The 142,182-nt window shown below is 43.3% G+C and overlaps 8 protein-coding genes across 9 annotated transcripts in view; 5 read left to right on the top strand and 3 right to left on the bottom strand.

Moving 5' to 3' along the window:
• Window positions 1–36,199: 36,199 nt before the first annotated feature.
• Window positions 36,200–49,441, bottom strand: cd109 (CD109 molecule). Its single transcript, XM_026329575.1, has 33 exons — window positions 49,078–49,441; window positions 48,681–48,847; window positions 48,553–48,581; window positions 47,805–48,041; window positions 47,337–47,462; window positions 47,140–47,179; window positions 46,889–46,970; window positions 46,697–46,790; window positions 46,435–46,576; window positions 45,988–46,097; window positions 45,449–45,709; window positions 44,798–44,899; window positions 44,650–44,712; window positions 44,240–44,413; window positions 44,008–44,145; window positions 43,394–43,480; window positions 43,130–43,199; window positions 42,909–43,026; window positions 42,506–42,623; window positions 42,149–42,262; window positions 41,617–41,835; window positions 40,972–41,113; window positions 40,321–40,497; window positions 40,102–40,183; window positions 39,785–40,013; window positions 39,168–39,339; window positions 38,310–38,500; window positions 38,042–38,191; window positions 37,547–37,612; window positions 37,040–37,173; window positions 36,759–36,915; window positions 36,575–36,677; window positions 36,200–36,461 (listed from the first exon to the last, which is right to left on the bottom strand). The coding sequence occupies exons 1-33, from the start codon at window positions 49,215–49,217 to the stop codon at window positions 36,271–36,273; spliced, it is 4,425 nt and encodes a 1,474-aa protein (XP_026185360.1). The 5' UTR covers window positions 49,218–49,441; the 3' UTR covers window positions 36,200–36,270.
• Window positions 49,442–50,259: 818 nt separating this feature from the next.
• On the top strand, window positions 50,260–53,014 carry naa20 (N-alpha-acetyltransferase 20, NatB catalytic subunit). The gene is made up of 6 exons (XM_026329573.1): window positions 50,260–50,357; window positions 50,922–50,946; window positions 51,257–51,347; window positions 51,633–51,768; window positions 52,103–52,248; window positions 52,626–53,014. The coding sequence occupies exons 1-6, from the start codon at window positions 50,305–50,307 to the stop codon at window positions 52,709–52,711; spliced, it is 537 nt and encodes a 178-aa protein (XP_026185358.1). The 5' UTR covers window positions 50,260–50,304; the 3' UTR covers window positions 52,712–53,014.
• Window positions 53,015–53,042: 28 nt separating this feature from the next.
• crnkl1 (crooked neck pre-mRNA splicing factor 1) lies at window positions 53,043–58,656 on the bottom strand. Its single transcript, XM_026329569.1, has 14 exons — window positions 58,480–58,656; window positions 57,678–57,830; window positions 57,388–57,479; window positions 57,061–57,219; window positions 56,503–56,669; window positions 56,171–56,349; window positions 55,890–56,060; window positions 55,561–55,752; window positions 55,165–55,224; window positions 54,952–55,032; window positions 54,537–54,776; window positions 54,332–54,433; window positions 53,691–53,939; window positions 53,043–53,484 (listed from the first exon to the last, which is right to left on the bottom strand). The coding sequence occupies exons 1-14, from the start codon at window positions 58,525–58,527 to the stop codon at window positions 53,101–53,103; spliced, it is 2,277 nt and encodes a 758-aa protein (XP_026185354.1). The 5' UTR covers window positions 58,528–58,656; the 3' UTR covers window positions 53,043–53,100.
• A 67-nt stretch (window positions 58,657–58,723) lies between these two features.
• Window positions 58,724–112,907, top strand: cfap61 (cilia and flagella associated protein 61). The gene is made up of 26 exons (XM_026329566.1): window positions 58,724–58,859; window positions 59,021–59,168; window positions 59,495–59,645; window positions 59,785–59,861; window positions 60,112–60,179; window positions 60,270–60,390; window positions 60,936–61,068; window positions 62,672–62,869; window positions 63,203–63,291; window positions 64,393–64,432; window positions 64,744–64,880; window positions 65,011–65,137; window positions 66,230–66,307; window positions 66,870–67,076; window positions 68,204–68,332; window positions 70,921–71,048; window positions 74,644–74,736; window positions 75,254–75,422; window positions 75,572–75,749; window positions 77,824–78,116; window positions 78,926–79,253; window positions 80,718–80,800; window positions 81,026–81,237; window positions 83,019–83,112; window positions 83,285–83,462; window positions 111,738–112,907. The coding sequence occupies exons 2-25, from the start codon at window positions 59,026–59,028 to the stop codon at window positions 83,432–83,434; spliced, it is 3,426 nt and encodes a 1,141-aa protein (XP_026185351.1). The 5' UTR covers window positions 58,724–58,859; window positions 59,021–59,025; the 3' UTR covers window positions 83,435–83,462; window positions 111,738–112,907.
• Window positions 86,489–88,942, top strand: insm1a (insulinoma-associated 1a). Its single transcript, XM_026329570.1, has one exon. It carries the CDS (start codon window positions 86,770–86,772, stop codon window positions 88,117–88,119), a length of 1,350 nt encoding a protein of 449 aa, XP_026185355.1. The 5' UTR covers window positions 86,489–86,769; the 3' UTR covers window positions 88,120–88,942.
• On the bottom strand, window positions 100,521–103,023 carry LOC113143952 (interferon-induced protein 44-like). Its single transcript, XM_026329572.1, has 8 exons — window positions 102,988–103,023; window positions 102,733–102,780; window positions 102,613–102,637; window positions 102,286–102,496; window positions 101,616–101,762; window positions 101,340–101,511; window positions 101,090–101,190; window positions 100,521–100,858 (listed from the first exon to the last, which is right to left on the bottom strand). Exons 2-8 carry the CDS (start codon window positions 102,776–102,778, stop codon window positions 100,667–100,669), a joined length of 894 nt encoding a protein of 297 aa, XP_026185357.1. The 5' UTR covers window positions 102,779–102,780; window positions 102,988–103,023; the 3' UTR covers window positions 100,521–100,666.
• A 6,435-nt stretch (window positions 112,908–119,342) lies between the features above and the next one.
• Window positions 119,343–121,735, top strand: LOC113143961 (bifunctional protein GlmU-like). Its single transcript, XM_026329580.1, has 3 exons — window positions 119,343–119,483; window positions 120,752–120,943; window positions 121,303–121,735. Exons 1-3 carry the CDS (start codon window positions 119,481–119,483, stop codon window positions 121,549–121,551), a joined length of 444 nt encoding a protein of 147 aa, XP_026185365.1. The 5' UTR covers window positions 119,343–119,480; the 3' UTR covers window positions 121,552–121,735.
• An 8,992-nt stretch (window positions 121,736–130,727) lies between these two features.
• The window catches only part of xrn2 (5'-3' exoribonuclease 2), a 30,361-nt gene continuing 18,906 nt past the window's right edge, over window positions 130,728–142,182 (top strand). Inside the window, exons 1-18 of one of the 2 annotated variants that reach the window (XM_026329577.1) lie at window positions 130,728–130,947; window positions 131,675–131,802; window positions 132,024–132,135; window positions 132,407–132,518; window positions 132,774–132,832; window positions 133,050–133,139; window positions 133,277–133,349; window positions 133,631–133,681; window positions 133,867–134,024; window positions 134,276–134,350; window positions 134,590–134,723; window positions 135,208–135,265; window positions 135,387–135,494; window positions 135,634–135,678; window positions 135,920–136,063; window positions 136,219–136,263; window positions 137,341–137,435; window positions 139,465–139,600. In XM_026329577.1, the coding sequence (XP_026185362.1) occupies window positions 130,873–130,947; window positions 131,675–131,802; window positions 132,024–132,135; window positions 132,407–132,518; window positions 132,774–132,832; window positions 133,050–133,139; window positions 133,277–133,349; window positions 133,631–133,681; window positions 133,867–134,024; window positions 134,276–134,350; window positions 134,590–134,723; window positions 135,208–135,265; window positions 135,387–135,494; window positions 135,634–135,678; window positions 135,920–136,063; window positions 136,219–136,263; window positions 137,341–137,435; window positions 139,465–139,600 (1,698 nt within the window). In that variant the 5' untranslated portion in view covers window positions 130,728–130,872. The remainder of the gene's footprint in view (window positions 130,948–131,674; window positions 131,803–132,023; window positions 132,136–132,406; window positions 132,519–132,773; window positions 132,833–133,049; window positions 133,140–133,276; window positions 133,350–133,630; window positions 133,682–133,866; window positions 134,025–134,275; window positions 134,351–134,589; window positions 134,724–135,207; window positions 135,266–135,386; window positions 135,495–135,633; window positions 135,679–135,919; window positions 136,064–136,218; window positions 136,264–137,340; window positions 137,436–139,464; window positions 139,601–142,182) is intronic. The other variant, XM_026329578.1, reaches the window with a different exon arrangement.

The following is a 142,182-nucleotide window of genomic DNA, read 5'->3' as shown; positions in this document are numbered from 1 at the left end:
AAAGAAAATAACTATTTTAGCCAGGTGCGTGTGCATGTATTTATATTAGGATAGGGTTTACAACAACAGAGGGTGTTAGGTGAAGTGACAATTGCAGAAAATTGACTGAGATGCTTTGCTGTGGTTGAGCTGTAATGCAGGCATAAACTGAAGTATGGCTCCACTTCAGAAAAGCAGCAGTGAAAGACAAATTGTCATTCAACTGAAAATGAGTGGGTAAAGCTATGTCAGAACCACAAGACTGACAGATTTTAAAAGATAATACACATATTTAGAGGATGTCTGCAGTGGATGCCAACCCGGGTCCTCAAGAACAACTAGCCTGCTTGTTTTCCAACTATCCCTGACCAACAAGTGTGTAAGGCAGGGGTAGTTGAAAAACAAGCAGGGTACTACATATCAATAGTAAGCAGAAGTATATTATTCATTCACAGATTTAATACTTTATATATATATATATATATATATATATATATATATGGCATTACCAAGGCATGTACCAAATACATGACTTTCTCCCTGCTGATCTCTATCATTAACATAAACATTACCTGCAAGGCCCAGAGTTAGTCAGTTATTACAGTACTGCAGTGATGATGAAAAATTATGGCAACAAACTATTAAATTCAAGTGACTACAAAGAGACATAAAAAAATCAATACAGACTGACGCAAATAAAAGTAAGAAAACTACAAAAGATACAATAGCACTAATAAGAGCTGCACACACCTAAAATGGAACAAAAACAACTACAAAGAGTGAACCAACTACAAAAAAATAACCAGGACAAAAACACACAAAGCTAAATGGATATTCACAAAATGAGGAGATGACTAATATGCTAGAAATAAACAAGACAGTAAAGATTATTGTGCCTGTTTATGCAGCAGCAGCAACATCATCAAAGCTAAATTAATTTTTAACAAGTTAACCTCCATAAAGTCAGAGCATTTAAGCCATTTATTCTCCACAACCATCAAGACAGCGCGTATTTACTTAGCAATGCAGCCTCCTTCAGTGATAATGAACAGCAGCTAGTACTATCACTATAAAACCAACACAACCTGTAGTTAACACTCCAAACAGTGTAGCTTCATGTCGATAACAATCAAATCCCTGTGTTCAAGCAACAAAACCTTCATGATATTAAAGACCAACGCACCTAAACACGTGTTGATAAACCACACAGCTGCTAACATTAGCGGCTAACATTAGCTGCTAATGTTAGCTAATTAGCTGAACAGCAGCCTCGGCGGGCTAACACTATTTACCCATCAATAACAAACAGAGTTAACAAAAACAAAGCGTTTTTTTTTGACTCACCTCGCGTGTAGTGGCCTTTCCATTTTCTCCCTCGGCACGAAGTCGTTCATTTCCATGTTTTTATGTCCCAGTTCAGTTTAGCTAAGCCTTGACGGCTGCTAACGTTAGCTTAACTCGCTAGCTAATCTATGACAAAGCATATTAGCAACACTTGGAAACGACCGTTAGCTGAGGATTAGCTGCTTTGTTTCAGTGTTCTCTAATAAATTACAGATACAGTTACTAAAGTGCGGTTATTTTCCGACGCACTGACCGTGAAACGTTTATCTGTGGCTTGGCAGCGCCCGCACCGGACTGCAATCACTAACACCTGCCTCAGGTGAAAGGGTGCAATACCACGTCTCACCACAAGGAATATTAACGGCCAAGGGGGGCGCTGTTTGCCACTTTGACGAGAAGAAGAAGATAAATTGAGATAAACTTTATTAATCCCCGAAGTACAATTCAGGAAGAAGAAGACGAAGAAGCTGACCCTCCCTCCATTTGTGTTTATTTTGGTTTATTTTCTGTCTCTTTGTGGTCACATTGTGTCTCTGTGTAGACGTTTTGTGCCTTTGTTGTAATGTTTTTATTCTTTTGTGATTGGCTATGTTCACATCACACCTGAACAGGAGTTTCCTCCCTAAATAACTCAGATATCATGTTTTCACAGAGATGTGAACAAACCACCAAACTTGCATTTCATGAGTTCAACACCTACTACAGTAAAGTCTCCCTCAGTGTGTGTATTATTATTTGTTTATCCAGGCTGTGTATCAGTGATGATTTATGGTCTCCATTCATACCACTGACAGCAATGAGCTCATCGTGCCTAAATATGAGCCTTGCTGGCTGCCGTACAAGGATGCAGTCACACTGAGGTAAAAGGTAAAAGTGCAGCAGAGGTGGCCAGCTGCAACATACCAACAGGCCGACAGCTGGCTCACATGGAGGTAGTACCAGATGCTGATGAAACAAAAAGTCTGTGGCACAGAGCAGATCCTCCGACTTTACACTTTGTGCTTCCAAAGTGGACATGAGGTCAGTGGAAACATTCACTTAATGAATGGGCCTTTCTGAGCGGGAATCCCTCCTCCCCTCCTGGGGAAATAAAGGCAAAGCAACATTTAATACTTTGCAAAGGGGATCATTAATTTGCTATTTATTTGAAAAGACAAGTATGTTGTTTTGAGACAAAGATAACAGCTTGTGAAAACATGGGAATAAATCTTTTCAGTTTAAACAGTGAAACACTTGAGACAGTAGAGATTATTTTTGCCAATTTGCAGGCAATGATAAATGGCATTCATTATTTTACACAAGTTACACCATATAGCTTTGATACCTTGTGTTTACCATAAACTACAAAATGATTTATTTACACTAAAAGATTTTCCATACTCTTAATCCCATTTTGTCCTCCTTTGTGATTTAAGGCGATATATAATATTTCTCTCCTAAACACCAGGTTGGAACTGGACTTATCGTCTCATCTCCACCAGTTTTAGCTGCTAAATGCTCTACAGCGTTCACCAGGAGGTCTCTGCTCCTGTCTGTCTGCTGTGTAGTGATGAACAGGTTGTATACAGTGAAGTTATGAGAATTGTTTTTTCTGGAATAACGTTGCTGAGAGCGCTGGGCTGTAAAAGCGAATCATTAAGCTGTAAGATGCTCAAAAACCTTGTGATGGACTGGGGACCTGTCCAGGGTGGACCCCTGCCTTTCACCCAAAGAGAGCTGGGATAGGCTCCAGCAGATCCCTGGGACTCTGGTTAGGACTAAGGGGGTCTAGATGATGGATGGATGCTCAAAAACCCCTTAGAGTTGAAGGGAACTATAGACTCAGTTCCGTGTGTTTGTCATTACAAAGAACTGAGTCTGTTACAAGAGACACAGTCCTGTGGTCCATCACTGATATAAACTTATTATTTATTGCAGCTTTAATCGTTGTTCATCAACGTTGGCTCTGGTTACAACTACAATAAGCTTGAAACGTTCATACATAATTATACATAAGTAGCAAAATTACTCTGGTTTCCAACCAGTCAGGTTGTGTTAGTGAGTTAGTCTCTGTTGCTGAGGATACAGCTGATCCTCATTTAGTCTCTGTTTTAGGCCTGACAGGCTGATGTAGCAGGCAGATGGAGCAGCCTCGGGAATGTTTGTGGTAAATCTCTTTGCATTTTTGGGGTGACAGTGATTGACAGGCCGGGGTCAGTCCTCTGCCCTCACAGTATCAAGTTTTGCAGTGTTCAGGAGTTGCAGCTCTTCCTGCTGCAGCAGAGGTCACAGGTCAGGTGTCTGGAGTTGCTGAACCTTCATTTAGACTATAATTTGTAAGCACCGTCCCGCTTTATATATGGACAGTCACGCCCATGAGCTGATGGACAGACGCCGGCCTCCTGTAGCACATCAGCACATCGCATTCACTCGTCTTATACACATATGATTTTAAAACAAACAATAGTTCAAACACAAAGGCGAATTTCTTAGCTGGTTTGGAATCAATAAAGCTGACATTTCATATGAAAACAAAATGGTTATTAGATAATTAGGCAAACATGGACGTTACTGGATGATACTATGAACATGTTTTAACCAGATGTGTATGGTTGGATAATGCAATAAACCAATGGATGTGACTATGACTGTTTTAGCAAAATATCACTGACATATTTAAAACTCAGGTTTATCTACTACAACCAGGTTAGTATTAAATGTTATTTACACTATATCACATGACACTAAGTGGCATAAACATTTTAAGATGACTAAGCCAAAATCCAGTTAAAATAAGTAAGTAAAACAAAACTAGTTTCCTTTTGATGGCCCTGAAAAATCAGAATAAACCATTAATTAAGTAGAATAAACTTATATTTGTGATTTGTGCTTTTGCTGATTTTGGCCCAAGCATCTGTTTAATTCAGCAGTTCCTCAGATAATGAACAGCTAAAGTCTGAAGATACGTGTTTTTAAAGTTAGGAGATGAAACTGAATAGTGCTGACTGAATTATAACTTGCTTGAAAGGCAGAGGATTCTCAGACATGCTTTGAATTGTGGGGGTTTGTGTTTGTATCTGGCAGTGGATTTTATCAGCCTTTACTAGGAGCAATGCTTTGACCTGCAGTAAATGGTTTAGAGAAGCCAAGACGTCATTAGACGGAGATTAATCTGGCAGAGAGGCAGCACTTCAGGGGGTTTACTGGTGTTGGTCACACAGTGGAAAACAAAAATATGTTTTACAAGCTCTGACATATTGTCCACTGTTTTATATTGTTGTCGGAATAGGATTGGGAAATAATTATTTCTGCACTTTATGTTTTCAAGGGACATCTGAGGTTCTAAAGAGCTACACAGCCTCATGTCTGATAACGAAAAATATTTTATGAGATTCAAAACTTGGAAACCAATAAATCAGATAAACTGGACAGATGCAGATAATTCCTGGATAAAAAAGCCCAGAGAAACATCTTGGATGACCTAGATTTAAGAAGCTCTTTTAGCAAATGACTCTTTTTAAATGTACAATTATATGTAATCTACTTTTCTTTATTGTATTTAAAAGATCATAAATTCCACCTCTAAGTTCTTAATGAATGTAGTTGAGTTGTTTTCCAAAACCTGTAAAGGTCGAAATCTAACAAAGGTGGAAAATCCATGAATTTTTTTCTTCAACATATGTCATATCTAAAGACAAAGCTTAAACTTTCAGTGTTAAATAAATAAACTTAATCTACTGTAAAAAAATCAAAGCATCAGGTGAACGGGGTGAAAATCAGTTCAAACTGATGCATGTCCTTTAAAACATCCAGACATAATGAGCCTTAACTGTGACCAATATAACTTGGATGTAACCTTTAACATCAATATAATTATTTTTCTTTTGCTGTTACTATTTTAATTCAATTTAGGGCCGTGCTCTTATGAAGCAGAGGCATGAACATTACTTTGGAGAATGGAGACTTGGCTCCAGTAGACAGGGCTGGTTCTGCATATGTCTCTGTTGACCATGCAGACACAGGGACAGCATGCGGACACCAATATTCACTAACTCTCAAATACGCACCGATCAATATCTGATTGTGCTCTAAGAGTGAATCTATTCTCAAAGCAGCTTTTCCTTCCCAGCTTTTCATTCTGAGTCACACATGCCAGAAAAGAAAAGCATGACTGCGTGGGAGGTGTATGATTAGCTTGATGTTTAAAAAAGCCTCCATGAAAGCCTCAGTCTTTCCCAGGATGTTATACAAACACAAATGACCACATTTGCACTGAATGTAATTCCCACCATGTGACGCAGCGGGTTACTCAGATCAAAAAAAGCATTTGAGTCAAAACGATTTGGAGTCATCTCGAGACCTTCAGTCACTGCGAAGTTATGCTGTTGGTGACAGAAGTTCTTGTTTCTGGGGAATTTACAGGAAGAATTTTTCTAATTTGGACCAACTGTCATCACAGCGTCTTAGAAAAGAAGAAAGCACAAACTCTCCTTTTGTAACCTGTTGTTCCCGGATGTAAAACCTCAGTCTGGGGTTTCCAGCTCACTAATGTTGTCCACATGCGACACAGGTGCTGCACACAGACTGTATGTACCGTGTTGCTCTGATGAGTTCTGAGAGTTTGGGTTTCTGATTAGATTAAAGGTTAGATATGAGATCCAGTGATGTGCTGATGTGACTTAAATTAAGAACATGAGAAGAGGAAATTGCAGCTACGTGTTTGTTGATGTTTCCTCCACATCATGTGTGTGAAGGGGAATAAAGGAGGATAAAAATGTCGGTCGTTCCCTCATGTGGGGGTTTAATGTGTCTCTTCATCTCAGAACATAAACACGAAACATAAATATAAAACATAAGTCTGATTTCTAGGTCTTATTTCCTTTGTTATGACCATCCTTCTTTATTTTCTGCTGGGTCCAGCAGCACGTCCTTCTCCCAGCCACATCCTCCTGCTCTTCCTGAGGGAGCTTGAGCTACAGATACCAGACGGTTCTGTCCAAAACATTCTCCAGGGTTTAGGTTCCCCTTTCAGTGCAGATGTGTAGATTTAGTTTTCTTGACCCATTCAAGATGATTTAGGTTGCAAGCGAGCGAGTGATAGTTCCTTTACCTACTGACATCATGAGAAAATATATGAGAGGCCTGTTAAACACAAGACTAAACCAGTGGTTTCTGACCCGTTGGCCTGTGGACTCTTATATAAAAGCAGGATCTTGTGATTTCTTATCATGTTGTTATCAGTTTCTCAGCTTCTCACATGTTTTCATTTAAGTATTTCTTCAAAAGCCAAAGAGGTGAATTTATCTCATATTTCACAACAAGCAAACAATAAAGTCTTTTCTTGTTCCTGCTCCCATTAATCATGTCTGACTTATGTTGGGAACCACTGGACTAAACCACAGAGCTGAAAAAAAGAAAAGATTCAATGTGGGACATTTTACTGCATAATGAATATTTGACATTTTGCTGATAATACTTCTGTACATTCATCCAACAAGGATTTTCAGCACAAGACGTTTGCTGATAACGAAGTACTTTTACTTCTAATGTTAGTTTGACTGAAGGAAAGTGTCTGAATATTTCTGCAGCTGCTGCAAATTATGGGGCATAAGTGAAAAAATGTGCCAAGATAAAACCAGAACTCACAAATAAACAGACTCATCTGCTGCAAATACAAACAATATTTGCAGAGTTGACTCATTTCTTTTAATGTTGAGTTTATGTGTTTGTGTTTTAATGGTGTAATAAAGCCACCGTATGTAATTTTACACACTCGCAACACGTCGTGACTCTGCTGAACAAACACAGCAACAAGGCAGAACATGTGACTGATTCTCACAATTAGTCGAGGCCTATTTCTCTTTAACAAACGTAGCTGAGCTGCCAATAAAGTGGTCATGGAAACCTGTTTCCACTAAACTTCACAGTTTATGCTCATCAGTTCATTTATGCTTTAAAGGTTAGGTTGTAAAAATATACCTCACTGACAGTTTGACAGCTCTGTTTTCTTTAAAAACTGGTGTTTACATTTTAAAGGGCCTGTTCGAATGGCTGCCCACTCCTTTACTTACATCTGGAAAATCCTGCTGAGCTTCAGGTTACGTGATGCAGCAAAGTATTTCTTCCTTTCTTCTGTCAAAAAGAGCAGCAACAGGTTTTGTTTTGTTTTGGTTTTTTTTTAGCATTGACCAGTGTTCTCCAGGGGTTCACTTAAAGTTTATTTGATTTATATTTCGTCTGCAGACAGACTTTTATCAGCTGCATCGCCCGTGAGGGGAGAGACGACTTCTGGAAACCGACGCTTTCAGTCATCCTGAGCTTTGGCTCCGGCTTTTAAAGTCTGAATCACTGAGCCAGGATCAGTGTCTAGACTGGGACCCGCAATGCAGATAAAGTCTGAGATAAGCAGCCGGCTAACAGCACCATACGTTTGAGGACTGCGCTGGTTTACCCTTTGCGTCACCATTTTAAGGAGGACTCTTTCAAATTCTGTGTTTTTATGGTTTTTAGGATGAAGCCTGAAAACAAGTTGTAAAAGCAAACACAACAATTTTATAGGTTTCCCACTGAAAGCATCAAAACACACTGCAGTGATTCAGTCTAGTAAAAAAGATCTGTGAACATTTGTTCACTCTTCTTTTTTAACTGGTGACAAATCTTTACTTTTTATTTCTAATGAGCGAAGACGCAGCAGCCGTTCGCTCTGAAACACAGTGTAAACAAGAACTCAGCAAATATAATAAACAGTTAATATGTAATAAAACAATAAAGTTCAGAAAAGTTTCGATTCAGACAAAGAGAAACTGGATCCAAGTCAAGTTTGAATCATTAGAAACTGTTTTCACTGTGTTCAGGTAAATTATTGGACATGATGTGAACTGAGCTCATGTTGTTAAGGGACTTTCAATTTACAGCAGAAGTTTATTTCATGAAGTTTATTATGAGGAAATAAAAGTCCACACTAAAGTTTGTCTTCCTGTTTCCTCCAACTAAACAACAGTTTGACATAAAATCTGCACAGATGTCACTTCCACAAACCTCCATGAATCTGTACACCAGTACACACCAGTACACACCAGTACACACCAGTACACACCAGTACACACCTTTACACACCAGTACACACCTGTACACACCTGTACACACCAGTACACACCTGTACACACCAGTACACACCAGTACACACCTGTACACACCAGTACACACCTGTACACACCAGTACACACCAGTACACACCAGTACACACCAGTACACACCTGTACACACCAGTACACACCAGTACACACCTGTACACACCTGTACACACCAGTACACACCTGTACACACCAGTACACACCTGTACACACCTGTACACACCAGTACACACCAGTACACACCTGTACACACCTGTACACACCTGTACACACCAGTACACACTAGTACACACCTGTACACACCAGTACACACCAGTACACACCTGTACACACCTGTACACACCTGTACTCCAGTACACACCAGTACACACCTGTACACACCTGTACACACCTGTACACACCAGTACACACCTGTACACACCAGTACACACCTGTACACACCTTTACACACCACTAAACACTTGTACACACCTTTTCACACCTGTACACACCTGTTCACACCACTACACAACAGTACACACCTGTACACACCTTTACACACCATTACACACCGTTACACACCAGTACACACCAGTACACACCTGTACACACTGCAAGACACACTAATAGTCAAGTCAGGTTGGCAGCATGGAGTTTTATTCTCCACAGTCTGAAGAAAGAAAGAGAGCAAACCCTAATGAGCTTGTAAATACCTGCATGTGTTATCAAAAAGGTTCAAACCTGCGTCCTGCTGAGCACAACATCAGTTTAACCTCCACCAGCCGCCAATGAAAACATTTCAAACCGGAGAACATAACTTTTATTACATACTTCTTACTAATCGTACATATTCACACAATGTGTTTGGAGAAGGAAACATAATTAAAAACACTTTACACTCTGTTTCAACGCTCCTTCTTTTATCCCTGCAGCCAAACGGCTCAGGATGTGTTTCAGCATGTGCTTTTGCTTTTACGTTTTTTTTTAAAGCAATTTAGTCAAAAAAACAGCAAGTTGACTGACACATGTATTAGACACAGATGAGATTCCTCCTCAGTGACTGAACATGAGGCAGCCCATCAAGTGTCTCATCAGAAAGCTGTTCTTCTGTCTTGCTGTCGATGGAGCTGGGGTTCAGTCCAGTGTGTTAGATAATGATCAGTCCTTTGGTTTTGTCCACGTTCAGGCAAAATGCAGAGTCCACAAATGGGAGACGGACAAATCGGGTAATTAATGTTAGCTTGGCCAACATCCTCCCAGTACAGAGCTGGTCCTCTTGTGCAGTTTGCCCATTACTGTGTCAAAAAGGTCTTAAGGAGTGTCCCCTGTACTCGGAAAGACCTCACTCTCCTCAGCAGGTACAGCCTGCTCTGGCCTTTCTTGTAAAGGGCATCTGTGTTACTTGACCCTTAACCAGTCCAGTTTATTGTTGAGGTGACCAGGTACTCAGAAGAGTCCACTCTCTCAATGTCCATTCCCTGGATGTTCACTGGTGTTAGTGAGGGGTGTCTGCACCTAGACCAGGTCCTTGGTCTTCCCGGTGTAGATCTGCAGATGGTTCCTCAGGCACCAGTCCACAAAGTCCTGGATCAGTCCTCTGTACTCACCACTCGTCCTCATCTGAAATGAGGCCGTAGATCGCAGAAGCATGTGAAAATGGGCCAGTCTATATAATGATCGCGAGACTGGAGGGAAAGGACCAATGGTGGGACTGAAGAAGGAAGGAGACAGGAAGAAAGGCCAAGACAAACAGGGCCGAGAGCCGACGGAAATAAGGAGCTTCAGGCTGCATGAAGCAAAGATGCCTGATAGGTGAGGAGGTCAGAGAGATATTAGAGATATTAGGCTCCGTCAATGAGCCCCCCCTGCCACCTGGCCAAGGTCAGAAGAAGCCAGTAGTGGTTTCCAACAGCAGCCATGGAGGAGTCTCTGCAGCTCAAACTGGGAAACAGAGGCGGCGTTCTTTAGCACAGAGAGAGTGGGACAAAGAAAAAGCAACAACCAGGGTTAACATCAGCTTCTCTGGAATAAAATCCTAAGAAGAAACAGCATCCACCTTTGTAGGGGACAGTTAAATCTGCTTTGACACCAGACAAGAGATCTGTAATCAGCAGGGAGTTCCTGAAGCCGATTGACTGAAATCCCTCTCGGTCTTTGAAGAGACTGATGGAAAAGATTATATCTTGAACGCAGAACGAGGTGGTTACGGTTAAAGTGACACATTTTCAGCCATCTGCAAACAAACAGCCACATTTTAAGAGCCTGCCGTCCTCTGCTGCATCCTCTTAAAAATCTCTGTCACGGAACAAGTCTGAGATTTCTTCTTCAACACAGATTTATAGTGTTTTGGAATAAAATCTGCCAGTGATCACCTGCCACATGAGTGTTAGCAGACTGTCATCAGATGGTCTGACAGGAGCGAAGGCCCACACTGTGCCAAACGCCTTTAATGTTTATTTTTGATCTCGACTTCATGATTGTTTCCTACTGAGCAGAAATACCTTCCCCCGACCCTGCAGGTGCTCTCCCATGTGAAACCTTCAGCTCCCTCACTGAAGCTGTTCTCCCACATCTGTGCAGATAAAACCCAGAGAGTCAGCAGCGTTACAGAGGTTATCGTTTCTCAGTTTGTGTCTGAGAGTATAAGTGAGGACAGCTGACGTCCGAACAGCCCAGAAGGCCTCTGGGAGCAGCTGCCTGGTTCACAGCTGCAGGCGCTGGGAGTGCGAGGACGACCTGGAGAGGGAGGGGCGGCTGCCGAGCCTCCATCTTGAAGCAATATTTCACTTTTCTTTAGTCGTCTTTTTTAAATGACTTTTTAAATCTTTATTTCTGATGCAGAGGAGTGAAGTTTCTTTTTCCCGTCTGTTTTTGTGTTTTTCATCCTCGGACTCTTCTCTTAAAAAGATGTGACACATGGACCTGAAGGGAACACGCTGGACTCTTAGTTCATTAGTATGGTTTAATATTTTCTTTAATATTTAAGTACCTTTAACGTCTAAACTAAAATCCATGTCGAATAATGAGCCTGAGTGATGAAATACAGGCCTGTGTGTCCCCGTTATCTCTCCTGTTTTGGTACTTTATATAATAAATGTGACCCGGGTTAAAACCAACATGTTGTGATTTAACTTTTCTGTAAATGTTTGCAAATATGTAATATTATCATTCATTTCCAACCATCCCATAATATTGTGCTGTAATTATTAACCATTTTAAGCTTATTTTAGTTGAACTTTTCAACTCAGTACGTCACATCCATCAACTGCTCGCTGAACTTTACCTCATTATCCTCAGGTCTGCAAACAAAAACACAAACACAGAGTCTCTAAGCAATTACTGGACAAAAGCTCAGAGATTATTATGATTCAATCCACGATTTATGTTCTTTAAGTAACTTAAAATAATATTAAAATTACAGCGAACGAGCCTCGATGGAAACCTGTCCTGGAGCATTCCTCACCGTTTCCGTCTGAAGTGAGCTGCCAATTAAAGAGACAGGCCTAATAAACACAGGCTATAGGTTTAAGATGCTAAATCATTTTATCTGATGGGCTGTCAGTCATTAGTCCAGACTGTCACTACAGGAGGATTAAAGTCCTGACAGCAGCTCGCCTGCAGCGCTCAAATATTTCTCCTCTGCTCCGAGGACATGTTGATTCTTCTCCGCCGTCAGAATAATACACACTAATAAAAGCTGAGGTAGGGAGTTTCCCTCCACTCTCATTCCCACACACACATACACACTGTATTGGATTTAGCCGCTATCAGGTAGCAGCTATAAAAAGCTTGTTCCTGTGGCGATGACGGTGCGGTTTGTCTGACTCTCTGGAATTAGTGGATGAACTTTCACCAAGGTCAGGGCGGATTTTCTTCACATCCATATACAGAACATTTAATTATGTGGTTCCTTCTGAGAGGAATCGATTTCAAGGTTTCCCTCATGGCTTTTTGTCCTGACACTGACCAGTCTGCTGGTCCCTCATGATGAGGGTTCAAGAGGGTTTGGACTGGCTCTTTTTCCAGTCTGATCACTGGAAGAGCAGAAGAAACCTGAACAACAGTGTTCGCTCATTTCCACCCAACACTGCCAACATGCCTTTGAGCAGTTGGAATGGTGTTAGGTGACCATCCTGCAGGCGGGGTATAAGTCTCCAAACCAGAAATGCCCCCAGTGATTCATGAGGGCAGTTAAAACAAGTAAACATGTGTCTGCTGTCTCAGAGAAGACACACAGATGTGACGAAAAACAAACGCATCCATTCGTCCGTCGCAGCCTGGGCCCATCTGTCACTTTCCCTCCTTTGATGTCACTCTTTACAAGAATACCGTTCAAATAACTGGGGGCATCGGGCCAAGAACGCACAAGGCACATGTGCAGAAATATGCAAATCTCATAATTGCCCTGATGTTGACTTGACAAAAGAAGAACATGTGGCTGCCTGACTTTCTTTGAGGCTGCTTCAAGATGGCAACAATTCCCACAAAAGTCTGCACTCCTGACTTGGAAAACAGTCGTGTGGATTATTGAGCAATCAGTGTGACAGGAGGAATCCTTCACGTGACGCCCCGACAGGTCGAGGACACGCTAATATGGGTGTGCTTTCTGCCAGGTAGCTGCTTTATTGCTTCAGATGTGATCACTACCTCATCATGTGGAGGTAAATGAGGCATGTCTGCACATCGACTGTGCCTTCCTGCACTGAGGTTCCTGAGACTTCATGTGTGAGAAGCTGCTGAACTGATCTGTGAGCAGCCACAGTATCTCCTGCTGAGTAATGTGTCATATAAACAGCAGTAAAACCCCCTGGTTCCTTGTCTCCTTCGTGACCTGGATCCTGGTGCTGCTCTCTTCCCCGCAGAAACTATTTTCTAGAAATAAATCTCTTTTGCTTAGATTCCACATGAAAAAGAATCATCTTATCAGACTAGTTCAGTGCTTCTCGAGCCTTCTTGCATCGCAGACAGCATAAATCCAAACATCTGCCCTGTAGAAAGTCCAACTCTATATATGAGCTACTTTAGTTTAAGTTAAACATAAGAGCTTATAAGGTTTGATCATTTTTATTCAGTTTTATCTGAGAGTTACACTTTCCTTGCACTCAGGCAGAAATTGTTCTGTGACTCGGGGGAACCGTTGGACTGTGGCATAAACACTATTGCTCTCCACATCACAACCTGCGTCGTCATGTATCTGGTGCTTTTTCCTGCCTGTTTGTTATTCTCATGTTCTACCTCCATGATTGTTTGAGCTGTGACTGCAGAATGTCTGTCATCGTGCTCTGAGTTTAGATCCTGTTTGTAGCACATCCCAGTAAATAAACTGCCCATGTCACAGCTGCGCAAAAGCCACGATGACACATCCTGGGAAATTCACTGTCCCTTTCTGTTTTATGTTGGGTGCCACATTATATTTGTAGTATCTTCAGCTTCATTCAGCTCTGTCATCTTCAACATCTTTTTCCCGTTACAGATATCAGATCAAAGGAACCAATGGCAGTAAATCACAGTGACCAAGTGTGTCCACACTAGAGGCTTCATGAAGATGGAACTGCCTTTAGCGTAAAGGTGAAAAATGGAGAGACAGCTGTGTGGTGCTTTGATCCCTGTGGGCCAAATAAAAGCTTTTCCTGAGGGTGGCACTGGTGTAAAAACCACATGAATCCAAACTCCATGTTCTTTCAGAGGTTAGGAGTAAAATGGTTTGTTCTCTACAGTGCATTTTATGAGCTTATTATGTGTGTTTTATGAAAATATAATACAAATACAATCAGACAAAGATTAAAAGATCAGAAAGAGAACTATAGTGCAGATACAGGCCAGTGATTAGTGTTAAGATGCCCTGAAGAAGCTGAGAACTAAGAAGTAAACCTGAGTGTCGTCTGCGTAGCTGTGAATAGCAACGTTATTGTTATGTGTAATATGATTGAGAGGGAGCAACAACAGGGGCCCTGAGGGACTCCACATATAATGAGGAGTCCAGATTTGATCACTGGGTACATACCTAAAGAAATTCTGCGTGAGCTGCTGCTGAAAAAGCATGAGCAGCAGACCTTTACATTGTCCACGTGTGAACCATGGGAAAATCACTTTGTCACCACCACACCTACAGCGTTACCTGGCACGGGATCTGAACGGAGACTTCTCTTATCAGTATCTGTAAACATGTGCCTGTACATGTGTTTGCAACCAAACTATCAAATGTGGGCAGGAACCAGCAGTGGCAGGTAACACTGTCAGGCTCCTGGCCAACTTGGCAGGAGATGAATCTGCTGCATCTCAACTGTTCTTTAACAATAAGCACCTCAGCAAAGAAAATACTTCTGTGCTCGTTCAACTGATTGGCATTGTGGGAAAACTCCAAACTTTACTTCTTTGGGGTATTTTGTGGTCAATATTATATATTGCCATTTACATATGTGTTGCACATAAACATAACATTAATGTAGGCATCATGTATTTTTAAAACAATAGTTCACAATATACCCATTAGCCAACATAAAATACTGTAGTATTGTATTTGAAATAATCCATCCATCCATCATCTAGACCCCCTTATTCCTAACCAGGGTCCCAAGGACCTGCTGGAGCCTATCCCAGCTCTCTTTGGGTGAAAGGCAGGGGTGGTCACCAGTCCAATCATTACCCTTTGGGATAGTTTGATCAAATAAGACAATTATACAGGAAATAAAACAGATGCATGTCTTTAGGAGCCAGACATCAAGGCGGTGGTATTAAGTTTCATGTGGGCAAAGATCCATGAGTATGGAGGGTGAAATGTAGAGAAAGATAAATGGAGAGTCATCAGGATAATTTAGTTCAGGTTTGAACTGTATCCACACATCCTGATACTGCACTCACCTTTCCATGCTTCTGTCTGAAAGGAGGATCCCAAATGTATTACCTGAGTGAACTGGCTCTCAGCTATGCCAAAGTACTAGAACGACCTTCAGTAGTTCCCCAAGCGTTGGACTGTTCACCCACTAATAGGGAACGTGAGCTGGGATTGGGGTGAATTCTGCTTCACAATGATAGGAAGAGCCGACATCGAAGGATCAATGTTTTGATGATAATTTGGCCCAAACCTAATTCACCCATTGCTCCTACAGTTTAACAAACTTATTTCTTAAAAATAAGAAATGGGACTGGGCCATATGGTAATCAAACCCTACGAGAACTCTTTTCAATTAGTGATTATATTACTAATGATTCTTTGCATGTCTGCAGATATACCCCTTACCAGACCCCATAGCATTTTGTATTATTTTCCACGTAAGACACATGCACATCTCATCCATTGTTAGTCTGTAAAATGTGTTATTCATTTTAATCCAGTACAGTGCAATGGAACAAACACTGCATGGATGCCCAGTGTTTTTCTGAACATCTGCTGTTATTGACGGCTGAAGAAGCAAACTCTTGCATGCTGTGCAGGCCCAGCCGACAGGAGGGCTCACTGAATGGTTTGAGGATGAAAAAATAAGTGATTCATGGTTTTGTTGAGCTTTAATAGACACAACTGTGTTTTAAAGTCAAGTGGCATCTGTTCATTATAGCTAAAAATGGGACAAACTGTGCTGGGACCATCATGGTCGACACATTTACCACAAAATCATATAAACAACTGTGGATAACGATGTTCCAAACAAAGAATTTTACAGGTTTGCAATTATCTCTCTGACTCTGGAAAGACATGATATCATGTGTAATTTTGTTTATTTAGACACAAAAGCATCTTGTGAAAGTTTATTACAGAATTATTTTATGTTGATGACACTGCCCGAGTCATATATTGGTTTGCGGCAGAAACAAAACACGTTTAAAAAGAAATAATAAAAGTGTGACCGAGCTAAAAGAAAAAATATTTAAAAATTCTGATTTGTTGTGTCATTTGTTTGTGCAGTTGTGTTTCATTTGGAGCTTGTGAAAAACCATCTGGATTAAATGTGTTATGAATAATTCTGACTTTATCTGTCAGATCTTAGAACAATTCATGCTCACTTGGAAAACACAAAAAGACAAACCAAATCTTGTAACCTGCTAAAGGCTCTTAAATATGCATGTGATGGCTACATACACAGCATCACACTGACTAATGGTAACAAGCTGCTAGTCCCACATCACAATGTGCAGTAAATCACATGCAGAGTCAAAACTTTAGACAAAAAATCTTAAAGCAAAGCATAGGAAAGAGAAAACAACAAGAACTGATTGTAAAGCAACTAAAAGCAGAGGAGGAAAACAAACAGAACAAAGGAGAATAGCTGAAATGCTTTGTCCTGTGTCTTTGTAAAGTCGGCCGCTCAGTTTTTAGCTTGAATCATATCGACTCTTCACACTAAGGAGCCAGCAGAGGGAAGGAAGAAGACTGCGAGCTAAACATGGATATAAACAGTAAGTCACTGTCAATATTTAAAAACTGGCTTTGCAAAGTTTAATGAGAGAGAAAATCAGTCAACATGTTTGTCAGGCCTGTGGATTTACTCAGCGAACAGGCCTTTAACCCAGGAGGAAGCTGTTTGTTTGCCTGTTTAGAGCTAATACAGATGCTGCAGGGCTTTGCTGGAACAACTGATCCAGCCTCAGCAAGTCGCCGTGGACAGTCCGACACCCTGTCCTCAGCCTGGTGGGACTGGTGATGGTCTGGGCCCCTGTGGTTGCTGGGATGTGTTGATCCTGGGCGAGAATGAACACAGACTCATTACAAACCAGAGTCGCACATGCAGGTTTGGTTGGTATTTAATTGTTTTTCACTGTCGCTGGTGCAAATACTACAGTTTAAATATTGACGGATCCAAACGATGTCTGAGCTGTGCAGACGTGCACACAAACATACATCTTTGCTGGAGCCTGTTGACAGCTCTAATCCAAACTAAACCCTCTGGCTCATAAATCAGTGCAGCAGGAGACGGTAAGAAGCTGTTGAAAAGTTTGGGGTGAAGTCAGACTGGGTAAAGAGAAAATTATACCCACAGGAAAACTGTGAAGACAAAGGTGGAAGAAATAAAGCCTCAGCTGTTACAGAGGACACAACCCTGCTGGTGATTTCACAGCGGAGGTCTGTCTGCACCAGACACTCAACCCACAAAAACTTCACAACGTGGACGACACCACAGGAAGCTCCCTCCTGGACCCTTTGGGTAGGTTTCACCCCACAGTCTCCCTCACCTCCACCATCATGAAGGAAGCACAAACACATGCAGAGTTGTCTTTACTGCATATTGTCCCATCACCATCACCAAAAAATATCTCAATAACTACTGAAAGGTTTCCCAATAAACAGTTTTTTCTGTCCGGGGGGTTCCCAGAGGATGAACCCAATGACCTTGACGATCCTGTGACATGTAGTTTTCCATGAAACGGGGATTTGTCCTGTTTCATGATGCTCGGACGTTTCATGTCGCACCAACATCAGTGAAAAGGTTTCATCACTCACCCAGTCATCCCATGGTCATGTTTGCAGATGAGGCTTAACCAGCTCACATTCAGTTCTCAGACATGTCGTTAAAACCAGCTGCACACAGGTTTATGAATAACTGGAAAAAGCTGTGTGGACTCTAAGCATCGACTGTCAGTATCTGTCAGTCTGACTGTTGTGCAACATCACCCCGTCCTCTTTGGGACACGGGCCTTTGTGTCGTGTTACAAAATCTTACCAGTCAATAATAAATCACCAATGATGATGTGAAAACAAATTATGCAACAAGTGAAACCTGCTCCAGAGAAGACACCACACACATGTAGACAGACTTCGGTTCCTGCCATGGCTGCTGCCTGTAATTAGCTGCTAAGAACCTTAAATCGCTGTGTCCAACCATGTAACACTCAGTCACTGCTGCTCTCTGCACGGACGTAACACGTCTCACCGCCCAGGCCTTTTCTAACTTTCATCGCTCGTTCGTTATGAATTACCAGAACAAAGGCAAACGGATGTCGAGTGACAGTTTAACCACAGAGAAGCTCCTTTGCAGATGTAGATTCTTGTAGAATATTTGTCTGCAGCTTTTGTTTTTGCCAGCGATGCCACAAACAATTTTAATGCTTTAAATCCTGTTGACAGTTTTTTTACACTGTGATAAAGACTCAAAGATATTTCTGAACACTCGCTTAAATTAGCAGTTATTTCTGAGTCGGATCCCAAAGCTCCGTGCCAGTAAAATATGTGGATAAGGAACAAACAGCTCAGTCATTGTCTGGAGCCCAAACCACAGCAGCCTTATTAACTTCAACAGGCCTAAAATAAGAGCAAGAGAAGGAGGAACTGAACTTCTGATCTCCTGTCAGCCGTCGCAGGTCATGAAGTCAGAGCTGCAGCAAAGTGTCATCATCAGCTAATCTGCTGACTTTTTTCTTTTTCTTAATTACTGTGCACATGATGGGAGAAACCAAAGACACAAAGACACCAGGATGTCCTAAAGCCATAGGCAGGACCCAGGGCACAGACATGGAAAAGCCCCCAGTTCTCTAAGTCAGAGAAGAATTTATGTTTTTTACTTGCTTTTGCACCTTTTTGCATCTTTTCTCCCTCATTTCTTTAGTTGTTCTGCATCTTCTTGTAGTCGGGGTCATTTTCCGTCTCTTGTAGTCATTTTGTGGCTGTTTTTATCTTTTTTTTTTCTTGTTTTGTGGCTTTTTGTATTTTGCAGTTGTTTGATTTTCTTTCCAATAAGTTAGATTTATTAATCTCTGGTCCGGGAACCCCACGACCCCACGGGTCTGTGCCCCGTAGACCTGCTCAGTGATCCGTGCCTTTATTTTCTGACTCATCTCTACAGAACATCTTGAAAACCACAAAAAATAAAAAGCTATAAGCCAGGGAATCAGAAACAGAGGTGTCCAGACATGCAGCTGTGTAGCTTCTGTCAAACCTGAATCACTTCTCGTGTTTGTGCCCAGGGTCACGGCTCTGGGCCCCCATGAACATAGTGAGCTTCATTTGTCAGTGCAGGCCTGAGCAGCAGGCTGCAGGTCACGGTGCAGCATTAACAGAGTACACCAGTCTGGGGTCAGACCAGATGGCAGTGACCCACTGCAGGTGTGAAGTGGTGTCCAGTTCAGTGTAAATGTTTTGTTTCTGCTTACATTCCATCCCTGATGAACCATGAACCTTAACTCTGAGCTAATGGACTGAAGGGAACTGAACTGACACTGGGTGGGTGGGAGGGGGGTCCTCACCTGAAATTGTGCAGCCCTGTGTGAAGCTCAGAATTCAACATGAGGACTCAGCACCTGTCAGTTACGTAACATCTGTCAAACTGCTGTGTTTGTGTGATGGAAACAGCCTGAGCCTGAACCTGCAGGGTAAAGAACCGTGCAGTTCTCCTGCAGCGGCTCAGGACAGATGCTGCGAACGCTGGGACGTCTGTTTGGCAGCTTCACGCTCAGAACCACACACCAGTGACGCATTTGCATTTTCATCCTGACAACCAGGAGAAACATTTAGCCATTCGGGGAAATAAAGAGTAGTTTCTCCGTTTTTTTTTTTTTTAGATGTTTGGACGTCACTGACAGTTTCATCACTGATAAACAATTTGTGCTTATGTAATGACCCACTGATCCAACACACAGAAGGCTGAGACTGGTTTATGTGGAGCTGGGGAGATTCATGGGGTTGTCTGGCTCTAACGGACCAGTAGATAGAGGAACACACACACATTTCTTCCTGCCGTGCACGTTTAAAGCTGCGCTCTCTTCTCTCCAGACAGGAATCAGTGGCTCTCCGCCTGTGGGTGAATATGGTTCACTCTGACTGATGACCTCGTTTTTTTTATTGTCTTTCCAGACGCGGTCGCCTGGAGGTGAAATGTGGTAGTGGAAAAATCTTCTCCTCCTCCGCCTCAGCTCATCTGTTCTGCTGCCTGTCGGAGCAGCGAGGAGGTACTGGGACTGATGGAAAATGATATCATCATGGACCACTACCCATCAGCCCCTCCTCCATCCACCATCAACAAACCCCGCTCCCTCTCTGTGCACATAACAGGCCCTGTGGAGAGCGCTGCTGACCCCTAATGGCCCAAATCCATCCTACATACTAGAACTGTCCCGAAGTAAAGTTGTGACAGTTTGACTTCTCATAGTGGTCGTATCCATCCATCACCTGCTGATGGTTGGTTCATGGGGAAAACCCACACAGACACAGGGACAACATGCAGACTCCACACAGAAAGGCCCCGGGTCCACCTGGGTTCAGACCCTAATCCTGACCTGCATGTGTTTGGACTGTGGGAGGAGAAAACCCACACAGACACAGGGACAACATGCAGACTCCACACAGAAAGGCCCCGGGTCCACCTGGGTTCAGACCCTAATCCTGACCTGCATGTGTTTGGACTGTGGGAGGAGAAAACCCACACAGACACAGGGACAACATGCAGACTCCACACAGAAAGGCCCCGGGTCCACCTGGGTTCAGACCCTAATCCTGACCTGCATGTGTTTGGACTGTGGGAGGAGAAAACCCACACAGACACAGGGACAACATGCAGACTCCACACAGAAAGGCCCCGGGTCCACCTGGGTTCAGACCCTAATCCTGACCTGCATGTGTTTGGACTGTGGGAGGAGAAAACCCACACAGACACAGGGACAACATGCAGACTCCACACAGAAAGGCCCCGCGTCCACCTGGGTTCAGACCCTAATCCTGACCTGCATGTGTTTGGACTGTGGGAGGAGAAAACCCACACAGACACAGGGACAACATGCAGACTCCACACAGAAAGGCCCCGGGTCCACCTGGGTTCAGACCCTAATCCTGACCTGCATGTATTTGGACTGTGGGAGGAGAAAACCCACACAGACACAGGGACAACATGCAGACTCCACACAGAAAGGCCCCGGGTCCACCTGGGTTCAGACCCACAATCTGCTGCTGGGACACACATGGTGCCGTCCTGACATCATCTAGTGTTTAATTTCTGGTGAAATAGAGTCTGTTGCTTTAAAACCATCTGATCCTGCAAACTGCAGCTTTGAAACAATTGGATTAGTGTAATATTAGTGGAACAGAAGTATAAAATACAGTACTGTAAAATAGAAGTACTCAAGTAAAGTACAAGTGTCTCAGAATTGTATAGTGATTGAGTACAGTTAGCACAACATAACAGCAGAGAAGCTACAGTGGAAACAGACTGTGAAGAGCTGGTTTTTGGAAAAAGAGGGGCCTCCCATTGTTGGTGAGGAAGAACCAGGTGAGCCAGGTCAGCGGTGTGGCTCCCTGCTGGGTTTTTAATAGTTTTTGGACAACAATGGAGGTCTACGGCACAAACCCATAAGCTGAACCAGGTTCTGGATTCACACACATTACGCTGACGACACCACATTCATTGTTGCTCTCGGTCCCTGGGGGCTGGTTTGATTCCGGTTGCTGTTTCCTGTGGTGAAAGCAGAGTCACTGATCTTTCCAAATCAGTAGCAGAGTCATTACGAGTGAACCTGAGTGGACCCTCAGAGTCCTGTAACAGAATCCGTTGGCAGCCGTAGCTCATTAGCTTCATTTGCCATGAGGCCGCTCAGAGCTAAAACATGAGATCATCGGTTAAAGACGTCACATGACGGGCATTCAGGCACGTTTTCATACACAGTGATGCTTTTCACTGCACCAATCAAGACCCGTACACATGAAGGACTGCAGCACAGTCCGTTAGGACCGACCAGGAAATCTGGACTCTCAGTGTTTGATCTGCAGCAGTTCTCCATTCTATGCTGGATCTGTACTAATATTACTCAAATTAATGTGTTTCTGAACAAAATGAAAACATGGCCAAGAAATGAATAAACCAGCTGAACTAATAAACGACGGATGGATCACAGTTCAGTAGGTCGTGTTGGGATGTGACGTTACTTTTCTTTATGTTTCACTTCACAGGCCCAATAAATAAATATGAACTTCTCTTCAGTGATTTTAATCTGGTGGATAAAAAATGAGTCAGACTAAAAAAATGAATCCTTGATAAAGTGTACAGCAGGAACAAAAACAACACAAGTCTGGATCAACTAAAACACAGTCATGGGAAAGTGTACACAGGAGGGAAATACATGCCGAGGAAAAATGTGGAGTTTCCACCAAAACAAAGCCCAAAAAGGCAGTGGAGCTCTGACCGAGCAGTGATGCTGATGTGTTATCTCACCTACAGGTTTCCGTCCACCGCTCCGCACCCTGACGCTTCCAGTTCATTCACTCCGTTTCCCAGAGTCCTCCACATTCCTGTGTGGGTGTGGGGGTGAGGGTGTGGGTGGGTGTGGTGAGGGACCTCTGCTCCTTCGTCACGTTGCCGAATCAGACTCAGCCGAGTTCTTCCCAAACCCACAAACCAAACTGTTCCCATCAGCCTGAAGGGAAAACAGGGACAGTCCTCTCCAGAGGCTGGCCTCCGTTCAGATACAGTCACTTCACAAAGTCTTCAGACCACATCGATCTGTGTAGGTTTTAAATCATATATCGGTTCCCACCAATCTGCACTTATTGTTCAATAATGACAAAGTGAAAATATGTTTTGGTAACTGCAGGAAGTGTCCTGCTGGTTCCAGAGGCCACTGTGGTTTTGGGAACTGGTTTTATCCACTGGTCCTGATCTGCGTTTGGTTTTATTTGCAAAAATGTCTAAAATGTCTCAAATGATGTTCCCATTCGTTCATGCTATCAGAATCAGAAAATAAGTACTATGTATATACAGAAAAGTGAAGAGTTTGGCTGTGGCTGCAGCAAACCAGACCGTGATGGAGGAGGTCAGGATGGATTCGATGATGGCAGTGTAAAAGTTCACCAGCATCTTTGACGGGAGGTGAAACTTCTTCAGCCGCCGCAGGAAGTAGATCCTCCTTCGCAAACATCACAGCTCCCTAGAGAACGAAACAGGTTGTCTTTGAAACATGTAAGCCTGGATTCACTGAGGAGCAGTGGTACGAGACAGAAGAAGCAACGAAAGTCAGAGGACGAGGTTTGAATAGGCGGTCACATCAAGTCCACAGAGAACTTAACGGCAAAGAGGGTGCAACATGCAGACTCCACACAGAAAGGCCCCGGGTCCACCTGGGTTCAGACCCTAATCCTGACCTGCATGTGTTTGGACTGTGGGAGGAGAAAACCCACACAGACACAGGGACAACATGCAGACTCCACACAGAAAGGCCCCGGGTCCACCTGGGTTCAGACCCTAATCCTGACCTGCATGTGTTTGGACTGTGGGAGGAGAAAACCCACACAGACACAGGGACAACATGCAGACTCCACACAGAAAGGCCCCGGGTCCACCTGGGTTCAGACCCTAATCCTGACCTGCATGTGTTTGGACTGTGGGAGGAGAAAACCCACCAGCATCTTTGACGGGAGGTGAAACTTCTTCAGCCGCCGCAGGAAGTAGATCCTCTGCTGAGCCATGTTGGTGAGGGAGCTGATGTTCGGCATCGAGACATTTTCTGAAGCGACTGAATTGTCTGTGAAGGCACGCTGGCTCTGACCTTTGACCCCTGAGCTACTATAATAGGAGGATTTTGGAATTCTTGGTTCTTGGAGCTGCTGGTGGGAGGCTCTGAGCTAAGTCTGGTCCCAGGTGAGGGCACTCGGCTTTGTTTTACACCAGCTGTTTGGAGTCCATGTGGCCACTGTTTTCTGTTTGCCACAGAACGAGCCGCCTCAGGATCCTGGTGGTTCACCAGCTTCCTGAGGGAACCCCTGACAGCTTTAGTACATGTGTCTGCGCACGTCAGGATCATATAATATTTCAGCACTTAAAGCCAAACAAACTGCACGCACACGCTGAGATTTATAGCTGTATCTTTGCGACAAGCTCAGAACTGGTCTGGTTTCCTCAATGAAAGCAGGGATTATGTTAATTATGACTTAGTCTCCTGCTATGAATCAGTGCAGAGGCTGGTTTCAGTGTCACTGCTCACAGGCCACACATATTTCAGCTTTACAGCTGAAAACTCACATCAGGATGTGAAATCAAGGCTGGAACAATGTGGCTCAGGAGATACACTTTACACTGCAGGCCTATACGTCTGTCTATACGTCCTTTTCAGAGACCAGACGTATTTTTCTGGACCAGTCGTGTTTATTGGACACTGATTGCTGTTGGTTCATGGGGATCTGAGTCATTTCAAAGGGTTAGGCTCATCACTGACAGCTACCACAGGAGCAGGAACTGTGATAACTTCTCTCACTGAACAGCGAACGTCCAACATGGTTCTAACAGTCGTTTCTGTATCACACCTCGGACTGTCTGCTCCCTGAATTTACCTGTGGAGGGTCTAAACCCACCACTTGCTGCCAATACTTAGGAATCAACACGTGTATAATCACATGGGCATAATGTGATAACGCAGTAATGCAGTGGTTCTCTGACGAAGGCAGAACCAAACTGTTTGTGAATAAAAGAAGAACGTGCTGTTTGAAAGAAGTAAATGACTGTACAGAGGTTGGACCAGTAAAACAGATTTTTCAATTTCAAATCAATTACAGCTAATAACTTGTAGCTGGGAGACCTTTTATAGATGATAAACTGTCTCCTCCTTCCTACCAGTTTAGATCACTCTACTGGACCAGTGGGACGCTCTGGTTTTCTGGCCAGAAAGTGATTACCCCTAATAACCTGCTGCTGGACCAGATGGTCTATACTCCACGGTACAGGGAAACACCCTGACTCAGTCAGTAATAACCAAACCTGTGTCTAAGCAGCTGCTTGATTTAAAAGCTGAAATAACCTGACTTTTCCCAGTGGCTGCTTATAATCAGTAAGTCCAGTCTAAACTGGACATCCAGCTGTTGCAGCTGCTGTGACTTCCTTTGGTTAGATCTGTGACTATTCAGTTACAGTTTCATCAAAAGATCAGGTTTCACAAAGACATACCTTTGTTCCAGCCTGGAGATTCATGTTGTGTCTGTTCTTTGCACATTAGAGGAAGGCAGCTGTCAGCAACAGAGAAACCACAATCAGTTTCTGGCAGAAGATCGGGTCCTTTCAGGTCAGGCCTGTCTGTTCTCAGGTTCTCATAAAACTAATTTACACACGTCAGGTTGGAGGAGGATAGTTCAGTTTGATTCAGAACATAGTGATAAAGTCATATTTCTTTGTTTACAGCTTCCTGATTCATAGAAAAGCTTTTTACAGCAACAAAGGTGCTTCGCAAACATCACAGCTCCTTAGAGAACGAAACAGGTTGTCTTTGAAACATGTAAGCCTGGATTCACTGAGGAGCAGTGGTACGAGACAGAAGACGCAACGAAAGTCAGAGGACGAGGTTTGAATAGGCGGTCACATCAAGTCCACAGAGAACTTAACGGCAAAGAGGGTGCAACATGCAGACTCCACACAGAAAGGCCCCGGGTCCACCTGGGTTCAGACCCTAATCCTGACCTGCATGTGTTTGGACTGTGGGAGGAGAAAACCCACACAGACACAGGGACAACATGCAGACTCCACACAGAAAGGCCCCGGGTCCACCTGGGTTCAGACCCTAATCCTGACCTGCATGTGTTTGGACGGTGGGAGGAGAAAACCCACACAGACACAGGGACCACATGCAGACTCCACACAGAAAGGCCCCGGGTCCACCTGGGTTCAGACCCTAATCCTGACCTGCATGTGTTTGGACTGTGGGAGGAGAAAACCCACACAGACACAGGGACAACATGCAGACTCCACACAGAAAGGCCCCGGGTCCACCTGGGTTCAGACCCTAATCCTGACCTGTATGAGTTTGGACTGTGGGAGGAGAAAACCCACACAGACACAGGGACAACGTGCAGACTCCACACAGAAAGGCCCCGGGTCCACCTGGGTTCAGACCCTAATCCTGACCTGCATGTGTTTGGACTGTGGGAGAAGAAAACCCACACAGACACAGGGACAACGTGCAGACTCCACACAGAAAGGCCCCGGGTCCACCTGGGTTCAGACCCTAATCCTGACCTGCATGTGTTTGGACTGTGGGAGAAGAAAACCCACACAGACACAGGGACAACATGCGGACTCCACACAGAAAGGCCCCGGGTCCACCTGGGTTCAGACCCTAATCCTGACCTGCATGTGTTTGGACTGTGGGAGGAGAAAACCCACACAGACACAGGGACAACATGCAGACTCCACACAGAAAGGCCCCGGGTCCACCTGGGTTCAGACCCTAATCCTAACAACATGCAGAATCAACAATGACAAACAACAAACATATTTCTATGGTCATTGATGAACAGTGTCTGGACCTGAAGGGGGCAGACAGCAGAGCAGCCCTTTGTCATTCTGCTGTTGCACAAAGAGTATTTCCACATAAAATCAAAGATTTATGAAGACATTTCAGAGAACAGACTTCTGAGAAGCAGTCACATCCGTTAAATGAATGACCTCATGGCAGTGCGGTTCTGTGCAGTCTGGTCTGTGAACGTCACATCACATCAGGACCTGCAATAAGACCTTTCATCCGAAGGGACTAGAGAGACGCTGAAATGATGATCGGTTTTACAGCCGCAGGTAAACTGTGCTCGAACAGCCACCTGCACATTTAATCCTTCTGACAGGAACATGCATGAGCTCAGCTTTGGAAGCAGAGGATGATCTCATGACTCTATCAAAGTGAGAAACCCTGACACAGCTCACAGTCCAAAAATGGATCTGACATAACAAGCAGGACTAAAAAAACCAGGTTCAGTCCACAGGGCAGAATCATTTGAATCCACACAATCAAAACCAAATGAAATAAAGCAACAAATAACAAACTGAGTTACCAAAGTGTATTTCAGTGCAGAAGAGAACTAAACATTAGTCGTGCTGATGGTATGGTATACTCTATAACTTTCAGCCTGAGGAGAATCAGCTCTCAGCTCCATGTGATGTCACGACTGCTCCTGTTACGCAGGTGTTCCCCCTCGTATCGTCTGTCACAGCAGGAAGGCTGTGAGTTGGTCTAAAAGTATAAACATAAATGTTTATCACGTCATCTCACCGTGTCCTTAACTCCTCAACCTTTTCCTTAGTCCGTTCCAACCACAGACACTTTACCGGTGCAGGTTTTTATTCTCACTTTAGTTTTTCTCACGTTTGAGCTTCAGCCAAACACAATGTGACGGCCCGAGCATGAATTCAGTTCAATAGGTTGTAGGTTCGTGACGTACCTCGCAGCTGACACGCTCTTTGGACCTTTTTGCTGCCTGACCGTGTCCAAAGGGAGGGTTCCAACCATCGGCTCCTCTAGACAACACGTGGTCTCGTCGATGCTGCTGCAGACAGAGTCCAGTCAGCTGCACAAAGACCTGCTGGTAACAGACGCAGCTTTGTGGCTTCTCCTCAGAGTCTGACGTCTTGTGTCCTACGCTGAAGGCTCCAGACCTCTCAGGTGTGATTCACTCTGCAGTGAGTGTTAAAATGAAAGTGTGGAAAACATCATCCGTCATCTCAGAAGCAAAGACTCCTGAGGCTTCGCTGTTTCGGATTACTTTTCATTCTCTTTTGTCCACTGTCCTTTTTGTTTAAAGTGACTTCTCTTTGTTAACACTGTGCAGTTTGTTGCTAAAGTCACTCAGCCACTCCGCTCCAGCAAGAACATTAGATTATGGCAGTGAGTATTAGAGGAACTCGTGTTTACGTGCACCTGAGGCCTTCCAGACACCAGAGCTTTTGTCTTGTTTAATCTGCGAACAGCTGATGCACGTCTGGTTCCTTCACGGTCATGTGTCGTGTGTAAACAGCAGGAGCAACAGCAAACAGATGAAACAAGACAGAAATCTACGTTTGTGCCCAAACGAGAGAAGAACCCAGCTGTTTGTTATTGTTATTAAACTGTACAAATTCATCCACTTGGCCTCAGCCTGTAGAAAATGCCAAGCAGAGCGTTGTTGTTTTCTGAGGTTTCGAGATGTCAGAGAGATGTCGACACCGCGGGACTGGGCAGCTTCCAATGGAAAAACCTTCAGGATCTTAGAACAATAAAGTCATGATTTGATAAAATAAATTAATGGCATGAACACAAAGCAGATTTGAAATGTCAGATATTCTGAATAGGATTTATTTTTCTCAGCATTTGGACTTTATTCTGGTCTTAATACTGACCTGAGAACAACAAACGCTAATGACCCGACAACCAAACAAGCAGCACATGAAGAAGAACCACAGCTCATAAAGAACAAGATAATTACAAGAGGCCCAGAGCAGGATTTGATGGAAATGAAGTTAAAAAGTGAATTTAAAAATGACACATCCACAGGAAGTGTGGCCTGTCTGTATTGGAGGGTCTACCTCTGCAAATGTGCAGCTCAGATGTTAGAAGTCAGTCAGCAAAAAGAAATTCCTCAGAGAACATAATTCTGTCGGATCTGGCAACCCGCTCCATGTGGCACCTGGTGCATCCACGCCAACCCCCTCGGAGGGTCCAGTTTTCTGTCATGGAGGATTTATGCATCACCCGGACTCAGTGGGAGGATTTTTAACATCCAGACGTCCCGAATCCTCCTCAACCTCCCAGAAATACGAGGTGAGGCCGACTGAACAAAAACTAGTCCTTTAGTCAATCATGAAGGTGATAATGTTCAGTTTGTGTTCAGGCTGTTTCACAGCTGTTCGTTCACCTGTAGGGTCATTTTGGAGCATAGATGGATCATTGATCAGGCCTACAGGCCCAGGAACTTGAGGGATCAGCAGACCCCCACATAACAACTGATCTTTCTCCAAGCTACACATACACTCATCACTCTACAGGACGGAAAAGAGTGTTCCTGTTGATTTCACCCACTCAGAGACCATCACAGGTTCTGAGGAAACTGAGCAATGATGGAGAAAAAGACGTTTTCTGAAGTGCTGAATCAATAAATCAATAGCTGCTGTTACATAAACACGTTTTTGACATATGCAAAGTGGTTTTGTCCACTGGGAAATATTTCCTCTGCAGGATCTATATATATATATATATATATATATATATATATATATATATATATATATATATATTTCGCCGTCTCCACTGATTTGCATTGGTCAGGTCAATGGACTGTGAGCCAGAGCCGCCCCCCAAAAGCTTCAGCTGGAGTTTGTTGAAGCGGTTCATGCTGGATTTTGAGGTCTGCTTTGGATAACTGTCCCGCTGTAGAAGCAAGACCAGTTTCAGTTTCACTGACTGTAGGACGTTTGCATCCAGAATTCCTTTCCTGTGGCACACAACACAACCCCCATCCCTCCTCAGCTGATCTGCTCTTTACTGCAGGTATTTTAATTGTCATGGGCCCTGCAGCGCTGCCTGGTGTCAGTCAAAGATTTGAGTTCTTCTTCTTGGCTCAGGCTCCTAAAACAATAACTAAAACCTGTGTTTGTTTATTGGCAGCATTGGCAGAAGTTACAATTTTTAAAAGGTCACACATCCTAATGAAAACAAATTATTTTTACTGCATGTTTGTTGAGGCAGGAAGCTCATTTCCACTGCACTATACGTTTTGTATTTCTACCACACTGAAGCAGGGGAAATTACAGCGAATGCAGCCAACAGGCAAGAGACCATGAAGCTCTTGTTGCATGGAGGAAACCGATATTGCATGTACACGCTGACACAGCTCATCATTTCATTTAATGCCTTTGCAGTGCTCATTGTGTTACATGTTAAGAACTAATTTGTTGTTGTCTTTGGAAGAAACTGATATTTCATGACGTCTCCTGCATCAGGACAATGCAAACATTAAACAGCATCGTGAAAACTGGAGCCTCCCAAAGTGTCTGTCAAATCCTTTTATTTCATCTATTGTTCTGGTTTCAGTTGCTCTTTGTATTTTCAGACTCTTGGCTGCGTCTCCAAATATCTGCCCCTGACGAGGTTATTTTTGTTCTGTGGCAGATTTAATCTTTGACAATCATGTGAAAAGATCCACATGAAACTTTTGCTGCCAGTCAACGTCCATTTACAGCTGCAGATACAGTCAGAAAGACAAACAAGGTGTGGTCCTGAACCGAAATTATGACGAATGCCCTTCAGGCGGCACCTAAATCCTGCAGCTCCTGGGAAACCCCAGGCTAAAAAGTTAGCATGGAGACATGCTGTATTAAACAGCAGTTTACTGGGAGCACATGTGGTCTGTGTAAACCTGGCCCACCTGTTCATGCAGGTTCCCTCAAGTCCAGAAGGGTTCAGGACTGTCCTGCTGTGAAGTCGACAAAGGTTTGGAGATCTCTGGATGACTGACTGAGACCTGAGGTCTGACATTCTGCAGCAACTCTGCATGAAGACATAAGGTGTTAGCAAGCAAACATTTTTCCACTTTCTAATATGATCTGAATTTTCAACATGATGGAGCTACAGTCACGTTTGATTTATGTCTCCGGGTTTGTCTGACTGACAACCAAGAGAACCAAGCAAAACATTTCAGATTCAGCTGGCGCTGAAATGAGGCGCTCAGAATAAAAGTGAAGCATTTATCTTTTAAAACAGGTTCTGGGAAATCGGTAGCTAACATTGTGTCACTTTGGCAAAATCCTGCAGATGTGTTGGTGCTGGATATTAACGTGTCCTGTGATCCGTCTCATTCAGGCCTGTCTGCAGCCGTGCAGCTTGTGTCGGGCCAGTCAGCGACTATATAGTTTGGGGTTTTTCTCCACATTTTTCCAGAGGCATCCACTGACAATGAACCCTGCATACTGAACTCAGCAGAATATGCACCATTCACTTTTTCCACATTTGTTTTCATGCTCACATGTACGCTGGTGACACGTGACTCTGAAAATAAACATTGCTGTCTGCTTCCCATTACTCTAATTGGTGATATAGTAAGTCTATGGCAGCTGACTACATACTAACCCATGCTGCGCTCAGGCTGAATATAAACGGCAGCTCTTCTGCTAATAGGAATTTGGCTTTAGCTGAGGCTCTCCAGCAGTTTCTGTTGTCTGGCAGCGACTGAGACTTTGACGAATAGGACAGAAAATATGTCCCGAAGGAAGGTCATAAACACAGTTTCACCTTTTACTGAAGCACAGGATCTGATGAGACTGTGTATGTGAAGCAAAGTCTGGAAATGTCTTTATTGTTAATATTCAGTCTGGATCTTTTAGATCTACATTCAGCGTAATTATAGCCTGTTATGATGCAGTGCTGTTTTCCAAGCGTTTCTAAAGTGGCATTAATCCCCCCATTCCCCTTCAGGCGACTCAGTACTGCGTTTGCAGAACTTCTCCAATGCGTGAACAGCTCACCAGGATTTAAAGGTTCAAATAAAACTACAATGTTTTGTGTGTTCGTCAGATAAAACTGCTTGTGCTGCGCGAGTGTGAAGGGAAAAATCTGATAAATATTTATGCTGCAGTTTGTTCCCAGCAGCTCCAACAGCCCCGGGTCACAAGCCATCGTTCCTGCACTGCAAAGTGTCTGCGCTCTGCCAGTCGTCTTCCACACACACCAGGTCCCGTCTGTCCAAAAGCTCCATGACTGTCCTTCAACCTGCAGGAGGTGAAATGACTTTCCTCACATAATCAGTAATAAAGCCTTTTTTTCCCTCTTGCACTGGACTGTTAAATTGTAAATTTGCAAACTGCAAACATGTGCTAATCATTAAACGTCTCAATGGTTGACATGTGTGTGACTTTCCAGCTGAAAGTCTGTGTCGATTAAGACGTAGCTTTAATTTACTGTAATGTTGACAAATGTTTTCTGTTGGATTCATAAGCAGGTTCATCTCCTGTCTAACACACGCTGTAGATAAAATAAATACAACTGCCATAGCAATGAGATCTACACACAAATACACATCTGACCTCCTGCACAGAAAACTGATGTATTTATTATAAGAAACACAGATACTATTTAAATTAAAGCGGCTTTTATGTTTAAGTGAAAAGTGACATTTTGACATCTAAACACACAGAAACAGAAACAGAACAGAAAGAGCTTATAGGATTTAAAGTGAGAGTCCACATTCAGCATGATAGAACCTCACAGAACGTCGTTTCAGGGTAAAATGTCAATTATTATTGCCATCATAAGGGAGTCCTACTCACAACAGGAAACCACATCCATCCTGACGGGGGCTTCGGATGGTTGCATGCACCAAAATCTGGAGAGCTTTTTTGGTTTTTCAGTCAACACCACAAGTGGTCAGCCTCGTGGGTGAGTCGAGGAGAAGTCTGGGACCACATGTTTCTTCTGCAAACTGCAAAAGTCTGTTCAAACTTTTGGGCAAATCCGTCCAGAAATCACTGAGACGTTCCTCAGGCATGATCTGAATCTTTCACAGCAGAAAAAGGAACAAAAAGCTTTTTATCTCAGATTTCAGAGGGATTTCCATTCAGTCAGATGAACCGGAGATGAAATGTGTTCCTACTTAAAGACGTGAGAAACCCTGTTAGGTTAAAAACCCAGTGACTTAAAGTTTGCAGACAGGAGATATGAGAAACGATAAAATAATGCAACACCACATTTACAGGCCGAACACTGAGGCAAAAAGGTTTTTTCTTTCACTCATCTTGTCAAAAACACTGCATGAGTGCAGCCTTTTCTCCTGTGAAGGAAGCACTTTAATATTTCGGTACTGGACTGTGGGTACAGCTCGATGCTGTGCAGCTGCAGATGATGTGGTGGCTCCTTTGAGCCTTTAACCCCAGACCAGGTCAGGCTGGTTGAAAACCCTTTCCAGGACCGTCCACAATGAGACGGATCAGAGCAGCATCCAGACCTTTCCAGAGCTTTCAGCCATGATGGACTGCTTGGACTCATGATGTCGTACCTGGTCTCTGGCCAGAACAAAGCTCTTTCCATGTGAGGCTTATTGCATGTTTGGTAGATGTTATCACTTTAATATCCCCCTCACACACCCATGGAAACTTTGCTGGGATGGAGTAAAGAAGTGTTAATGTGATGAAATTGTGGCTCATATGGAAAAGAAAATGTGTTTGGAGCATTTGATTTTAACCACAAGTCAAAAGCATGAAAGAAGAATTTAAACTGGGAATCATTTAGAGACAAATGTGGAACAGGTTGGCAGGACCGTCACTGATTTACAGTCACTTTCTGAAATGGACATTTGAGACAGAAAACATACAGGGCACATGTCTTTTATTTATATATATATATATATATATATATAAATATATATAAACTATTTCATTGCCAACATATGTTACAGATGAAAACCTACATATAAATACCAACATATATAATCTAACATACTGGGTAAACTCGGATCCCAAAGTAAAAGCTGTTCCTGCTTTTCTGATTCCACTCATCCCTCCTGGTCGCTGCTGCTGAAAGGTAACTCTGCATTTTACAACCAGAAAGTCCAGAAACTGAGAGACAACCATGGCACAGATGGAGGTTCGGTTGTTTTTTGGCAGGATAAACAGGAAGTGAGTCCTGTAGTAGAAGCTTCGGTTTGGAAAACACTGTGGAGCCACAGGTCTGGACCGGTTTGGTGTCGGTGTGGTTCATGATGACACCGACAATGAGCTGCTTTGGTTAGAAGACCAAACAGAACCAGGAGACCAGGACAGACTGGAACCCACCTGAAGTACGAAGGACAAAGAAGTCCCATGGTGGTGGTGGGGGGGCATTCATATACAAAGATAGGGCGAAGGTAACGATTGTTCAGCTTTGAAGCTCGGCTGTTTCCATTACTAACTTGGTTTTATACTCGTGTTGTAAAAAAAAAAAAAACGAGGAAAATGGAAATTTCCTCTTATAAGATTTCATACCAGTGGCATGCTGAGTTATCCAGCTAACAGCCAGTTTGGCAAGTGAGGAAACATCTTTGTTCTTGTGCTTAAACTGCTGCAGATGCAAAGGAATCCTCCCCCCCCCCCCCCACACACACACAGGGTTATGTAACCTAATACACTTTAATCATTTCCAATACAGTAACTTCACAATATAAATCATTAGTCAGTCTCCATCCAGCCTGTCTGAGCTCCGGCACATTGGACCACTTCTCTGGTATTTACGTGTTCTCGTCCTAAATCTCTTCTGCTTCACAAACACGTTACATCAACATCCCTGCTGCCACATGTCAGACTCGTTGTGCGGTTTTGGTCGAACGGGCTCAGGAAACACGAATCCAAATATCCAGATATCACAGAAACTCACGGTCAAAAGGAGGAGAACCATCTTTTAGCCTCACACAGGTTGAGACATTTTAAAGTTTTATTCCCTGACATGAATCCTAAACCTCCTCCATAGTCCCACATCACGCTGATCACTGCCCCTCCTCTGTGTTTGATGGCGACAGAGCAAAGTATACAATCAGCATCCAATCTGCCTGCTTGTGTGAAACCTCCACCGGTTCCAGATTTCCCTCATTAGAGTGCAGCGTGCCGGCCAGGCCCATCTGCCTCGCATTAACGGTGGCAGCCGGAGAGGCTCGACGCTCGCACAGCCCACGTGAAGCCTCTATAAAAGGTTTCCCGCTGTTACCTTTGTGTCATGGAAAGTGTCTGTTTCCTAGAGCAAGTCTGGCACCTGGTGGTGGAGCTGGGAACAGTGGAGGGTCTGGCGTCTGTTCATCTGAGGCTAGAAAGCAGGAAATTTCAGTACTTTCCTATAAAAACAGTAAAAGTACAACATGTTACTACCTCATGGACCTTTAAGTGACTTTAGTCTTGAATTCTCTCCAATGCAACATCTGTCCTGGTCCAGCTGCAGCTGCTGATGGAACTCGTTCTCATCTGCTCCATCCACAGCCATGGCTGCAGCAGAGCTGAGCTACTCTCATACTCTGTGCTTATGGACTGTGAGTACGAGCAGGGCTGCCTGTGGGTCTGGTTCTGAGATGGTCTGACCTCTGAGCTCACCTGTGTTGGCTTCTGTCTTACAGACACAGTCGGGGTTTATGGCACATGCTAGTAACGGGAACCAGTTTGCTAAGCTCATCCAAGGAATGGGAATTAATGGGTTGTTGCCTCAACATGTTTAATATTAACTGTTGTCAGTCAGTCCAGGACTTTGTTCCTGACACCCACTGTTTGTACAGGCTCCTGAGATGAGTCCTCCTGGTGACCTCTGAGGAAACCTGACCTGCACCCCACACAGGGGTCAGCTGTGATGAGGCAGAAAGGCCATGGAAAGTGAGAGGTCAGAGAAACTCCAGCAGAACTGACCCCACCTGGTTCTCACCTCCACATGTGGGTCAGATATTCTCAGTCCTGCGTCACGTTTCCCGTAAAGTGCAAAGTTCAAGCCGTCCATCACGGCAGCAGCTTTGAGGTTGACGCTGAGCCGTTAAGGTTGATGCCTCCATCACGTTCTCTGGCTCTGAGATTCATCGTGCTCCTGTAGCGTCAGGTTTTAACATGCACACTGACGGAAGGCCATCGAGAGCTGCTCGTGCTCCAGTCTGGACGTTGGTCTGTTGTGTCTTCCAATCCAATAATAAACCTATACCTGGTTACTTTTATTTGGCATTTATTGTGCATGTGACAATAAACGCTATGAATCTTGAATCTGATAGGAGGCAGCTGCCTTCCTGTTGTGGTCAGGAGGACTTTTCATGGCACGTGCACAGGTAGAGGGTTTTTAATTATTATATTTATATTATTTGTTATGTTTTATCTTTCTATCTCAGAACAGGGACTCGGGGGAAACCTCTGAGAGCGGCAGATGCTTCTTCTCCAGTTGAACTCAGCTGCTGCTCCATGTTTCTGGGGTTGAGGAGGGAAAGTTCAGACTTTTTGCTCGGAGTGAGAACGTGGTTTTACCTCACAGCAGACAAAAACCACCAGAGCAGATCAGCTTTGAAACTAAACTGAGTTCAGCAGCAGACGCAGGTTGAGGGTTGAGCTCAAACATTATAGTGACACAACAATCAGCAAATCTCATTTTTAGGACAAGGGGGAGGAAACAGCCACTGCACAGCTTCACAAGTTGAAGCTGATGCAAATGAAGCTGAGCTATCGTTGGTTTTACTCTACACCATGAGGAGGCCGATGAAAATGGCGAGCAGAGCCGCCGGTAAACTGGTCACCAGGACGTTTTGGCTGCTGTCGAACACACTGATGAGCTCAATGCTGCTGCACAAGCTACAGTCGGCACCACAGAAGGAGCAGGTGGATATGTTGCTCCTCCACTCTGAGCCATACGTCCTCATCGTCCTCCGCCCTGAGAGAAAGGTCAGAGGTCAAAGGTTCAGTCCACGTATCCATTCTATAGCTTAAAGCCTCTGTATGTGATTTGTTCCTACACTGCTCCTCATTACAGCACCGTGGTCTTACTTGGTTCATAATAATCGTAGATAACAACAGCTGCTTGCTGGACTTTGGCGACCTTGTACTCCACGACCAGAGGGATCAGCACACACGTCGTCTCTGTCGTCACCTGGAAACACATTTACATTTATCCTTCACACCAGTCGAACACGATCGGCACTGTGGCTCAGTGTGTTTCAGTGAAGCTTACTGAGTCCAGGTACAGGATGACTTTCCCCGCCTGCGTCTCCACCTTCTTCACAACCGAGTCCGTCTGGACGCCGTCCTGGGACAGACTGAAGCCGCTCAGCAGACCGACCTCCATGATGGCCATACCGGTCGCAGCCAGACCCAGACCCTCTGACAGGCTGCAGAGTAAGATATTAAAACACATACTTTGCTCCAGTGTAGCTCATTAGTTATTACTGGAATATGGAACACTTGTCGGGACAATATCTTGGTTTTGCGTGGACAGGAGTAATGAAAGCTCACCTGCTGCAGATGGACAGGTGTGCTGAGTTTAGTTCTTGGTCAAACAGCTCGATGTTCAGATGAAAGGCCTCCAGCTCACCAACGTCTCGTCTCCTCATCAGCTGCTCGTCCCTGATGTTGTAGACCACGTTCAGCTGAGGGACGAAGATCAGACAGACGCTTCAGCGACAGAAGAAAAATACACCAGCAGCTCCTGATGCCTGCAGATGTATGCAGCTGGGAAACACAACAGGTCTGTGGCCTTAGAGAGTCCGAGTTCACATTTAAAAACTGTATTTTAAAATGGGGTGTCAGACTGTAGCTCCATTGTGGCACCAGGACAATTTTGGCAATTTTGGGGCCTTTTTCCTGCTGCAGCTTTTCTTGGCTGTAGCTGGAAACCTAACTTGGCTGAGTTACATAGAAAGATGATGTGCAGATTCTTAATACAGAGCTCTGATTGGCTTGTGTGTGGAGATTCAGATGTCTGATTTCCTCACTGGAGTCCCAGCGTTTCTGTCACAGTACCTGAAACAGGGCGAGTCCACGACCCTGTGCAGTCACCTGGAGGTGCAGCTCCTCCTCCGGCTCGAGCTGAGACATAACGAGAACAACTTTAAATGTTGTTTTTAGCACAGGAGCTCAGATGCAAACGTCTCCACAGCTTTCTGCTGACAGTAGAGTTTACATTCCTGCTCACAAGTGAACCTGAGATGATAAGTTCTGTAAATGACAGCTCAGATGGATAAATCTAATTGAATTGTTTATCTCTCCTATGAGAATCAAGCCACTTCGCCAACTTGTAAAGCGTAAAAAGCTGTTTTCTAGTGAAATATCAGATGCTTTCAGATCTTTTATGGCCTTAAATAAAATCTAATGGAACAACTGAGGAGAAAAAAAAAATCTGATTTTAGTTGAACTGTTCATATTTCAACTACAAACCAGATGGTGCTGAGGGTCAAAGGCAGACATCCCAACCCAAAACACTGGGAAACTCTAACCGTTAAACTGGTGATGGTGTACCTGCTGAGTCTGGTGGAGCAGGTAGTTGCCCTGGTGGATGTGGAAGGAGGCGGCGGTGGTTGAGCTGCTCACCCTGATGGTGAGGTCGGGGCTGGGTGTCCCTGCAAAAGCTGCAAATGTGGACAAAGCCTGCAGAGCCACGACTGTGTCCTGAGAGACAGGCAGTAAGATCCATTAGACATTCATATCTGTGTGTCGCACATCTGCTTTTACTTGCTGACATGTGTGCATACTATGGGGTTTTAATGACTCTTCATTCATTTCAGACCTGAGTGCTTCCAAATCCTCCCCACTGGTTTCGCTGTTGGCTGAGCCACTTCATGAGCCTGAGACCTTCTGCGACTTGGCCCAGTTTGTGCTGGGACAGCAGCACGTAGGACGCCATCTCGATGTCTGCAGAGCGAGGTTGCCATGACGACGACAGGCCGCCATCAGGGGACGACCACATCGGCACACCATCTACTCAGAGAAGACGGTTGGAGGAAACAGAGATGTCAGTTCAACATGATGGTCTTCAATGATCCAAAAGTGTTGAGTTTGGATTCACACAAAACATCTTGTCAAAAGACTGAAAAGCAAATGTGCAAACTGAACAGTTCAGGCAAAACAAGCCAACAGGTTAGCTTTAGATGCTAACACATCCAGAAGGAAGAAGGCCCCATGAGGATCCAATGTGAGTCCTTTGGCTGATTTGAAGTCTCTCCATGTGAAAAAGCCAAAGCCATGTTAACCCTGGTTGTTGGTCTTCCTTTGTCCCACTCTCTCTGTGCTAAAGAACGCCACCTCTTGGCTCTGGCAGCCACTGGTTCCCACTTTGAGCTGCAGAGACTCCTCCATGGCTGCTGTTGGAAACCACTACTGGCTTCTTCTGACCTTGGCCAGGTGGCAGGGGGGGCTCACTGACGGAGCGGACTTTGCCAACACAGGGTAGAGAAGGGGCTGTAGGTAGCAGAGAGTCCTGGGATATAGTATAGTTGAGAGACACCAGGGCCTTGATCTGGGTACCTGCTTTTTATTAGACTGTGCGCACAGTTGTAGTTTCAACAAATAATTCCAATACACACACACACACACACACACACACACACACACACACACACACACACACACAGAGCTGTTTCCAGACCTCTCATCTCTGCTCGTCCAATCAGAGACCTGAGTGCGTTTGTGGCACTGGAGCTGCCGGACAGAGCCAGAGTGTAGGTGAGCAGGCTGAGGCTGTAGTTACTGGAGACTCCCAGAGCCAGACGGGTCTCCAGGAACATCAGGGCTGAAGACACTTGGCTCCAATACAGAGCCTGAAAGACGGAGAAGAGGGCAGCAGCATGTGAAAATCAGCTCAGTGGTATTTATGAGATCAGATCACAAAGGTGCAGCCTGATGAGGCAACTTCTCTGCAACGGAAAATGTTTGTCTTGCTTTTTTTAAATCCCATATTTGGCCATGTCGGTTTGCCCAGATTTCATTCTTCATGTGTTTACAACCTGCACAATACCACTGGACTTTATTGATCCCTGTGGGGAAACAGATTTCCACAAAAAAAAGCAAAATTCCAGTCGAAGACTTTTTCTCTTTCTTAAATGTGGTTGGGAGAGTCCAAAACTAACAGTTTGTCTTTTCTAGGGAAAAGTTGGCACCTTATATAAAATCCAATTAGTTCAGCGGCGTGTTGGCTTTGTTTGCGTGAAGCACTTTGGACTTTGTGTTATATAACCAGGCACTGAATGATTTATGGGCTCTCACTCTGATATCTTGGTCTTCCAGCAGGGCGATGAGGACGTAGGCTGTCAGGGACACCGGCCCGTCCAGGCCTCCTTGGAGCTCGGTGTGGATGACCCGGCCGGGCTCGTTGAACCTCCCATCGGGCCCCTGCTGAGCTCCTAACCAGGCCGCTGCTTTGTGCAGCACGTGGGAGTCGATGCTGATGAAGGGCCGCGCCTGCAGGAAGCACCTCAACACAAAAGCGGTCAGCCTGCGGACATGGAGATCCCTTCGTCAGCGTTTCAGAGAAGCTGACGGTCACAGTTAAAGCTAAACGCACAAAGTACTTCACAACATACCAGGAGCTTCCAGACGAGTCCTGGTCTCCAAATGCACTGAAAGAGCCGTCTACTCTCTGGTAGGACAGCTCTCGCTCGTAACCTGAAGAGAAGCACATCTTTGAATATACACACTTGTTTTAAACAGGAAGTCAAACAGGATGTCTGATAATGGAAATACAGTATAATGTAAATGATCTTCTCAGAGCAGGATAAGGGCTATGATCCGTGTCCTTGTACCTATCATCATGTAGTCTCTGGCCCTGTCTGTGGTGTCCCGGTCGGCCTGCCTGGTTGCACTCAGATACTGAAGGATGTAGATGTTTGGTGCAAAGTTGATCATGTTCTGTTCACCGCAGCCTTGAGGCATCTGGATCAGAGAGTCCAGACCGGTGATGGACGGGCCGAGGATGTCCCCTTTACAACAGCAGAAACCAGGTAAACCGGAGGTCAAGGACCTCACACTCGGGCAAAGACAAAGGTATGTTTAAAAAAAGCACAAAATAAAAAAGAGGGTTACCCTCCTCAAATCAACAGTTTCCTTGTCTCTATATATTTTACTGAAATCTGTGTTTCAAAATGTCGAAGTATGAGCCCGACTCTGTCTGAGATCATGATATTTGCCCTTAAATGAGAAAACCCAGATTTATGGAGGTTGGTGCCATGAAATAACATTAAATTTACACTAATTCATGCGATTAAAAACCAGGTTTCTTATTATATTTTACTTAAAAAATAAAAAATTCCATGAAAAACCTAAATCTACCCCTTAGACCAGCAGGCTGAAGCATCTCAGAGACTATGGGATGGATTTCACTGAGACCTCAGGTGATCTTAGCCTGCATGTGTTTTCGGGCAGGTTGTGACTCATGGTTGAGGGCGTTTACATACCGACAGCCGTGACCCAAGCTCTCTTGCTGCCCTCCACAACGTTTGCCGGGAAGGTGAAGGTGACGTTTTTGGAAAGGCTCGGCAGTGATGGAGAAACCTCAAACAGCAGCGAGGCGGAGAACGCCTGCTCGAGTCCTTCGGCCTGTGGAGTCAACAGCCGTGACAAATGGACGCACAACACGTAAACAGACCTGATGAGTGGTATTTCTGGGAACGGCAGAGCTGGAAAACGAGATCAAGACTTTTGGGGTTACGGTGCAGCAGCAGCAGATGAGGGTTGGTTACACTGGAAGGGTTTTCTGTCTGAAACACTTTGCGTTTGTTTTGGAGCTGCAGCAGGTTGACAGATGTTCTGACGAACACAACCTGACAGGTCCAACTCTCACTGTCCATGATGTTCTGTTGCGTAAGACGCTGAACCTTCGACTTCCAACTTCACATGTTGTTCCACATTCAGTGAAAATAATGAAATGGAAGGAGCTTCAGTGTGAGGCACTAAGTCTGGGCCTCAGCAACATGTTTCTATGATTTAAACTCAGGAAAGAAAAAGAAAATACATTTCACTTCTACTCTTGTTTAATATTTAAAATCCTCCATTACAACCCCATGATTTAACTCCCTCGGTAAAGCCTGTGTGATTTTCACCTTGACGAGCACCGTGCTGTGGACGTGGTCGGATGCCGTAGGCGTCATGGCTTTCAGATGGATGGGGATCTCTCCGAGGACCAGCGGTTTGATGGGAATGAAGACGGACGTGCCTCTCCCACTCCCCACAGACACCCGGCGGACGCCCGGCCCAAAGAGCTCCTCGCTGTCCAGAAGGATGAACTCAAAGGTGTCACTCTGTGCTACAGTCAGCGTGATCTGACAACAAAACACCAAGAATCCACCCAGATCATGTTCAACAAAACAGAGTGTAACCAAATATCAACCTTCATTATAAGAGCACCAGCTCTGGGAGCAGTTTCTAAGCTCTCTAACTAGAAGTGATTTCATAACCTTAGAGATTTTCCTAGTTTCCATCCACACACTTGAAATACATTAAAAATATGTCAGGGCTCATTGTGCTTCATCATTTCCAACAAATGACAAAGACCAGTGGCTCCTGACTTCCTGAACCTCCTGGCTACGTTTTGCTCTTCGTGAGGTTCAGCAGTGCGAGGAGGAGCCGACTGACCTGCAGGTCCTCCGGCAGGTAGTTAAACAGAACGACCTCCAGCACCAGCTCCTCTCCTCGGACGATGCAGGCCGGCAGATTCAAGGACACGAAGAAATCCTTAATAACTGTGAGCTGCAGGAAGATCACATGGAGCCTTTAAACTGTGTCAGGACAACATCCAACGTTAATGCTAACACAGAGCGTTAATATCAATATCGCATTTCCATGTACTGTCACATAATATGTCAGAACAAAACTAAACAGGGGCTAGAAAATGTTTCACAGGCCAATTAAGGAATAAATGAAAAGAGAGAATGTAAAATGAGCTGTAGTAAGGTTTCTGCTGTTTTATATACAGTGTGTGTGTGAGTGAACCTCTGCAGGCCTCTTGACGACACCCAGGCCCAGGGTGTCAGACATGACGAAGGCGGTGGCCGCCCATGTGGTGACGCTGTCTGGTACAGTTAGAGTTATCTCTGCTCTGTCCGAATCACTGAAAATAAGAAATATGAGTTTTAAAAACTTGTATGATAAGTGAGTCATGGCTGCAGTGTAGTCCACATGAAAACAGATGTATTTTATTTAAAACATCAGACCTTATCATCCTAGAAACTGTTTGCTGCAACTGGCCAAGTCAGTCCTAATGCTAACGGTATAATTTACATGTTTGGTTTCAAGTTCTTTGTGGTTTTTCAGTTCAGTAGCCTGAGCACACAGGTCCAACCTGATCTAACACAAAGGGGAACAGAAAAGTTCCCATATGTTTCTGAAACTTTACCCGACATTGGTCTCCATCCATATCCAGGTCTCTGGAAAGTTCCAGCTCCCTTGTGGCTCCTGGTGTTGTTCTATAGGAGGGCGGCCTGTCTGGTATAAGGCGTATATTTCCTCCCCTGCTGTGTAGGAGAAGAGTGTCAGTTACATGAAACGAGAACTGAACAGTCACAATAGTTAAAAAGGTAAGAGATCAGAAAAGTCCGTTTGATTGGTAGGACTCACAGAACGCAGGCCGCAGTGGCTGCTCCGTCCTGTCGAAACGGGCGTCAGTCAGAGCCACGAGGTCACATGTCTGGGCAAAGAAAGACAGAACACGTTTCACTCCAAATGGTCCCCAAAACTTCAGCTTCTACAGACTGAAGTACTCTACGCAGTAAGAGTGGGAACACATCAGCAACATACAAAGTATTTGTACGTATTTGTATTTGTATGACGAGTGAGAAGGGACATACTGTGTAGTACTGTATAAATAAAGTCAATGCCAACCTTGAAGACGGAGTATGGATCCCCCATTGTCAGCATGTCAGAGTAGGTGTTGGGCACAGAGACGCTGTACTCCATCTCCTCCAGCACCTGTGAAATCAACACCCACGCTCTCAGAGTCGCCATTGTCAGAGCCCACAAAGACCATTTACTGCACTAATGGTTTAAAACCAGTTTGACACAGGGCTGATAGTGGGATACGGGCCAGCAGATCAGGTTTCATTGGGTTTCATAGCTTTAGCTGCAGGCGAGGCTGAACAGGAAAATGGTGGGTGTGTGGGTGGTGGATTTATATAACTGGGGAGCTGTTACTGGTGGAAAACATTCAACTGGGGAGGGGTCCTGAGGAGCTATGGGAGCTATGGGAGCTTCTATGTATATGTTCGGTCAGATGTGGGTCAGTATGGGCCGAAGGGGTCAAATATAACAATGTCACACTTTTATATAAAGTTGTAAACAGGTGTGCACTTAGTTTTAATTTCTGCTGCAGGACACAACAACTTACAAAACTGAAATAGGTCTGCAACTCAACTTAAATTCATTAATTAACCTTTCCCATACGTCCTAACAAGGTTGAGGTGGATCAGACATATCTTGGAGTCATTCCTTATCCTCACCCTCTTCTCTGTGATGTCGTTGTGTGATCCCTTCTCAGTTACCAGGATCCCGACCAGGGAGCCGGGCTCTTCCACCGCGACCCTCAGGGTGACCTTATCAGCCGGCCTCTTTGTAGTGTTGCTCCAGCTCAGAGATACCTGCCAATCACAGGCCGCTCTGTTACATAAACTGTGTTTTGGACTTAGGTAAGGAATCGACAAAGCATCAGGGACTGGAAAGTCTGGAAAGCACCTGGTTTTGTAGAGTTTGGCTGATGGGCAGCTGGAGCACGTCGTTGACGATCTCCCCACTGGGCTGCACGCAGAAGACGATGATGCAGGCCAGAGGAGCCCAGGAGGTCTCTGGGACCAGAGTTAGATTGGCTGAGCTTTTCCCAGCAGAAAGCACTTGACCTCTGGCCTTGACCTTTACACACAGTAATACAAGTTACACCTTTATATTACACATCTCATCAGTTCTTATTAATTCTTCTAAATTGTTTGTTTCCCCTTGTTCTTAGGCATTTTAGTCTTCATTGCATTAGTCCATTTTTCAGAGGTCATGTGATGATAAATCGGTTATATATAAAACTTTGTTCCATCTAATGTAAAAACTTAAAGTTTATTCCACAGTTTCACTCAGAGTTTTATCATGTTTCTCACCACGTAGTGAACCTCATGTATTGGGAAATTGCTCTCAACGTGCAGCAGGAGGGGGGAACCGACCTGAAGGAAGACATGATGATGATAGTATAAATATATTTAATGTGATTTAACTGTGTACTGTCTTGCTTGTGTTTCTCTGTTGTACCTCTGGGGGGATCAATGGTTTCTGGATATGCAGGTAAGAGTGACTGGGGGATGTGTAGCTCCTGTACAGCTGCATTGTGTTTTGGCTGTCCTCAAAAGAAGCCTGAATACAAAAAGTTAAATATGTGAAAAAGTACTTTATTCTCTCTCTTGATGCTTAATATACTTATAAAAATATTCTTTCGGCATCTGGAAGTAATTTTCCAACTTAAACAGTGGAGTGATTCACCTTTAACTGCAATAGACATGGTTAACAAAAGTGATAAACACCTTTTTATTTTGTTTCTATGCTGATGATTCACTACTTTATATTTTGGTTAGTTCAAATTCTCCATCAAATACTAACTGTATGAAGTAATTGCTGTGTTTTAATGTTCATGGTGCACTATGGCACACAACATCAATGTACTTTGATGTTTGCAGTAAATTTTATGTATAACAAACTATGACAGGCGGTCTGTAATTTCTAAATAACTTTATAATTTATTATTATTTATTATAATGTCCTAGAAATAATTAGAGCACTTTAAGCCTTTTAAGCACTGCACTGACTAAAAAACTAATAATGTTATAATCTCATCCTCCCTGTTGACATTTTAAAGGTATTTAATTTGTAATATTTCCAGGGTGAAAGTACTGTGTTGTCACTTACATCAATAGTGAGGATGTCAGTGTCATTCATGACATGGAAGTTCAGGACTATGTCTTCATTGGCAGTGAAAACAAACTCCATATATTGAGGCTCCATCTGGTCTGGATAGGGATTAATTCCTGAAGGGTCTGACATGTTTGAGCTATGAGGCGTCATTTCTTCCACACTGTACATGTTCTTTTCCTGTATCACTAAGACTTTAATGGTCTTTTGCTGATCCACCAGTGACAGGGGCTGATCATCGTATGTAGATATTTTCACCTGCAACATGGAGACAACTATTAATTATGATGTTTACACTGAATAGGAAATAAACTGGTTTTATCTGGAAGACCAGTTTAGGCCATTTTAAGAAATAATTTATGAAAAATATTAATCAACACTGACATTTTCAAAGCATAAATGCAGATTTGCTGTAATAACAAATAGCTAATTTGGGGCCACTGTGAGGAGCATCACAATATGTTGTCATGGTAATAATCAATACTGAAAAAAATGAAGTATCAGGACATATTTATGAAGAATGCTGCTTTCCTTACCCTCGAAGTAAATACAAGAGAAGGCCTCAAAATTTTGGGATAGCCGTCAAAGGAAATTTTATATCTGTGTTTTGCCAAAAGCACCTTTGCTGTGCTGTTACAGGTGAGGCCTGGAAGACGAGACGCATCCACAGACATCAAGAACACACATCAGTAATATACAGCAACCATGCAACTCGTAAATGCTTTGAATTAAACTACACAAATGTCTGCAGCATAACACAGAACACAACACTGTCTGTGTATTTTTAGACTCTAAATACTTAAATTTCCTGTGCACAGTTGGAAATCACTGTACACTTCATTTGTTGAGCCCACTGTTTATCTGTTATGATGATACAGTCTAGAATCTGTATTTCTCAACATGAAGGTCACTATGAAATGTCTCCTTATTCAAAAAAGTAGAGAGTAGATGGTGGTGATGTTGTGAGGTCAAAACTAAATTACCTGTCAGGTGTTCGGTCACAGAAACCACAACGGTTAGAAACTCCTCACTCGCGTATCCGTCAGGGAAGACCATGTCTAGAGGTCGACTGTATATTTGGTGGTAGTCAGGAACATCGAATGTGAAGTTTTCGGTGCCGTGAATCTAAATCGAAGCATCATTTATCCCATCAAGGACATTTTTCATTAACTTTTTTAGTTGACTGATTGTGACATACGCTCAATTAATTCAGCAACTCTGCCTTTAAAACATAAACCAACACACCTGTGTGTCTTTATCATAAGACTCCACCGCACCGTGAAAATGATGAAGGAATTTTATTTTCATGGTTCCCTGAACAAATTTCCCATACGAGTACCTGCCAGTGAAAACACAATCAGATTAAATGATCCAGATTATTGACATGTAAACGTGTGTGAAAGAACCGAAACTGCACTGGACGAAATAAAACCTCACTTTGCTGTGACGAAGCCCCACAGAGTGTCCCCACGATAGATGACGCCCGGAGCGTCGATCAGAACTTCAAACTTGGGCGACGCTGCAACCACAAACAGCTTCTTAGAGCTGGGTGACACTGACAAAATATAACCATGCTTTCTACAAAACACATACAAATATACAAATACACATAAGGATGTAGAGCAAAAGTGTTTCATGGTGTTTAGATGTCACCAGCTTTCACTCTACGACTGATATAATGCACGTACCATAATGAGACACGGTGAAATGCTTCTCACTGGAAACATTCTGCAAAACAGACAGAGGATAAACTGCTTGACTTAAGGCCCAAGCATCAGCCCAGTAAGAGGGAGCGCTCTGATTGGCTCTTCCACCTCTTCCCCAACCAAAGACCAAGTCCTGCCAACAGCTTTAAACCATCTGCGTTGTGGCGTCAGAGACTTACGCTGACTTTAGTGACGATGGTCCATTGACCTAGAGGAGGGTTTTCAGACAGCAGAAACTCTTTGCACACGACCCCGAGGATGCTGTCTGCAGCCAGCCACTGTCGGAGCAGGTTTCCCCTCGGATCCTGGATCAGGGGGATCATGGGTGGAGAAAAAAATGAAAATATTAACCACTGGCACCAGACAAATGTCAGTCGGTTCATATGTTTCATATAGAGGACACAGGATTATACTTGATCATATGCATCTGATGTATAATGGAGGCCAGAGCTACAAACAACCAACACAACCAACACAAAGGCCACTCTGCTTTGTAAAAGTGTTTTGTGTTCCTGCTGATCACCACTAGATGAAGATGAGACCAACTATGGTTGATGGACTCATTTTTTAAGATTATCTTCTCATTCCACCTGAAGTCCTACAATTATTGTAATGTCCAAAACTCACTATGTCCAAGTCAGACTCACCGTGATGATGAGATCCACCGGGCTGATGTAGGGTTTCCCATCGGGGTGAATGGACACTGCTCTGATCTTCACCACCTGCCCGGGCAGATAGTTCACTTTGTCTGTCTGAATGAAGGTGGACAGATCTTCGGGTTCAAACTGCAGCTTTGTTGAGTTGGACAAAACCTGAATCTGGCCCATGTGACCTTTGACCTCCAGGCTGTAGGGGTACAAGTAGCTGGACCTGCTCTTGTTGATCTGCAGGGTGCAACATCCAGACCACAGCATGAGAAACAAGAACTGAGGCCTTTACATTGAGATGTTTGAATGAAGTTTAACTCTGACAATGTCCTGTAGCTTTAAAAAGCACTAACGCACGAGTGTTCTCACTAGAACACAAATGTAAAGAACCAAAACACTGATCTTGGTTGTAAAAACTTGTTTTTGAAGCAGCTCCAACCTGAGTTGAAAGTTTTTTAGGTGTCTGTGAACGCCACACAGAGATATGGTTCAGAATAGAGGCTCCACATCTGCCCAACATCTGTCTGAATGTTACATCACTGTTTCTGTTCAAAAGTCCAAAATCAGTTTACACTTCAAAGAGCAGCGTCTCCTCGGCTGTGAAAAACAGCCTGTGAGGGAACATTAAACATACGATGAAGCTTCATTTAGAAAATCCTATATTTCATCGTCTGTGGGTTCCAGAATAATTAGTTTCTTACTTAGTCTGTGCTGCACCAAAATATCACGAGTGATGTTTCATACTCACAGGGGGCAAAGTCAGCAGCTCAGTCGAACCTTCAACCACAGAACAGACGTCAGTGTTAAATCAGTTTAGACTATTTTAATCTGAAAACAACCTTTTGTTGGTGGGAAAAAAAAAGAAAAAAGATTTACCTGCTTTAACCGTGGCTGAAACTGAGGCCACAGTCTTGTCTCCATGAACAATGAGAGCAGATACAGTTACGGGTGCAGACACGAGGATGGTGACCGACACCGACAGTGGGACTCCGGGTCGAAGGATTCTGGGAGCCAGCAGCAGGTAGGAGGGCTGAGGGTCGGGGCTGAAAGAACAAAGTCAGACACAAACACTTGCAGAGGGAAAGATGAAAGAGAACTCGATTCACAAACTCTCAAAACCATCAAGACTGAGCCCATTAACTTGTGATGACTGCAAATTCAACAATGTGGGAGTGGAATCCCGTTGGTTTCATTACCTAAGATTATTTTAAAAAAAAGAAATATTCCCCACATAAACATCAGGTGCTAAACAAACCTCCACCTGTCTCGTTACCTTTGTGTGACGTTCTGGGCAGTGGTGAGAACAACGAGGCTGAGGAATCCACACACCTGGACGAGCTCCATCTTCATGAACCTCACTCCTCGTGGTTTCGCTCTGTGCTGGAAGCAGGTAAGGTCCTCCTCAGCCTTCATACCTGCAGACACCGACCACACCTAGTCTTCCAGTATCACCTGCTCACCTGAACCAGAGTCGCTTTATTCCCACAGGGAGGCTTTGTGTAAGGGACTGGGTGGATATTTACACTGATCTCACGGGGGAACATTTGTGATGGCTCTTTAAAAATGTAAAGATTTATGGTGCTTTTATCTCCACTTGGCATCGGTTTAGTCTTACTGCTGCTGCAGGGACCCTGATGGGAAAGCTTCTTAAAAAGAAGGAGGCTCAAAGTCTCCCAGTTCAATGGGTATGAAACGTGAGACTGTTTTCATCGAAGGCTGTATGAGAACTATTGACAGCAGAGAACGAGGTGGCCCTTGGGGAGGGTGTTGTATTTATATAAAACTGTATCAAGAGGTGTCAGTGCTCTGAAGTCAGCCCATCATTTCACAAACAGATGTAGTCAAACACATCGTGACGGAACGCACATTCTTTTACTGAAGCTAAAGGTCACAAAATACCACAGGACCCGGGCAGGAACTAGGTTTCAGATACATAAAGAGTGACGCCAGTTTCGAAAAACAATCTCAAGTTCTATGGAGAACAATTTCCACCAGTAAAGAATATAAGAAAGAAGAAAGGTTAGATCAGGTGTGAGAAAAAACCTGCTCCTGGAGGGCCACCACCCTACTTGTATTTCGTTTATCCCTGCCCTGCCCACTGCTGATTACCTGGATCAGGTAAGCTGGAAGAGACCATCTCAGGTGAGGTGGAGTGAACTGGTATGTTCCAGAACACACCTGGTACAGGTGATCAGCAGTGAATGGGCCTCTATGGCTCACAGGTTGTAGGCATTGTTTTATTATAATAGGCCATGTTTTGTGACCTTAAAAGAAAACATACTGTTCATTATTTCAACTACAGGATTAATACAACTGTAATAAAAATAGAGAATTCGTATAAAGCAAAAAATACTGTATATTTTGTGTATCGTAGACAAATGTAATGTCATGTAATACCCCTCCTCTTCAGCAGGGGGCGCTGCTCAGGTTCTTTTGCCTCTCGGAGAAGCCGAAGCCTGTTTTCCTCTACGGGGTGAAAGGGCGCGGAGCAGCAGCCAAGATGACAACGTTACGTCCGTTTACCTGCGACGATTTGTTTAAATTCAACAATATGTGAGTGAAGTCTTGTCGTTTCCATAACACAGGATGTATTTTAGCATCAATACGCAGACGTCTGGTGTTTATGTGTTTTGGTGTGTAGCAACATTAGCAGGCTAAGCAGCCGCTCAGAGACCGCTCTGCCAGACTCCATGATAAATATGTGAATATTTAATGATTTTGTCATTAGTGAAAAAAAATGGACACTTGTTAGTGTTTTACTTAAGGATCTCATGAATCTTTAGCATCTCCCTGACAAATCGGCTTCTATTAATCCAGTCGTTTAAATAAAAGGTGGACTCTGTTGGCCTTGTAATGCTAACTTGTTACCAAATTTAACTATAAGTTAAACGACATAAATGTGTATGAATCAGATGAAGTTTGGTCAGTGATGAGTTCCCGAATTTACTTTTAAGACCTAATGAATTTAAGGTTCTGTAATTTACGTTGATGTTCTTAGATAAGATCAGGACTAAATGAGGAAATTAGTGGATTGAATTTGGTGGCTTGTTATTAACCAGGCATGAATCAAATAATTTTAAGATTTATTGATGTTTGTCTTCTTTTTCTGCCCAACAGTAACTTGGATCCTCTGACAGAAACTGTATCCTTTAATTTAGCATAAATATCAGTTAACTTAGTCATGTTTATTATGTGTCAGTTCACATATTAAACCAGCAAAGGTCACACAGGTTATTGCTCTGGATATTTTTTTTTATTTCAGCTGATGATATTTAATATTCTCTGCCCACCCATCTGAAACGGATCCAGACTGTTACGAAGGTCTGTCCTCAATCTGGATGTGTGATCACATGGAGGTGTTTCTTGTATTGGTTTGATTAATATGCATTAAATGAGAACTGTGTTTTATATGCAGCAGCAGAGTGTAGTTTCCTTTAACAGCTGACCTCCAGTATGGGATCCCATTTTACCTGCAGTACCTGGCTCACTGGCCGGAGTACTTCATCGTTGCAGAGGCTCCTGGTGGTGAACTGATGGGCTATAGTAGGTTCTCCTGCTCCCTCGGACTTTAGGATTTTATTGGCTGAATGACAGGAACTAAAACACAGATGTTAAATATTAATCATATATATATATATTTATATATACACACACTAAACACAAACAATGCATTAATAAATATTAATCTGAAAGGAGGAAATCATAATTAGAAATGTGTGTTTTATCATTCTTGCATAAGAGCCACACATTTCGGCCCTGTGCACCATTGTATGTTTCTGTTTTGATAAAATAAATTCTCAGAAAAGCTCGGTCACCTTTTCCTTTCAGTCATGGGGAAGGCGGAGGGATCTGTGGCTCGGGAGGAGTGGCACGGTCACGTCACCGCTCTGTCTGTCGCCCCAGAGTTCAGACGACTCGGCCTTGCAGCCAAACTCATGGAGATGCTGGAGGAAATCTCAGAGAGGTTCACAACTTTGTACCCTTTTATGAAGTTATGCTGGGCCGTGAATGAATGTATGAGCAGGATTATTACAGCCACACACAAGAAAACAGCCTCAGCTTTACTCACATTTGAGGAAATGCCTTGATATTTGAAGTGAAACTCTGAAGGTAGATACTATAACAAAAATATATCAGCATAGGTACAAAAACTTTCACTCTACATAACATTTTCAAATTACTGTGTGTGTTGAGATATGGTTTAATAAAGTTGTTGTAAAACAAACTTTATTAATTCTTTTTCTGCGAACAGCTGCAGACTGAACTTTTCTCCCCTTCGACTCTGCGTTGTCTCGCAGGAAAGGCGGCTTCTTCGTGGATCTGTTTGTGCGAGTCTCCAACCAAGTGGCGGTCAACATGTATAAACGTCTGGGCTACAGCGTCTACAGGACAGTGATAGAGTATTACTCAGCCAGCAACGGAGAGCCTGACGAAGACGCTTACGGTGAGCTGAACTAAACCGAAGCTGAACCTGCCAATGTTGGAATCACTGTAGGACATGCAGCTGGATTGAATTGATTTGTGACTGTTGATTTCATTTCAGAACTCTGCAGTAGTTAAACTCCAGAGCACTAGTATTATAGACGTTAACTTTTACTTCTTGTCAAAGCTTCCTTACTATCTGGGGTAAGTTTGAGCGATGCACAGGTTTTAATGCATGAGGTCAGCACAACCATGGGAAGTGTTAGAAGAAATGAAGCCTCAGTGCTGTTTGTGAGCACCACACTACCAGGAGAGGGCGCTGTTCCTCCACAACAAACCAGTAAAGAATCTCAGACTGGGTTTGAAAACCTGATTAAATGTCTCGTTTTCCTCCTGCAGACATGAGGAAAGCTCTGTCCAGAGACACAGAGAAGAAGTCGATCATCCCGCTGCCACATCCCGTCAGACCAGAGGACATCGAATAACAGTAGATGTGGCTCTCTGATGCACTGCTCCTTTATCCTGAGAATAAATGTGGAATAGTCACAGGACCTGCTCAGTTAGCGTACATACTTAAACTGACAGAGGCTGCTTACCCACGGCTTAATAGTCAGAGAGCCACTGACTGTACAGATTTTATTTTCTTATTTCATAAGTTTCCAATTCAGCATAATTTTCTGTAAATTCTAAATTTGCTTAAGAAAAACCACAACAAGCCAGTTTGAATTGATGTGTGTTTAAATGCACAGCTGCAAAGAAAACATGGTCATCAATAAAGGCTGAGAATGGCCTGGGTTTGTTGTTTTTTGTTAAAACTGTAGAAAAATCAATCCCGGACAAATGTTCAGTCCCCCCGTGTCCCTGAGTGGGGAATCTAATCTTTCTCCTCTTCACTGCTTCCTTTCTCTTTCTCCTTCTTCTCTCCACCATCATGATCCTCCTCATTGTCACTGCTGCTGCTGCTGCTGCTGCTACTGCTACTGTTGTCATCGTCGTCGTGGTCGTCGTACGTGGTCTGCTCCGTTTCAGTCACAGTGTTTCTGTCGGACTCCTGATGGTTTTCCGAAGGACCTGCGGATTCAGTAGAGGACGTTGTCGCCTCTTCAGCCGTTATGGGGTTTTCTGGATCCTTGCTGTCCTCGTTCTCTATCTGCTGCCTCTTCCACATCTTGGCCATGGCGAGCAGTTTGAGGTTTGGCTGGTTGGCGGCGTCCTCTGGGAAGATGTAGTCGTAGTACTCCTCCCAGCCTGCGTCCGACTGAGGAGAAAAGGACAAGATTATTATCTGTGGCCACAACTACAGATTATTTTCATAATCAGTTTATCTGAGTTTGTTCACACAAACCCACTAATAGCTTCAAACCACAGCTTATCAAAACTGATTAATATTTAGTTAACATCTCATCAGAAGGTTTATAGTGCTCCCACTGTGAACCCAGTTACCAGTCCACGCCCAGTTCTTACCCCGTCCTCGGCCGTGAGCTTCCTCCTCTTCTTCACTTTCTCGGGCAGCAGCTTCCTGACTCTCTCGCTGGTGCTGTCAGAGCCAAACTCCTTTTCAAAGTCCCGCCAGGACTCGATCAGCATCAGCCGCTCCTCCTTTTCCTCGCAGTTCCTCATGCTCTTGTTGGCCTCCTCGTAGATCTGCCGGCACTTCTGCAGCCGGTCGGGGCAATCGACTGACAGCTCGAACTTGGCGTAGCTGATCCAAACCTGCAGGGGACGACAGGAGGACAATGAAATCAGCCTGTCAAGAATCCTAATGCTGGATGAATGTCATCAATAGTTTTTAGCTTTGGTTGTAAAATCGATTCAAAATTTGAGGTGGAGTTTTCACAGTTATGCAGAAATACAAACAGGATTTTAAAAGTGCTCCAGATTTACATCAGACACCCAAAATTATAGCTGGAGACATATGTAATAAAAAACTTACACTTCACACGTCTCAATACTGAAGCTTCATGTTGTTAATTATTTACATAGTGAATTAAGTGACTTGAGAGCAGATTTTCAGAGAGTGCAGAACCGGAGTAACTACACTGGGTTTGGAAACATTCTGCGATGTTCAGACCTGTCCCAGGTTCGTGCAGCAGTGCGGTTCTCACCTTGACGTGCTGAGTGCGCTGCAGCAGCCGTTTGTAAAGGTTCCTGGTATTTCCAAACTCCTCCTGCTCGATCTCAAAGTCAATGTAGGACTTCCACAGCACCTGAGAGACACAGGACACAATAAAGAGAGAAATCAGGGTGGATTTCAGTCCAGATTCCCCAGTTCTAAAACTATAATTGGGTGAACAAAGCTGTAACAAAGACCTCTGGCATGTCCAGTCGCGGCTGACCGATGGCAAGTTCGAAGATTGCGCGGGCTCTTTCGATGTCTCCTAGGATCGTCTCCAGTTCTGCGAACTTGATCCAGGTGGTGCAGTTTTCTGGACTGAACTCCAGGTATTTCTCATACAGCTTCCTGCAGCGGTCGAACTCACGGAGCTGAAGCTCCAGCTCGATATAACCTTTCAGCAGCTTGTTCTTCGGACATTTACCGATCGCCATGCCCTGAGCAAACAGAGACGCTGATGAGTGGAAATCACAGAGGCAGCTAGACAGAGATCATCTGCAGTCCTATTCTTTAAGTTTCCTGTTTATGCCATCTAGTGTTAAAAAGTGACATTACTTTCAAAGTTACAGAACCTGTCAGTCTAAATGAAAAATGGATATAGTGAGAATTCACCATGATCTTTCTGGCTCCTTGTAGGTTCTTCTGTCGGATCTCAAACTGAGCAGAGAGCAGCCAAATCTTTGCAAATGTGAACTGAAATGGAAACAAGACTATGATAATCTGGAAATCACAGTGTATATGTGTTTGTTTCAGTACAGTGACTCTGTCCTGTCTTTAGTACAACAACAGAGAATCATTCTGAGAAAATCAAAATTTAAAACTGACCTTTTTGTGAGGGATGAGCTCCAGACAGGCCAGGTACACCTGCCTTGTTCTTTCTACATCCTGACAGAAAGAAAACACAATGTAAAAGTAGTCAATATAGTTAGCGCAGTTCATTAGTGGTTTGTTATTCATTGGCATGGTGTCCTTATAAATAAAGCTCAATCATTTCTGGAATGTAAATATTTGTTAGGTTAGGAAGGATTTAAGGTGAAATAAAATTAAACATTAGGTTTGTGATGGACATGAGTTACTACTGGAGCTTTAATGGATGATCTAATGTTTACAGGATGGTTGATTTTAAGATGACACATTATTTAAAGATGTAGACTCTACTCCTTCCTTTGAAACATCTGTTTATATCCAGTTTGATCTGTTACTGTGCTGTTTGTTCCCGACCTTGACTTCCAGCTCTTCGTACAGAGCGTAGTTGATCCATAGGTAGATGTATCGTCTCCAGTGTCTCTTCTCCTGGATTGGGGGGATGTTGGCGATGGCTCTCTCATAAACCTCCCTCACTGTGTCGGGCTCCGCGTCACTCTCCACCAGACGGAGATAATCGAACCATGCGTCGTAGTTGTGTGGGTTTGCCTGCATGTAAACAGGAGGAGTTATTCAGCCATTCAGTGATAGAGACAGGAGGGAACTTGAAGGGCTATGCTGGAGTCCCACTAAACCCCTAATGTTCTGCACATTTCCAGCTACTGATAACGGTACATGATAAGTACCTTGACCTCCTCCTCGTACTGGAACCTTCGTTTGCTGACGATGACGTCCTCAATTCCCCTCCGATCTCCAAACTTCTTCTCAAACATGGTGTAGTTCTTGAAGAGCTGCTGTGCCTGGTGTTTGGGGATTCTGTCCAAAGCGTATTTATAGATCACCCGTACACGCTCAAACTGGAGGGGACAGCGAGGTCACTCAACAAGATTTCAAATATCAAGAAGAATGCTTTCTTTAAAAGCCAAAACAAAACACTGTTCTCTATTTGTTAACTGGCTGCACAAACCTCTTTCTGTGTCTCCTCAAACCTGGCAAAGGCCACAAACAGGTTTTCATCCACATGTTCCTCTCCGAAGAACTCCACCGCCCTCTCGTACACCTTCCTGCTGTGAGCGATGTATCCGTGCTTCTCTTCAAACCGAGCATATTTAATCCAGTTCTTCACTTCGGGGTGAACGATAACAAGTGCAGTGGAGTTAAGAAGTTTTCAGAAGACAATCAAATGCCAATATCTCCTACAACACACCACCTGCTTCAACTGCCAAATGTTTGTGCAAACAAAAATAGATCTAGATCTAAATCCAAAACTCAGAAGACAGTGCATGAAAAAAAGGATATATCGCTCATAAATGGTGCGGGCTTTGTCCACTTCCTTGTAGCGGAGCTCAAAGTTGATGTAGGAATGCCAAGCCTGCTCGTCAGGCTCCCACTCCATCCAGCGCTCAAACACCTGCCTGCAGCCGGCAACGTTCCCCAGCATCTCCTCCATGTAGGTGTACTTGTACCTGTTGGAATGACAAACATTAATAGGCAAAGTAGTTTTTGTGTAATAGAGAACAGTCATGTGAAAAAGTGAGCAGGAAGAATTTTGTCAACACTATTGTCACATATCAAACTTTCCAAAGTTTCCATCAATTGTCATAGAAAGATCCAATTGCTCCTGTTCCTCCATTTTTTATTTCTACTTTGTTCAGATTGGAGCCCCATTTTTCCTGCTGCCCTTTAAGTGACATCAAATCACACAAGTTAGTTCACAATTTCCAAATAACACTGTTTTTGCTATTTTTTGTTTTCTCCTGAATGAGATATGTTCCCTCATCTAAACCTGCCCTCACCACCAGACATCAGGGTAAACACCACATGATTTTTCAGCCGGTAGAGAAATGGAATTCATACCAGAACTGGTTGACCCGTGGCAGAATGGTGATGGCTCTGTCCCAGATGTTGCGGGCGTGGTTCACCTGGCGATTCTTCATCTCCATCTCGGCGTATTTCAGCCACAGAGTGATGTTGCGGTGCTCGACGTCCAGGGCTCGCTCGTAAATGGACCGAGCCCTAAAGGCAGCGGAGCAGAACGCAGAAATGAAGCAACAGAGTTGTTTGTTAATATGAAATATGATAAGCTGAAAGACAAATCACAATGTCAAAGAGTAAAACATGTTTAGAGATCAGATTGGTTGAAAAAGATGGATATTGCCCAATATTTTCTAATAAGTACAATACCTCTGGACCTCCTTCAGGCTTTCTTCCCATTGTGCGTATTTAATCCAGTTACTGATGACAGTGCGATTCTTTCTGATGTTGTCCTCAAATCCCTGAAGGAAAGACAAGACAAAGGTTTCACAAAAGGTTAGTTTCCCTTTAACCCATAATCATGTAACACAAATGTAACCATAAATTACTGGGAGACTATAAAACTGTGTTGTACACTTGAGTAAACTCTGGCTAAAAAGGTAACAAATGCAGCCAATGACGAATTGATGCGTCATGGCGTTCACTAACTGAGAACTCACCTTCCTCTTCTTCAGTTTATAATCATTTAGTTCTTCTGCATCTGTGATCTTCTGTTTTGGTGGAGGCGGCAGAAGTTCGAGCTCCCTCTCTTTGGCTTCCCTCAGCAGCTGCTCAGCAGTGATCTGAACCTCTGCAGGAGCTTTATTTTTCACCTATAACACAACAGAAAGCAATATAACAAAACACTGCTTCAATCTTGAGCATAATATAACTTAATAGTTTTGATATTCTTAATGTTTCTTATCATCCCTTATCACAACATGATAACTTGGTATTTCAGGTAACAAACCTGCTGCAACCAAACAGGAATTTGACCAGAAATGTTTCAATAAATACGGTGGGAATAGTTTTGAGGTATCTGGGACAAAATCATGTGTATGTGTTTGCTGCTATGTGCCTTATGCTATTTTACTTTATTTTTACTTGCTCTTTAACTCTTTATTTTGCATGAGCTCCTTTGTATTTTTGCAGTGCTCTAGTTAGTCTTGCTCTACATATTGCAGAATTGGTGTAGAAATTATTTATCTCGGAATGATTCAAATCAGACAACTAAACGAAGCCAGGTGGGAAACGTAACTTAGGCTAACGTTAGCAGCTAACTTAAACACAATCCTCGTCAGCTTACACTAGAAACACGAGAGAGTTAGTGTGGACTCCTTCGTGTTTATGCCTGTTGAGACATAGAAGATTTGAACTTTTTGCTTAAAAACAAACACAAACTTCGACCTCTAAACTTTTAACTTTGCCGCTGCCCGTTAGCGTTAGCATTAGCTTAGCTTATGTTGTCTTTTGTTTTCTTACCTTCGCCACCTTCGGGATCCGCTGCTTTCCCGCCGCTGTGGAAGCCATTTCGCTGACAGATTTAGCTAAAAAGTGACTTTACGAAACGGACTTAAAATCGCTCGATAGCAAAGAAAACAGAAACAAGTAGCACAACGTTTCTCCCACATCCAACAGCATCCACCATGACAGTACCCAGAATGCTTTGCGAGTTCCCATCAACCCCTTGTGGTGCGCCCCGTTGCTATGGTAATAGAGTTTGCATGAGCTAAGCTAAACAAGCTAAAACGCGGCTTTATTTTGTTTATTTTAGTTTTTAAATTCACCCCAAAGCAGCAGAAGGTTAGCCTATAGCCACCATTTTATAGCTACATATAGAAATAACGTTACACCTGTGACAGGTAAGTAACACGTGATGTTGCTGTCATTAAAACATTGTTTCTATTGTGTTTTTTGTTGCTTAACGCTAATTAATTAGCACTAGTTAGCTAATTACATGACTGTAGTTTCTGTCGGTATCGACGTGTTTAATTTATGACATTATGTCCCTTTCGAAAACAAGTGAAGATGAGGACCGTCACTTCAGACAGCGGTCGAGTGGAAACTGTGACCGTGAGAAGAAGCGAATCGGCGGATGCTCCGGGGATCGACGGGCTCGTCTGCGCCTCAACCCGGGCGGTGTTTGGGAGAGTCAACGTGATTAATCTGCTGTAAGAAAAACATTTATTCTTCCATGGAGACACAGTAAGGTAGATTAGCATGCTGTCTGCATAAATACTCTGAACTAACAACAACCTAAGGCCCTGAGTATTTAAATAATGATGACAATATACCATAACCTGTTTCATCAGATTTTTCTGTATTATCTGTATTCATATTCATGTATGTATATATTATTATAATTGGATTTCAAGTTACATTTCTTTGTACTGGAACTTACTCTGTACATTGGCGGGAAAGTCTCATCTAATACAGTATAATTTCATGTTCTGTGTTTATTTAATTGTGATCATTTGAAATGTCCTGTAACACACAGAGAGAAAGCCAACCTGGCCGTGACCCTGGTCACTGAAAAGGACAACATCCTGGCCCACGCTGCCTTCTTTGATCACCCTGTTGGAGACTTGGTGGATCAGGCTCACTGGGAACCTTTCCTGCAGAAACATTTCAGGGCTGAAAAATGCACAGTGTGTATAATTCATGATTTTTTTTTTTTTTTTAATACAACTAATATGTCTGTAAAGTCACTTTTTGCAACTATTTCTTAGATCAAATAAATAAATAAAAGATATACACATCAGTGAAAACTAATTTTCTGCCCTACAGCCTTTGAACACACTCTTTCTTCACCTTTTTGTGGCACGGATGGGTTTTGCCACTGCGTGTGTAAACGAGATAATGAGGTATGAAAAAAGCCTTCAAAACTTATACATCAATACATTGTGTGGTATAGGAATTATTCTCTAGATATAGTAAGTGGGCTGTGAAATGAACATGACACTGTCAAGGTTCAACTCCAAAATGTCATGAATATCATGAATGTTGTAACTATACACTCTTTTGGTTAGAAAGAACCACAGAATGTAGATTTCTAAAGGTTGATCTAGTGTCTGCTAAATTTGAATTATGCCGTTATTGTACTTTTTTTTACAGGGCTGTCTTTAACGCCATCACAGAACTGGAATACATCTGCCTGGTCAGCCCCAACATCAGCAGTTTAGGTGAAGAGCTGTTTCAAATTCACTTTTAAGTTGATCTTTCATTTTTAAGATTCATTAAGATTCTCAGCCTTGTGACTTCTGTATGTCCAGAAGCAGCACTGGATAACATATTTGAACCACTGCAGCGCAGGACTGACCATGGGCCTCCATGTTTAGCATTAATCTGCTACAGACACGATCACTGTCCCAGGCTTCACATCCGCCAAGCCAGGTGACTCCAGCTGATTTTTCCTCACTAATTCTGGGTCAGGATAGAAAACACTCAATCTTCTTTATATCACCTATATAACAGTTTTTTTTCCCTCATATAGCACTGAAAGGTAAGGGTGTGGAGCTCAAGGTGGTGAATGTATAAGTAAACATCTGCTTTCATCTTCAACGTCATATGCTAAAATGCCCGTAACAAAAACATATCCCTTAACAGATTATTCTGGTATGTATTTATTATTGTATTTATCTACAGAATTCAGTGGATGTGGATCTTTGTCAATCACAGTGTGGATCAATTTTCCTGTCATTTGGTAAAGTTAACGCTGCATTAAATTGATGTTTTTGGCCACTTGGGAGCAGAAGAACTCCACACAAATGCCAATGAACCCACAGCCATGACAGATTACATATGTACACATTCATAAAACAGAAAATGTGCCATAAAACCAAAACTATGGTCATTATAGCCCATCTCATTTTAGTCTTCTGATTCAGTGTAAAATAAAAACTATAAAGTGTAGCTGCTCCTCTGTTTGTATATTACAGGGTTGAAGATCATGATGACATTATGCACATATTTGAAAAAGAGACACAACTGCTCTCAGTCATTGACCAGCCTTACTTCCTGGCAGAGCTCATTGAGGCACAGAATGAGGAAAATCACATCGCTGTTTGTGAGGTTTGTTCCAACTTTTACCACATCTCTCTTTTTTATTTGAGGTGAATGAATATTTTGAGTAATGTGATATGTTCCAGTCTATGTTATGGTCTAAAGGCCTTTACACACCAGGAACAACATGAGTAAACGTCACGAAAAAGGGAAAAATTCAGATGCCAATAATGCCAATAACTAATATGTTTTAGCAGGACAGGAAATGTGCACATTCTGTCATGATTCTCAGATAAATGCTAATAAACCGTAACGTTTTGTTTTACGTTTCTCATTATTGTATACTATTTAAAATATAAAAGGTTGTAAGGTTAGAGCCAGGCCGGTCAGACCCATTCCTTTCTGTGGGTCTGGAACCCTTGTAATAGAGAGGCCTTTTCTCCAGCCTCAAAAGAGCCGGGCCAATCACAACTGTTTATTTGCAATGGGGCGGGCTTTACGCTCCAGTCGTCCAATCAGATTTAAACAAACCTTGCACAGCCGCACTGACTCGTTTGTCAATGCCAGTCGCGCAAGTTCGCAAATCTTTCTACAACTACCTTTTGCGGTTTACTCCGTTCAAAAATATGCACAGACATACAAACACCGTATGTGTCACGTTTTTACAACAAAAACGACAACTAGCTTGAGGTAGCTTTGCATGCGTCATATCATTCGTTTCTCTGATTGGTTTACTCTGCGTCCATTGGCCCGCGCCCGGAAACCGCTCTCAGTCTGTCTTACCGGGCTAGTGAGGTCATGGCGGTAGATGACAATAGCATGAAAACAAAAACTTGTTGGCAAAGGGTTTCGTGTAGTCCTCGAGTCATGACGAGGCCCCACAGCTATATTTATATATATTTTTTACATACACTGACCTTATATTCGTTGATTCGTAAATAAGACGGTCCGTCATGTTGAACGTTTATAAGTGACGCGCCAAGAAGCTGCATTGTGATTGGTCAGAGGAGTTGTCGGCGAAAAATTGGCGGGGGCGGAAAAAACAAATGCCGCCTTTTCGCTCAGCGAACTTCCGGCGTTGATGTGAAATGTTCGAAAAATATCATTGATTCGCGAAATAATCGCTCGGGAGATTCGCCTCTGGTGGCCTTACAAACAATGCAGCAGCTTTGTGACGATGCTTTGACTGACTGTGAGAAGCCCTGCTGGGGTCTGTTCCCCCGGGATCTGGGAGACGACAGATCCCTTCTCCCCTCCCCGCCAGTCGAGCTGACATGTGTTCATGGCAGCATATGGCAGATACAAGCTGATACTTGGCCAAGACATGCTCTCACTGAACATATTGTGTCCAGACATCTGAAGCATTTTGGGCTTTTTGTCTGCGAATATGTTCAGCACTCGGAGAACAAACAGTCCAACATTGTCCCAGAGGGTTGGGCTGTCCAGTCTGCTGACCGCCATAAACTACTGCTGCTGAATGTGATTAAAAATAATAAAAACATACATATTTACATATATAAATCAGCATAGCCAGTAAAACGTAAAAGAACCCTGAGCTTAGGTTGTTTTGTCAAATGTTCAGGACTGAACTTTGAACAGCCTTTACAGAAAAGCTTGTCAACTTCACTCATGTCAGTAAAGAGGAAGGGGACTTCATGTGTTCTCTCCACAGGTTGACGGAGTGGCTGCTGGCTTCATCACTGTTACTGCTGATGTTGATTTGAAACAGCTGCACAGCAGCTTTGAGCTCAGCGAGTTTAATGGTTTGTACAAGCTGCAACAGACAAAACACGATGAACCTGCTGCTCATACAGACACAAGAGACGATGAAGAAACACCAGGACAAATTCAAACTTCCACTTCACAGCAGGTAACTGAACCGCAATGAAAACACTCACCTGTATCAAATCACGGGCGTCAGACATATTAAGACGACGATTTTCTAATCAAAGCAGGTTTTGTTCCCTTTAAGATGAACAGACTTCAAACAGTGAAAGTCTTAACAGTTACTGTGCATTTACATTTATTTATTTAGGTGATTGAGGAACTAACCTAAGGATTCTACAGGCAGAATAAACACATTTCACTCTCCTGCACCATAGTAACACACCATTTGTCTTAATCTTCACTTTTAGAAGAAGAAGCTTTATTGTCATTGTACAACGAGATGCAATGAAACCTTGTTCTCCTTTGTCATATGCAGGAGGAGACACAATCATCAGGACAGTTTTCAGAAAAGCCCAAAGTTTTCTGTATTCAGTTATTTGCTATCCAGAAGAACTATGAAGTCAGGTAAGAATAAAATGGCCTGCAGTGATTTAGTTTTCAAGCTTTTAACAAAAATCTCTTTAAAAGACTAAAATCAACCATGAATGTTTGATAGTAACAATTATTGTAGTATGTGTTCATCTTTTATTGTGATATCTTCTTCCTCTGTGCCCCAGATGTCCACTGTTTGAAAACTATGACAAATACACTGACAATAGTCTCCAAAAGTCCACTGTTAACAAACTACAGTGAGCAGCTGTTTTAGGACATTACCCAGCCTTTTTTTTTTGGAACCAATGGTTTTGGAGCTGGGAGACACTGTAAGATGAGTATTTGCTGGTTCTGGTGTTCCCATGGGATGTTTTGATAATACAGTAATAAAAACTATGGAAAAATGGCAGTTTTATCTCAGGTCATGATCATTTATAGTGAAACTTTACAATTAATTAATTAAAAAATCAAAGTGAGTGTTGGACTTTTAAAAAATAAATCTTTAATTTTAAACCAAAATTCAAATAAATCATTTGCTCAGTAAATATTTTTGATGTGTGAGCCAAGTTAAATACACAACATGTTGGATAGAAAGACTGGTTTGTTGTGTGGAAAGGTGAAAGAAGATGGAGACATCTCTCGTGGACTAGTGACTAAAAGGTTGCAACACAAACATATTTAGGAAATTTCAGATTGTTGTATCTCTAATTTGGATATTTAAAGTCTGATGCCACACTTCACTAATTTTTGAAAGTTTTTTAGGTTGTTCTCACTTGTTTAAATGACACCCTCAGCACCGGTGGCAGCAGTCCAGAGTTACATCAGTCATATGCTGTGTTAAAGCAGGGAGAGTGACTGTTAGTTGGCTCCTGCTGAGCTCCTCTCGCCACCGCCTTACCTCCCAGCTGTTAGTGAGTATGGAGTCGAGTCGCTTCCTGCAGAGAGTGAGCATGTTATTAATGAGAGCCGCGCTTAAAGTGACAGCGAGTTGAAGGCAAGAAGTTGAGCTGGAAGCAGCGGGCAGATTGATCGGCCAGTTGTTCCACCACAGTGATTACCAGCTTGGCTTTGATTCTGAACTTGGCACAGATGCATGTTTTCACTTAACATCCCCCTCTTCTTCTTCTCTTCCAGATCAGTGGACTTTATTCCATATGTATTCAAACGATTTCCTGTGAGTATTGTCGCTGCTTGTTAAATTTCAGACACAAGTTGATATTCTCTAATAGACAATAAGTTTTATAAATACGTAAATGATCACTGTACCTCGGCAGGCGGTAAAATAAAAACTCGTGTGTCTTTGGAATTGGAAGTGCACAAATTGTGCCAAATAAAGAAATAAGTCCCTATATGTAACTAATAAAAGTTGGTGTTAGGAAGTTAAAGATCCGTGAGAATTCTTTAACACGTCACCCTTTTAAGACATGTTGGATATATCTGCACAGTGAGGTCTATATGCTGGTTTTTGTCACTCTTGTCTCTCAGGACCTGGAGTTCTGCATCATCACAGTACCAACTCTTTCCTCTGAGTTGCCGTTACTTCAGAGCTTCATCAGGGTGCCGCCCTGCACCACCAGCCTGCTGCTTCGTGAACTCTACATTTCCCACCCTGCTGGGCTCAGGTGGCTCATCCCTAAAATAAAAACTGCTCCTTACATGGTTGTTTCTTACAAATGACAGTCACATCAGTTTGCTGACTTGGTGTTCTTGCAGAGATAGTATGTTCATAAATCAGTGTGGTTGTTTGTGCAGGCCTGTGAAGGTGAGGCCAGCTGTGGCTGCAGACTTGCCAGCCGTGTCTGACCTGGTGAGGAGTCTGAGACTGAGTGAGTTCCTGTTGCAGGACCTGGACCACTTATACGAGACTGGCAAAGACCGGGTCAGTAAACACACACTGATACGGACACACCTGGGCTTCATCTTCAGCCACCTTGCTCACCTTTTATTGTACATGTTTGTGTTTCCTTTTGTAATTTCTGATCCGAGTCTCTTTTAATTATTATGTTTAGTTCATAACAATATACTTTATGGGCAGCAAAGGCAAATTTATGGACTTGCCCTGAGTTTTGCTTCTCAGGCACCAGCTGCTCTATTCTGAGCTTAATGAGGCCTGAGAGGAATACCTACCTATGGCTGACACAAATACAGCCTCTCTGCATGTTTTTACTTACTCATACCCAAACCGTTAATATAATGCAGTTAATGATCTCATATAAGGGCTGTAGAATTCAACACTGATTGAAGGTAATGTAGCAAAGGACAAAGGTCTTTTAAATAATGGTGCAAACAACTTTAAATGTTGGCTGTATCTTAATAAACTAAATGAGATCATGAGTAGAGTTAATGCATTAACACAATAGTTTTTGTAAATCAAAATAAAAGAAAAGGCATTGATGTAGTCGTTTTCCTTGTTTAATTTCTTCACTTTTCTTTCAATACACTTTAGAATTACTTGTAGTTTTTGCTTGTTTGAGCATCTTTATTCTTGTTAGTGGTGCCAGTAAGATTTCAAAATCTATCAAATCAAAAGACACTGTAAAGTGTGTCCAATATAAAATAATTTTCTCCTCCTGAACAGAAACCACCCAGTGTCTAAAAAGCTTTTTAATCAGCATATACAGAGAAAATACTCCCCACTGCTTTCATTTTAAAAATGAAATGATGATTGTTTTGGACCATCGAGTGTGACTCGAGCTGATATGATGATGATTGTCTTGGAATAACAAGGAATATCGCACGTATGCCAGGGAACAGATTGGTGAGAATTCAGTTTTTTTCCCTCTCTGACCGACACCCCAGCTGTCACTGCCGCAGCTCCAAAACTGATAATTACTTCTCAAATGAGAATGCAGCCACTTCATGTGAATTCATGGCACTGGACTCAGCCAGTGCAAGAAGCTGCATTCTGCTCGTATTTAATTCACTACACACGTCCTTTTGCATGTATTTGTTTTGTTTTGCTGTTTTTCAGGACAAGGTGCTGCTGCAGGCCTTCGTGGCTCAAGTGGGCAGTCAGATCGTAGGAATACTGATCATCAGAGACGAACAGGTAAGTGCAGATTTGTCGTCCTCGCACGAACCTGTCGGTGTTGGCTGGTTGTCAGTACCCCATTACAAACCTTTAATTTTCAGGAGAATAACAGAAAAATGTCTAAAGATATTGAGTGTGTTTTATGAATCGTCACTTGCAGTCCTAATTTACCAGCTTCAGGTCCACACTGAAACTAACAAAGGGCATTTTTAAGGTTAAGTCAGTTTTAACTTTTTCTTTTTTTGTCAAAGTGGTAGTTTATTATTACATAATTTATATAATTATTATTGTAATTTTAGATCCAATAAATAAATGTTATAATTTAAATGAAATGTTAAAAAAAAAAAACGGACCTGTAGATGCGATTACAAAAAGTGTTGCTGCACTAATCCCACATCAGTGCCACATCAGTGCCACATCAGTGTAATCAGCAGCATTTATGTCTTTTAATTTCTTTAGCAGAGAAACGTGAGGAGTACTAAACAAAAGGAAAATATACACAGACAAATGTTAGTCCTGGAAAGGTTCCTCTGTCATGAAGTATTGGTACAGAGGTCTGACATGAATCTGTCTCTGGCAGGACATGGAGTACATCCGTGCTCACTACAACATCGAGAACTTCATCTATTTTAGCCATCATCACTACGAGGAGCACGCTCAGATCCGCCACTTTGTCCTCAAACCGTCCTTCTACCACTTCACCAAACACTTGTTCAAGGAGGTCCTCCGGCTGGCTCACAGGTCCTGCCTGTACCACCGAATCTACCCTCCCCACCACAGCCACCAGGTGGGTGCACAGGAACCTCCAGGCCCTTACTGGCCCCTCATCAGTGGGCCCCTTCCAGCCCATCAGCATGTCTGCTCAGATGCACATTGTTGATAATATAATGATCATTAGTTCATCCACTGCAAAAAAAAAATGTTTCAACTCCTCTTGTGACATTTCACCTGCTGACTGAAGTGACAATTTTAAGACATATGAAACAGGCAGAAAACAGGATAAAACTGTTTTTTTTTTTTTTTTAACGTGTCTTTGGAATTGGAAGTGCAAGAATTGTGCCAGATGTCATCATCCTGTGTCTCACGATGATGATGCAAAACCTAACAAATAGTATTGGATGAGTTTTTTGTTTTTAAGCTCAGATATTACTGCAGTGATATTATGAAAAAACAATGAAGACACTACTCTGCTGCAGCTTCTTGCTGTTGGATTTTTACAGCCCTGAGGCCTCATCATCATGATTATAAATGATGGCAAACACTGCAAGCTCACAAATCTGTAAGATTTTTTCTTTTCTACAGTTTTATATAAAGCTTTAAAATAAATCTCTGCTGGTGTTTTTACTTCTCTGTTCTGCTGAGCACAGTCTGTACAAATCGAACTCCACCAGAATATTATTTGAGCAAAGAGAACAAATCTGACTCATCTCAGATATTGTGGATGAAGCTGCAACAGATGGATCAGTTCATGTAAAAACGGCGTTGCTTTGAGCAGGTCATTTTTTGCAGCGTGTGGCCCTCAGCAGGCAGTTGTCCCCAGGGTCGGGGCAGCAGGTGCCGACAGTGCTGCCAGCTCCACCTCTCCACACCATAATAAGACATTTTCTCAATGTGTAGAGGCCTCCACTTCCTCTGCTAATTACCTTCCACAAACAAGCACCAGATTGGGACATGATGATGTGCAAATAGAATAATGGCAGAGGCTAACCAGAGAATTAGCTCTTTTCAGGCAGTGGCTGAAGCTTTGGATGATGTTTTCCAGTCACATTCAGCCATATCAGTGGTGTGAACTTTGCACCATTTAACCTCTTCACCGGAGCTCGTTATCACTTTGCCTCCTGAACCCCCTCAACCGATACTGAGAGATATTCTCTCACTGAGCTCACTGACACCGTTCTCTTCCTCTGCACTCAGAATTCCTGCGTCCACCATCTGGATTTTATCCTCAACTGTGCGGTTGCTGTTCGGCCACGACGCCAGATTATCTACCCGCTGGAGGAGCTTGGCATCAACGCCCCGTCCAGACGCATCACAGAGGAGCAGGTGGGCACAGCAGCAGCTGGCTGTCAGGGAGCACCCTGCCAGGGAATGTAGATTAGCTACTGACAGAGGCAGCAGGGGGTTCATGTCACCACCAGAGGGTGCTGTTTCAAAAGCTAAAGCCTTATGCTGATACAGATTGTGGTTTACTCAAAGGTACTGAGATGAAACTCCAGCACAGAAAGGCATAAAACACAGTATGATGGAATGAATGTGGAGACATTTTATTTAGCTCATTTGTTTCATGAACAGTTTTTCCAGGTCGTCTAAATTTTGCTTCTAATCAAATTTTTTACATGAACATACACCTCAAACAGTAAACTTCATTTAATAATGTTCAGTGTTCTCCTTTAAACTGTTTTCCTGCACAAGCCCACACATATTTTTCTCAGAATTTAAAAATATATTTTAGACACTTAGAGTTCAGGTTCATTTTTTTATTACAACTAGAATTTAAAATAAATCTGTGATCATTTGAATAATGTTTGCTGAGCTGAAAGACAAAGCTCTGACTCAGCTGCTGGCACACAAATTACATTAAATTCCTGCATGTAGTGAAACTGCAGACAAGTTCTGAAAATGCACAAAACATTTGAATATTTTGGAGGTTACTGTCGGATACTTCACTTTTTTTTTTTTTTCATTAATCATATTTAACAATACTCAAAGCGAGAGAGAGCTAGGAAAATTTATCCAGAGGGAAATCTATCAGTTCCTGGAAAATTTTGAATTCTATTAGAGCTGTGTAGAAATCCCAAAAGCATCAATGTGTATCAGTCTGTTATTTTCAGCAGGAGAAGCAGCATCTGACACGTTGTATGAACCAGTTCATTTCACACCTCAGCCTTTAAGGTACCTGTTTTTACATCAGTCTTTAAAAAATGTTAGAAGAAGAAAATGTCACCATGAGCTCAGGTTGGGTTTTCTTTTACAATAAAAACATAAGAAGCTGAAGGAGTGGAAGCAACAGGTGAACAGTTCTGGTTGTTTTCTGCTTCTTTTAAGTTGTATCATGTGTTCTGGTCTTAAATCTTCCAAGCTGGGCTGATCTAAATGTGGCTGTGATTTATTTGGATGGCCTGTACTTCAAATATTTACCACACGTTCAGCAGCGCTCTTTAGACCCGAGGCGTCACTGTGTACACTCACATGTTCATTTCACTCCATCAAACCCAGTCCTCCCCCTTCACCTCGGTAGCACGTAGTCATGATTTCCAGGCTCCCGTGCAGATAAGAGCTTCGCCTTCGAGCTTTGTCTCTGCCTCCTGATGTCAGCCTCAGGATGATTAATCAAATCTAAAGCACCTGTTCCCTCTCTGTCAATACAGGATCATATTACACTGAGCCGTGGTCATTGTGTGTAGCAAAGATGAGGCATCTCCAGCGTGATAAGAGCTGCTGCACCTGCTCCACCGCACATGCAGATGAGACAGGAGCTTTGTTACTCTCATTACCTCATCTGCTTAATTCCTGCACTATTCACATGGATGCATGTAGGCATTCGGTTTGCTTACAAATGCAGGAAATAAAGCACATGTCAAGATTCTGCATTTCAATGGGCCAATCACTTGTGTATGAAATAATAACCACCAACGTTTATATAAATATATCTCTGTCTCTGCCCATCAAGATGAGCTTTAAACTGTAAACAAAACAAATCCAGAATGTTTTGGGGTTTTTTTTTTTTTTTTTTTTTTGTTTTTTTGCATTTATCTGCATGTACCTGGCAGAGTATCTTTATTAAAACTTAATTACTGACCTGTGGTTATAGGTGCATTTTGAGTGTATTACATTTTATGTAAAGGTAAAGTACTAGATGGCTGAACAAAAACTTTTATTTCATATGATTACTTCAAGATGCATATACACACGCACCTTTATTTTCCTGCCCAGAGCCTGAACGTCTCTGTACGTGACAGATGCCAGGCACACAGGCCCTTGTGGAAATTATTTTGATATTACGCAAAGGTTAAATTCACCCGTGGGGTTTTCGCTCTGTGCTGTTTCCCTCTGACAAGGTGCATTGTGGGCCAGTCTGCCTAATTGTAGATGATGAAGGAGCCATTATCTACCTCAGATCACAGGGTGAGCGGTTGAGACACGCGGCGGTGGAGGAATTGGAAAATTAGCGCACTGTTCTGCTGATTCCTCTGGGAGTTGTAATTATTGTGGAAAAGTGTCTCCTACTGTCAGGTCACATGACAGGTCCTTGCTTTCCCTCTCATTAGAATCTGAAGCCGCTGTTACTGGTTGTAGCTGTGTTTGTTTGTTTAGGAGCATATGGAGGTAGGGAAAACTGCAAACATGGGGAGGATGAATAAATTATGACATACTTTAACATGATAAAATGATAGATGGGCCTACAAAAGACAGGTACCGTGTTTGTTGAATTAGAGCTCAGAGTAAGAGGAGCCAACTCTGGTCTGCACCAAAATGATAAAAAATAAATCTGTTTTGTTGGTATGCAAGTGCTAAACTTTATATAGAACAATATTTTTAAAAGTAAAATGATTTGGGGGGGCTTTAAAGATGCAAAGCCCTGCCTCCTACTCACTAGTAACAAATGCAACTGATTGTCTTCTGTCTCCCAGGCACCATTTGCTCTGAGCCTCATCAGCAGAAAGTTAACCATGGAGCCAAAGGTCACGGTTAATGCCAGGATTGTGGTGGTGGGGGCGTCAGACACAGGTTTATCTTTCCTCGAGGTGCTGTGTTTCTGGTGAGTCTCCCTCTAAATAAAATCTTAAGTGTCATTTTTCCTCCCAGTTGTGCAGTAAATTGTGTCTATAGTGGCCTTTGTTTGGAGCTAGTAGCCACAGTGTTTCTTAACACAGACTGATTAACCTTTGAGGGGCCCAGGGGCAGAAATTGGCTGTCAACCTCCTTCCTGTTAAGGGGCTCTCACACACACCATCTGTGCATTGTACTGTGTATGTAACCTGTCATCACCAAGTTCCTGTCAAAGACAGTGCACACGGTGGACTACAAATGGAGGTTTTACTGTTTGGGAGAGACCAGTCCAAACTCAACCAGTCCCACATACACTTCCCTGCTGGCCACAAACACTCACAGAGACCCGACGTCCATTAATCCACCGGGAAACAGTTTCCAGTGAACGCAGTCGTTCCTTCTGTTTGAGTAATGCTGGGTTTAAAGTGAACAGCTGTTTTAGGAAATTACTGAGCTGCAGTTTATTCCAGAACATCAGAGCTGTTTCAGTTGTCTGATGAAACACGGCTCCATAATTAAGAAACCAGATTGTCAACCTTCATAAACATGAAGAGGCAAATGGTAGAGTTGTGTTTTAGGAGGAAAAGGAAGAGCCATACTTCTTATAGGAAATGAAAATGAACAAGTATTAAAACTGCAGTTTAACTGTGTTTGTAATGAGCATGGTGCTGTGCTTTGGTCATAGTTAATGGGGTTGGGAGGAAATGGACCAGATACTAAAGTAAAGCAAAACACAACAGTAGAACAAAAGTTCTTCAGGAAACATGGTCTGAATGTGTCGCTGTCTGTGTCTTTTCTCCATGTGTCAGTAAACAAATAGGTTCACACCTATAAAGAGCACAGAGATTATTCATTATTATTGATTATTGAACAGCTGTCAGCAGGTTCAATGAAAATATTCACATGATCATGTTCTTCACCGATTCTGATGTGTCTGACTCCCAGAAACCCTGAACCCAAGGAGAGCAGTCCCACACTAAAGCCTCTCTTTCATTTCTTTATCGTCTTTTATTCCAGGAATCCAATCTCTGGAAATGTCACTTGACTCCGTGTCGAACGTTTTACATGTTTGTCTTCATCCTTGCTTTGTGAGATTAACTGCTCCAGCAAATAATAAGAAGCACAGGGCTGCTGATTCAGAACCAGGCGATAGCTGCCAGGCAACCGGGGCTGTTTTGCCTGAGTGAGATGTCGGCGCTCACAGGGCTGCTGGGGCTGGCACGGTGGAGGTGCGGCCAGCGCACGCAGCTGTCTGAGGCCTGGCATTCAGCAGGGCCAGTGCTGGCCCCCTTTAATTAGCCACTCCACCATCCCCCCCATCACGGATCTGCTGCACCGATCTGTGTTTGCTGTCACTAATGAGTTGACTAATGAGGCAGTTAGTGTCCGCTGAACTAATGGTGAGGCGGTGACGCATTGAGAGGGTGAAAGATGGGTCAGTTTCGGCCTGCTGGGCCCCCCTTATCAGCCCTGCCCAAACGTCCAACCCCCCCCACCTCCTCCAGCTTTCCATCCAGCCCAGCAGCACCAGCACCACCCCCTAACTCCATTACTGGCTGGGACGGGGTCAGACAGATAAAGAGCTCTGCGGCAGCTCGGCCCTCTGCTCGCCGCGGTCAGGCTGCAGGGTCACCGTGGCCGTCTGTCACCGGCTGATAACAGACCAAATCCAGAGCCGCTGATTCACTCACATTTACACACCAATAATGGGCCTTAATGCCTCAGTGCTGTGCCATAAATCCACCTTCTGGCACAGATTAACAAGGAAAGTTTGACTGCAGCCATTGTCTGTTATTGTGATTATTATTGGGGGTTTTTTTTTTTTTTTGTTTTGCATCTTCATGTCGAAGTCCGGCATCACACCACGACTCGGTGACACAAAGCTGAGAAATTACAATTTTTATTCTGCTTCATCCATTTGTAAACACTTTGATGTTCATTTCTACTCAGTGATTCTTCACGCTGAATTTTCACACACTTGCATTTTGCAGATTTTCTGAGTAACATTTTGTAAGTAAAAAAATTAAAATTATCAACAGATTTTTAATGGACTTTTCCTGTTTTATATAATTTTACACTAAATCTATTAGGGTTTTATATTTTCAGGTGGATAAAACCAGGAATTTGAAGACTCTGGTTCTGGGAAATGGAAACTCCCTATGTTATATCATTATAAATCATAATAATAATAAAACCCTCACTATATATACAGTATCATAGTGCTTTTTAAAATCTAATTGTGAAACCATGTAGATACAAAATAAGCAGATGGAACTGTCTGTTTTGACTAATCCTTGCCTGATCCTACCTAGTCTGTAATTCAACACAACAGTCATCCAACCTGCAGTCAGTTTCCCCACATCTTAGCGTCTGGTGTTGGAGATTTTTGCCGGTGGGCGTTAATTTAGCAGGAAGCTGAGATAAGAACGGAGCAGGAGGTGATCATAGGCGTCGCTGAGATAAGGCTGGACACTGAGGTACACACTCTGCTATTCACTCAACATAGGAACCGTTATCTGCTGTATAATGTCCTGCAGGCCACCACAAAAGTGGTCATTTGCATCACAGCAGATGTGTTTTTTTGTTTTTTTTTTTCTTAAATTGTGGACAGAAAACTCAACAGAGGGCTGTTCAGGATTTCATGCTCAGGATCCACAGCTGTATCGGCCATCTGGAGAAGGTTTCAAATCTGAGATTTTGTAGGTTTATGACAGACGGCACTTTATTAATCCTTGAGGAAATAGTGGATTTTGTTTGGGATTTTATGTTTTTCTCTTACGACTGTTGGACACAACCATTAAATCTTCTCTGCTCGGGGCAAAACCGTGGCGGGTTTATATGAGGTCACCATATTCCTGGTGCTACCTGGGATGATTAAAGGTGTAATTTGTCCCAGTGAAACATGTCCGACAACAGGATAGTGAGCGAGATGTCAACACGCTATCGTACACACAAACCTGACGAGGTCTGATTGCTTTAGCCAGACCCCACCTGTGTGAGTGCAGCACAGGTCTGCCAGTCCTTCAAACATTCTCATTATGACTCTCAGCAAAACATCTCGTTCTGTTTTTCTCCATTTTGCCCAGGGTCTGTAATCTTATGCTGTTTCTGCCCAGAAACATTTTAGACAACTAAAAAATCAAATCAAGGACAATATTTTGTTTTGCCCATGTTTTAATGCTAATAAAATGCAGAAACATGAAGAAACAGAATTTTATCTAAGACCAGTCGTTGAACTCACTCATTCTTCAAGATGAGCATAAGCTCATTCTTTTATTTTGAACCCTAGTGACATTAGCAGCACTACCATATTATTTTAAAAAGGGCAAGTGCTAAGCATTTTTGCAGTTGCGTCACCTTTTTTCTTGGAAGAGACTTTATATAGTTCATGTAAAGCATTTCATATTTTGTTCTTGACGTGGTTCCTAAGTGCTGTCACATATTTTTGGATGAAGAATGTAGTTGCAGAAATTCAGGCTGTCCTTCCCTAGAAAACATCTCTCTCACACTGTGTCCTGTACTGTATGTATTCAGTGTGTTCTGTGGAAAAGCACTCATGCTTTGCAGTGTTTGTTCTCTCGTAGCCCTCACCTGAGGATCAACAACCTGACCCTCATCTCAACACACGGTTTCCCAGGCGACTACAACCATGAGGACGTCGGATTTCTGTCCACAAGGTGAGGGGGGAGTGTAACCATGTCAGACATGAAAAAGGAAAATCATGTTTTGGCATCTAACACACTGATATTAGATGCAGCTCAACATCACGGGATTGTTTTAAAAGCATCTAACCAGTTGTTGTATATCACATTGATTCCTGGTTCCTAATGAAAATACATCACACAGGGATTCCATTGTCTCTATAGGATTTATTCAGTAGTGACAATTTGATGCTGAATTGTCTCTGTATGTTCTAAATATACAAATAGATTAAACCTTGTGCTTGCATGTTGAGATTTATTATTTCAAGTTCCTCCTGAGGGGACCATGAACATACAAACCAAATGTCCAGTAGTTGTTGAGAGAGTTGGACCAAAGCCGCAGACAGAATGACTTTGCTAACCAGTCTTGTTCATTACAATTGAAGGCAATAAAAGAAAGAAATCCATAAATAATCCCTGATCATCAGCGATGACAAAGGAATTACAACAGTAGTTGATTATCTTGGCGTGTCTTCTTCGCTGCTTCCCACAGTCACGCCTACAGCAGCAGAGACCTGGCTCAGCTCCCGCTGCGTTCCTGTGTCAAAGTGATTACTGGGAAGATGGTGGGCATCAACAGGAAGTCCAAGCATGTCCTGGTGTCTGGGTTTGGGAAGGTGGCCTATGATCACCTCGTCCTATGTACTGGCCTGCAGTACCGGGTGAGACAAGTAAAACTGACCCCACTAATAACTTATCAGTGATTTTAGACTCTTTAACTTTTTCTGAGACAGGTGGGAAAACACTGTCTTCCTCAATGTATAAATCAAATGTGATGTGACTGGTCCGTTTGTGTAATGTGATGCTGTAGGTTCCCTGCCCGACCGGAGTGGATGTGAGCCAGCCGGTCACAAACAGCCAGCTGCAGGCTCAGTCTGCTCACCGCAGATACACCGGGCCCGTCCCCTCCAACCTCTTCACCCTCAATGACCTGCACGACTGCATGGCTGCTCGCCACTGGCTGTGCACCAACTTTGTGGAGCTGGAGGGTAAGTGAACACTCCCCCCCATATGCTCTCTCTCACACACACACTACACACACACACACAACCTAAAATTAATCTGTAGTAGTATGTCATTACTCAGCCAGTCAGCGCTGAAGTGCCCGGGTATAATTAGCAGCTAATTAGCTGCAGAGAAATCTTTCATCTCTGTGAATCAGGTCGGCCTCTTCCATCCATTTTCCATTATCATATCACTTTCTGAGAGCCAGGCTTTTCAGAGCAGGAAAAAATACACAGTGTCATTAAGCAAAATTAATCTGCTCTCTGAAGGAATTGTGCAGTGATCTAGAGTGGGGCTTTTATACATACTAATTAGTTGATCCCAATCGTAAAGGAAAACCATTAATAAATGCAAATTGTAATGGCAGACTCGTGCAGATACCGTGTTTATTTCCATATTATAATAACAGGAGAAGGAAACAAAGCAAATACAGAGTTCAGTTGTTTCTATTTCTAAACACAAGCCTTAAAAGGATAAATTATCTTATTCATAACAAATCCCATGAAAATATTAAAACCAAGAAGTCCACCTCTTACTAAATCTCAGCTCTGCATATAATGACATAAATCTTCAAACTATACAAACATGTAGTTTGTCTCTAAACGTTTTTTGCAAAGGTTTCTCCATCATTGTATTGGGACTATTTTTAGTGGAGGATAAATCCACGTTTGGTCTTTAGTGAGTGTTAGTGGCAGCAGGATGGTGTATGTGGGACTGAGTCAGAATGAACTACAGTGGGTGTTCATGCTGATGAAGAAACATGTCACCTGCTGTTTCGAATTGTTTCTGAATGCAGTGAATATAACATGAAATGCTTGTTAATTAGATACACTCATGTTTTTAAAAGCCTTTACTCTAATGAGTATAATGACACTGACCACACAAGTCCTCCTCAGGACTTTACAGTGTCTTGTATTATCTGGGGATACATTTCCCTTTTTGTTGATATTAAAACACCATCTTGTTTACTTGCATAGTTCTAGTAGTACTGGTGGAAGTAGTAGTTTTTTTTTTTTTATTGATCACAGTGGTTAAGCTTTGTGTTCTGGTGGCCTTGGTGAGTTCCCAGCAGCAGCAGCCTGTTGGTGTTCAGCACCATGGACAGAGACTCTGACGTCTCTAAGGCTGGGTTCACACAGACTGTCGCTCTGCACACACACAAACGCAGCCTGTCTCATTCGTTCGAATGGGAAATGTGTGTTAATGCAGCAGGGACTAGCACCACAGGGGCTCCATCAAAACAATGCTGTGTCTTGTACAGAAAATCTGTGACAACATCACGTCCTCTGTGAAGCTGGTGCGTTGGCCCACACACATTCCTGGTGAATGACACTGTAATATGAACCGTGTGTGTCTTGCTGTTTACCTCGAGGTCATCACAACCCAAGATGAACATTTGCCACAGTGATAATTTCCCAGTGTTGTCCAATCCTGTCTGGGAGTGTTACAGACCAGTCTGCTGTGTTTCAGCCTACACATTAAAACAATGCCAGGGTCTGCATTGGGGGGCGTGTGTTGTTTCATGCCAGAGGACTGAAGTTATGTACGTAAGGCTTTTTAGACACAGCACATATTCTCACTCATACGGGAGATTGTATCTTCAGTAAAGTTTACCCTGTTTGATTTCTTATTTCGCTGTCGTTCACAGTTCGGGGCTTTTTGTTTTGTTTTTTTTGTCTGTGTATCCTGCGTCAGTAGTGAACAGAGGGTGAAATAGTGTCTGTCTTTGTCTCATGGTGACGATCCAGCACCTGTGTAAAGCTTTTAGTGTTTGTAATACTATGATCTTGTAAGGTTAACATCTGCTCTGCCCAGTCAGTGTTATTAATGTAGTGGATGGTTTTCTTCAGTGTTTTTGTTGATGTCATAATGTTTCACATCTGGTATTCATAACCAAACATAACAGCTGCTGCTGCTTTAGCAATAACATTGAAATACTATGAAGTATGGTTTTAATTGGATATCCCCTGTTGTTGCTGTTCTATCAGTCCAAGATACTGTGGAAATGTTTATAGCAATTAGCTATAAAATGCTAATTGCACGGTCTGTGTGTTCCAGATAATGCAGTTGTCTATGGAAACAGCATTGATGTCTACACCACTGTGGAGACCTTGCTCGGCCTTGGAATCCGTGGATCTCGTATCCATCTAGTCCTCCTGCCACCTGAGCCCAGAGTCTTCTGCTTCAGTGACGCCGCTGTGGAGAAAGCGGTGGCGATGGCCATGGAGAAAACTGAGGTCAGGGTCCACCATAACTGCCTGCTGGCCCAGATGAACGATGGCGAACACCCGGATCCTCTCACATTGGTGTCATTCACCACCGACACAGAGCCTCTCCATCTGCAGTGTGGAGTAAGTCCAGCCAAACGTTCTGGTGACTTTGAAAATCCCCTGGATAAATTCACCGTTTGCCCTGCCAGTTATTAGTTTTTACAAAAGAAACTGTTCTCCAGACAATGGTGGCTTATCGGCCAGGGTGTCTGGTAGAATTGGAAAGTTGACCAGCTGAATTCACCAGCTTCTGGCTGGATGTTAATTTGTCTCCTAGAAGCAGACTGTGTGTTTGTCAGGCACAGAAGGATTTTGGTGTTTTTCCCATTGTCATTGTTTCAGACAGCAGTGGATTCTGCAGTAGGAAGAGGCCCTGTTGTTCTTATATTACATGTTTATGTGCTGTGAGACCATGCAGGCTCCAAATATTCAGAAATGTGGCCCTGTGAATGTTCCTTTTCCAGGAAGAACTGTCAACACGTTTGTGGTGGTTTGGTGAAATAGTCGTCTAACTCTGAACATCTACCATCCCTCAGAGTGTAGTTTGATTTTAAATGAGCCCTGAAGTGTCTCTTTTATTTCATCTGTACAAAACCGAAGTGTAAAAATAATGGTATAAATAAAGTAGTCCCACACAGAGACCCTGTAAAAAGAAGCTCCTTGTTTTCACTCTTTGGTTTTTGGAAAGATTAAAAATGTGAGATTCAGCATGTTAGTGAGTTTTAAAGGTGCTAGTGGCTGGATTCACATTTAGACGGTGCCTGACGAGCTGTTCCCCCTGTTTCTGGTCCAACTGTCTCTTAGCTGTAGCTTTGTATTTATGAGCAGTGATGGTGAATTGATCTATATTGTCACAGTAAATATACTGATTTTTTTATTTTTCCTTTCAGGTGTTCATCAATCTCTCCAATAAAGGAGTGGACTATGACGCCTTTAAGAGCATCAACAGCTCCTTCCTGGTCTTCGATAGCAGACTAGTCATAAACGGCGCTTTCAGTACCAGTGACTCGGCCATCTTTGGTGCGGGGCCTCTCACCAAGTTCTCTCTTTCTTACTACACTGACGAGTGGTCGCACGCCAACTTCAACTCCAAGGAAGTGGGCCAGGACCTGGCGGCCAAGTTATTGCGGCACTACGACCCAACGCTGGAGTCCCCAGAAGAGCCTCCACCTGAAATGGACCGTCTCGTGCCGCTCTACAAACAGGCCAAGATTCAAGGTCTGATTTCTGACCCCGCCACAAAACGTGCACCTCCTCATGAACGTGTGGCGCTCATCAGTCGTAAACTGCTCATGAGTGAACGCTCGTATGAACAGACTTCTCAGAGAGCAGGAGGTTTGCAGAGGAAAACTAAAATGCTTCTCCATGAGACCCATTATCCATTAATTTCAAATGTATCCAAAAGCTCCAGAGAAGGAAATTACTCATTTCATTCAGCTCAGTTCAGTCAAGGCCGTGTGGACAATGACTGCAGCTTAAATGCATTTCCCTGTACACATCAGGACGTGAATTTCTGTAACACTGTGACATTTGGTCCAGACTTTGTGATCAGCAGTTTGTTCAGCCTGCTGCTGGTTCAGTACCAGTGCTGTTGGTAAGGTTAGTAGCTCAGCAACCAAACCTGCCAAACCACTAACAGAGTAAATCACATAATGATTAATGGTGACTGCAAAAAGCCACTGATTAGACCATTGAAGATGGTTAGACTCTCTAAACGCCTCAGGATGTGGAAGTGAATGGGTCTAAATTGGTGTCAAGTGTCAACATACATGTAAATGTAATGTAATCATTAACATCTTTAGTAAGTTTATAAAAACCGCAAAATTCCTCCACATTCATCAGCATCTCTCAGGTTTTCAAATCCTGCTCTCAGCCTGTCAGCTCGCCTCAGTCTGTGTCCTTGTTCCGTCCATGTTTTCATCTGCTTTTATCTGACAGAATTTACACTGCCACTCTTTTTTCATTATGCTTTTGTGAAACATTTTCCAATCTTTTCACCCACACACTGCCGACGTTATTGTGGCAGACACTCAAACCTTAGCTGGGTGTAACAATGCCGCATTGTCCGGCTGTGTATTCACAGAGCACCCAAGGCCGCTCCGCAGGTTACACAAACACAACAGCCACTCCGCTTCGCCCTTCTCACAGATATGAAACATACATGAACTTTTCAGAGCCATTTCAATGTTCAGCGAGAGCAGAGATGCCATATCGCTGCCTGCTATCTGAGTTCATTGCCTCGGATCTGTTTTCCCCCCGTGGGTGGACACAGACAGTGAAATACATGTTGTAACTGCTGTTGTCCCAGTTTTGATGCCAGTGCATGTTTCACAATGAAAACTCATTACATTTAAAGGTACCTTTTCTTGATATTGACCCATGATTGGTCTTTTGACTATGATATTTAATACATTTCACGTTGTCTGTGCCTGTGTGTGTCTGGATCCAAAGACCGTTTGGGATTTTTGTTTCACAGACGACTTCAAGAATTAATTGATTAACATGATTCTGTATTTTCTGATGCCAGATAGTCAACAGACATTAATATGAATAATATTTAAGTCTTTAAGACTTTAACTTCACGTTATTCTGTCAGTGAACTGTTCTTTTCAATTACAATGTGAATTCTTCAAACCTCATCACACCTTAACCTTCAGAATCTGTTTTTCCTTCTGTCCTCAGGTGGGAAGTTGCCTGGAGGTTTTAACTACCTGCATGTTACCAAACCGTCCCCCACCAACTTGGCAGGCCCGTCTGTTAAATATGTAAGTAAAGAGCATCATCAGGTTGACACGTTTGAGAAGTGAAGGATTATAAGTAAAGAAATGCAACAAGGAGGCAGAAGAGACAAGAGTTTAATAAGCTTTGTACAAAGCATCACCTGTGTGAAGGTGTATGAAGATTTCCCAAAATGCAGTTTATGAAATGATTCTGAAAACCAAAGTGTTGGACAGACCTCTCACTACCTTCACGTGTTCATCTACGTACAGTTACACGACCAAGGGATTGTGACCGGACGAGTTGAGACGGGGACCTACTTCTGTTTGCATCTCGACTGCTATGAGCAGGTGGAGACGCTCACCTGCTTCTCCCTGAAGCCCCTCCCTGTCTCAAATTACCTGAGTCTGTACGGGAAACACCAGCAGCTGCTGGGCCAGCTGGTGACCCGCTACCACCAGGGCCTGGTCCTCGACTTGTACAGGTGGGTCAAGGAGGTTTTGAAGGATGAACATCCATATTGTTATTAAGTTGAAAGACATGAGTGAAAGCTCTGCAATTTTTAGTCTAGTTAGTGTTTAGTGTTGGTTAATTTATAATGAAAGTAAGTTTGTGTTAAACTGTTCTTGAAATCCCTAATTGACTTTTGGGCAAACGCAGCTGTATGTCATAAATTAACAATTAATAAACTAAAAGGCAGCTCATGAAATTGCTTGACATTTGCATCCCTGCTGTAAAGATGTTCCACAGGACAGAAAACCTGAGACCCAGACAGATACCTCAAACCGAGGTCTGTGGTCTTCAAACTGAAAATGAGGATACTGAAACATACCACTAAACAAAGTACATCTCTACCTGTAGTAAACTCAGGTCATAATCATGAATGAATTTTTCAGGGGATTATACATTATTCCATTATACATCACATATTTCTGTGTAGGAAGAGGCATTTTGCCTTTCACTGAAGACTTTTATAGCAGCAGTAATGCATGAGGTAAACAGGAAAGGCGCAGTACAATAATGGGCCTGCAGAAATAAGCAGTTTGGTGAATCATATGATGCTTTTAGTTTGTTGAGAAGACAGATTCACCAAACTGATATTTTCTGCTCTCGTCTAGTGTGTTGTGCAGTACTTCTATTATTTTGTCCTTCCACTGTAGGAGTGTTATTAGATTTATGTGCTGTCAGTCATTATACAAGAAGACGTGCTGCTGCCGTTCAGTGGTGGACGTCTGGTTTTTGTACCAAACGATGACAGACAGCAGGTGGCCAAGTGTTTTCAGAAAGCTGCAGGTTGTGAAACTTCCAGTCATTCATCTGTTGACTAATGACCTCAGGTGTCAAAATAACATAAGAGGTCTGAACCGGCATGAGAGATTTAGGTTTTCGGTGTCTGTTGTGCTCACTGTGTGTGTGTGTGTTTGCTGTGTGTTTGCTGTGTGTTTGCTGTGTGTTTGCTGTGTGTTTGCTGTGTGTTTGCTGTGTGTTTGCTGTGTGTTTGCTGTGTGTTTGCTGTGTGTGTGTGTGTGTGTGTGTGTGTGTGTGTGTGTCAAACAGCAGGTGACCTGCTTCTGAGGTTTACACAAATGACCCCCAGACGTGGCCTGTTATTGTCCCCCGCCTCCTAATCTGTTTATGCAGTGGCCTGATCCGTCTTTGTGGCCGGTCGAGGACGAGACAAAGCCGGAGCAGAGGCCGATTCCTGTCCTGCTGCTCGCTCAGCGGACTCGTAAAGTCATTATAGAGGCAGAGTGAGCAGCATGACAAATGGAATCAAGATAATTTATTGACTGTAAGGCAACAGCTGGTAGTTGTTCACTAACTACCGATACTGTAGCTCCTGGGGTTTGTTTGGTTCCTTTAAGGTCACTGATGCACTTTTATGTAAAGGATCAATTCACCCAATGATGCTGCTGTGAGAGGATTCCAGTGTCATTGTCCTACCAGCACATGAAACCACACCCTTGTGTTATAATAGGACAAATGTCCAGCCTAAGAAAGACAACAGCATCATGCTGACAGGAAGTAGTTCTGTTTGCCTAAAGTGCAGCTAACGACGTGGTTTTAGGTTCGTCCTCTGGGCACCATGACTCTTAGTTGTCATTCTGAGTCTACAAAAAGTCACCAGTCATTAGGGACCATCAGCGTCTGTAATAAAAACTTCAAGCAATCAGTTGGTGAGATTTTCTTGTGGAGGACCAAGCGACGGACAGTGTGACAAACAGGTTTCATTATGTTCAGAACCAACTGTGTCGTCCTCTGCAGTTTCTTCAGGCAGAGCTGGTGTTTGGCCGTTTGCCACGACAGGTTCTCCGACTTCGAGCAGGAGATTCAGCAGATCAGCTCAGCTAAACTGAAGGTTGGTGCTTTTAATTTCATATCACTCAGCCTGTGGCCTGTTTAACGTAAATACCCAAAGTGCCATAATTTTATTGACAGGGACTGGTTTGAATTTCAGCACACATTCATACATGTACGTCATATGGACTGTCATATGTGGAGTCACTCAGGTTGTTGCTGTGTCTGAGCAGGGGATGATGGACGATGACGCCTCAGACGTCGTCCCTCAGGACAGACTGATGGACGCTGAGAGTCGAGCAGCTCTGAGAAGCAGCGCTGTGAAATATCTGACCTACAACCGCAACCTGCTGCCTATGTTCGCCTACCCGGGTCAGCTGTGACACCCCCCCCCCCCACCACCTTAACCAGGTTTTTACCCCATTACCTGTTTAAACCGTAGAATAAAGCTTCACTGAACACAAGCAATATTTCTCTATAGTGGCCAAAAGCATTGAAGGCAAATGTAGTTAAAGGGTAACAAGACAAACCGGTCGTGTGAAGTTAGAAAGACGTGTGCTGATCTGTGCTGCAGGGTAGAGGCTCCAGGCTACAGTCGCCACTGGCAGCTGTGGGTGGCTGCACTGCATTTTAGTAGGTGCCAGTGCTGGGCTTTGAAATGGAAGAAGAATGTGAGGAACAAAAAAAGACATTGTCTGCACTGATTTTGATCCTTGATTTTAAATCTGTCCCTCTTCAGCCTGAGGTGTCAACAGATCGCTCCTTAAACGTAGACGTGACACTGACAGCAACATAAGACGATTGCCAGTGATGTTGAGTTATTCCTTTGAAGAAAAGTCACTTAATTAGAGAAGTGCGGTAATAATATCTAATCATATTTTCCAGTAACTGAAAAGATGCTAATTTGATAAGTTGAGTCCACAAATATCAGCATATAAAATGTAATTTCGTTCCCTGCTGGCTGGAAACATTTCAAATGACAGAAACATCTAATTAAGAAACATCTAATAAATTAATCACTAGAAACATTAGATTTTTGTTTTTCGTTACTTGTGTAAACATCAATCTGATGCACTTTTTAATCACCAAACCCTTATTTTATGTTGATGTCCGACTCACACTAACTTATTTAGTATAAATAAAAGTGAGAGTGACATAGTTCCAACATTATCTCCAACTGTACGTGAGTATGACGTCTCCCCTCAGTGACCCTGCAGCAGCGTGACCAATCACACGGCCCGTATAGCGGCGGGACATGAAAGTGGATGTGTGGTTTTTTTTTGGAGGAAGAGGAGGAGGGTGTCACTCTACAGCTGTATGCTAATGAGGCTGAGCCAAAGCCTGTAGGGAAAATAACCGCACACACAACAACATATGTCCTCACTTACAAACAACCCGCAGGCTGCCAAAACACACAGGCTGCTGCTGTGCAAGTATTCAGGCAGAGATTGTGAGGTTCATAGAGGAGAAGTCACGTTTAGAGTTATGGAATTAAAATTAAGTCTTTCTCTGCGGTTTAATGGTAACTACATAATTACATTTTGATCTCCAATAACATTTTCATTACGTCCTTATACTCTAATGCTGCTGCTTTTCACTGTCTGTGGTGCGAAGCAGATGTTTATAGTGTTTTCATGATATTTCACTTTTTAATTCTGTAGTTTTTTTTATTTTTTATTAAGGACTCACTTTCTTACAAGGCTGAGCTTTGAGGCAATAGTTGTTACTTAACAAGTTTGTTTTGTGGTTTTTCCAGCTGTGTCATATTTCATACTCTCCAGCTTTTGAAACCATTTAGATCAGTTTATTGTGTTGTTAGAATTTGTATGGCAGTATTTACATTTTATACACTGGGACTTAAAGGGGACCCCTCAGTGGGATGTCCTTTAGGCTTTTGTCCATTTAATCTTTGTAAAGCTCCACAGTATGTTAGTCTGCATTTCCACATTGTGCGAAGCAGTAATGACTCTCTCTCCTAGAAATGAAAACCAGTTTCCAAAACAGCTCAGCTTTTTTTCTACAAATGAGTTTGTGTGTCCCCCAAAAACAAACACAATCAGGCAGGGTGCTGTACTGGAAACAAGAAAAACACCAGATTGAGAAAATTGTTAGTATGATGATTTTTTTTTTTTTTTTTTTTTTTTTTTTCACCAAATAGATTTTTTTCCACTTGTTTTAATAAAACGTGTCTTTAGAAAACAAAACAAAAACCTGATGTAAAAATCAGCAGCATATAAAAGATAAAGTCAGATTTTTTTGGGGGGGGGGGGGGTTAGCATTTAAATGATTATTGATCTGGTGTCAGGGCTCAGTTTGGACAAAATATGACCAAATCAATAAATCAGCCCCCGAGCTCCTCACGCTCCACACGCTGACGTCTGCGCACAAACCTCCACTTCTTAATTCTGACATTTCCTTTGGCCCGTGTCACATCCCGTCATCCCTCACGGTGGAGGCCAGGCTCATATCCGACAGACCGGGTCAGAGCGGACCTGCAGGAATTGGGTTTGATGTGTTTTAACTCGCAGATAATCTCGCTTTGCCCCATTTGGAGACACAGAAAGAGCGCGCTGATTACGCACAGCACGCGCCGACGGTATCTGGGGGCCAGATTGCTTCTGGGGCCCCCACTTCTTCTCCCCCTTTTTTCTTTAACGGTGCAATTTCCTTTTCAATCACGGTGGGTCTACAGCTTGCACAAGCGCTGCCATTGTGATGCAAAGCAGGAAGCCCTCCTCTCGGTATTAATTATGTATGCGTAAAATGACGGATTCATATGTCCGGAGTTAACTGTCACGCCAGCACACATGCTGCAGGGCCCCGGCGGGATGGAAGGGTCGGTTTGTTTGTTTGCTCTTTGGTTATTTGTCAAACGTTACCGGCCGAATTGAAGCTCATTATTCGGTGGATAAGACGGATTTGCACATCAGTTTCACTGGTTCTGGAAAGTCCTCAAATGTGTTCTAAGCCTAAAACCTGAGCCCGAGTCCTTGAGACCTGGCAACAGTTAAATGACGAGTTTTTCCTCAGGTTTGGAGCTGCTGTTTTCACTTTAACTCATGTAGGCCTAACCTTCCTAATACCAGGCTCGGTGTTCCCTCGCTGCTTTAAGGCTCAGTTTGGATTTTCCGGTTTTCTTTACTCTTAGTTTTTTTTTTTTTCCTGTCACCTCGTCCTGGCCTTTTTCACAAACCCACCCCCACCCAAAGGAGACACATAAAGCCGAGGCACGTGTAGATTTCTATACAAACTCATCAGACCGTAAAAGCAGGAGGCTCCTGGCGTGTGCCCGGGTCGAGACGAGGAGGAGCAGGCGGAGGGTGTGTGTGTGTGTGTGTGTGTGTGTCGGGGGTGTGAAACACAATAAAACCCTCAGGTACATCTGCTTTGCAATCTGCAAATCCTCCCCACCATCACCCCCTCCCCTCCCATCCATCAGCCTCTCCATCGTCACACACCCACTCCCCACATCCACAGGGTCCTCGGCTGCTTCTGATTGGTCGGGGATGAGGCAACGAGGGGGGACGGGAGCAGTGTCATCATGTCGCCTTAAAAAGAGTGCAGCTATGTTGTGCTGAGAGCACCACCAGAGAGGATCAGTTGCAGGAGGAAACAAACAGAAAAGGCGCATCAGATGTTTGTTTCCGCGACCAGCTGAAAGTGGATTTCTTCCCCCCACAGCGTCCAAAGTGCCTTCAGGTCTCTGTCCAGCGCGAACATGCCGAGAGGATTTTTGGTGAAAAGGAACAAGAAAACCAACCCGGTGTCCTACCGGGTTCGGTCTGACGACGAGGAAGCGGACCACACAGCAGCTGATGCGCCGCCGCTGCTGCCATCCTCCTCCTCTTTGCCGCTCGCCTCCGTCCCGGTGCGCGCACAGACGCCGACGCCCACCTGCGGGGTGGCGGCCACGGCTCCGGAGCCGGAGGCCAAACCAGTGCAATTCGGGAACCCGGAGGCGGTGTACCAGGCGCTCTACAGCCCCACCCGCCCCGTCTGCCAGGACCACGACCGCTCTTACTTCGAGAGACGCTTCAACCTCGGATCACCGGTTTCCGCTGAGTCGTTCCCCACACCAGCAGCGCTCACCGCTTTAGACCACCTCTTCGCCCCGGTGGACCTGAAAATCGGCTCCAGCAACGGCAGCCGCACCGACACCAGCGCTACATCCACCGGGGCGCTCCCCATAGTGGGGACCAAGCGGCCTTCCAACGACACCGAGCGCAAAGGCAAACCGCCGTCCAAGAAAACCAAAGCTATCCGGAAACTGCACTTTGAGGATGATGTCACCACGTCTCCGGTTCTCGGGCTCAAGATTAAAGAGGCACCGGTGGACCAGAAGCCCCCCAGACCGCAGCCAACCGGAGGTGACAACAACCCGCTGGGCGAGTTCGTGTGCCAGTTGTGCCGAGAGGCGTACGCGGACCCGTTCGCCCTGGCGCAGCACAAGTGCTCCAGAATAGTCCGGGTTGAGTACAGGTGTCCTGAGTGTGACAAGGTGTTCAGCTGCCCGGCAAACCTCGCCTCGCACCGGCGATGGCACAAACCGAAACAACAGAGCGGGAGCTCCGGTGCACAAAACCTGGAAAACGACAAGGTGCCAGCGTCCGGTAAAACAGTGCCGGACGAAGCGAAGGATTCTAGTGACAGGGACACACCCAGTCCCGGGCCGTCCGAGTCCGGCTCAGAGGAAGGGCTGTATGATTGTAATCACTGTGGGAAAAAGTTTAAGCGCCAAGCGTACCTGCGGAAGCACCTGGCGTCACAGCACGGTTCCCCAAAACCGGCGGAGGAGGACGACGCGTCGGCGTGCGAACCGAGCGCTGCGCCACTCAACCTGAGCTCGTCCACCTGTCACCTGTGTCCGGTCTGCGGGGAGAACTTTAGCAACAAGGGCAGCCAGGAGCGGCACATCCGCCTGCTCCACTCCTCACAGGTCTACCCGTGCAAATACTGCCCCGCCATCTTCTACAGCTCCCCGGGACTCACCAGACACATCAACAAATGCCACCCGTCCGAGAACCGGCAGGTGATCCTGCTGCAGATGCCGCTCCGCCCCGCCTGCTGATCCGGGACTCGAGTGTCAGATGGCAAGAGGCACAGTCCGGCAGCTGCTTCTGAGGATTTTAGGGTTCCACTGCAAAAATATGAAGCATTTCATTTTCAGTTTGTGCTCCTACTCAAAGCCAGTTCAAATATGTGGCATTTATGTGAGAAGTGTCCAGGGCGGTGATCATTTTCTGTGTAATTTGGTACAAATCAGCACATTTGAACAAACTGGACTCACTGAAGTCATTTCCTCAACAACATGGAATTGGTCCAGTTTCTGTCAGAACTTGGTGTGTTTCTTTAGGTATTATGGGATGTTTTTGCAGTGTAGCTCCTCTCACCAACACAAAATGTCAGAAACGTAACAATGATGATTCACATTCACTCCTTGGTAGAGGTCAGAGGTCAGCCGTCACCTGCAGCAGGCAGGGATTCAGTGCCTTGCTTAAGGACACTTCAGCAGGTTCTGGGTGTGTGTGTGTTTGAAGCCCGGCCTATAATCCCCCCCCCCCCGCACTAAAAGGATCTTTGACTACATGTTTCGAACACTTAAAAAAACGTTAGACTGTTAATTTATTTTTCTAGCATCTCTGCACAAGTGCTATTAGCTTCTAGACCTAAGAGAGGGGCCGACCTGTAGCCGCTAAAAGCAGAAGTCACGGCCTGGACGGGCCTTATCTCATCACTCTGATTAGCTTTAACTTAGCTTGTGGATCAGTGGATCAGTAGCTGTTGCCTAAAAACAAGAGAGTCAAATCTAGTGTAGCCGGTAATGCCTTTGGATTAGAAACTCCTGCTGTAAAACTGCCTTAAACTGATCTGATTGTTTTATTGATCACTTATTTATCATTGGCTGGGCATGATATGATTATTGTTTTCTACAAAGCCTTCTGTATTACCACTATACAGTATATCCAACTCATTTTTTTCTATTTATTTATGTATTTATTAAATTATTTGTGTAAATTATTGCTGTGTGTGGTTAAACCTGTGATTTGTTACTGTGTTTTTTCATGACGTAGCCAAATGATTTAATTTATGTTGAAACGGTGTGTTCAAGTGATTATAGCAATCATTAAGTTTTATCAGCAGCTCTTGAATAATAACTGAATGCAATCATCGTTTTCTTTTTCTTTTGGTTTCTTTGTAAACCTTAGCTCTTATACTGCTTTGGATGTTTCTGCAGTATTTTGCTAAATGTCCAAAAAATAATAAAAACCAAAATGAGAAACACGTTTGTTTCATGTCTTTTCCACTTCAAGGAGTTTTAAAATATCTTTTAGACAATAGTGACACGACCGTAACACGACCCAGAGCACGACCTTGCTGTGGTCGAAAATGGCGACACAGCAGCAACATGTGGAGGTATTTGAACGATGACGTCAGATCCAGGTGTTTCTGACACACATGTTGATTTTCAGTTTTCTAATGCATCAGTAAAAAATTTTTTTTTTTAATTTAATAATTTAATACTCTCGCCAGCTCCTACAGCTCAGGATTTGAGGTCAAGAGAGGTTAAAATGCAATAAAAACTATTTTACATGAATAAGGTGCAGAAATAGCAGCATTAAAAAATATATAATTAGTATCTCATTAATTCTCTTTAATACATTTCACTTCCATTAATGCAGTTTTGACAAATGTCTTTGGAATTACCAGTGAAACATGTACATGTGATTCATGTGCCTCAGGGGTCATTTCCATTTGTTTAATCAATAAAATATCATTAGTGCTTTATTAATACTCTACATACGTCAGCATTAGGATTTTTAAAGAGTTTAACATGAGAAAATGTGTTTAATTGATCTACAACACAAACAGTACAATCATCTTTGCGTACTGATCAATCCAATAGAGAGAAGAAAATGACTCGTGCTGCTAAAGTAACATTTTGAAAGCTGTAATGTCGGTGGCTCTACTGCATCTACAGGAGGATGAGAGTGTTCCGAGTTTAAAAACCCAGAGAAACAATGAGCCGCAAACAGAGCTGAGGTTTTCCATCAGAGATTCCACAGTGGAGGAGTGAGCAGCTACGACAAAGGTCGGGTCAGACGTCAGCTGCAGGTCAACGCTCACAAAACATTTCTGCATGTGAAAGACATTCCTGCAGCTCTTTCTTCTCTTTCTGAAGCACTGATATATGGCGGCCGACCGGCACGCGACGCCGTTTTCACCGTTTGTTGCTTTAGGCTTTGATTCTCAGCTGCTTCTGGAGAAGCTGTAGTTTGTATTGAATGTTAATCAGCCGCATCAGAAACCTCAGGGGCTCTTCCTGTGGCGCAGAAACACTGGTGGATGAAACTGAATCACGTTTTCTTTGTTCCTTGGTTGATTCTTTTTTTTTTTTTTTTTTTGGAGGGAGTGAAATTGCTGAAAATTTTTCACATCTGGATGGAAACCTTTTGTCTCACCTCACCTTAAACCCTCCATTAGACACACTCTGGCACTTTCTCCTCATCTCCAGCTTTCACCACACACAACAACACACAACACCACACACACAGGCCATCGGTCTGCGTCTCCATCCTTGTGTGGCTCTGACAGGTGTAAGCCAGCTGGGGAGCAGACTGCAGATAAGAGCTACAGATAACACACACAGATATTACCACACACACACACACAGACACACTGCTCATAATGGAGCAGCACCGCAGCGTTTCCACAGAAATAAAGTGAGCAGAAAGCAGCAGCTGGGAGATGTGCCACAGGACTTAAACTGTACGTCTGAACATGTTGTTCAGCTGCAACAAGTGAACACTTTGCTTTTTAAAAACCGAGAATGCAGATCACTTCCGTCTTTTCCAGCTCTGTGTAATGAAACGGTTTAAAGGATGGAAATGTCACTCTGCCACTTTGGTCCAGGCTGAATATCACAAAATGTTTGATGGTCTGTGCAGAAGACTTTTATTCATGTAAAACTGCTTCAGCTTCTTCCTATGACCTGGTGTCTCTGATGCTCTGCTGTCAGTCGGCGTTAACCGACGTTAACTGTTGGTGGTTTTGCTTCTTTTGCTCCTGTTGTGTGTTTTCTTCACATCAGACAAGTTGTTATCAGACATGAAAGCGACACGATGTGATTCAATTTGTCTGGTTTAATCGGACATCCACAGCTCTGTAATGCTGTTAACTCAGGACAGGCAGTAATGTTACACCCTGTGTGTGTGTGTGTGTTGTGTGTTGTGTGTTGTGTTTACCTGCAGTGGGTGCTGTGCACTGGAAGGATAACGGTGTCATTTGTCTACTTTGTATGTTTTATTGTTACTCTGATGACCTGCTGTCATTTGTAATGAGCCAATGTCTCACACACACAGTCAGTGCTCATATTTCTCAACAAGACTACAAATCCCATCAGCCCCATTGCTTCCAGACATCTGTCACAAATTCACCCATCCATCCTAATTTTCCATCCATCACTAGTCAAATCATCCATCCATCGTCCATTATGAATTTATTAATCCAACATCCACCGATTTTGTCCATCCATTCATTCATTCATTCATCCATCCATCTACCATCCATTAACCCAACATTCACTGATTCATTCATCCATCCATTCATCCACTCATCCATCCATCCATCCATCCACTCATTCATTCATTCATTCATTCATCCATCCATTGTCCATTAATTTATTAATCCAGCATCCATCATCCATCCATTCATTCATTCATCCATCCATCTACCATCCATTAATCCAACATCCACCGATTCATTTATCCATCTATTCATTCATCCATCCATCTACCATCCATTAATACAACATCCATCGATTCATTCATCCATTCATTCATTCATTCATTCATTCATCCATCCATTAATCAATCATTAATCCAACATCCATCCATTCATCATCCATTAATCAATTTATTAATCCAGCATCCATCCATCCATCCATTCATTCATCCATCCATCTACCATCCATTAATCCAACATCCATCGATTCATTCATCCATTCATTCATTCATCCATCCATTAATCAATCATTAATCCAACATCCATCCATTCATCATCCATTAATCAATTTATTAATCCAGCATCCATCCATCCATCCATTCATCCATCCATCCATCTACCATCCATTAATCCAACATCCATCGATTCATTCATCCATTCATCCATTCATTCATTCATTCATTCATTGATTCATCCATTCATCCGTCCATTCATCCATTCAGTCATTCATTCATCCAATCCATCTTTCCCTCAGTCAGTCCTTTATCTTTCCCTCATCACTGTTTCCCCAGACTTCATGGATCCACCTTCTACCATCCGTCGGACCTTTCAGTGTTCAGTCGGTGAAGGTTTCAGGAGCAGACGTGGAAAATGTTCTGTTGTTTTTCACAGTGTAAGTTCCTGATGAGTGGGTGGTGGATTACATCACGCCAGCTCCTCAGGTTTTAGAGTCTGTGTGTCTTTCACACCTCCTGCCCTCCATCATGGCCGCCCTCTCTCCGCTGCCGCCTCCCCGCACACGTCTCCTCTTATCTCCAGCACACTCAAACAAAGAGGCAAAACAGAAAGAAAAAGCCAGAGCAGGCAGAGTAAACACGGCCTCTGTGGGCCCAGCTAAGGCAAACAAAGCCCTGAGTCATTTTCCAGGCCGGCAGGTGTTGGTGTCAGAGGCAGGTGAGCGTGGCGAGAAACAAGCTGAGGTGAACACAAACACGGGGAGAGGGGGTTTAAGTGCAGATTAGACTTTAGCTGCTTGTTCACTTGACATGTGGGTGTTATGTGATAGACTCACTGTGTTTCAGTCTGTCTGGAAACAGTCGTCAGGTGTGTGCACGTGCACTGAGACGGCTTTGGCCGACTCATTAAACAGGCGCACAAAATCTTAAGTCTCTGTACATGTGAAATGTGCTCACAGGTCATTTTAAAGCTGATATGAAGCTTCAGCCTTTAAAACGACTTCAGTCCTTTGGATTTCCAGCAGAGTTAAAGCCTTTTTAGTGCAAAACGTCCTGTTTTTGTTGCTCCACAGCAGCAGGGAAAAGGGAAATGGCATCCAGAAAAATCTTACCCCGAAACGACATCACTGTGGGGGAGAGCCGCCTCGTTTGACGAGCTCAGACAGCAGGAGCGTCATATTAACGTCTGAATCTATTTTGGGACAAAACAGTGGATGTCATCCCCCGTCACTTATTCAGTGTAAGCACAACACACTGGCAGCACATCCAGCTTATTAGGACATGTGGCATCGTTTCCAAGGTCAGGGTCTGCAGAAGACTGCTGATCGGCTTTACGGACCAGGATACAGCTGCAATACCCATCTCCCCTCTGATTAGCAGGGCTCAAGTTAAACCTTAATCGCCTTGTAGGATCTTAAAGTGGGAAAGCTAATTAACTCTGCCCGGCAGCACACAGGCAGAGAGGAATCGCAACCTTAAGAGTCATTTGGCTGTTTTAGGTTTGAACCAGCTGTAAAAACTCACCGTCTGCTTTGTAGTTCAACAAACTTTAGTAAAAATGACGAAGAATTAAATATGAACTGCAAAAATCCCCACGCTATGATGTTATCGGAGGATAAAAACCTGCAGGACAGCAACTCAGTTTTTGTGCGCTGCCTGCAGTGAGTGCTGCTGCACAGACAGCAGATATATCTACAGTATACATGTAGGTGCATATAATTATATGCAGTTGATTGATTTTGGATTATTACATTATCCGACGTCTTAGTTGCCTCAGGCCCAAATAGTCCCACAAAACTTTCTTTGTGGTTAGCCACCCAAGCCAGCTCATTATTGTCCATGTTATTTTAGTGATAAGGTTTTTCAATAACGCACCTCGTCAGTGTTTACCGTCTCTCATACAGCTGTTCAATAAACAAACAAATATCTATTCAAAGATATCTGATCGCAGAACAAGCAAACAGCTCAGGCCTGTGGTGGAAAGTGTGGAGCAGCTTTTTGTATCTGCTGTGGCTGAAAGCACATGTCTGTTCTGTAATTCCTAAAATCCTGCAACACATCAGTGTGTGCTGTAAGCTTTTGTTCACAGGGTTGAGGTGAGGGTGGGGCAGGGGTGATGTGTGTGTGTGTGTGTGTGTGTGTGTGTTTGGAGGGGAGGGGGACAGCTGATTTGAGGGCCCTGCTGAAACACAAAGGGGCCAGGACCTCCTCCACACATGCCCCGCACAATGCCCCGGCCCTAATGCTTGTAAATCTATTCACACATCCAGAGGCCAAAGATAATAACAAGCTGTTCAGAATGAATTTCTAATGAGCACACTGAAGCCTCTCGCCCCTGGAAACCCGAATCTGGTTCAGCACAAATCCTACTTCACTGTGAGCCGGGAAACAACCGCGGCTGTTTGGTATCGACGCTGAGACGTGATCGTTCTGCGACTAACCAGTAGTGTTGACAACAGACGAGCAGTAACACCGGGGGGGTGGGGGGGTGGACAAAGGCATCTGAGCACTGAACACACACACTTTAACTTTAGAAATGTTTAGTTCACTGTTGATAGTCGATGCTGTTGCATGATGCGAAGGTCGAAGCCGCAGCGCTCAGGTGTCAATATTTGAGATTTGAAAGTTGTAATTGTGTAAACACTTTCTGTGCCTACAGAAAACTGAGCTTCATGAAGCTTCACACTGAGTTTTGATCAGTTTAGTGTCTAAAATATAGATTCACTGTTTTTGGTCTTTGGCTCTCGTTGCTCTAGAAAAAAGCCACCGCCCACGACCTGCTCAGCAGCAAACAGCCCACAGACGTTTGATTCTGGTTCTGCATTAACCATTTAACGTATGTAAACGGCCATAGACAGATTGCATTAGTCTGTCGTCGTCTCATGGTGCTCAGATTTCCTACATTGTCTCTGTACAGTAAACGCTGCAGTGTGTAACTGCACACTTTCCCGCTCTGGTTGTGGTTTTTGTCTGTGAGGGTGTTTTCAGTGTCTGAGCAGCTCAGTGCTGCAGCTGATCAAAGGTCATCAGAGGTCACAGCAGCTCCTCTCATCACCACTGCAGGAAGCAGGAGCTTTAATTATGCAAATGAGCCTGGATCCCGTCTGCTGCCGCGTGTCTAACACACACACACACACACACACGGGTCATTACAGACGAATGGTTGGTAATGTGATGTCAAAGCTGATCACTATAGTTCATCTATAATGATAATAATTCATGTTAACATAAACACAGTTTGAACAATTAACAGTTAATATAAATGAACTAATACTAGTGGTGCTGCTAATGACTCTGACGTGGCCTACAGTAAAAATCATTGTCATGGCACTGTGGCATCGTTTTATCAGGATTACTGGTCCTGGTACTTTGGACCAGGCAGCAGGCAGGACACAAATCCAGAAACAATAGCTCGAGTAAAAGGATCCCAGAAGGTGGTGAAGTATAATTATGTTACTGAAACATCATAATTGCCCCTAATGAATCAAGCTTTTTATTAGCATCTATTGTGTGTGTGTGTGTGTGTGTGTGTGTGTGTGTGTGTGTGTGACTTTTGTCTTTAAGGAGGAACGTGGCTAATTTTCTATGTACTTAAGAAAAAGATTTTTGTCTTGGTGCTGGAATCTTAAACTTCATGGTTCATATAATTTAATACAGTTAAACACTGACTCTGTGTGTGTGTGCGTGTGTGTGTGTGTGTGTGTGTGTGTGTGCGTGTGCGCTGCCTCATTCAGTCCTCACCTCCTGAGGACTGCAGCTAATGAAAAGCCTACAGAGGGGAACGGGGTGGGCGGTTGGGGGTTCGCTCCTTATTCTTCTGTCTGGAGGGGCGGGGCCGGGGGTCTGGTTGCCAGGGCCGACGGTGACACCGGGGCCCCTGGCTGACAGCGGCAGGCTGTCAGGCCGAGTGTCCGTCTGGCGAGCAGGCCAGGCCCTCCTCGGCGAGCTGGCACGAGCCGGCGCAGCAGCCCGGCTGAGGCATGACGAATCTCTGAAAGGAACCTCCACAAGGCCACGGACAGGGACACCTGAGCCACGGGGCACAGGGAGGGGCCAGGGCTGCAGGGGGGGTCCAAACAGGACGTACTGATGAAACCAAAATGGGCAAACCGGACGAGGAGCTCAAACACAAATGCCCTTGATTTGTCTCTGCAGAACCATTTAGCTCCATTACATCCCAGTTTCCAGGGATCGCTCTCTGAGAACATCATTACTGAAAAGAACCTGCGATGGAAAAAACCACTTTATTTAGAGGTGAAGCTGAAAGTGAGCTCACCTGAAGTGTCAACAATAATCCTGCTTTCAAGAGGAAAACTCTACAATAAGAAGTCAGTCCTCTTCCAAATGAGTCTGCCCAACCATCTTTCCTGTCTGGTCGTCCTCATCCTCTCCACAATGTAATACCCAGATTTATTCTTCGCCTCTCTCTCTACCCTTTGAACATCTCAGCATTAATTCTTGAGTATTCCCTTGAATATTGCAGCATTAATCCCTTTATGCTGCAGTTGTAGGTCCACAGCTACTTTGAGTTTCTTCCCTGATCTGTCTTCTTAAAACCAGGTGATCCTCCTGTTTTCCAACGCCCATCCAGGTGTGGGTCATGGACACAGCAGATGTAAGGAGGCAGCCTTGTCCCTCAGATGCCTCCTCCAGCTTTTCCTGAGCTGCAGCCGGACAGAAGCGGGTTGAAGGCACCAGTGAGAGTAAAACGTGTTGGATCCTCTCTCCAGACTTCCATCACATCTGGATCATGATAAATTTTCCAACACCGTCATTAAACTGTGCAGCAGCTTCAGTTTCAGTGAACCTGGGACATTTAGCTGTTTTTACTGAATAAATACATGTGGTGCTGAGGCTGTAAACACTCGGCACGTTATCAGCAGCTTAATGATCAATAGCTCTGCGTTTCAGTCCAAACAGAGCATCAGCAGTTCAGCTGCCACAGCAAACATCAAACCTTTTCCATGTTCGCTTCACAGCGTTTATGACAATTACGTAAAAAGCCCAAAGAGGACTTCAGCAATTTCAGCATTTTCAGAAAAATGACACCCACTCCAAACAAAATGATTGCTGGCATTAAACTGAAACACATTATGGGATTGCTTTTATGTTATGAGTCATCCTAAGAGCTTTGTTAAAAAAAGTGTTAAACTATCCGTGTTTAAACATAACAACACATCAGCTTCAATTAGTGAAAGCATTTTCCCATTTGCCTGCAGGAAACTGCAGAATTTCATTTCAAACTAACCCACGTCCTTGATCTCCAGAGGAGCCGAGTCTTTCAGAGCCGTTTGCACAGAAACCAGCAGCTGGTCGGTCACATGAGGAAACTGGCCGCGCTCCCTCGGGCCTGTATTGATCCGACACCGAGGGATTCGGTTCCCGCACGCCTCACTGAGACTCAAAGAACAAGGTGAAGGAACGGTCACGGTGACAACCTGCTTCGTTTTATCCGAGAACCCCACATCAGTCTAAAACATCCCACTGAAGTGTCTTTGAGCAACACGGCAAACTGCCACCTGTTCGTGACCTCTGACCCCGCAGAGATGAGTGCAGCTGTGTTTGTGTCAGACGGACGGAGAGCGAAGGAAAATCACAGCTTCTTCACGCCGACAGTCACATGGGAAACATCCACGAGCACGTGATCTTTGTAGGAACATGTTGGTCCTCAGATGTGACACAGGAACAAACTGTTCCCATCATTGATTCGTTGTCTGTCTCTTTGGTTTTAAGGAAACTGTGATGTTCTCATTTGTAGAAGAATGAATCAGTTAGTAAATATAAAAGGCCGAACTGTTTGGGAGCTGTGGAGAAAATCTGATGTACATCTGGACTTTGTTAGTTCCAGGGTCCAGCTCTCTCATCGCGTCTTGTCTCTTCAGGAGAATATTTATTGGAAATTTAAGCCCCACGCTTCATGGTTTGTTTATTATTTATTTATTTATTGTTTCTATTTGTCATATTTTGCTTTTGTTGACACACAAAGGTTTTGGGAAAATATGTGTTTGTTCTAAATGTTTGGCGTTTCCCTCCCTGCGGTTCTTCCTCACTTGACTCACATAGTCGTGTGATTTACTATTTATAGAGAAGATCTTGATGAATCCAGGTTGAATCACGTGTTAAAGACTTTGTGAATGATCTTTCTTTTCTAAAACAGATCATCTCGGACCACACTGCTCAGATGGATCCCTCCTGTCACGCCCCAACAATGACAGGCATCAGTAATTGAAACATTATGGCACCCCAGTGTTGTGGCTCGGGGGCCCTTTGGAGGCAGCGTGTGTGTGTGTGTGTGTGTGTGTGTGTGTGTGTGTGTGTGTGTGTGTGGGTATGGGTGTGTGAGCTGGTGGGGAGTTGAAGAGGGCGTGGCGCAGACCTGGATCAATCAGGGTCAGGGAGAAAGGGTCGTCTGAAGTCCCCATAAAGTGACAGCGGTTTCAAAGGGTTTGGAGGGGGCAGCTGAGGCCGGATTAACCCCCTCAGACACAGTGGACAACTTGTTTCATTGCCTAATGGAGCTGCAGGCGAGAGGATTACTGCAATGGCAGAGCATGACGAGAAGTTTCACCTCAGAGATGACGTAAAGACAGTGTCCTGGCCTGAAAAGGCATTATCCTTCCCCAGAGCCTCAGACGGTGAGGGCTTCAGTTTTCTTCAACCTCGGCTGATCCTGATCTCCGGTACGCTTTCACCTTTAAACAGGAGTGAAAAGAAATGTCTGCAAAGCAGCTCAAGCACACTGGAGCAAACAGAAGCAGATATGTCCTTGAATTCAACCGAGGAGACTTTCTCCTGATGGGCGACTCACACTCGACTGCTTCTCGAGCAGCGGCTGCTTAATTAGCTCCATCGATGGCACTGACCTTCCTGTAACACGCTCGAGAGGCCCGCGGTCGTGCCAACCCTCCCTCGGAGAGATAATTGGCCCGTCAATATGAAGCCATGCACAGGGGGCACAGTATGGTGCAGCCGTGGAGGCACGAGCCCTTCCTGCCTGAGTACAGCTGGACTACAGGATCTATAGGTCTGACTGATGGTAAAGGACGAGCTGAGAATGTAAATAAGAGAAGGAGCTGCAGCAGAAACGTACGTCAGCACAGTTAAAGCAAAAACCTTGTTTACTTTCTGCTGACTCACATTAAGTCTCGTCCCCAATCCTGTCAACAGATCCACTTCATTTACTTTCTATCTGCTGATAAATAACGAGAACCACATATTTGGTTTTGTGTCCATGTTAGAACAGTAGTGACGTCCTGACACAGGAAGACTATTTCCCTGTCTGCGTCAACCTGTGCTCTCTACATCAAACTGACTGGACCCTGGTGGTTTGGAAGTGTCAGCCTGAATAATGGAGCAGTAACTAAACGACCATCCAGTGTGAATGTCAAGCTGGGAAACAGGAAATGAAATGGAGGCTGGCGTCACACGTCTCCAGTTTAGATGTCAAGTCCAGTTCTTCTTCTTGCTCTTAGTTTCACCATCTCTGGCAAAAACCGAGCTGCTGAAAGTTACGGGCGTCAGTCTCGTCCCAGATGGCTCGGCGCTGAGATACGGCAAATCTAATTTCCATCTTCATTACCCAAATAAGTGAGCAGATTAAATTTTCATCTGCATCCAGGGTTTAGGAAATTAAGACGGTGCTGTAACAGAGATGAGGCCTGATTGCTGCTAAATGTGATTGTCGGTGCGGCGTTTCTCATGGATGATGTTCAGTGATGGTGAAAATTAGGAATTCTTTCCACAAAGTGCTTCATTATACATATTCTGAAGAAAAACCAGTAAAAAGATGAAACTCTCCTTGAAAGTTGGAAATGAGAAAATAATAAAAGAAACGTATGAGGCCTGAATCTGTTCTGTCGTCACCAACATGTTCTTTGGTTCCACTTGTTTCATCCCAAACTTCTGTCTCTGTGTCTCTTTGTTGTATTTTATTGTGACACCTGTTCTGTGAATGTGCTGCAGTATAAAAATACTTTACTCTCATTACATCTGATAATGTGGGAACTGGGTCCAGGTTCTGCTCGGTCTCATGAGCCTCTGACAGTGTTGAGTCTCTGGGTTTGGTTGAAGCAGAACAAACAGAGAAACAGTCAGCAGGAACGTGTGGATGCTGAACCTGCAGAGTCTGGTGGGTCCAAACAAACATGTTTTCTACAGAAACAGATGAAACACACACAGACCAGTTTTCACCAGTGTATTTTCAAACCTCACAGTCAGTAATGAATCATTTGAGACTGGTTCTGTTACCTCAGTCCTACTTTTCTGTTTGCCTACCTGGTTCAGACCACAGCCTGTTACAACACTGAGTAATAATCACAGCTAAATGTCCAACCACAAACCTAAACTGAACCTGGTTCCTCCCTCAACCCTAAAACTACGTCTAAACCCTAAAACTAGGTCTGGAACCCCCTGGGTTTTCCCCAGGTCTGTGGGTTTTCTCTGGGTACAACTAGCTTCCTAGTTGATTATGACATAATCAAGTCAAATATTTCTATACCCACTAATCACAGAAAGCTTCCAAATAATCAGCAGATTAATCAATAATAATAATAATCAATAGTTGCAGCCCTAATTTGTCACTGAAGGAGGAGAAGGACTAATGTTCTGACATCATATACAGGACAGTGTTAGAAACTGATCACTGCCTTTCTGTTCTGTTTAAACATTTCTGCCTGAACCTTCAGACTGACTCCTGAAGTTGATGCAGTCGTCTCCCATGTTGATGATGTGTCTCATGGCGTTCAGGATCAGTGAGTCCACGTCATCAACCAGGTCAGTTTCCTCATGGTAGTTCTTCACAGGGAAGATGCAGTTCATGGGGATCCCCACATTTGCACTGAACTGCTCCATCTGTGTTAGAAAAACAAATCAAACAACTTATTAGTTCTCTAGTTCAGGTCAGAACAGTCCAACAGGAGGATTGGTCTCTGAAGCTGTTTCAGACTGTTCTTTAAGCTTCAGGACCAGTCAAGAGTCTGGACACACAGGGAGAGTCTGGACACACTGGGTTAACTCTCTCCAACATGGTCACATGTCATATTAACAGTTTTCATGTGTACAAACACATCAAATCAAACGTACCTTATCCTTCATGGACTTGTTCTTGTAGATGTTCTTTAAATTTGTGTTGACTTCAGGACAGGCCAGATCCACTTTGGTGATCAGGGCCACCTGAGGAATCCCTGTGAGGACGAGAGGCAGAAAACTGCTGTAAGTGACGTGAACCCAACCAGCCTGCAGCTGCTCTTCTCTGTGGTCATGGACCTAAAAGCTGCAGGACAGAGCTCGATGCTCCCAGGATGAACAGTTATCAGCAGATCTTTGCTCTCACCCAGGTCACTGGCCTCCTTCCTGATGTCCCGGATTTTCTTCACAACCTCTTCAGACATGTGATCTATTGTGCTGGCAGGAACGACACAAACCAGCACATGGACTTGGTCATTGAGGTTTGGGGACCTGTTGTAGAAGCCATCATGCTCCGATAACTTAGATTCAAGATCAAACTAGAAAACAAATATAAATCCAGTTAAATGACTTTGACAATAAGTCTAATAAATAGAAAAGTCAACATGTGGTAATTGTGTGGAAAGCTTTGCAGCAGCTGTACCCTGTAACCGTCCTTCACGTGTCCCTTCATAGCCAATATGACGTCGTCCACAAGAACTCCATTGGTTGGTTCCAGCCCCATGATGTCACTGAAGACAAAAGGGTAGAAAGTCCCTGGGTTTCCTTTCTGGATCTTGAAGGTTTGGTACTGTGAAGCACAAACAAAAGTTCATCACAATAAAACATCAGCAGACACAGAGGAAACTCACTGTTGACTGAAAAACTCATTTCTGATGTGAGGTTCTAATGGGAACCAGTCAGACCCAGTATACGGCTGGAAGTTCTCCATGAACTTCTCTCTGTAGTTTACCGGAGTCCAGTCTACAGTACTGGAGTTTAACGAGTTTGTTCAGTCAGTCAGAGTCAGAGCAGCTGTGACTCTGGGATCTTCCGTTTCTCTTCTGGGAGGTTCAGTTTGTGTGTTTTTTCAACACCATCACATTTTATTTACAGTAGCTCAACACTGACCTCACTGACTGACACGCTTTTGTATTTGTTTAACAAATGAGTTACTGGAGATCAGCACCACACTTCCTGTTGTCACAGACTGTGAGATGAGTTACTATAGACTTGGTAGGAAAGAAGTAGTAATAGTAATAGTACACAGTATTATTGCATATGATACAATATATTTGGGATGATTCAGTACTACAGTCCAAACTTCTACGTACCTTTCTGGTGAAAGAGTCAGTAGAGGTCTCTGTAGCAAAAGTGTTGTCTGCCAAAGCGTGAGTGTACATTCTGCCACGTACGACGCTTTGGACAGAGTTGATGAAACTGGACTTTCCAGCTCCAGCTGGTCCATGAAGAAGGATCCTGAGCTGCTGGTTTTTAGTGTGAGGTTTGTAGTCCTTCACATACCGCAGGTCAGTCTGTCTGTCTCTGCTCAGAGAAGGAAAGATGTGCAGTTACCTGGGACGTTACTGAAGGAGGAAGGTTTGTATTTTTTCAGTGAAAGGAGTTAAAACATTTTTCATTCAGGAAGGAAACAGACTCACCCCCAGTTTATTTTCCTCCAGGGTTCTTTCAGAACCGACAGACAGAAGGTAAAGAATTAATAAAGACAATTGTACAACATGTGATTTTTAATAAATGGTTCAGTTTTTAGATAATCTTACGTGGAGGTGGAGGTGGAGTGAAGAACCATGACCATAGACCGGACATTCCTGGAAAATAAAACATTTATTTAAATTATCTTAAAGTCATGATTTTGTTTCTACTTTAAACCAAAATGACCAAATGACTCAATTTAATATTAAACTGTAAAATACAGTTAACTTTACAAATTAGTTTTATTAATGAATCTCTAGTTGTTCTGCTGACTGATAAACAGTTTGACAAAGAAACCAACAGAACCATCAGAGTCGTCCTACCTTTGTTGTTCTGAGACAGAGTCACACAACCAGAGCTTTGGGACTGGTCCCAGGTCTGCAGACAATCCTCAGGTTAAATACTGAAACTTTATTTACGCAGAAACAAACTATCATCCAATCCTGTTTTTACTTTCACTTCCATGAAACATGAGACTTCATATAATGTTTCACAGCTCAGGACATTTCAAAGGTTCAGTTTCATCCTGTTCTACTGGATATTTATCTAGACAAAAGGGTAGAAAGTCTCTGGGTTTCCTTTCTGGATCTTGTAGGTTTGGTACTGTGAAGAACAAACAAAAGTTTATATTTATCACTATAAAACATCAGTAAAATAACAGTTAACTTTAGAAATTAGTTTTATTATTGAATCTTTAGTTGTTCTGCTGACTGATAAACAGTTTAACAAAGAAACCATCTTTCCACCACAGCCTCCAGAGAGTCCAGCCTCATTCCAGTCACTGAACCAGCTTTGTCCAGCTGCCTTGGATCCTTGTGCTTTATGACAGCAGCATGAACCAGCAGACTGGCTGCCATAGTTTGGTAAAACATGCAGCATCTTCCTGCAGACGCCTCCTCAGGACCTAAGCCCCATTAGGGAGAAAAGTCAGCTCTGCCTATTTTTATAGTTTGTCTGTGCTGAGGGACCAGTCCGTTATTGAACCAGCCTGGTAAAATAACAGTCACTAACTAAATATACAGTATTTTATTTATTATTACTCACTGTTGAGTTTCAGGTACATACATGTGTGTACCTATACCACTATATATACCACTGTATATACCACTATACATACCACTATATATACCACTATATATACCACTGTATATACCACTATATATACCACTGTATATACCACTATACATACCACTATATATACCACTGTATATACCACTATATATACCACTGTATATACCACTATACATACCACTATATATACCACTGTATATACCACTATATATACCACTGTATATACCACTATATATATACCACTATATATACCACTGTATATACCACTATATATACCACTGTATATACCACTATACATACCACTATATATACCACTGTATATACCACTATATATATATACCACTATATATACCACTGTATATACCACTATACATACCACTATATATATACCACTATACATACCACTATATATACCACTGTATATACCACTATACATACCACTATATATATACCACTATACATACCACTATATATACCACTGTATATACCACTATACATACCACTATATATACCACTGTATATACCACTATACATACCACTATATATACCACTGTATATACCACTATACATACCACTATATATACCACTGTATATACCACTATATATATATACCACTATACATACCACTATATATACCACTGTATATACCACTATACATACCACTATACATACCACTGTATATACCACTGTATATACCACTATATATATACCACTATACATACCACTATATATACCACTGTATATACCACTATATATATTACTATATATACCACTGTATGTTCTGTGTCATTGAAAGTCTTTGCTCATGTTGTGTTTGTAATGTTGTGTCGTAAACAATTCCTGGAGGTTTATCTTCCACTGCCCCCCAGAGCAGACTAACCTCCGTGGATGTTCTGGGTTTGAGGTCAGCTCAAGTTTCAAGCTTTAGTGTCTGTGACCCCCTGATCAGCCTTCACCCTGTTTGGGCACGCCAACACCTGGGTGTCTAGTTAAGCGTTCTGGTGGGAGCAGCAGGAACAGTGGGTGCCCCCCCCACATAACAGCACACAGCAGCGTCTCCGAGTTCTCAGAAAGCCTTTTGTGTGATCATTAGAGAGCCAGGAGGAGAGGAAAGGCATCTCCCTGAGGTCTCAGCACAATACAACAGGAACAGCAGCTCAGTGGAAGGAGTGTCTGCTCCAGCAGGCAGCTAATGAAGGCTGAGAGGACCTGTGGCAGCTCGGTAATTGAACCTCGGGGACATTCTCTCGCTCTACATCAGCATTCTGCTCCCCTGAAGTTACTCACAGTTTCATAGTGCAGGGACACAGGCAGAGGAGGGGAATGATCTCTGGCCCAAATATCCAGTCCTGCAGTTCAGTGTCAGCTCGTAGAGATAACAGCATCATTGCATCGAGATCAGGGAAAGACTGTTCTGCTTTAATACTTAAAACATCTACAGGAAGCGTTTAGCAGCCTGATGTTTCCCTCAGGTGGTGGTGGAGGCCAAAAGCAGAGCTAAAACAAAGCAGGAGAATTGACTCTGTTAAATCAGCACCTGTTCGCAAACACAGTCACCATGTCAGCAAAATGACCAGTGAGGCAGCTGCTGTTGTCTCTGTTTCACCTTTACTCCTGATTTAAATCTCACTTTTTTTCACTGGGACAGAAAATCCCAAATCATCCAAACACATTTTGGTTTGGAATTATTGGCTGGATTTTAGGGACGACTGCTGGTGTCCAGGATCTGATCAGTTTTCTTTGTTCTTTTCTGTGGCCAAAAAGCCCAAGACGAAAGTTGATTGATTGGTTGATTAAGTGACATTGCAGCAATGATCATCCAAAGATGTAACAAGACTTCTCATTTGGCCCTGAGGATCCTCATCTTTGGATCTTTGGATTTGACGAACACAACCAGACTGAACTTTTGTGCTGTGAGCTGAAGTTAATCTGGTGGAGGCACAAATCAGCCCTGGTGCCGTCACTTTCTGGCACCGTCTGAGACAGAAACTGGGAAGCCGGGGGACGTCGACCATGTCTGTCCCCCAGATGGCCCGGCCCGCTGTCCCTCTGTCCGGCTCTGAGCAGACCGCCACACCGGTGCCAAGTCTTCTCCAAAAACACTCCTCCAGGAGCCCCTGGCTGCTCTCTCCTCCCTCCTCTCATCTGACTGCTTCTGTAAATAAATAACAACAACAAAATAGCAACAAGAGGGTGACACCCGGCGGAACCCGGCCGGCCATATGGGAGCTGCTGGTTGTCACCGTTTGGGGGGGCGCAGGGGTCACAGATGGCTGCACAGCCCCCGCTCCGACCCACATTTTTCTGGGCTGCTGTGCTTCTAGGTCGTCCCCTATCACTAAACCGCCCTTTCTAAACTAATTTTTTGATTGTTGACACAGGCACAGATGGGTAAAGCACAATAGCAAATAATTAACCAAAGGGGGCTGAATTAAAGGGGGGCTTATTATGAGACGGCTGCCGGATGACTCACTTTGCATTAGGCTTTGAAGACGGTCCCCGGCGGCCGAGTCGGGCGCTGCGGCATTAAAAGCCTGTGCGTCTTGGCACCTTGCTCAATAGAAAAGCAGGCGGTTGATCTGTGCTGCATTAGTGCTGAGCCTTTGTTCTCCCGAGGGGCTGTCAAATGGAGAGACGACTCCCTGAGACATTTTATAGATACATTCCCCTCAAAGGCAGCTGAGCACCGGCGGGATGAAGCGGGCTCAGAGAGTATTAAAGCTGCAACTATTCCATTCATCCATTTGTAAACATGCACACAGATGATTGACAGACGACTCGGAGGTCGCGTGAGAGGATTTGAAGTTCAATTTCGTTCTTGTTGTTCCTTCCTTTTCCTCTGCTCTCCGGGGTTTTCTGATTAACTGCTTTCATGTGTGTCCTACAAGGATACAGAGAAATGAATTCCTTATTACGCTTTGAGCAACGCGACAGAAGTACTTTGGAGTACACTTAAAATTTCATCAGATTGGAGATTCAGTTCCGAAAGTGTCTCACAGACTGGGAGCTGCTCTGGAAGGAGCTGCAATCAGTCGAAAGTATATTTCAATGTCTGGGCAGAAAGTGTCTGTGTCAGACTCAACCCTCAACCTTCAACAGACTCAAGAGGCCAATGTTTACAGTTTACAGTGATAAAAGTGATAAAAGTACTGATAAGTAGTGATATTCCTCAGTACAGTGTCCCCATGTTGAACCTTAGTCCAGTAAAACTACAAACTTTTACAGTGGTGGAAGAAATACCAGAGTAAAATCCTCTGTTCCAAGTAAAAGTCCAACTACCTTATATACTTCTAATTTGAAGTACTTTATGTACCGCTGGGTAGCTGACGTCAACTACCTTATATACTTCTAATTTGAAGTACTTTATATACCGCTGGGTAGCTGACGTTAACTACCTTATATACTTCTAATTTGAAGTACTTTATGTACCGCTGGGTAGCTGACGTTAACTACCTTATATACTTCTAATTTGAAGTACTTTATATACCGCTGGGTAGCTGACGTTAACTACCTTATATACTTCTAATTTGAAGTACTTTATGTACCGCTGGGTAGCTGACGTTAACTACCTTATATACTTCTAATTTGAAGTACTTTATGTACCGCTGGGTAGCTGACGTTAACTACCTTATATACTTCTAATTTGAAGTACTTTATGTACCGCTGGGTAGCTGACGTTAACTACCTTATATACTTCTAATTTGAAGTACTTTATGTACCGCTGGGTAGCTGACGTTAACTACCTTATATACTTCTAATTTGAAGTACTTTATATACCGCTGGGTATCTGACGTTAACTACCTTATATACTTCTAATTTGAAGTACTTTCCATACCGCTGGGTAGCTGACGTTAACTACCTTATATACTTCTAATTTGAAGTACTTTATATACCGCTGGGTAGCTGACGTTAACTACCTTATATACTTCTAATTTGAAGTACTTTATATACCCCTGGGTAGCTGACGTCAACTACCTTATATACTTCTAATTTGAAGTACTTTATATACCGCTGGGTAGCTGACGTCAACTACCTTATATACTTCTAATTTGAAGTACTTTATATACCGCTGGGTAGCTGACGTCAACTACCTTATATACTTCTAATTTGAAGTACTTTCCATACCGCTGGGTAGCTGACGTTAACTACCTTATATACTTCTAATTTGAAGTACTTTATGTACCGCTGGGTAGCTGACGTTAACTACCTTATATACTTCTAATTTGAAGTACTTTCCATACCGCTGGGTAGCTGACGTTAACTACCTTATATACTTCTAATTTGAAGTACTTTAGATACCGCTGGGTAGCTGATGTTAACCACCTTATATACTTCTAATTTGAAGTACTTTATATACTGCTGGGTAGCTGACGTTAACTACCTTATATACTTCTAATTTGAAGTACTTTAGATACCGCTGGGTAGCTGATGTTAACCACCTTATATACTTCTAATTTGAAGTACTTTATATACTGCTGGGTAGCTGACGTTAACTACCTTATATACTTCTAATTTGAAGTATTTTATATACCGCTGGGTAGCTGACGTTAACTACCTTATATACTTCTAATTTGAAGTACTTTATATACCGCTGGGTAGCTGACGTTAACTACCTTATATACTTCTAATTTGAAGTACTTTATGTACCGCTGGGTAGCTGACGTCAACTACCTTATATACTTCTAATTTGAAGTACTTTATATACCGCTGGGTAGCTGACGTTAACTACCTTATATACTTCTAATTTGAAGTACTTTAGATACCGCTGGGTAGCTGACGTTAACTACCTTATATACTTCTAATTTGAGGTACTTTAGATACCGCTGGGTAGCTGACGTTAACTACCTTATATACTTCTAATTTGAAGTACTTTAGATACCGCTGGGTATCTTTGGACTTTCTAAAGTTCTCAGATAAATAGTCCAAGGTTTGACTCTGACATGTAGTGAAGTCCAAGGATGAAGTAGCACAACATGGAAATACTCAAAGTACAAATACTTCAGAATGGTACTGAAGTACAGTAACTGAGTAAATGTACTGTGTTACTGTCCACCAGCTTCTGGAGTGAGAATGTGAGGATAAGATGTTTTCGGTTTTGGTCGAGGACTCGAGGATCCTGTGATTTGTGGTTTTAGTTTCACCTTCACTGGGACAGATACACAGATAAAATCAATGTGTTTTAACATTTAACTCCCAACAAACATGAAGCAGACAACATGCGTTTTACAACAAAAAGCTTCTCATCCCTGCACAACGTGTTGTTCTGTCTGTGAGCAGAATAATCCTGCTGCTCCTCCCGGCCCCTGGGCCCCAGAGCAGATCAGACGGCGGGCCCTGTGGACGGTTACCTGGCAGCGGGTGCAGTGGGTGCAGAGGGGAGGCTGAAGGTCCCTGAACGCAGCAGCACTCAGCCTCCTCCCATGATCCTCTGCACTGCATTAGCTCCATCTGTGGCCACAGTCACACTCAGGGAGATTAGGTTACATCTGAGCAAAACAAGGACTGAGCTGAAAGAAAAGCAGTGGCTAAAAATATTGACCAGCATTTGAATATGTTCACCTGAGGATTCAGAGTTGAATGGAACAAATGTTCAGGTGCAGTTTGGATTAAAATAACACAAATACACAAAAAAGACGTGAGACTATAATCATACAGATCGTGTTTTGTTAAAATCCACCTGGCGACAAGTTCATCAGCCTAAATCCTCATGTGCTTCTGCAACAGGAAGATCAGGGGTCTTATTTCCTCTGAGAGCTCATTTAACAAAATGAAAGTACTGAGAGCTGCTTGGGTCTTATACCAATACTGACATGGATTAATATGATCTCCAACCCAAACCAGCTGAATATGTGGCCTGTTTGTGTGGCAGTTATCAGATATCAATATCTAAACATCACCTTTTGTACCAACAGTTACAAAAAAACGTAGTCATATCAGCAACAAGTTGTAAATACAGAATATTATCATGTTATAAAGTGTTTGACACAGAAACACCATCGTCCCATCTGAGTCATGTTTATGTCCTTTATTCTGTCTCCTTTTAGCTCTGGTTTTGGTCTCCACCAGTCCCCCAAACAAATATTGGCTGTTTTAGCTCCTGGATGTTCCTCCTCAGCTTAACGAGAGGGTGGAGATTAGTTGTTGTCTTTGTTGTGAAGTAATTATTTAGCAGAGGTTTGTGCTGCTTGTAGCTGAAGGCGTGTGCAGAGTAGGTCTTTCTGAGAGCTGGACCTCAGTGCCTCAGTTCACCGCTGCCCCTGCTCCGTCCAGCAGCTTTCAAGTCCCGTTGTCATCTGGGAGCAGATAGAGACGCATCCCAACCCCCGGACACAGTGGCTGTTCTCCTCAGATAGCCTCCTCAAACCAGATACAAACAGCACTCCTGGCCTCCTTTCATCCCCTCCTTCCCGAGTCCCTTCCCTTTTTCTTTCATTACAGCTGAAGGAGTGTGTGTCTGTGTGTTGAAGAGGGGGTGTGTGGTGAAAGAAAATGGACTTCTGTGTGCTTGCTAGCAGCAACAGCTCTTTTTAATCCTAGCCCCAAGCCGTACTGTGCACCGAAGCAAGCTATTACATGGCAACAATTAAGAGGCTGCAGCGCAGCACCTGGTCCTCCCCATTCGCTGGCCTTCACTGGCAGCTGACTATACAGTTCCCCCTGCCAGGTGGTTCCACTTCAGCCACATTAGCTAGTCACTGTAGGGTTAATAAAGAGCATGCTAACCCTCCCTGCCAAAAAAACCTAGAGATGGAGCATTTTAAATCTCGTTAAAATGAAGATCCCTCCGTCAGTGCTGGGTAATTAAAGCAGTGGCAGGACGAGCTCCTTGGAATCCAGGCCTAATGTTTCGGGAAGGGGGTGCCGATGGGGGGCGGGGGGAGGTTTTGGTGGTCCCTATCCTCTTAGTAGTCCATTTGTACAAAGAGCTGAGGATCATAATAGACCTTTTCATGGATAGACAAAACAGATGGAGGCCAATTGAAATGAGACAGGCAGGAGACTGTACGTATCTGCCCGGATACTGGCGATTGTGGAGGGATTCACAAAAACAAGTGGCGAGGCAGCAGCAGCAGCAGCAGCGGCAGCGAGCGACGGCGGCTCTGCTCAGCTTTTGTTTGTGGCCGCCACTCGAAGCGTTATCACAGTAAAAACAGCTTGAAAACCAAAACCTGGAAATAAAGGAGTTTGGGCCCGATGTGTCAGGCTCACAATCAATAGTCATTTGCAAGCGCAGAAAGCAGATGTATGCAGTGACATTTAATGCAGCACGGCCTCTTTCAACAGGATGTTAATGGTACGTTTCTCAGCTCACCTCCTGTTGCTTTGTTGCCGTCGTCGATTTTCTTATTTTGGGGAAAAGTTTCTTCCCTTTCACTTTGATTCTGTTCACTCAGCCAAAGGAGACGCCTTTTGTTTGTTCACAAAAGAGGCGACGCCTGAGTGTTTATTTCAGCTGGAGACACGTTGGTGTAACCACTGTATTTGCCTGATTTGACAACCACAAAAATATGTTTACTGAAGGAGAACCAATGGTCAGGCATCAAAAGAAACAGATTTTTGGCAGACTTCAGTTCATTAACATCCAATTTTCTGTTTTTATTTCCCTTTGAGAAGCTTTAAGGACAGAAAAATCATCTTATTCCACACTGGCAGTATCATTCACGCTGTATTTGGAGTTCTGAGCTCTGTAATTCAGCCTGAAATCTAAAGGGATCGAGAGCTGCTGTGCTCACAGGAGGAGTGTGTAGGTGTAACCAACATTAGCATGTTTTTTGCTGCTCACTTTTGATGAACTTACATCATCAGTCTATGTTAAGGTGAAGAGTAGCTGTGTGACAAAACAAAGGGATGATCAGTAAAACCCTCGGTTCACGTCCTGTCAGTCTTTTGTTTGTTTCCTTTTCATCAACAGACTAAAATCCTCTTTACAAACCCTGATCCTACGAGTCCGAGTCCTTTCTCTGCCTCTAACTCGAATGTATTTCATGTCTGCCTTCCCCAGAAGCATCACGGGACACATCAAAGCCCCGAGGCCGAGCTGGAGATGGAGGAGGAGGCGAGGGAGGAGGAGAGAAGGGAGGAGGAGGGAAGGCAGGATGCTCGCACTTTAATCTTCTTTATGCGCTGATGTGAGGACAGACCGTCCCAAATTCCATTTATAAGAGAAATACTGATGCAAAAAGGCTGAGCGTGTCTTTATACCAGAGTGAACAAATTGGGATGCAAATGCGCAGCCTTTGAACTGTGTAAAGTGGCATAATGGGATGATCCATAAATTATTAATCAGTGTTGGTTTAGAACTGAACCCAGAGGACGGCTGACATCACCACCGCACAAGAAACCCTCCGAAGAAAAAACGTCTTCTGGTCTAATACCACATTACTGCAAACAGCAGCGTATCGGAGAGAAAATCCATGTTTGTGTTCTGGTAATGTGTTTTCTCTAAGGTGATTTATTGATTTCACTGCAATGTTGAGGTATTTGTAGGATTGTAGGTCTACTGTCTGAAGTAAGGGGGTCACTGAGACAGGAGTTTCAAAGAGAGATGCCTCAAAGAACAAAGGAAACTGATTTCACACCGTCAGCTGTAAATCTACTAATCTGATCTAATTGAATTGGTGGTGCAGCGTTTTAGCATCTTTCAGCTCACTGTTTTGGTTGTACGGCCGACAGTGTTACTGTGATAGACTGGTGATCCATCCAGGCTCCAGCCCCCCCCCCCCAAAACCAGCCTGAATTAGGCTAAGCAGTATAGGGAATAGACAGATGGATGGAGTTTACATTTATACTGTGGATGTTTGTGTTGGTGGAAGCCTGACTGACTGACTGACTGACTGACTGACTGACTGACTGTCTTCTCTCTCGTCTTCAGAGTGAAATTAGGATGAGATGTCTCGTTAAAACAGACTCTTCCTGCTTGTTTGCTGCACTGGGCACAAAGAGAAGCCTCCAGGGTGCACTAATCTTCTTCTACCTGCCTTCAGACCCGTTGGGGCCTCTCACATTGTTTGGGAAGCTGGATTAGCGTCGCTCTGACTGACTCGGCATTATTGGGTTGCGTTGTGGAACTCCGACGCCGACTTTCCACATGGGATCCACGCCACATGCTGTCCGGGCTGGAGAGCCAGGGTCAGGGCTGATAGGCTGGCAGGCTGCTGGGCCTCCAAGCCAGGGCCCGCTGCAAAAAATGGCCCTTCTACTTCCTCCCTGTGAGTCGGGCTTAAACGTCAAGAAAGTGAGAACAAACAACAAGCGCACGTTTTCCATGGAGCTCTGCTTTAGTTGCACTGGTCTGGTGCCATCTGATCTCTTCCTGCTGTAACGAGACAAAATGACTTGTTCATCCATCCATTCTCTTTACTGCTCATCCCAGTTCAGGGTGGTGGTGGGCTGGAGCCGCTCCCGACCACATGTTCAGTGGCATTGAATATTAATGCTGAGATATTTTTAGCATCGACTGTGCATGTCAGGCTGCATTATCACGCCACAGACATTTACCAAAGGAAAGAAAGGTTTTATTGAAGCCAACAAACATGGAGGCTGCGTCCGGTCCCTCTTGCAGCTTCAGGGGTGAAGACAAGATTTTTACCGGCCTGACATTTTTTGCAGCGCGTGTGTGGTGGCCAGACTCGGAGCAGCTGGTCAGTTAGCAGGCCACATCAGCGTCAGGCCGCCTCAGTGATAATGGGATTAGTTTAAGCCAGGCAGGAGGGAAAGCTGGGGGGGTGGGACAGTCGCCACCGTGCTCACACCCGTTTCACCTAAAACCCCCAAAAACCCTGAAACCCATAACTGCCTGCAGGGCCTGGACACTGCAGGTATGTCAGCCAGGCTTCAGCGTCCTCATATCAGTGTGCAGCAGACGAATAAAAGAAACGTGATCATGTTGAAGTCGCCGTAAAGCTCAAAGATCTGTTTCTTCTCATCTAATAAAATGTTGTGTCAGACATTTAGAGCTTAAATGATGATAAACAAATAGATTTACAGCCTGTTTCGTTTTCAGTTTGTGTTTGTGGACCAAAGTTGAGGCCATTTATGAATCTCTTGTTTTGACCTTTGAACTGTCAAACCAGGTTACGTGAATTTGAATAGAAATATAGAAATAATGGACCATAAGTTGTTTTCTGTGTGAAAAACTAGTAAAGTTTGTCAGAAACTGATCTGGGTTATTCTGTTTGTTGGTACAAGCTGATTGTTTCAGCTCAGCCGCCTGTGTCTGACAATCAGGGCAATAATCCTCTTCACAATCATCACTTACTCAAACATACGAGTCATTGGCCTGGAGCACCTCAGGGCCCACGACGTCTCTTAGCTCCTGTCTTCTCCCCCGTCCAATAAAATCAAACAATGTCCTAAAAATAGCCCAAAAACATGTTTTCTCTAAATGAACCTACTGATGAGAATGACGGACACTTTTTGCAGCGCACGCTCTGCCTGTCGGCTCACCTGCAGTGGAGCCAGTTGAACCACACTGGGCTCTAATAGGCTCACAGCAGCTCCATTACCATAGCCAATCTCACTAGCTAGCAGGCTCATCTTGTGCTGCAGCGACCGCAGGCTTTAATGGAGTCTGAAGTCTTTGCCGAGGGGAGCGCTAATGGTGGCATCAATACGAACAGCAATTTGGGTGTGATGAGAAAGCCCTGAAGTTGACATGTTCCTCTAAACCAGCAGCAGCAGAAGCACTGCCACATAATTTTACCCTAAAAGCCCCCAGTGCTCCTGCTGAGGGGTGGAGAGGATTGGAGGGGGATTGATCTGTGAGAGTAGATGGATGTGTGAAAGCCTACAGAGCCATCTATTGATTTCAGACGGCATGCAGGATGAATCCATGATAACAAAAGGTCACCGCTCCTTAATCCTGGTCTTTAATCAGAACCGGGACCCATCCAGCAGGCCTGACCCTCTTCAAAAGAGCCTGAAGCCTCCTGATATTTCAAAATATGTTTCAGAAGGATGTGGGAGCAATAAATTCGCAAGGATCTGAAAAATGTTAATATCAAGTGGCAGAAAGGACAGAAACCCGAATCGCTTAAAAAACGTGTCCGAGAGCTTCTTGTTCTCACAGCTGAGTGTCCAACCAGTGTGAGGCGTCCTGGTCTCTCCACTGCCCCCTCTCCTCCATGTTGATGTTTCGGGTCTAGGACCACATATGCAGGTGGCCCAGATCTGGTTTGGTCTGTTCACACTGTGGGAACATCAGGACTGAATCAGTGGAGGAAAAACAGCAGCCGGGATGTGGATGGAGGTTTAGTAGATTGCATCATACACACACACACACACACACACACATTACCCATGAGGCACCTGACACATGCAGCTGCCTGCGGCTTCGACATGATCATACATGTCATTCCAACATGCTGCTGAGTGGCATCCTGGAAAACACACACACACACACACACACACACACACACACACACTGCTGATGTGGAAACATCTCAGGTCATCACCCGAAATCTTCTCCCTGCTGACTTCACTTCCAGGTACAGGTGTTTAATATGAGCAGGGCTGCACCTTCAGCTGAACTCGTGGGATGGATAAGATGAGTTAAGGTAAGGTTAAGTAAGATAATGATAAGTTAAAATTAACTTTATTAATCCATGAGGGGAAGGTCGGGTGTCGCCCTGTTGTCTGCTCGTGACATAAAATACGCGAACTGTTCCTTTTAATTAGATTATTTAAATCTAATTCATCATCGTAAACAGTTAACGAGTGAGGCCAAACTGTGCCAGGACCAGTTGAATTAACAAGAAGCAGCGGGGGGGGGGGACAAGTTCTGGCCAAAAGCTAATGAGCTTGTTGAATAAAGTCCAACCCAATTAAAGACTTTGTGTGTGTGTTTGGCAAGTATTTGGGTTCTTCATTTATTTTGGAGGGGGATACGATGACCTTTGAGGATTCCCGTGTGTCTTAACGTATTATTTTATTTTAAACTTAAACTAAACATCATCTGAAAGAATTTCTTTTAATATTTTATTTTGAAGGATTTCGGTAAAAAATTATTTGCAGTAGTGACTGATCAAAGCTGTCAATCACCTAAAATCCACCTGTTTTCATTATGAGCTAACTCATCACAACCCTGTTCACAAATCAGTGTAATAATATTGACTTCAAATGATAGAAATCAGTTTTGGTATTTGATTTGTACTTTGAATTTTTGGTTCGACTACCTCGTCCCCTAAAGGTGTGGACACACAGCCGATGCACTGGTTACGAACAGGATTTAAACACACACACACACACAATCAATGTGTGTGTGTGTGTGTTATGTAAAGATTCAAATCTGCAGTTTCTGCCAGTTTGTCCCATTTTTTTCTGAAGATTCAAGAACAATGAGCAAAAACTGACAGTGCTCTTGACTGTCATGACTCACACTCACTTCCTGCCTGAGGACTCTTATTTTGTTGTATTTCCTGTTCCCTGGTCTGTCCCTTGTTGTTGTCGTTTATTTCCACTTTTGTCACTTGTGTCCTGATTGTTTTCAGCTGTGCCTTGTTACGTCCCAGTCCCAGCTGATCTGCATTGTTGTTTTCCTGCTCACATGAAACTCTTGGACCCTGTTGGATTCTGGGACTGCGTTCTGACTCTTTCCTCATGTGCTGAGGTGGGTGTTTCGTTATGTGTTCCTGTTAGTTGTTGTTCCTACCGCTGGGTGTTATGTGTGCCTGTCTTCACCCCCTTCAGTCCTAAGGTGCTGCTTCCTGTCTGTCCAGGACTAAAGATCTGACCAGTTGGTGCAAACAGTGGTTTAGTGTGCCCAGTCCAGACTTACAGCGACTTTGGGCCCCTGTTTGTTTACAGTCTGGTACTCGCTGCTTACACCCATACACAGTCTATAGGGTGGACGTGACGAGGTGTGGTGTCACCTGCTGGAGCCAGGAACCAATAGGCAAGAGTTGGAGATTGTTCATCCATGTGACCGCATCACCTAAAGGCTCCTTTGGTCACATGACCTAAAATGTGCTTCGGTCACATGACATCAGGTGGTCATGCAATTCTTGGTGGTGTATCATGACTGTGGTGGTACAGTGGTATCAGTACTACAGAGTCGGTGTCTCATTATAATGAACTGGACTGGAGCAGCTGCAGCAAGGGCTGCTGGGAGGCTAACAGCTCTGGGCGGGGGGGGGGGGGAATAGTATGACCGAGGCAGCAGGGGCTGCTGGGAGCTGCTGGGAGCTGCTGGTGCCGTGGAACGAAGCCTGAGTCACCAGCAGAACTCCTCCCTTGTCTGATGTGTCCACATACATCTGTCATGCATGGCAGCGCTGGCCCTGATGGTCCATTGTTCCCCCCTTCAGCAGGACGCAGCTACAGTTTGGGGTAATTGCTGGTCCTAATTAGTTGACGCACACACAGACACACACACACACAGACACACACACAGACACACACAAGCAAAAATACTGATTAAATGCCCAAATCCTATTAAAGGGAAGTTTCACTAAAACAAGGAAAAGTTGCATTTTTTTAAAAGTGTCATCATTAATAAATGATCACAGAAGAAAAGTTTGGATTTAACAGCAGAGTTTACTACTACTACTGTGTTTACTACCTTAAATACTTCTAGTTTGAAGTACTTTATATACTGCTGGGTATCTTGGGAGTTTCCCCCCAGGGATCAATAAAGTTTGATGATCAGTCTGTATTTTGTTGGATCCATCTGATCCTGAAAAGGAACTAAAGTTATCAGATAAATGTAGAGCAGGAAAAAGTCCAAGGTTTGACTCTGACATGTAGTGAAGTCCAAGGATGAAGTAGTACAACATGGAAATACTCAGATGAAGTACAAATACCTCAGAGCTGGACTTAAGTACAGTCATTATAGATCTGTTCAAACTAGTTGTAATAAATTATGGCACCAGCTGAGAAAAACATGCTTCACATGTTTTCTATAAACCTGAGGAGACTGGAAACAGAACAAACTGCAGATCTGGGCTGATGTGGCCTGGAGTCCTGTTGCTTTAGGCTGCAGGCTGTTGTCATGGGCTCTGTAACCTGATAGTAATCAGGGCTTCGCAGGGGGAATTCATGTGAGCGCCTCTACTCGAAATAATCGGCAGAGCGTGGCCTTGTTGGCTCCCAGGAGCCCCGACACCGCCGCAACCCTGATTTAGTCTGCTCATTATTACACGGAAAAACACAGACCAAGTACATCAGCAGGTTTTGGATTTGTCTGTGAGGCTGCGTGATTTGCATTCTGCTTCGTAAAACCCCCTCTGGAAAATTCACGGTTCAACTGCTTTTTAAAAAACACAACAACTTTGGTGCTTGAATGATTTCTTTCTTCTTCTTTTTTTTTATTGGTAAGAATTTATGGCGAGGCTGTTTGGAGTTGAACAAGTCTGGACCTCACCTGTAGGGTTTTCTACATTTTCACCATATAAACCTTCATTCCTTTCACTGGTTTTTGTAAAAATAATTTCTCTTAATAATTTTTCTTTCTTTTTTTTGTCAGTCACTGCAGAAATAATCGAGTCACGGTGAAGAATCTAAAACCCCAAAACTTATTGGTTTGTTTATTCAATTTTTATGCTAAAAACCAGTTTTAACTTTGTCGTTATGGGATATTAAGTGAAGACTGGGCCAAAACTGCAGTTTTATCTATTAGAAATTGTGTAAAACTTGACAGGCTGTGATTATTTTCTGTTTGAAACACAACAACAGCAGCTGCAGTCAGTAGAAACCATCCAAATCAGACCAGAGAGGAGAGTCTAAATGTCTAAATGACGATGCTGAACATGGTGATTGCAGCTACGATTAGCTGTTGTCAAATTTCAATTTCAAGCTTCAGTGTCAGAATTTGATTTCATGAAACCATAAAACCCATTAAATTACTGTGCACCAGCATCCAGCGCCGCGTGACCCGCTTTCAGTCCTCACTGATCCAGTGAGCTGGACTCTGTGGAAGGTTGTGGGTCAGCGTGGATTCATTCCGGTCCTCAGACTGTGTGCAGTGATGCTGGAAACAGTGAGGTCAGGTCAGTATAACTGGATCCATTTCACACACCACAGCGCCACCTGCAGCTCAGAGCCGAACAGGCTACTGGGACCAGTCACATCCATGGGCAGAGGGTGTCTGTAAGAATTTGATGTCGAGCTTTATAAAACCCTGGAGTCAGGTGTTTTCTCTCTTAGTGTCACTGGTTTATACTGAGAAAATAAAAATAATAATGTGATCAGATCCACACTGTCTTTAAATAAGTCCACACTTATCTTAGCATTTCAGTTTCATTTCCTCATTTTGTCTCATTTCACATCGTGTCCTCACCACCAACCTCGGCTTGTTCCTGAGGAACGAATGATCTTCACATGTTTAATGTGTCATGTGCTGCTTTACCAGAACAACAACCATACACAGTGTGAACATGTTTACGCCTCCATGTTCTGCAGGGATGTAAATAATTCTGGCTTGTTTAGGAGGCGCCTGTGTAAATTTGCACCACCATAATTATGACGAGCACAGAAACAACCACAAACAGCAACAACCTGTGAAGTACCTGTGAGATACTACATTATACTCTAACCAGATACTTCATTCCAGAGCTCTGCAGTCACCAGCAGGCGGCAGTAAAAGACCAGGAATAAAATAGGCTGACGCCCTGCAGGAAGTCCAGTTTGAGAGGGTTTCTGTCTACTGAGCATGCTCGGTAGGGGCCGCAGTGTGCAGACCCTGCATGGGGCTGTAAATGTTTAAATCAGGATTTGGGGGTCGGAGTTTAGTTCATCAGGATCGTGCAGAATGGTGAGTGTTCACTATTATTTTCTGTTAAATCTGAGCACAGACCACATGTTTGATGTTTAACTTTGTGTGTTTCTGTGACCTGCAGCCATTAGAAAATGAAGAAGTGTTTGTGTGCAGTCAGCAGGAAGTGGAAATGTCAGATTGCATAAAGTTCTGTCTGCCTGCAGCAGCAGGAACAAAGTTTTAGGGGCTTTGGGTGATTTCATTTCATTTGTCTTGAAGCTGCAGCTAAAATAAGAACAGGCTGCACATGATTTATTGATGGTGTTTAATCCTCAACACTGACTAATGACCTGGGTCCAGCAGCACTGGCTAATAAAGAGTCATAAAGTCATAAATTACAGCGGGTTCAGTGTGACTCTGTGAAGTCCGTTAATTAAAGTGTCCCTGAGTCTCTGATCCTCAGGTTTGTCCGATGCACCTTTACTTTAATTTATGAAGAACCAGGAAATATTATAGTTTATAGTTTAGTATAGTTTATTTAGGAGGTTCAGCTGCTTTCAGGTAAAGATTTTCATATAAGCCGATTCCTTTGGTCTGCAGGTATTTTGTCGATTATAAATCATCATGAACTTGAACTTTAATACCTGTGAGAACATTTTAAGGTGTTAAGTGAAAAATATATATCAGCACTTTTGTAATGAAGAATTTTTTATTCAGTGTTTGTGCTACTTAAGTGAAAGGTCTCCCACCTTATTAAATAATGTGTGTGCGTGCGTGCGTGCGTGTGTGTGTGTGTGTGGTATTACTGCAGTGTCCTCCTCCTCCTCCTCCTGCTCCAGGGTCAAAGGTCAGGGTGGTGTTTGGTTAAGCACAGTGATCCTGTTAATGATCTGAATGAAACACACACACACAGAGATTTAACCAGCACACACACATCACTGTTCAGGGCGTTTAGAGCTGTTTCACATGGAAACATCCTTTATCCATAACAGCTTAGTCCTAACCAGGGTCACAGGGTCACACACAAACATTTGTTTAAAAAACTAAAAACAATCAGGTCACAGTAAAAAAAAAATTAGACCCCAGTCTGAACATCTTTATTTTTCCATTTGTTGCTGTAACGTGGAAAATAATTAGATTTCTCTTACTGAGAGTTTGTGTAGGTTCCTGCTGTTTCTCTACAGGTTTGTCTCTATAATGACAAATATCAGTATTTATGTTTGGATAGTTAGACATTTTTAAAAATACTGTGAAAAACAGTAGAAAACAATTATACAGAAACTAAAACATTAAGAAAAATACAATAAAACATCTTTTTTTCCCAGAGTTCAGCAGGAGGAGGCTCGTCCCTGCAGGTGCATGCAGTCCGGTTCGGTCCGGGTCAGGAGCTGCTGGGATCCCTGCAGGCGTTCGTGGAGGAGCGGAGGCTCCGGGCGCCGTTCATCATCACCTGCGTCGGCAGCGTCACCAAGGCAACGCTCCGGTTGGCAAACGCCACGGCGACAAACACAAACCAGGTGCTTTGGTTGTAAAGGAAAGAGGTTCAGGCTGCAGGTGTCGTGCAGCTCGAAGTCTGAGCTGCTTAGTTAAATATAAAGCTCCAAATGTTATTAAAAACATTTTCTGCCTGTTTCATGACAGAAACTATTAAAGTTGTAAATGTTTTTCATGACGTGTGGAAGCTCAGCACCAGCTCGTCTCTACCTGGTTTCTAAATAAACTGCTGCTATTTTCCGTGACCTTGCTCGGCGGATTCACAGACGAGTGGGCCGACTGCAGGCGCTGGTGTCGTGGACGAGGTTTTGGGGGGTGGGAAGTGAAAACAGAAGATTCCCAGGGTTTAACAGAGACACCGCCATGTCGACTTTCCCCACAGGTGATCCAACTCAGCGGCCGCTTTGAGATCGTCTCCCTGGTCGGCACGCTGAACCCGGAGGCCCACCTCCACATCTGCCTGTCAGACCCCGAGGGCAGGACGGTCGGGGGCCACGTGATGGGGGGCCTGGAGGTGTTCACCACGGCCGAGGTGGTCGTGGGCGAGGCGGTCGACCTGCGGTTCACCAGAGAGATGGACGAGCGGACTGGTTTCCCTGAGCTTGTGATTGGCTCACAGACGGACGAATGACTGACGGTACCTGCCTCATGGTGACCTGGGTCAGTCTGAACCACAACCAAGGGTCCCAGTCACACAGAGGGACCCTGAGGAGCCTCTGCTTTGGATAACAAGAGTCTCATCCTGTGCTCAGTTATCACGTGTTGCATCTTAATTCAGATTTTTAATGAGCCAATAAAAGCAGCAACAGCCCTGAGTTTATTGATTTATTGAAGGTTGACATTGAACTGGTGAGAGATTATCACAGACTCAATGATGATGAATTATTTGTGATTGATCTCTGATTCTGACCAGACATGAGACACATTCACACACGTTTTACATCAACTGTGTGGTTGGTATTTGCTGCAGGACAGCTTCCACTTTGAGATGAGACGAGGCTTCATTAACCCTCGAGGGAGAATCAGCTTGTCTTGTAGCAAAAAGTCATGAATATTGAGTCAGTGCAGCTCAGTGTGAGTGTAGAAAAGCAGATTAAGATGAAATATCACTAAACGCATCGTACAGGATTAATGAAAATGCTCTGCAGCCTCCACGCACACACACACACACACACAGACACCGTCAGCCAATAGGAGCGGCTCTGCGGGGGTCGCAGCTCTCTGCTAATAGATGTTAAACTGAGCCGCGGCCTTTCAGAGCCTCTGACCCCCCCAGTTGTGACAAGACAAAGCGAGAACCCACCCCCTAAGTACGAGCCACCGTGAGGAAGAAGGGAAGCCCCCAGGCGCCGTGCGGTGGGCGGGCCGGGGCGAGGCGACAGGGGAGTGGAAACAGCCTTTTGATGGAGTTTAACTGGACCTGACTGATCACTGTCTGTTTTCCGTTTGTCACCCTGCAGGTCCTGGAAGAGCACAGAAATAAACCTGTAGACCCTCACCTGGACTGGTGAGATCCATCCGGCCATATGGGCCCATTGGTTCTGGCCTGATCCGATAGTAGAAAACACAAGACTCAGTGGAGGTTTTGGATGTTTTAATGAAAGAAATGCAAAACAACAGATAATATTTCACAGGTGAGAAGTTATCCTGCAGTATTTTATCTATGTGGAATTAGATGTACCACATAAAGAGACAGGTGTGAACAGGTGAATTCAGATTCACGTATAAGATGCATCTCTGCTGCCACACGTTCAGCTCAAACAGTGGAAAACAGACGTTTTTAGATGTTTTCACGTAAGAAATGACAAAAACCATAACAGCTTTTCATAGATTACGTTATTTAACAGTTTGATTAGATTTACCGTTAAAATAATCTGACTTAAAAGGTGCATATGCTTTTTTAAAATTTAGTTATTGTTGTAAATGTGCTTTTATTTCAAAGATTATCATCAATATTAGGTCAGTTACGATGCAGGAAGGGTCCAAACGGTGGATTCATTTAGTTTTAATACAGGATTTGGTTTGAAAAGACTTTCTGATCCACCAACATTTCCAAGCATCAATTTGTTTTTTGTTTTTGTGTGTAAATTGCTAATGCACATGAAAAGAGGGGAAATGCATCTTAACCTAGAGCTTCCTGAGTGTTGACAATGTGTGATTTTCATAGAAATAATCTCAAACCAGTGGCTGCCTGGAGGGAAAGTGTCTAAACTCAAAGGGTAGTTTGTAAAACAATGTGTCATTAGGTCATGAAACTAAATAAACCAGCAGTTTGGCTCCAGTCAGGATGGAAAAGCTCAGTTTCTCCGGGTCTTTGCGGCGTCTGTGTTGCTTTGAGGAGGTCGAGGCGCCACGTCAGCGGGGCGGTGGGCTGGACGCCACATTAAAGCGCAGCTACAAAGCGTCCCCGCTGCAGCTTTGTGCTTTTGTTTTGCTGTGTTGACGCAGCATGGAGGCAGAAAAGCGTTGGTGGTCTGCCCCAGTGCCCCCTGGGAGGCAATTTTTAGACATTCAACTAAAGCAGCTCAGTTCTCCTGCCTGACAAATTAGAAGGCGACGCAGCAGCCCAGAGCGGATGTTCTGGATTTGAAATGTACCTTTTGATCTAGAGACCGTCCTCAGTTCTCATGGCTTTTCTTCCCTGTAAATGGCAGATGTGATTAGACACTTACTGTTGTTTTTCCTCTGCTTACATGCACTTGTTAAACTTCCACAGAGAAAATGTGAGCCATCCTTATTTGAGATGTCTGTGAAAAACAAGTTTAGAAGATTATTAATGTTTCACAGTTGGTGCCCTGCTGAGAAGACCCAGTTAGACTTTACTCTCAGACCTTTAGTCTCTGAGAGTTAAAGACACAGTGAATGAAAATCTAAATTCTACCAGCAATAAAACAAAATTATTTTCTCTTTTGGACTGAATTTAAAATAATGGACTAAACTTTTATCTCCAGTTTGCTGCAGGTCAGACCTCAGTGAGACGTTTGTTCTAACGTACATGTGATCTGATGCTTTAGGGGGAAAGAACAGCAGCAGTGTGGTGACCATAGCATTTACACACTACTTTTATTTTGAAAAACCAAAGCACTCTGAGCTCTTCACTGTTATTTTGCTTGAAAACATTTACCAGTTTCTGTTCTCAGCACTGTTTATAAATCAGTGAGCACAGGTGTTACAACACAGGTGAGTCTTTTGTCACACTTATGCTTTAACAGGCATTTTGAAAGCAGCTTAATTAAAAATGAGCTGGAAACAGGAAGCAGAGTGAAAGCTGAGTCTGCAGGAAACATGCTTGAATCTTTGTGTCATGAGGAGGAGATGGAGGACGGAGGTGTAACGTGATGCGTCTCAATCCACATATGTGAGTGTGTCTTCCAGGACAGTGTTATCTCTGTAGTCCAGCAGTCATCAGGTGTCCTCTCTGACACACAGGTGTTCACCCTCCTCACCTCCGAGTGCAGCCGATCTGAAGCTTTAAAACTGGAGTAGTTCTTAAACTTAACGTGGCCTTTACTGATCCAGCTCAGGTGCATCAGAGCACACAGGTCGTCATTCCTGTTTAGTATCTGCTCTTTTTCTTATTAGTGACTTCTCCTTCCTGTCACCTTTCGCCCGTCTGGCCGTATTATCTCTCTGAGTAATGAGCCATGTGAGAGACTAAGCTGCCCCGACTCCGCCTCACTTCTAACAAGGCCAGTCCAGGCCACAGCGGCTTCTCTTCGTCACAGGCCTCCGCGGGTCCCCCGGGGAGCCGCCGCCGATCAGCAGGCTTTTATGTGGCAGCCAAAGATCTTCTCAGCTAATGACACACAGCTCCGTTTGATAGTCGCAGCATGAGGCGCAGGGTCGCAGCAACAACACACACAGATCAAAAGATCAGAGCTGCTGCTGGCACTGCTCAGGGGAGTGTGGCCAGTTCAACCCTGTGCAGAAATCAGCACTGCTGTAAATACAGATGATTTTTTCCAGCAGCAGAAAGTTTCTCTTCACATGGAAAAGGAAGAACAAGAATCCCAAAGTAAAAGTCAAAACTGTGGAAGAAAATACTCAGATACAAGTTCAGCGGCCAAATGTACATGAGATAAAATGTCCTTAAAAGTAGAGTAAAGGAAGAGAAGGAAGAAACAAATGAAATACAGGAAACAGTAAAAATCTAAAGATGTCAAAGTCACATCTTCTGTTTCTGAAACAAGATATTTATCAGCTCCAGCCTTGAAAAGGGAAATAAACTGTACAGCAACTGTATTTAAACTAACAATTATAAATATATGTATGTACAGCTAACATTAACCCAGCACTGCTGCTCTATTTCAACTGATGTTTTGTGTTGTTGGATATTTCTGTCATGTAAATTCAGTTTTCTTGGCTCTTTTGTTTGTGCCTGTTTGACGTCAGGCTAAATGCTTTTATTGTGAAGCACTTTGTGAAGCGACCTCCCACAGAGAATATCTTTATGGATATTTCTGACTTTTAATTGTTTATGTTTCCCTCTGCAGAAATGTCCTGACTGCACCAGGATCACAATTGATTTGCTGTTAAAAAACTCACTGGGGTTGAAGTGTGTCAGTCTCTCTTCAGTCACTTTCAGGCCAAAATAAAATAATTCAGCTACACCGCATCCCTGTCATGCAGCTCTGGGTTCGGCCTGGTGCTGGGGGTCTCTCTGGGCTGTGGGGGTCCTGGAGCTGCTGCAGCTGTTCACCACCAGGAGGCAGCATGAGTCAAGAAGCCCCTGAGAGGCTTTTACATGGTGCTGATTCTGTAGATGTCACAGTGGGTTGGTGGTGGGTTTGGTTTCTAACTGGCACATACGAGAGACTTAAGAGAATTTGTGGCCAATTTTCTCATAGAAACCAGATTCATAAGTCGTCCTGACTCATCCTGAACGGAGAGAGAGAAATATTTTAGAATGGAGTGTTTTCTTTGGCCACAGCAGCTTCTCCATTTCAGTGGTGGTAAATATGTGGGCCTGTGAGTACTGATTCTGCTTTAGTTGTTTTGGGAAATATTATGATGGTGTGTCGGTTGACAGGGAGATCAGGGCTTTGGCTCGTAGGACAGTCTGAAGTCTGAACTGGCCCCTCATCCTCCTCAGGAACTGAAAAATGTACAGTAAAGTCGTTCTTGTATCTGAAAAAATCACGTTAGTACCCACATCTTACAAAAACACTTTCCACAGACCCTGTTGTCCAAGAAACGATGTTAACGTACAAAGACTTTTGGAAGAGGTGGAAGAAATACTCAGATCTTTTACTTCAGTAAAAGCAGAAATACCACAGTGTGAAATATAAGTGAAGGTTTTAGCAAAGTCCATTTCAGAACAATACAGCCCACAGTGTGCTATTGATTAGACTTATTGATGAAATAGTACTTAGAAATAACAATCTTACCTGGATCCTCCTGCTGAGTCTGACCTAACAGACTGTGCGTACAGTTCGGCCCATCTGCAGCAGGAAAAGGCTCCTTTTGAAAATGTGCTGAACTTCCATTAACAATAATTGAGCTCCACTCCAGAGAGACGGGGAGGGGGAGGGGGGGTGTGCACAGGATGTGTTTTTATTAAAATGCTTTCTCCTTTAATGTGCAGGTAAGGACCCCTGGCTGTCGCATCTCACCAGGCCCGACGCCAGGGCCAGCACTCGCTTTTAAGTGAGCGCCTTAATTGAGACGAATTTAGCTCAATTAAACCGTTTTACCTCTGCCAAGAGTGTTTCAGAGTATCAGTGCTGCACAGCAGCGTTTTCAATTATCCACCGTGAGCAGATTCACCACTGATCCTATTAATGTTTGGGTTTGGGACTGTGGAAGCAAAACTCTGCTCTGACGACCTCAAACGTCCATAATGGAAATCGAGGACAGTGAATAAAACAAATAAACAGACAGGTGATAAATAAAAAAACATTCGGTTTTCATCTGCAGATGAGGGAAGAGCAAAGCTATAATAACAGGTCAGAAATATATTTAGCTATTTACTTCATTAGGGATTTGAGTTTGAAACAAGCCGAAACAAAGTGGGGGCTGTGTGAAGGTATTTCCCTTTAATTTAAGAAACATCTGAGTTTTACACTTAAACCGGAACAAGTGAGAAGTAAAATGTGTTTCATTGGAGGGATTTTTACTCCTGCAGCACGACGGGCAGAAACTGACTCAAAGACATTTTTATTCAGTGTGAAATCCCGCTGAGCTTTTCATGTGCAGCTGATCAAAGACCTAAGGATGGAGCGCTGACACGTTTAGCCTCCGTCTTTGTTAGTACGAAACTGCAGTTTGAACTGGACCAACGGAACAGAAACCAAAGGGATTCTTGACTTGGTCTTTTATGGAACGTCTATTAATCAGATGATTTATTTCTCATGTGTGAAATCAGCTGATTCTGATTCTGAAGCCAGAGAATAAACGAGATTAAATGTTGTTTAAATTCTTAAGTGAGAGCTGCAGCGTCTTTGTGCAAAACCTTTTTCTGGTTTCTAGTTTGATCCCTGCAGGGAGGCATGGTGGAAAATAATACATAATACAATAATATATTTACTCAGCTACTGTAGAAAAGTCCAGTTCTGAGGTATTTGTATTTTACCTGAGTATTTTCATGTAGTGCTACTTCATCCTTGGACTTCACTAAAAATTCCCAAGATACCCAGCAGTATATAAAGTACTTCAAATTAGAAGTATATGAGGTAGTTAACGTCAGCTACCCAGCGGTATATAAAGTACTTCAAATTAGAAGTATATAAGGTAGTTAACGTCAGCTACCCAGCGGTATATAAAGTACTTCAAATTAGAAGTATATGAGGTAGTTAACGTCAGCTACCCAGCGGTATATAAAGTACTTAAAATTAGAAGTATATAAGGTAGTTAACGTCAGCTACCCAGGGGTATATAAAGTACTTCAAATTAGAAGTATATGAGGTAGTTAACGTCAGCTACCCAGCGGTATATAAAGTACTTCAAATTAGAAGTATATAAGGTAGTTAACGTCAGCTACCCAGGGGTATATAAAGTACTTCAAATTAGAAGTATATAAGGTAGTTAACGTCAGCTACCCAGGGGTATATAAAGTACTTCAAATTAGAAGTATATAAGGTAGTTAACGTCAGCTACCCAGCAGTATATAAAGTACTTCAAATTAGAAGTATATAAGGTAGTTAACGTCAGCTACCCAGCGGTATATAAAGTACTTCAAATTAGAAGTATATAAGGTAGTTAACGTCAGCTACCCAGTGTATATAAAGTACTTCAAATTAGAAGTATATGAGGTAGTTAACGTCAGCTACCCAGCGGTATATAAAGTACTTAAAATTAGAAGTATATAAGGTAGTTAACGTCAGCTACCCAGGGGTATATAAAGTACTTCAAATTAGAAGTATATGAGGTAGTTAACGTCAGCTACCCAGCGGTATATAAAGTACTTCAAATTAGAAGTATATAAGGTAGTTAACGTCAGCTACCCAGTGTATATAAAGTACTTCAAATTAGAAGTATATGAGGTAGTTAACGTCAGCTACCCAGCGGTATATAAAGTACTTCAAATTAGAAGTATATAAGGTAGTTAACGTCAGCTACCCAGTGTATATAAAGTACTTCAAATTAGAAGTATATGAGGTAGTTAACGTCAGCTACCCAGTGTATATAAAGTACTTCAAATTAGAAGTATATGAGGTAGTTAACGTCAGCTACCCAGCGGTATATAAAGTACTTCAAATTAGAAGTATATAAGGTAGTCAACGTCAGCTACCCAGCGGTATATAAAGTACTTCAAATTAGAAGTATATAAGGTAGTTAACGTCAGCTACCCAGCGGTATATAAAGTACTTCAAATTAGAAGTATATAAGGTAGTTAACGTCAGCTACCCAGCGGTATATAAAGTACTTCATATTAGAAGTATATAAGGTAGTTAACGTCAGCTACCCAGCGGTATATAAAGTACTTCATATTAGAAGTATACAAGGTAGTATATAAGGCCATTCTGCACAATGACTACTTTTACTTTGGATACTTCAAGTATATTTGGATGCTGCTGATACTTTTGGACTTTTACTGCAGTAACATTTCGAATGCAGGACTTTTACTTGGAACAGAGAATTTTAACACTGCGGTATTTCTATTGTTACTGCAGTAAAGGACCTGAGTACTTCTTCCATCACTGCACACTGTGCTGAATCCTTCCCTGCAGTTTCACACTGTTACAGTGGTGGTGATCCACCAGGTGAGGGCGCTCTCTGTCTTTCACCTGCACTGAAGAGGCTACTGAAAAATCATGTCACATACGGTGTAAAAAAAATTCTACCCCTCTGAAGTAAGAAAACTGTTCACTGCTTTTAGCTGTTTGAGTCAAATGCAGGTTTTGACTCCTGAAATGCCAAAACTACAGCTTTACTTTGAAATTCTGCTCTAAGTTCCTTTGGGTAAAACAGAAGATTCCTGGTGTCAACTAGTCTGCTGCGAGCCAAACCCTACAGCCAGCAGGCATTTTACATGAATTCAGTGAGTGCATGTTGTTCAGCCGCCCACTTCATTTTCATTCACATTCCTAAGCTGCAGAACCTGCGTGAGATTTCAGCTCGTTGGAGGTTAGTGTCTGAGCTTTCACGTCTGGCTCCGTCCTATTACCTGTAACTCCAGTGTAAATGTTTATGGAAATGGCCTGTTGGAGCAGGCCAAGTGTTTTCCATCAGCAGCTCTTTGCAGTAATAATACTGCAGTGTTGATGTCAGACCCACCCTGCCTGAAGAGAGGAGCTAATGGCCCTTCCACAACTCCCCCCTCGCTCCCCCTGCATGAACCGTGAAGGAGAGGAAGCAAAAAAAAATCTAATTCGCCTTAAATGTGGTGCTGTTGGTGAAGCAAGAGGGCATCTGCTCTGAGAGTCCCCATTAAAGGGACATTACGTAAGCTCAGACTGCAGATCATGAAAAATCAAACACAATGATGCGATAACAGGGAATATGGACATGAGGTAGCGCTGAGTCTGCAGGGATCACACCTGTCACACATTAGGTATTTGCTAGTGTGACACAGGACTGAAATTACAACAATAACAATAATTATTATGATTCTTGGGATTATGAAAAAGATTAGATTATTAAGACATTATGTATTTTGTGTCTGTTTTTCTTAAGGTTTTTAGTATTGATGCGTATTTTTCAAACCTGCTCTTTTAAAAAATATATTTATGTCTCATTATTTTAGTCCTTTTGAGTTCAGTAAAACAAGCTCTAGGCTACTGGTACTTCAAACAAAGAAAAAATGTTATACTAGGCACAGTCACCAGATAAGATGGATACTTTGAAAATTGAGAGAGATGAGACAGACTAATAAAAATGAATGTTATCTGCCGAATATAAATCACTGGAACAAATTACTCTGATTTAAAAACTGCCAAGTTTATTTATCGCAACAATTGCAAACAGTTATATAAAATAAACAGCCATATAGGCAGTTGCCAAATCAGAGAATTAGGCCTGTTTTTTAACCATTTATAGTTTGAAAAATAAACTTTGATCCAGTTTAATTTCCATTGGAAAATAATTTTACAAAATTTCAACACATAGTTTTTAAAAATATGGTCTTATTTGTCTCGTCATGAGAAATATGCTTTTCCCTTTTCCCTGTGAGTATTTTACAGTTACTATTTATAAAACTTCTATTTTATATTATGTTTATATTTTACTATATTTTTATAATAATACATTTTAGATGTATCCATGAGAGATGTTTTAGGGTCCTGTAGTACCGCTTCAGGCCGTACGGGTCGCTGTGGGCCAACGCGGCTCTCCGAAACTGTCCGGAAAAGGTCGACTTGAACCGGAAAAAGTACTCAATAGCCATGGCGAACAACATGTAACCGAAGCGTTGGACTCGTTTACAGAAAGTCTTGTGTTTTAATTAAGATATTTTTAATCGTTTCGTACAGTTCGTAGTTTTATAAGCTAACAGGTAAACGACTCTTTACCGGAGATGGGAGTCCCGGCTTTTTTCCGTTGGCTAAGCCGGAAATATCCGTCAATCGTTGTGCATTGTGTCGAGGAGAAGGTAAGGGGCTAGCATGCTAGTTAGCATAGCTGGCGTGTTTACCGGGAAGGTTTTTTAACAACTTTTAGTCTTTTAATTTCACCAACGAGGCTTTTCGCGGCGTCTAATTTGTTTTTTTTTAAATGAGTTTGAAAACTATACGTTTCCGTTTGTCACAAATGAGCCAGTTCACGAAAGTATCCGAAGTTTGTTTGTAACGTTTGATGAACCGCGCGGGTTTTTCTTCCTGCGCCGAAGAGCAAAACCAAATTTTAACGTTTTCAAAACTCGAAATAAAGTTTAAGGACGACGATAAAACGATTCCTGCTGTTAGAGAGTAATGACCAAACTTAATGTTGCAGAAATGTCGTGTTTCTCAAAGATGGGAGTGAAAATAGCAAATATCATACAAATTAATTCTCTATGGAAAAAAAACAAAACAAACAGCTGCCGTGTGTGTGTGTAAAATGGTTTTTGGATTTCCAAATGTCTTCACCAACATCCAGAGAGAATCACTTTGTGTTAAATGCGTCACAGATAAGCTCAAGTCCCCACATTTAGGTGCAGCAACATTTATTTCATTATAGCTGCTGATTAATGAAGGCAATAGTTAGTCCCTTGATTCATTTTTGCACCTCTAAAGATGAAGATGCATCAGTATTTGTGTGATTTACTCTATAAAACCTTTCTACCTAAAAACCTGGGATGTCCCAACTTGAAGTTATTTGGTTGTGTTTTACCTTCACAGGGGAAAGAATGTAACGGAGTCCGTATTCCTGTTGATACAACCAAGCCAAACCCCAACGAAGTGGAGTTTGACAATTTATACTTGGATATGAACGGGATCATTCACCCTTGTACACATCCAGAAGACAAGTAAGGACCCTTGTCTGTTTTACAGCTTTGTTTTTGTGTTGGTTAACATCACCGCTTTTATTTGGTTGCAGCTGTTACATCTCTATAATTTCAGCTCAGAGGGAACTTTTTTTCTTTGCTCCTCTCCTCCGTGTTTTACTGTAAATTAAATATATATGAAATTATACATGTGAACTTTTGAGTTTGGGAAATTCACCTCACATTGTGATCTCTCTCAACAGACCTGCTCCCAAGAACGAAGATGAGATGATGGTCGCCATTTTCGAGTACATCGACCGGCTGTTTAATATTGTGCGGCCCAGGAGGGTCCTGTACATGGCCATCGATGGAGTGGTAATGTTCACTAACAGAAATCTGCAGCCTGAACAATAGGATAATAAAGTTCTGTCTGTCATATCAGTTATTTAAGCAGCCAGATACTGTTTTTCACACAGCCAAGAATAGATGAAAGGGTAGAAATGAGTTTCTATGAGTATTTCTCTTTTTGTCAACATCTCCCTCACAAAATTCTCATTTATCTATCTTAATAAACCAAAACAATCTGATTCTGTCGTTGTTAATATAGACTGGAAAACTTAGTTAGACCCTGTTTAACTGTTACCAGGCTCCACGGGCCAAAATGAACCAGCAGCGATCTCGACGTTTTCGTGCCTCCAAAGAAGGAATGGAGCTGGTCGAGGAGAAGCATCGCATAAGGGAGGAGATCATCCAGAGAGGTTGGTTTTGGTGTCATTATCTATGTGTTTTGGAACAGCTCCACTCTTTCCTCTCAATGCTCTTAACACAGGCCAGAAACATTTAACTGCTAAAACAGAGACTATTTAGAGTCTTGAATGAATCAGACAGAACGTTAATTACAGCCCAGAAGGAAAAGCTGGATAACAACATGAATGGATGCACTGCTCCTCACTGTTTAACCTGTTATATTAAATCGTCCTCATGACTCACTCATGACATGTTTCCCTCTTCAGGAGGTTATCTTCCACCTGAGGAGATAAAGGAGAGATTCGACAGCAACTGTATCACTCCAGTAAGTCAAATCAACACTTCTGGCTAATTCTATTTTGCTAGAGCTTATTAGATATTTTATATTAGGTTTCTTGGTGTTTTTATGGTGTGAACCTGGTTCACTAGTAAACAGGGTGGTTGTTCTGTCTGTGTTCTTTTTTGCTCCAAGTGTAAATAAAGTTTTTGGATATTTAATATAAATAGATAATTGGATATTTGATGTTTTCTTCTGTCTCTAGGGAACAGAATTCATGGACAACCTGGCACATTGTCTCCGTTACTACGTCGCTGACAGACTCAGCAACGATCCAGGATGGAGGAATGTCACTGTGAGGGTCACGAGTACTAGAACATAATAATGCAATGAAGTGCATCTGGAGCTTTATGTGTATATTTAACCAAAATAAATGAATAAAAACCTTGAAATTAACTGGCTCGGTGACTAAGGATGTTGTTTCTGCTCCAGGTCTTCCTGTCTGATGCCAGTGTTCCTGGTGAAGGTGAACACAAGATCATGGACTTCATCAGGAGACAGAGAGGTACAGAGAAGAGTAGCCATTCAAAAAACACAATATATAGTATAACACTGCAAACAAAAAGAGAAGGGGGCACATAGACAAGACCTTACATCACTTTCTCCAAGCAGGATTCAATCAGGCTCAAGAGACTGAACACAAAGATGAAAGAGCTGTTGAATTTCATGCTGACATTTTGATCTTGGGTCAGAAATATATGTGGACTGTGATGAACACGTTTAGTCTGAATCTTTTGTTCACACTCATAAAACACTGGGGCTCATGGTTGTGATTCTCTCTCACAGCTCAACCCAACCATGACCCCAACACACATCACTGCCTGTGTGGAGCTGATGGTAAGTCTTTGACTGCACAGTCTGAACCGTGTCATGCATTTCTAACAAATGCAGTAAATAGAAACTAGTCATCTGTAACATGACGTGTTAAAGAGACTGTGACCTGGTTGTACCGTTTGTGACTATGTCATAATTTCCACCTACTGGGAAGTAACATAATCTTATTTCGTGTTGTGACCAATCAGCTGATCTGATCATGCTGGGCCTGGCCACCCACGAGCCGAACTTCACCATCATCAGAGAGGAGTTCAAACCCAACAAACCGCGGCCCTGTGCGCTCTGTGGACAGATGGGTCACGAAATCAAAGACTGTCAGGGGGCGGCCAGAGAGAAGCAGGGGCAGGTGGGGAGATCATGAGGCATCTTGGTATTTCTCACTGCAGCTGTGAAGTGAAGTCAGAATGTTTTCACCAGGCTGAAAACCTCCTGAATCTATGGCCTACAGTGCAGTTATATCAGAATTCTTCTATAGTAAAGTGTTAAAAATGTGCATGTTTTACAGATGTGTTTTAACCAGTAAAAATGTTCTTTGGGAAAATGATGCTTTGCATAAGACATGACCCTTCTGATTGTTTTTTTTTCTTCTTCTTTTAGCACGATGAATTTGCAGACACGATGCCAGTGGCTGAGCAGGAGTTCATATTCATCAGACTGTCTGTGCTACGGGAGGTTGGTCCAATATGTATTAAAAGCTGTATTCAACCTAGTGCATGTTATGTTATGTAAGTTTGTTATTGCTGTTTTCAACAAAACCATTTAAATTAGAAGACTATGATGCTTTCTAAACAGTAAGTCAGAGTAAAATGTTGCGATCTGATCACCAGATGAAACCTTGCTCAGAGATGGTACAGACACAAACCTTGGCCTCAGAAGTGACTACAGTAAATATGTTGCTCTCCTGTTTTCAGTACCTCAGCAGAGAGCTGACTATGGCCAGCCTGCCGTTTCCCTTCGACTTTGAGCGGAGCGTGGATGACTGGGTCTTTATGTGTTTCTTTGTTGGGAATGACTTCCTGCCACACCTCCCATCCTTAGAAATCAGGTGAGCTGACTAGGGGGAAAAAATGGGCAGCAGTTTTAGCTGTTGGTCTCATCACTCAAACTGCCCTGTGCCTTAAATTCAGTTATTTAAGTTACACAGTTACAGGATCTTTGACAGACCTTGCTGCGTTCGGCTACATCAGATATAGAAGAGTCAAGCCAAGATTACTCACAGGGCAGGTGTTTTTTTAGTTAGTGTCTGTGTAGCAGACAAGCTGATAATTCATTTTCACAGTGATTGTAATCCTGACACCAGCTCATTTTAACCCCAAACACTGATCAGCCTGAAAAGTGCTGGAGAATTGTCCTTTTTCATTCTTCTTCTTCAGTAGTGTTTGATTTGTCTGCAGATAAGACAGGGCTCAAATCAGCCAGGTTTCCTGCAGCTGCCTCGTATAAATCACCGTTTGGCGTCAGGTTAAATGTTCCTCCCCGATTCTCATTAAATCCAGACTGAAAAAATTGTTCACTGGTGTTTGTTTCAGAGAGGGAGCAATAGATCGACTGGTCAACATCTACAAAGACGTTGTGCACAAAACTGGGGTGAGTGTCATCACTTACCTGAGAAACTCACACTACATCACAGGGGATTTGTATAGTTTAGCTGCTTTCTTTCGAGCAGCTCTGGCTGTCTGGTGTCACGAGCACACCTGTGTTTCTGTAGGGTTACCTGACACAGAATGGCTACGTCAACCTGGAGCGAGTGGAGATGATCATGCAGGCGGTGGGCGTGGCCGAGGACAACATCTTCAGGAAACGCAAAGAGGATGATGTAAGATTTCCATGTTTTCCCTCAGGGGTCGTCACATTTTATCTGTCTGCGGTCACATACAGCTGGCAGCCGCTCTGCTAGTTCACCTCTACTGTTTTTTTTTTTGTGAAGTCATGTATTCATGTTTTCTTTCATGTAGGAACACTTCAAGAGAAGAATGAAAGAGAAACGCAAAAGGATGAAAGTGAGTAAAGAGCATGAATCATCTTCGATTGTAGGTTTGTTTTGTTTCTTTCACTAACTCAAAACTTCTTGTCAAGATGACTTTTCAGTGATAGAAAAGCTAAAACATACTTCAGCTTTTAGTCTTCTCATCTTTAGTTTTGTTGCCATAAAAATGACACTGAAGTGTGATGTTGAGACCTGCAGTCATTACCTGTGTTTTCACGGCGGTGACACTTTTCTTTTTGTCTGCGTCATCGCAGGCAGAGCAGCAGGGTCCCGCCTACCTGACCACAGGGCAGTTTGCCCCTCAGGCCCTGGGGAGGAGAGACCAACCTGAGCCCGTCCAGAACGCCCGACACCAGGCTTATAACATGAGGATGCAGTCCAGTGAGCAGCACAACAAGGTGCCACAGCTTGTTTGCACGTTTTCTGTGCAGGTTTGACAGATAAATAAGTTGACAGTGCATCAGATACAGTCGGGACAGGAGAGCACATGGAAACATGGTGATTAATCGTCTCTGCAGAGACTCGGTGTTAATGAAGTGTGTTTTCCCTGTAGGATGCTGCTCAGTCCCTGAAGGCTTTGATGAGGAACGGGGGCAATGTAAGTGAAGTGAAAGAGGGATGGAAACATCCATCTGGGAGTGTCATAAAAAGACGCAGTGTTGCTAGAAGCTGCTGGTTTTCAGTTTAAAAATTCTCTACAATCAGCTCTTGCTCCTAATTATTACCTCGTTTGTAGAAGTTATTTTTGGTAGATGTGCTGCTGTGTATTATTGATTGGACAGAGATGAGCTTTAGGATAGTGAAGTTATATTGTACATTATTAGAAAATGACTTAAAATAGATTTTTAACATGATCTAATGTATTATCTAACCTGAAAGTCTGGTCGGGGTGTTTTGTCCTAAATTGAAAGCATATTATTTTCGAGCAGTTCATGTTTTCTTCAGCAAACACTGAAGGTCGACCCCCATCCTTGAAAAATGTCTCTAGTTGGGTGTAATGTTGGCAGTTACTGAGCTTTTCTTATGGATATTTCATGTTGGATATGTTAATGCTGAACATCAGTCTGTTCGATGTGGACCTTGAGTTGTGTTCATGGTCGTTTTTCTATATAATCAGACTCTTCGGCTGTTAAACTTACAGCATTAAATGTCGGTCGGCCAAACATTAGCACATGAATGCAGAGAGCTGAAAAGGAAGGTTAAATACTGATTATTTTTCTTCCCTCTTCCAGTTTTGTTTAACCATAGTTCATGCAAACAGCAGCTTTATTTGCTAACTGGTTATTTTTATGCTGTTACATGTTGTTCCCAACATGACTTATTTAGTTGAAACTATAATTAGTTTTACACACTGCAGCGTTTTATTTTTATATTTATCTACATGACCTAAATCGAGTCAGACGTTTTTCATTGATTAAAAACAATGAATGTAAACAATTTAACACAGTAATTGATAACAGGACAAATAATAAAAGGATAAGTAAATACAAAAACACCATATAATCTAGTCCATGAGTTAATGTAGAAATCAAACCACCTTTTCTCCTGTTTAGTTCAGTGTTGTCATGTTGTCTTTATAAAAGCAGACTGGTCACAGGTCCCATTTGTATTAAAAAATAAAATCTCCTCTGGTGTGTTTCTCATCTTGATGTTTTCTGTTTTGTCGCCTGTCCAGACGTCCGCAGGGCCCAGCAACAGTGCAGACAGCAGGGGGGTGAAGAGGAAAGCTGAGGACAGCGACAGCGAGCCCGAACCCGAAGACAACGTCAGGTAAATCTTCGCAGATTGTGTGGCAGTGGTCGGGCTGAAGGGGAACAGCTTGGACACGTCTTGTGGTTTGGCTCTCAACAAGCCGACTGCTGAACGTCAGTAATGATTATATCCATTCAGTGCAGCTTCTCCTTGTTTTTCTCCTCCACCTCTTCCTTCCTTCTTCCCTAACCAAAGACCAAGTCCTGCCAACAGCAGCTTCTTCTCAGACATGTTCTGGACTAGAAGCAGCTATAAACCGTCTGAGGTGTGAAAATGGTTTGTATATCTGCAGAATAGATCTTCCACTTTCTCTATTTTGGATGGCCAATACAGACTACCACCCCCTGCTGGTGTGGAGAGGCATTTCCTCTCACCAGGTGCAGAGCGTCCAAGCTGGTTGGCTGTCGGTTGGAGTCTGTGGTGCGTTCAATGACACTATTCGGTCCAGATGACTGTTATGTCTCTGAATGGTGCCTGCTGGTTCTTTGTCGGCTCAATGTGTCTCTGAGACTTGTAGTGATCAGAAGCTGCTGCCTGGGGATGGAAGTGTGGGAACGAATCTTTACATCTGCATTTTAGTGATGGATACAGGACAGACTTGTTCTGTCACACCCAAAGTTTCTCAGTTCTCATGTATTGTGGAACTATGTTGGCACAGGGGGCGTCACATTTACTTCACCACCTTTTTCACCCATTCATCTTGGCATCTACCTTTAATTCAACCCGACCACCAGCAGACACTCAGGTGTGTTATGGCAATAGTGGCCGATGTAGCCCTGAGCCTGTAGCCTGTACAAGTCAGCTCATCACTTTGTAATGGTGTGTTCACGTGTACAGTTACAAGACAGTTTAGTGAATGTGTGGCTTTGTCTCTTCTCAGTTTTGTTGTGGTGTAGCTGGGAGCTTTTTGAGCCAGGTCTCACTTACGGTGCTCAGTCTTCACTGGAACCATAAATGGCTTCATGCAGTACAACAAACCACCTGCTGCTTTGAAGGCCTCAGTTACCCAGAGTCTTTACTTGCTCTGAACAATCACTGCCTGCTCCCACTACGAGGTGAACTTCACCGTCCACATTGAAAGTCGAGCAAAAAACATTTGTTTATCAGGCCGACCAGCTATCCCATACATGTTCCAGCATATGTACTTACTCTGAATCTGCTGTTCTCTGAGTAAATGTTTTTAAGGAGGCTGCACAGCACAAAGTGGGCTCAGCAGCTAACCAGGAAGGAGATCTTTCTGAGACATGCATGTTAATAAAGCAGCGGGGAGTCAACACACAAGACAGTGTGTGCATGTGTAGCTAATATAATACCTTGTAGGTGTTTCTGTACAGACCAGCCTCTGTCATGCAGGATGGTGTTAGAGAGAACCGGAGAGATGTGCTCATTAATGCCAAAGCGCTGCAGCACAAGCTGCTTAACACACACACACACACACTTAGACGCACTCTCACCCCCCCACTGAACAGCTCCCACCTCCCTCTGTGTGTGATTAATATGGAAAGCAGGAATATTTGAGTAAATTCCTCTGTGACGCACTCGTCAAAGCTGCTAAATCCATTGGGCTAAATTGGTATTCATAGAGGCTTTCCTCTCAGGAGTCGGCGCTCCCTGCGGGCCGCTCCGAGGATCCACGGCACAGATGCTGGACTGCCTTCATTATGTGTGCAGAACAGCATCGCCAACTCTACCAAGAAGTCAAAGCCATTAAATTATTCCAGCAGCACTGAGGAAGTTAATGCAGATTTTTCAACCTATAGACTAAACGGAGCAGCATCCTCAAAACTAGTGATTTTAATAAGCAAATGTGTCATTTTAGATGGATTTACACACATAATAGACAGTTATATGGTGTGTGTTTGTGCACGGCCTGGTTGTTTACAGACCTTTTCTGTTTGGATCCATGAACCTTGATCTGTCCTTGAACTTTGACACCCAAAAATGTAGCGATCGGGCTCATTTCCTCCTCATAAGCTGCTGTTTGGCACTTGGTTATCAAAGGTTAAACGTGCTGGTCAATATGAAAACACGTCCATGTGTGCTTCAGGTTGTGGGAGGAAGGCTGGAAGCAGAGATACTACAAGACCAAGTTTGATGTGGATGTAACGGATGACGATTTCAGGCAGAAGGTGGTTCAGTCGTATGTGGAGGGACTCTGCTGGGTGCTGCGCTACTACTACCAGGTAAGGTCACATGTTCCTCCTTCAGCATAAACACACACACACACACTGTAGTTTATTCTGACTCAGTCCTACAAACACTTGCTGCCATTAGTACTCAGCACAGACCAAATGGGCGTTCATCCACCGCTGAAAATAGTCCCCAACAAGTGCACTGCTTTTTTCTTTTTCAGTCACATTTTTGCCAAAAGCCTCATTATCCTGCCAATTTCGGAGACTGTCGTCTTTTTAAAACCGACGTATGTCATAGCCTGTTTTTAAAGATTGATGTCTTCAGTGGTTTTGGTCTTTTATTGGGGGTTAGGGTTAGTGTTAGTGTTAGGCCTGTCATTTTTTTATGTTAAAGTATTTTCAACACACAGAAAATAAAACCAACCAGTTGTCTCTTCTCACTGAGAATGTCTGTCTGCACTTTGCATCAGCTTGTTGTCTGTATCATAGACCCGCGCTGTTGTTCAGAAATGATTCATTGTAAGAAGCTGTGGCTGTTCAGAGCTTTTGGGGAAATGTTCTTTTAAAGTGTTTCTGTCTGGGGTTTTTCTAATGAAACACGTCCACCAGCGTTAACTGGTGTTTTAATTGTTTAAACAACTTCTGAGAAGCGAATCCAGACTGACAGACATCAACTGCGAGTACAGACGACCCTTAGTGTTAGAAATGCTGCTAATACAGAAAACGGCTATAGAATAATTCTAGCTTTGTCGTTGAAGCACATGAATAATGTGAGCAGTGCAAAGAACGCTAATAGATCATATGATGCTCCCCAGTGAGAACTCTTTAATGTCTTCCAGGTAAATGGATGTCAATGTTTGCGTGAGCCGCAGCCACATTAGCTCCAGAGATGCTACCAAAATAAGCAATGCATTAAGGAACCTTCTTTCCCCCAGTTTCATCTCAGATCACGTCCATTTGTTCCGTGAAGACTGGTGTTTTTAACAGACTCGCAAACAGCAGGTTCTGATGTCTGCAGTCAGTTTGCAGTGTGATTATTCACTAAATCATTTTGTTGTTGTAAAATATTGATCTTTATCTTGAAATGAAATAATCAGCTGTGGGCCCTCTCCCAGAGCCGGGGCATCTCAGGCTGAGCCGGGGGGATTTGTTCGGGCTGATTGTGCGCTCTGTGTTGACTCCACATGCTCGCCAATCCAAAGCCCGTCTCAGGGGGCCGTTCTGGATGAATTCATTAGCGGGCCCTCGGCGGACCGGGACGTGTCTGCTCTCTGCTGCCACACATTCACAGTCCGCCGCTCAGAGTTATGGTCACGCACGGCTCGCCAAAGGATGAATGTAGGGAGAGCTCAGTTGATCCAAAACACAAAAGGAGAGAGACTCGCACTCCATTCTCCGCTTTTCAGATTCTTTTGTTTTTCAAGTGTGTAAACATGACACATAAATAGTCAGACAGGCGGATCCCATAAATTTATTTCTTTTAACAATTGGAGGCTTTTTTTTAAACTAACAGGACAGAGAAAATGAATCAACTAGAATTTCAGCAAGTTTCATTTTTACAGTTTTCCTTTTTTTTACAAAACACTCAGTTGCCAGTTTATTAAACAGTCTTATAGGAAGGTGATATTTAATGCTGCTAAACTGTGCTGTAATACCCTGGCAGGTGATTCTTATATTTAGTCCATGCTGTTATAACACCTTAAGTGTCACTTTAGTACATTTTGAAGTTTTTGGACTTTCATTTTGTCGAATCAAGACATTTGCAGCAATAATCAAAAGTATACTCTTGTTTCGATTAGTTAAATTTAACTGGATTTAAGTGAATCAGCACTTGTTTAATAACTGAAGATTATTTACCTTTTAATTAGTTGTATTTTTGCGAAAAGTTTTCTAGACTAAATGATTGATAGAAAAATTGTTGAAGGTTTAATTGATTAACAGAACAAATAAACCCAGAAATATTTGAGGAAGCAGGATCATTTCCGGCCTTCGGTTTATTTACTTTGATAAAGCGTCGACGCAGCAGCTTCTTTCTGTCACTTGCTATGAAACACAACAGTAAATGTGTTTTTGTTGTTGTCATGGTTCGTGGTCTTTGACCCCGTCGGCCGCAGTCACAAATGAATTTCTCCTTGAGACAAAACATTTCGTCATATTACCATAAACGATTATTTGAATGTGGAACACGGAGCCTCCTCCACCTTTTATTATGGTAAAGTCCCATATTATCATTTGAATGACCATCTGTAATAATAGAGTGGCGGGCCTTAAAACTGGGTTGGTTGGGCCGTGAGGATTGGTGGATTTATTGGAGGACCTCGTTTTCTGAGAGGTGGATTGTGGGAAGTGAAGGTCGTTCTTTGGTGTGAGATGTTTACTCATGAAGGATAAGTGGTCAGATTGCTGGATCTGCAGGGTTAGATGTGTTTTACCTCTTCATTGCTGCTCCTACATGAACATTTCCAAAACGCAGAGCTGAGAAAGTAAATTATTTTCGAGATGAAAGAGCCTCTCAGCAGACGCTCTGGATTTCAGGGGGGGTGGTTTTTACTCCACTGTAGTTTGAGCAACAAAAATCAACCCACCGTCAACATGGAAGTTTGAAAGTGTCTTCAACAGGCAGAAATTACGTT

The sequence above is a fragment of the Mastacembelus armatus genome, chromosome 24 (genome assembly GCF_900324485.2).
Source record: "Mastacembelus armatus chromosome 24, fMasArm1.2, whole genome shotgun sequence".
In the NCBI taxonomy this organism is placed as follows: domain Eukaryota; kingdom Metazoa; phylum Chordata; class Actinopteri; order Synbranchiformes; family Mastacembelidae; genus Mastacembelus; species Mastacembelus armatus.
The sequence above is the reverse complement of the archived record's forward strand: the minus strand, read 5'-3'. Positions and strand labels throughout refer to the sequence as shown.

What these genes read in the sequence shown, in the direction of transcription:
- cd109 (XM_026329575.1), bottom strand. Translation starts at nt 49,217, where the DNA reads ATGAAGGCTGAGGAGGACCTTACCTGCTTCCAGCACAGAGCGAAACCA. An exon ending in CCATCGTCACTAAAGTCAGC is followed by an intron (nt 47,180 to 47,336) that starts GTAAGTCTCTGA and finishes TCTGTTTTGCAG; the next exon opens with AATGTTTCCAGTGAGAAGCA. An exon ending in TGCTCCACCAGACTCAGCAG is followed by an intron (nt 37,613 to 38,041) that starts GTACACCATCAC and finishes GTTATGTCTCAG; the next exon opens with CTCGAGCCGGAGGAGGAGCT.
- naa20 (XM_026329573.1), top strand. Translation starts at nt 50,305, where the DNA reads ATGACAACGTTACGTCCGTTTACCTGCGACGATTTGTTTAAATTCAAC. An exon ending in TTGTTTAAATTCAACAATAT is followed by an intron (nt 50,358 to 50,921) that starts GTGAGTGAAGTC and finishes TCTGCCCAACAG; the next exon opens with TAACTTGGATCCTCTGACAG. An exon ending in CTGGAGGAAATCTCAGAGAG is followed by an intron (nt 51,769 to 52,102) that starts GTTCACAACTTT and finishes GTTGTCTCGCAG; the next exon opens with GAAAGGCGGCTTCTTCGTGG.
- crnkl1 (XM_026329569.1), bottom strand. Translation starts at nt 58,527, where the DNA reads ATGGCTTCCACAGCGGCGGGAAAGCAGCGGATCCCGAAGGTGGCGAAG. An exon ending in CCGCACCATTTATGAGCGAT is followed by an intron (nt 56,350 to 56,502) that starts ATATCCTTTTTT and finishes ACTCCACTGCAC; the next exon opens with TTGTTATCGTTCACCCCGAA. An exon ending in AGCTCATCCCTCACAAAAAG is followed by an intron (nt 55,033 to 55,164) that starts GTCAGTTTTAAA and finishes TTTCCATTTCAG; the next exon opens with TTCACATTTGCAAAGATTTG.
- cfap61 (XM_026329566.1), top strand. Translation starts at nt 59,026, where the DNA reads ATGAGGACCGTCACTTCAGACAGCGGTCGAGTGGAAACTGTGACCGTG. An exon ending in TGTGTAAACGAGATAATGAG is followed by an intron (nt 59,862 to 60,111) that starts GTATGAAAAAAG and finishes TTTTTTTTACAG; the next exon opens with GGCTGTCTTTAACGCCATCA. An exon ending in CAAACAGGCCAAGATTCAAG is followed by an intron (nt 79,254 to 80,717) that starts GTCTGATTTCTG and finishes TTCTGTCCTCAG; the next exon opens with GTGGGAAGTTGCCTGGAGGT.
- insm1a (XM_026329570.1), top strand. Translation starts at nt 86,770, where the DNA reads ATGCCGAGAGGATTTTTGGTGAAAAGGAACAAGAAAACCAACCCGGTG.
- LOC113143952 (XM_026329572.1), bottom strand. Translation starts at nt 102,778, where the DNA reads ATGTCCGGTCTATGGTCATGGTTCTTCACTCCACCTCCACCTCCAC. An exon ending in ACGTGAAGGACGGTTACAGG is followed by an intron (nt 101,512 to 101,615) that starts GTACAGCTGCTG and finishes TTTGTTTTCTAG; the next exon opens with TTTGATCTTGAATCTAAGTT. An exon ending in ACAAGTCCATGAAGGATAAG is followed by an intron (nt 100,859 to 101,089) that starts GTACGTTTGATT and finishes TTTCTAACACAG; the next exon opens with ATGGAGCAGTTCAGTGCAAA.
- LOC113143961 (XM_026329580.1), top strand. An exon ending in CGGCGACAAACACAAACCAG is followed by an intron (nt 120,944 to 121,302) that starts GTGCTTTGGTTG and finishes CTTTCCCCACAG; the next exon opens with GTGATCCAACTCAGCGGCCG.